Genomic DNA, 144,179 nt, shown 5'->3' with positions numbered 1-144,179 from the left:
TAAATGCTGACATAACACAAAAAATAAATTCACAAAGCATATAGCCTACTCAATGATTTTTTTCTTCTTTAAGATTTAGACTGCTTAGTTCGTACTGTATCTACTTGAGAAGAACAACCAAATGTATATTTCCAATACAGAGAATTTACATGCCCTACACTCATGTATAACAAACATGTTCAAGTGATAGGAGAGTTCCCTATGACACGTGTATATTTATTGTTCCAAGGAGTCTGGGTGATTTTCTAAAAATTCTTCCTTAAACTGGCCTTAATGTGAGTCTCTTTCAAAGCTTTAGTATCCCAAAGACACTAATATAGCTTTCTAGATAATCTCTTAATCTTCTCCTTCTAAAGGTTTTATATGTGCTCCAAAGTGAAAGGACACTGTGCATCATGCAATAAATCAAGGAATTATTACAGTATGATAGGGACTCAAAAAGACCAGATGGTACATATTTCTCTTGAAGGCAGAGGACATTAATGGAGACGAATAAAACAAAACAAAGGAGTAAAGTTCAGAGGAGACATTCATTTTCAAGTCTTACTCTTCTCCTCATAGTTCATCTTGATCCCTCATGGATGCTTCTGTTTTCTGTGATCTCCTGTCACAGTCAAACAATAGTGAGTTAGAGAATGCAATTTAGAAGGATGGCATGCTATAGCAACAAATGATGTGTCAGGAAAGCTGCAAATGAAAAGTATTGGTCTCTCTTCACTCAGTGTTGACTTCTGAAGGTTTGTAGAAAGAAAAAGTAGCCTTCGAGACCTTGAAAGTTCTGCAGGCATATCTTTGGAGAGAGACAAACCTTCTCTCCTATTGACAAGCTTCCCCAAACTGGATTTCTTTTCTGACATCTTAACTTTGCAAGCAAGGGTCTGAAATAAATTGTCAAACTCACTGAAGACAAAAACCTGCTGTGATGCTCCAGTTTTAAAAGTTGATATGCTACTGTGTCCATCTGTCACTGCTAGTCTGTAGTGGGATTTTCAACATTAGTCTTTACCTGCTCTGATCTCTAATCATCTGCTAGAGAGGGAGAATAGTAATTAATCTTGGTGAATATTTCTCTGCTCTCACAACTCAGTAAGTTCTTTATCTATCTCTAGAACTTTTTAAAAAGAAATCCTACCTTGATTTCTTAATGTCAAAAATTAATATTTTGTGGCGGTTTTAATAACAGAGAATACTGTTGGATGTCTTGAGTAGTTAGATGTTAGATAAAGCACAAACTAACAAAATATATCTTAAAATACATTAAAATTTCTGGGAAAACTTCTCTAACTTGTGAATTGAGAAACAGAGCTCTCCAATCCCTGTTTTATTTATGATATTCCACTGAAAAAATGAGCCATAGTGCAATTTGGTTTTTTTTTTTATTTATTTTGAGCACTATTTGTGCATGAAGCCCTAAATTACATGCATACCCTTGATTTAAATGCTTCTAACAAACAGGACCACCCACTTTCTTCAACATAAAATTCTTAAGACCCCAATGCAAATGGTAGCCACAGTTTCTTTCCTTCAGGGTATTTTTTTATCAAATGATTGAAACACCCTTTATTCTCATAATTGATACAAATTTAAAGCCAAGCATATTTGAGGATTAGTTGGTTTAATAATTATGACAGTTTTATAAAACAAGACAAAACTGTTAAGCTTTATATGTGTAATTATATGATTATCTTATGTTGTGCTTGCATTGGCAAGGAATTCAGTGTAGTAGGAAGAGATCAGGAGAGCAATAAATTGGCACAGAGGCCCTTAAATCTACATTATACAGTTCATTGCTGCACCTGCTTGCCCTTTTCTGGTCAGAGGCTCTAACTCGGAGGCAGGCTTAGCCTGGGAACATATTGTCTGAGAGCTGGGGTGCTTGCCCAAGGTTTTCAGGTTGCCATGCCACAGATCATAATCAGGTACAATTCTGAGTGCCTTAGCTACTCTCAAGAAAACACTACCACATTGCTAACATACTTCCCACAGAGAGAAACAGCCCCTTTCAGGAGGAAATTTACCCCAGTGTGAAACACCTGCCAGAGAGGTACAGGCTGGAATCTACATCTCACTGTATAAACCATGGAAGTCCAATCAACCAGCCTAGCTATCTCATATCCTGAACATCAAATTTAGGAAGCATACAACCATATAGCTCATCCTTTATCGCTGTATCATTTTTGTGTTAACAAAATGTTAACACATTAGTGTTAACACCAGTTGCAAAATAATAGTGACGATGTTCATATACAAACAGGTAAACAATACTTATTTAAAAAAATAATTTTCTTTATGGGATAAAATTAAGAATATGAATTATCAATCACAAATAAAAAGGAGGAGAGGGAAGGATAGTAAATCAAAGGGAAAGAGGAAAACAGAATACTGGATGAAAGCGAAAAAGAAATTGTGTTAACCCAAAATGTTTTATTCAAACTCACATGCAACCTATTTTCATAAATTCATACCAATTCTTAGCTTTTTCATTTTTCATTTTAGCTTAGTCAATTAAACATAATTAAATTCCAGTTCTACATTTTTGCATTTTCATTATATGTTTCCTTTGTCTTTTAATTTTCTTCTTGCATACAGTTGTTTATTTTACCTGACTAAATTTTCATATAATTTAATTCCTGTAAAACTTATTTTTATTATGTATTGGAAAATTTTGTCCCACTTCTTTCAAAACACCAATTGTAAATTGTATACACACATACAGAGAGAAGTTTTCTTCAATTTTATGTTCAGTCTTTTATACTCAGTGTTGGAGGGGTGCTCATGGTCATTCTAACATTAAAAAAATTGTACTTTGGTGAAGAATGGTGTACTGTCCATATTTGAGACTTGTTATTTTCAATAACAATATGGTAGAAGTACTCATTACAGACTAGAAATAACTTACTCCAAGTTTGCCATGGTAGAGTTCACGCTGAGTGTTGAGATGCTGACAACCAAGAAAGCAAATACAACTGGCTCATTTCCAGTAGATGGCATTCATCAAAGTAGTAGGTTTCCAAGACTCAGTATTGTTTCTGCTCAATCTGCAAGTGCATGGTAGCATTTTAACAAAAAAAAGAGTCAAATAAATACCTCCCTTAGCTGACAGCACTGCTCATTTCCCACCTCTGCAATAAATCTAATCTATTTTAGGAACACTTCTTTAACTTTCACATCATACTTAGGTTTCGGATGTCATCCACGGGTTAGTGGAAATGTGCAAAGCTAGCTGAACTTGAGTTAAAGAGCTTTTCTAAAGAAACATGGTTTTGTCAGCCAGACAAATGTTGTCTCTCACTTATTTTTCCAGATTTCAGCACAGTATTTTGGTATTAAATCTGGGTCAGATATCTAAGTGCAAATGAGAAGATGCCTTCCAAGTCCTAGCTGGTTTTATTCCCAGCTAAGGGAGTGATTTACATTATCCTGGGACTTTTACAGTCTGTGTATTCTATTATTTCCTTCTCAGGAAATAGTCAAAGTAACACTTCTTATATTTTTAACACTGTAATGAAATCATAAGATGGAAAATTCTAGTGAATTAGACAGGCAGAAATAATATGAAAGGCTTTTGAATAACCAGAAAATTCTGAAAACATAACATTTTTTCAAGGAAAATGGGGATTGTCAATACTATGGAAATTCTAGTGTTTTAAACAACATCTACAATAGCTGAGCTACCCAAAACACTCAACTGCTTGAAAAGCAGTGACTTGCGCCCACATCCATAGCACAGCACTCCAGCTGATGTCATATTGAAGGCTAGATCAGCTTAAGCAGAACTACTCAAGGACTGATGGTTGTATTTTCACCTTTAGTCTACTGAAAATGCTGAAATGCATACACAAATGGTGGGCATGACAATGAAGAGATATTTTGGAAAAAACGGTTTGCATATTTTTGAAAAAAAATGTATCATAACTTTTTAAACCACTTACAAGCTCAATAATCTTTTCACAAGGCTCATCTAACCCAGCATATTCTGATTTGGAGATGTAGTCCATGTGATAGGGACAATTGCCACTACTGACTGCGGGCTACATGCTGCCAGTGGCTACAGCCATGCCTATCTTAGGCATGTCATGTCAACTGGTGGTATGTTTTGTATGAGGCACTGTCTAGCACTAATGTAGCTTCTATGGTTTTTAACCTGACTTGTTATTGGTGTTATTTCACACAGAACAGGCATGTTTGGTCCATATAGTGGTTCATATCAGAAAAAAAAATGTGTCTCTCATCTCCAATCTGCTGTATGAAAAATATTCATGTAAGTTCATCTTGTAAAATTATTTTCCTTCATTACTATTTGTATCTTTACAATTAATTTATTTTTGAACTTTAATGGTGAAGGTCCTAGAAGATACTCCACAAGGAATTTTTACAGGGATTTTCATTATTTCCTTTTGTTTTACAGAAATATTAAGCTTGATGTATTGAATGACCATAGTTGCATTCCCTGACGCTGTTTGTTAATCGATTTTTCTCTTTCCAACTGAAGGACAATAAGCATTTAGCAAGAATTCACATTACGTCTGAAGCTGGAATTCATGGGGATCTAGGCTAAGCAGACATCTAGTTTTCCTCCAAAAGCAATGCAGTGAGAAAGGCATCTCGAAGAGCCAGTACAACCTTCCTATCTTAAATAACTACTTTAGTCCTTGCAGAGGCATTTCTCTGTGATTATTTAAAGGAGCCCAGGTGCACAACTTAAAGTAGGCCTCTAAGTTTTAGACAGGTAATAATGGGTAAGATGAAAAGGCCGAATCCTGTGACCTTTTATTTTGTGCTATTAAATCTTATTACAATTCTCTTACCCTGGTCCTCAAGGTGTCTTAACTCTACACAATATTCAAGTGCTGCTTTGTATTTATAGTTCCTTTCACATTTATGCCATCTGCAAATTTCATTAAAACATTTTTGCTTTTTATGCCAGGGCCGTAAATGAATATAATAAATAACATCAGTTCTGAGCCAAGCTTTGAGAAATTCCACTGGTAACCTACTTTCAGCCCAACACTTTGCTTTTCGGATTAGGTGTAGCATATTCTTCTAGTTTCTTTAGCCAAAGTATATGTACAGTGTGAAAAACTTGCATTACTTTGAATCTTTCTAGGCTAGAAATATCAAAAATTTATAAACATTCAGAATTAAATGTTGGAACATATGATTCCTGAAAATTAGTAAAAGGATATTTAAATTATCTATTCAAGGACTTCAGGAGTGCAATTCCACTGCCTACACATGGGCATCTAGTGCCCTGAGCTGTGCTGTATGTTGCATCTCCATATGGACATACAGGGTACCATAAGACATGTCAGATGATACAGCTGCTCAGGCAAATAATTTGGGGGCTTTGTTCCTGTATTGGGTGTAGGCAGCAGGGTTTTGGTACAAGGAGGGCTGCAGGTGTGGCTTTGCAAGACGAGGGCTTGTCCCGTGCCAGACATGGCCAGGTCAGGCCCGTTCCACAGCAGATCCACCACAGCTGAGCCCATCAGCCCAAGCTAATCACAGCTCTGTGAAAACACATCTACCTAAGGTCAGAAAATGGGAGAGAAGGGAATAAAGAAAGAGAAACAAGAGGAAACACCAAATTCAGAGGAGGAGGCAGTACAATCATATGCACATCTCTCCCAAAGGACTGAGGTTCATGAAGGACCAATGCTAGAGGCCCTTGCAGGGGTGACAGCCCACAGAAGTCCTGCTGCAGAGCAAGTGCATCTCATAAGACTCTGTGGCCAGCAGATGAGCCCACACTGGAGCCAATATTATACTAAAGTACAATTTAGAACCAGGGTATTCTTTACTAAATGGAAAGAAATCCTTCTCTGAGTTACAGGACTTATTTGGTATATAAGATACACATGAAATAGACAAAGAAACAAGTCTGTATTATCACAACATAGAGCTGAAATTATTTTCCTGAATATTTAACATGTATAAGCCAGACAGATACCTAAAATAATTGTATAAGCTCCCTAAAGTCACTCCAAACGCATGGGGGAGGAGTCTGTGGTTAGGCTTTCTTTGACTATGCAGGGAGCATAATGATTTGGCTAGACCTGATGCCTTTTTGAGTTTTTTTGACAGCTAAATTTAGCAGGTTATTGTGGACAATGACCATCAAACTGCCATCTGAGATATATTTAAAATTTTATATTCCTACAATGCAAAGAATATGGCTAAGTGTATTCAGTATTACTTCAGTGTCTAAGTAGTGATACATTACACCTGCTGGCTTTATATCCACAATTTAGTGAAAATGAGTTATGATTTGAATCATTAACTGTGATTACAGCTTCAAAAATAGACCTATAATAGTCATGTTCCCCATTTTCTGCTAAAAGAGAATCCAAACCTAGGTGCTACAGAATAGATCATTTTTTCTTAGAATACTACTACTTTACAGAATTGAATGGGGTCTTTCAGGTTGTGATCTATGCTTAGGCCAGTTGTGGTGGGAATACAAAATAGGCAAAGTGTTTCAGAGCACCTGTGCAATAAAAATACACTATACAAAAACAGGTACCAGTCAAGAGGGACATATAAGAGAACTGAAATGAAGGTCTCTTCAGTAACCTTGCAAAAGGGGTAGAAGTACCTCTTTGGGATAATTCATCACTTTCTCATTGTCACGGTTTAACCTCAGTTGGCAACAAAGTACCATGTCAACACTTGCTTACATTCCACACTTCCACCTCTCCATGTTATAAAAAGGAAAATTTTAAAAAAAAAGGTAAAGCCCATGTTTTGGGACAAAAACTATTCAATAGATGAAATTTAAAAAAAAAAGAAAATAATAATAATAATAATGTAGTAATGAAAAGAGAGATAACAAAAAGAGATAGAAACAAAACCCAGGAAGGGCAAGTGATACACAATACTGTTGCTCACAACCCACTGACTGATGCCCTGCCTGTCCCTAAGCAGTGATTGGTGGCTCTCAGCAGTTTCTATACTGGTCATGACATTCCATGATATGGAATATCCCTTTGGCCAGTTTGGGTGAGCTATCCTAGCCATGTTACCTCCCATATTCTTGTGCACTTGCTCACCAGCAGAACATGCAACACAAGAAGTCCTTGATTTAGAGCAAGTTACTTAGCAACAGCCAAAACATCAGTGTGTTATCAACATTATTCTCCTAGTAAATCCAAATCACAGAGCACTGTACTAGCTACTGTGAAGAAAATTATCTCTGTTCCAGCTGAAACCAGGAGACACCCATGATTAGTGAGATGCTATCTAGAGAAAGAAAAAAGATACATAAGGTTCAAATGTCTGAATGGGCACTTAGCTGAGGACACATAGCTGAGTTATTGGCATCTTTTTTAGGATGCACATTAAGTAAAGGAGAACAAACAAGCCCTACTTTTCACCATTGCTCACTCATTACAGTACACACCAGGAAATAGGATATCTGGCATTTTCTGAGTGCAGCCCCAGTTTCACAGAAGAGTCATTTTGGGATCAAGTTGCTCCTTAATACTGTTCTTCTCAATCATTGCTCACTTGTTGAAGATAAGCCATGATACAAGAAGGAATGGAAAATATTTTCATTGACCCTAAATAGTCATGGACAATATACAACCCATGGTAGTATCACAGTTTTAAGGGTAACAGATATTAATACATACTTCTGTACTAATTTTCCTCTGATATCACTGTATTTGCAATCTTTTATCTATTAACTCCTACTGTAGTGGCCCAAACATCCTGAGACTCTGCCACCACCCTTCCCAGCTCTCTATTCAAGGCCTATACATTCTGGAGCTATTTTGCAGGAGTATTCTGGAGTAGGCAGTAAAAAAAACCCTCCCTTTTGCCTTCAGTGCCATCTCAGTCAGCAGCTCTCCCTATTATCTACAGCAAAATATCAGAGTTAAAGTCTTGTATACATGCAGCTCTACTAGACAGACAGTAGACTCCATGAAGGAGTGGTTGAGGGAGACAAGTTGGTTGGTCTAGGATATTCATGCATGTGAATTTCAGAGTGGGTAATAAAAAATCAGTCCTAGAGCTTCCAGCAGCATATTCTCCTAAAATCTTCCCTATTATATAAAATCAATCAAAACTTGCCTTTAAGTATTTAGTGAGGCCAGATCAATTGTAAATTGAGGAACTGCATCACTAAGAGAGAGATAGCTTAGCTATTCTACATAGCTTCCCAGAACTCCATTGCCCTTTTCGGAAAATATTTAATATCAGGAAATGTGCTCATAACATGACCTTTTTTTCCTCTTCACAGTAACACTATGCAAAATCTAAACTTTATAAGCCATTTCTAAGTCTTCAATTTCACAGTATTTTCTCAATCACAATTGATTACTTTGGATTCTGGGAATTCTTTGGATTTTTCTAATAGCTAGCAACCAAAGGAATAGTCTTTTAAGTGTAGAAATATAAACATTTATTTTAAAAAACCAAACATAACCCTCAAAACCAAAGCAAACATTTTTTTACAATTATTTTCAGTGAAGGTAAATGGAAGTTCTCAAATTCACTCTCATTCAAAATGAAAACTTTCTTGAAATATCAGAATTTCTTCTAGAAGGGATTTTCAGAGTGTCAGTCAGCTCTGCCTGAAAGTACCTTTCTGAATTCATTCAACCACAGAATCAAATCTGTGATTCTTTTCAAGGGTTCTGAAAAGTTGTATTGTATTTTCACTTTAAAATGCACATTAAAGCATTACATGTGCTTCAATGTGCATTCTCAGCAACAAAAATGCTTTTAACCCTCAATTTTAAAAGCAGCTGCAGGGATTTATTCCCCAGAGAAGACAGTCTTAAAAAGGCCAATGGAATTTCTAGGTTCCTGAGGGACCATGTTAGGCTTGTTTGGATTGTCTCTGGGGTCTTTCATACAGTTCAGCTGAGGAAAGTGCAATTTGTTCCTTATGTTTGCTGATCATTCTTTTTTAACTAATTCAGCAAGTACAAATAGCAAAAAAAAAGCAGAATAACCAGCCAACATAGAAAATATCTAAAGTGCACACACTTCCATTTTACAATTACCCCTCTAAAAATCATACTGATCAGAATTTCCCCTGCATGTATAAGGAAGTAAGGATTATACATTTTTTTTCTTTCCCTCAGAAATTAAACATCCACCGTCACTCACTAGGCTGAGTTAGATTTCTGTATTCATCTCCCATGGGAAACAGCAAGAAGGAATTGTGGGTCAGCTGAAGCTGTTGGTCACCCATGTCACCAATGTACCTCAGTCAATAGCAAGCTTCCAATTATGTTCTGTGCAACCATGAGAAGAGATTAAAAAAAAAATCCATAGGAAAGTACTTAAAAATGTCCCCCACCCACCCTGAGGATTTGGAATGCTACATTAATTGCTTTAGCACATAATCAAAGTTGGTATGAACACTGCTTTAGTTTCCATCTGTGAAATACAACACAAACTGCTCAATAGGAAGTTCTTGTGATTATTTATTTGGAGTGACAGAGAGAAGCCTCAACTAAAATTATAAACCTATTTAAGGACATTGAGCATACATATTACCAAACAGTCCCTGATGCAATTATTTCTCACTTAAAGTAAATAAAATAGAAAAGAGATTATGATTAAAGTGGTTATATGAGTTACTAGCAAAGTTGGACATTCAGAGGCAGGACTAGAACATAGATTACCAGGTCTTGGTCCAACATCCAGATGTTTTCTGCGGAATACTCTTTTTTTTTTTTCTTTTAACATTTTCTTCACTGGTCTGAAAAAGGCAGTTATAAAACTCTCATCAGAAAGCATTTTCACACTAAATTCGAAGAGCTCTAGCATAGTTAGAGGGCAACAATAATTACAGTTTAGCTTCACTTTTAGATAAGATTGAAAGAAAGCCAGGAGACACTCTTTAATTTATTCTTATCTCTAATATGGTCTATTCACTAGTGTGCCATGGCTTTTACCTTCAGCTCCCAGCACAGCCTTTGCATATCCTAATATGAAAATGTAAATATAAATTTAACTGTATTCCCATCACAAAAAGGTGAAATATTCTTTTACTTTAAAACAACAAAGCGTTAGTGAAAATATAGCATTGCATAGTTGAAAAATATCTTTTCCTTCTTACTGAAGGCAGTGATTTCAACTAAATCTATTTTCATGGAAATAGTTAAAATTCTGAGTTGAGCAATAGCAATACATTGGAATGATAATTGTAACTGGAATCAAAATTGTACAGAGCCAATTCCCACTATAACTTGAAAAATATACTCTTTTCCTACTAATAAAAGTAAAAATGTAAATGTCTAAATAAATGACACAGTAACATGCCTTACTTCATCTTTGCAAATGCTACTGTAGTCATTCTGGAATGCACTATTTCATAATCAGTCAATAAAAGCTTTCTTCTCCCCTAGTTATGCCTACATTACCTCTAACAGATTTTTGAATATAGCAGCCTCCTCAAACTGCATGATTCAGTTTTATGGCACAGTCACTATGTAGACTAATACTAAATACACTGTTTTTAAGTTCATGCCTACCACCTTGGACAAAAAATGAGAAAGAATGCCTAACAATGTGAAATGGGTGAGCTTCAGATGTGATTTCTATCAAAAATAAAAAAAAATACTCTTTTCTGTTGGGAAGGGTGGACCCATCTTAGCTGAATAGTTTATTTAATTGTTTGAGCTTTGCACTTTAACTAAAGGAACTCTGTAAAGTAAGTTTGATTATTCTAATAGTAATAAGTGTAGTTTTAGTAGCAATACCCTGTATACATCAGAGTGTGCAGAAAATAGTGGTTAAGTTCAACAGAACATTTGAGATGTTGGGAAGGATGGATAAATATAATTATTCACAATAGTACAGCCAGGATGAAAACAATCTCCCCTACTGGCTGGACAATACCCTTAGCTACAGATCCATCTCAACCCCCAAAATGTATGGCTCATCCCACACCTGTAATCCTCCCCTGAAACATCAAGTGCCTGTGACCCCATTGGCCCGAGCCTTGTGCCAGCCCACCTTGAAGCCCCCTGATAAGGGGTCTCTGAGGGGCCAGACACTCTCTTGGATCCTCCCCCCTCTTAGAACTCCCACCCTCTCCTAGAGCATCCTCTCTACCCCTTGTCTCTCCCCTCCCCCATCCCCTCAGCCCTTGCCACGTGCTGCATCTGGCAGCTCCAAGCAGGACCTTTCTCCATCCCTAATAAACCTGATATCCCAAGAGCAGCCTTCAGAGATCTCTCGTCTCCATTCATCAAAGCCATCCTGGAGCGCAGCATTCCCTACACTTTTCCATTTGAAACATTATAGATCATTAAGGAAACCATGAAAGAGCACAGTAACTGAAGAGAGGTCCCCAGGACCTGAAAATTTTTTTCATTATATATTTACAATTCCATAACAAGAGATTACAAATCCCCTAAATTGAATTACTAAATACAAACTAAATGTAATAATATATAACCATTATATGCTGCTGACATCATATGTAGATACACATTGCTAGTTCTTAGGGCTGAGTTGAAGCCGAATTTTTGTTCTTAAATTCTGTTGTGGGAAAAGATGAAGATAATAAAGTGACAATAAAAGATGCTGTGATGTTAGAAGGATAGGGAACAGACTTAGGAAATAGATCAAGAAATTTTGCACAAATCAAGATTTAGTTAACTTATGCTAGAAAAATACTGAACTGCTTTTCAAGGTAAAAAAATCATGTAAACAGAAGACCAAGACAGTCTAATCTGATTATTTGGAATATAGCCACTTTATTTTATAGAGCATGGGGAAAAATAAACTTGTAAAGTGGAAATGTATTCTTTTTTTCCTTAAGATAACAGCATATGTAAATACTGATAGAAACCAAAACTAGATATGAGTACCTTAAAAGTGGATGTCGTCAGGTAGCACAGCACTTGTATGAGTTCTAAATACACCTACAGATCGAAAAGTGTAGTAATGAGAAGGGATATCTTGGAGATTATTACAACTTGATTATCCATGGCTGTGGACAAAGAGCAATGGAGTCACCAATCAAGCACACCCACAAGTGGAAAGGTACATAACCTATTATATTATCTCAGGAAGCCATCAAACCCTTGATCAAAATACCAAAATGTTACACTGACTCCTTGGTGTGAAGACTGAAACTGTGATGAGGACACATGACAGTTTTACTGCTAGTGCCACAACTTTTGAGAACAAATAACAGAAAAGGAGGGATTTGAAGCAATTTGTATTTTTCTTACAGCTCAGCAGTGTTTCAATATGCTACTAAAATATGCATAAAGGATTTCCTATTGTGACTTTGTCAGCTCAGAGGGAAGTAGGAAGAAGTTTTAAAATTTGGAAGAAAACATGAGGAAACTCTAAGCAGAGTTAGATCAGCTAGAGGGATTGGATCGCTTCATAAATTTCATTTATAAAACCACAGCTGTTGTTATGACTTCATAAACACCAAATTTAAAATAGTTCTACGACAAAAGAAATTGTTTTCCACAATTCTTGGAACATGCAGACCATATAATATAGAGAATTAATTTTTAAAATATTATTTATGCTACACCTCTTGGATCAGTGTAAGGAGGCACCAACAAGAGTATGAGAAGGTGCAATAGAAGGGGAAGAATTATACAGAATGATCAAAGAGGATATAATGAAACCCCCTAAAATCAGTTTAAGAAAGCAAAAAAAAAGAAAAAAGAATCTTTAAAGACTGTTGTCAGGGAGTTCTAACATGCAATAGAACAAAAAGAAGACAATAAAAGGTATAAATGTGGCATAATCAATTTATTAGTATATTTTAATTAAAATATAGAATGGATAAAACAGAGTTGATGAGACTAGCTTATAGGACTAGCTAGAGTGTATGCTTCTCCAGGCAGGGAAGATGATGTTTGACACTTCAGGGATTCTACTTGAAAGAATACCACTGGCAACAGTCCTGGACAAAAGAGGGCTCCAGAATAGTGGTTTTATTTTTGTGGATCATCTTTTCCAAGATCAAGAGCACTTAATTTGAAATTGCAGAAAATCAAGCAAAGATGGCAGGAGGCCTGCTCAAATTAGCAAGAAGTGTTTGACTGAGCTCAGATATCAAAAAGAAGCATGCAAGAAGTAGAAGAAAATTTGAATTGCCCAGGAATATAGAGCCATTGACTGCTTGGTCACACAGGGAACACAGGGATGTGGTCATAAAAGTCAAAGCCCACCTGGAGCTAAATCTGGAGAGGAATGTGAAGAGTAAAAACAAAGGCTTCTAGATACATCTGCAGCAAAGAGAAGATGAGGGAAAATGTGGGCCCACTTCTCCCATGGAGTAGAGGACCTGGTAAAAAAAGACATGGAAAAAGCTGAGGTACTCCATGCCTTCTTTGCCTCATCCATGGGAAGATTTGCCTACCAGAATCCCAGGGCCCTGAGAACAATAGGAAAATCTGGAGCAAGGAAAGTACCCTCTGTGGAGAAGCACTGAAGGAGCTGATCAATGTCACTGTAAGGACACTTCTGGTTATCTTTGAAGGGCCATGCCACTGGGGGGAGAGAGGGGGGATCCCTGAGCACTTACAGAAAGAAAATGTCATTCCTACTTTGAAGAAGAATGGAGAAAAATTTGGAGGACCTCAAAGTGATCACCTCAAAGCCTTGGAAAATGATGGAACAGCTAAAATGTGGAAGACACTTTTAGATATAAAGGATAGAAAGGTGACTGAGGTTCAGTCAACATGCCTTCACCAGGGTCCTGACCACTGTGAAATGACTCATTCAGTGGCCAAAGAGAACAGCAGACCTTGTTTATCTTGACTCGAGTCTCCTATGAAATTTTCATAGACTAACTGGTGATATATGTGCTAGATAAATGAACAGTGAGTTTAAAACTGGCTGTACTGCTAGGTTTGAAGGCTCATCAACAGAGAAGTCCAGCTGGAGGTCAGCCATTCATGATAAACCCAATGGGTCAGTACTGGGGTAACACTGTATATCATCTTTATTAATTATATAGGTGATAGGACAGAGTACAGCCCCAGAAATTATGTAAATTTCACAAGACTGGGAAGAGTACCTGATACACCAAAAAAGTCATGCTGTCATTTAGAGGAATCTCAGGAAACTAGAAAAATGGGTTGAGAGGGATCTTATGAAATTCAGCAAAGGGAAGACATCTGGAAGGGAAGAACACCATGGAAATGTTTAGGAACCAGGTGACCAGAGGATGATACTGATGGACAGCACACAGAACATGAGTCAGCCACATGCCCTTAGAGCAGGCCTGTAGCTTCCTGCACTGCGTTAGGAGGAGTGCTCCAAGAGCTCAAGGGACATGATCCTTCCATTCTTTTCAGCAGTGGTGAAGCCTTACCTGAAATGCTGTGTCTAGTGCTGGGTTCCCCAGTACAAGGGAGATATGGCAATACTGGAAGGAGCCCAGTGAGAGGCTACTAAGATGATTAAGGGACTGGACTATTCAGCTTATGAGGGAAAGTAGGGAGAACTGTAACTGCTTAGCCTGCAAAACAGAAGGTTCAGGAATCTAATCAGTATCTAGCAACACCAGACAGGAAGAAGTAAAGAAAGAGCCAGGCTCTCATTCATGCTACCCTGGGAATGGTCAAGAGTAAATGGCCACAAACTAAACACAGGAAATTCTATTTTATCATAAGAGAACATATTTTTACTCTGAGACTGATTGAACATCAGAACAGATTGCCCAGAAAGGATTTGCAGTCCCCATTCCCAGAGATATTTAAAAACTGTCTGGATACAGCCTTGATCAACCAGCTCTAGGTGACTGCTTGTACAAGAAAATATCCAGAGGCCCCTTCCAACCTCAGCAAATCTCTGATTCTGCATTTTATACAGCTATTACACTCTGGAGGGTAAGAAGCATAGAAAGAAAGTTTTTCAGCTCCAATGCTTTCAATGATGTTAAGTAAATTTACATTTGATGAAGATCTGGCTAAGAGAGCTTTAGAGCATTAGATGGAACAATTCTCATACAAGCAAAACTGGCAAACAGCATAAGAAAATGAGACTGAGTCAAAAAGACTGCTGATATTTAAAGCATGCTTCTCACAGCAAGCATTCAAATTTCAGGAAGAAAAAGTGAACTAGTGATTACCATTAGTGGGAATGGTGGGGAAACATAAAGCAGTGTTGGAGGAAGTGCATGCATGTGGAAAGATGTGAAGTAGAGATATCCTACACTCCCTAACTTAGCAGAAATGCAAAATGTTTTAAAACAGATAGTATAATACATGCAGAGAAAAAGTCAGCCTGATTAAAGTAAAGCCAAAACACAATGAGTCTTTAATGATAAGAAGGATAGGAGGGGTTCAGAGCCATTTTATCTAAAAGCTGCTGTTGGTTCTAATCTTTATTTCTAATTTGTTTTCCTTTTAACATTCATGGAAATAGCCAAATGCTCTGCTTCTTCAGTTAAGGATCCTGAGATACCACAGGACTGCAGGAGAAATTCAGGGACTAATGCTAACTCAATGTAAATTTAGCTGCTGTCTATATTCAAAGGAGAGAGCTTTTTCCTTCTTGTATTCTTGCTGACCTATGAAAGAAGATTGTAAATCCCTCCTGTCATTCATTTTCAAAGTTAGTATTGATACAAAACACTATGCAGTCAGCAAATCAGGAGATAAAAATCAGTTAAAAGTTAAAGCAGCTCACTGACAATTCTCCATCATCTGAATATTTCAAACAAGCTAATTACTTTATAAATTCTTCTAAAATACTTCTCTTGAGATTAAATAATTTTTCATTGTCAAATACATTAATGTTTATTTCTAACTCTGAAACACACATATAATAAAGCAAATTAGTAAGTATCAGAACATAAAATTATTTTAATCCTTTGGCTTTGTTTCTCTTGATGAGCTGAAAATTTCAAGAGAATATAAAAACTCAACAAGGTAAGAGGTGATATCACTGAAGACAGAAATTTCCTTCCTTCAAGTCACTGAACCATAAATAAAAGATCATGATAATAATTTGGTTTTTTCCATTCTTGATTCTGCCCTCAGACAGGAAGAATGAGGTTAGACTGTTGGAATTAAATTAATTTTTCTTCTTACTTAAAATTAGTGAGATATGTGTACTAAAGCATTGCCATCATAAAAATAAATGCAATCTACCTTAATTCGACTTTCTGCAAAACATTGTTATTTACAACAATGATGTTTGATAGATACTGGTTGATATTTTTCCCTGCATAAGTATCCCACTGAAATTTTCATAAATCTTGCCATTTTTTTACTTACTAAAGCACTAAGGCAGTTGAAGGCTCTGGGGGAGGTTTGATATCATCTTTATAGTACAGCTAAAGGGAAAAATTCAATCTGTGGGGTCTTTTAATATTTTTGTGTGCTCAAACTCTAAAATTACAGTAATAATTCTAATACAACTTACAGGAAATAGGAGCAATGTATGAAAATATACTCTTTACCAACAGCTTTAGATGAATTTCATTTTTCATTTGAATAATAGCTAAAATTTGACCTCTGAGTTCTTTTCAATTTACAGGGGAAAATTTGCTTTCTTTCATGAACTTTTACTTCATAAAGAAAGTAGACAAAATAGCTGATACTAATTATTATTTATTCGTATCACAGTAACACTGAAAGGCTCTCAGACAAATCAGAGGTTCCATTGTACTTTATGCTGGAAAATGCTTTCAAGGAGACAGCCTCTACTTCAAAGACTTTACAGACAAGGCAGACACATTCTTTCCTCTGAAGATTAGAGATGAGGTATTCTATCACAGAACAATCATTTCCTCTACATTATGCAAAAAGTCTTTAATAGACACAAGAATTAAATGTAGATATTCTACTGATAATCTTAATTCTTTGATTGTCCCTTCATTTTCAAGTACAAAATACTCCCTGGATAGTGGGCCTAATCATAAAGGGTACCAGGAAACTTTCTGGGCATACAAGTAAATCTTTTGTACCTGTTTAATCTACGATCAAAATGGAAAATCTCCTCCTAAGCTGGAGGAAGATAAAATTCATTTTAGAATTCTGATAATACATGTAAAAACTTTATCTATTTCTTAACAATTCACACCATGCATGTTTGGACTTATGCTTTGTTAGCAATTAATTTTTGCACTATTTCTTCCGTGATGAACCCTGTTCCACAAAATCTGTGTTATTGATTTCCTAATAGACTGGATATCATTGTAAAGTACTGATATAGCCTTTCCTTTCCTGTATATAAGACGCCTTCAGTATGCATGAAATAATGAATAGAATACAATAGAATACAAAAGACTTTAAATTGTCTATCGATCCTAGTTCAGTACACAGTAGCAACACAAAATTGATGAAAACTTGAGTGAAACTAAAAGAAAGAAGATCCAGAGATTGAATTATTTTAAAGCTCATAAAGTAAAATGAATGACAGCATGTTTTCTCCAACATATCCCCCAAATGGCTGAATGTAAATATCTGAGCTGTCATTCATATTAATTTGAGGTCCCCTTTTACAACCCCAGCTGCATTAGCAGTACCTGGGAAACAAATTATGGAGGTAATCAATTATTACATTTATCCAAAATCAAATGCAATATACTCTGCACCAAATATCAGTTTGTCAAGGCCATATCCAGGCAACTTTTGAGTACTGCCAAAGAGGATGATTCCATAGCCTCACTGGACAAACTGTTCAAGATTTTTGTCACTCTCACAGTAAAAAAACTGCTTTTCATGTTTAAGCAGGATTTTGTGTATTTCTGTTTGTGACCATTGCCTCATATAGCTTTCTGGGAGAGAGCTGAATAGAGCCTGACTGTGTCTCCTTCACACCCTCCCTTCAGTCATTCATCTGCAATGACAAGATTCATCCTTCTAAAAATGCCAGTCCTATTGTGAGTGCTGAGGAACAGGCAATATTTAGTACCTCAGCTTTTCCTGTGACAGCAGATGCCCTGCCCCACTCAGCAACAGACACACCTTTACCCCAGCCTTTCTTTTGCTGATTATGTCACCTAAGTTGTATTTCTGTGTTTCTTCTCATTAGGTGTTCCACCTGATTCATTTTTTCTCATATGTGATTTTTAGTCTGAGAGTATTTCCTCTTAATATTTTCTCTTAATTTAACCTATGATTTTTTCCAATATGGTCATGGTATCTTATAGGAAAAAACCTGATATACTACCTTTTCAGGGTTCATTTACAGCATTGTTGTATTTTTATAAAGTTCTAATTCTATACTGATATTAAAAAAGCTTCTCAAAACAAATCTCTTCAAGGCTGCTTGTTTTAATCTCTTCAAGGCTGCTTTCTCTGATTTGTTCTGGGGGCCCAGAGATGAAGTCATGTTAATTTGTTGAAATAAAGATGCCATGTTAAACCATATTTGTTCAGCTTTCCTGGCATGGCTGACTTCACTCAAAACTTTATCTTCTTCCTTAAGTTTTTCTAGATAAAGTGAAGGCATTCAGAAAAAAGACTGCAGTTAGGCAACAAATAATCATATGCATAGTAGAATTTTTGACATAAAAATGAAATTGTTTCACACTGTTATATCAAAAATGTACCTTCATTCCTTCTATTCAGTTTTTCTTTTTAGCACTTTCATTTATTTTGGAGTCTGTTAGAAGAATTTATAGAGACAAATGTGTTTTATATATATAAATATATATATATATAATTTGAATTTAATGCTTTAAAAAATTGATGAGTCATAAGAGAATAGGTATGTCAAAAAATCCCAGACTTTAAATTAAGGTAAGAAGAGGATCTGGATAAAATCTACAAGAGACAAGAGTTTCATATGGAAATAATTAGGAAGAAAAAGCAGAAACATTACAGAGATCTCTAAGTTCTTGATGTTAACAATAGGTGGGACTTCAGAAGACAGATGGAGTTATCCTAACAAATCTGAATTTTTCCTTTAAAATCAATAGAAATACATCCTCCCAGAAAAAGATAAGTAGAAATACAAAGAATTTTCATTAAAACTGTCTTCCCCCCACCAATTAAACGTGTAGCAAAATTACATTATAGTTAAACAATCTACCTCATACTATTTTCTTCAAGTGTGAAAACATTGGAGAGTGGATCAGCTGGATGTGTATCTCCTTATAACTTAAATTTAGCCTATTTTTTTTAATAAAAATCTCTCATGATTTATATAGTTGCATTTACCTCAAATTATCCTACAACTATGATTTGCCATTAATTGTGGAGAATAAAGTAATGCAGGTTCCCATGATCCCTCATTACCGTTTCCCACTGGACTCATCATATTAACCTTGGTGAGCCACTGGTATCATCATCCTGTGGAAGCTTGCTGAACAGGAACACCTCTCAGCATTTTCTCTGCAAAAGTAGGAGCCACAATTTAGCAATCACACACAAGTCCTTCCACTATCCGCCATCCGCTACCCTTATCTTCTCAGAAGAAATTATTCACAGAAGGAACTGCAGGGAGCACATCTCTGATTTCACTGTCCAATTAACAGCATGTTACCCAGGATCTTGATTAATCCATTTTTGAACCTGCTTGTTATTATTTACCTCCACAACCACCTGTGGCAACACATGTCATTAACTCACTAATCACTCTAGAGGGCAGTACTTTCTTTTACCTCTCTTAAACTCTCATCCTGATAGTTTCAGTGAGTTTATTCAGGTACTGGGGGATCTGATGAATAGCAGCCTTAACTACTCTCTTCATAACTTTGCCAGTATTTATCATCTTCTTCAGGCTTTTCCCAAAATGGAAAGGTTCAGCCAGTTTGCCAATGGCACCAGTCTGTGTGGTGCAGTCAATACCCTGGGGGAAGAGATGCCACCCAGATGGACCTTGACATGCCTGGGAGGTGGGGCTGTGCAAATTTCTGCACTTGCACTGGGGAAATTCCAAGCAGAAATGTAGGCTGGAAAATTGATTGAGAGCAGCCCTGAGAAGAAAGTGAAAAATGGGAATGTCCCATCCCTGGAAGTGTTCAGCTTAGATGGGACCTGCCTAGTGGAAAGAGTCTCTGAACATTTCAGTGGAATTGAAACAAAATGATCTTTAAGGTCCTTTCCAATGCAAATCATTCTATGATTCTATGACAACTTCAATTTTTTAATATGAGACAATGTTTCATTCCCATAATCATGAGAAGTTGATTTCTCTGCATCATTTTTGATATATTACAGCCTTTTTTAGATGCAAGGAAAAGCACTGTATCAAGTGCATCAATGTTTTTCAGAAAAAAAAAAATGCTTGTTTCTGTTTTAGTCTCTAATTATTTAGTCTCATCTTTCCCGATGATGCCAAATATTTTGTTTGTTCTTGAGAATAAAGTGCACACTGACTTGATGATTTCAGAAAACTGCCAGAGAGCCCAAAATATTCTTCCTGAATTTTAACTTCTACTTTCAAGTTCACCATTTTTAAACTATGATTAACACTCTATTACCTCGTATTTACTCACATGAATTATCATCTTGTATTTCTTTACTCAATACTTGAGTTTACTGATCTTCTTATGGGGTTTCTCACCATCCATGCCATATTTAACTGCCTGAAAGACCTCAGTAATATCAGCAAACTTGAATATTTAATTATACATTCCCTGTCTCAAGGTTATTTGTGAAAATATTGAATAAAAATGCATACATCACTGACCTATGGGAATCCATACTCATCTTCCCCCTGAAAAGAGATCTAAAATTAATCTGTGGTCTACCCTTCATCTTGCCATCCTATTAAGCCGCTAGTTTTTCTCCACAGTAATAGCAAATAAATTTCTTACACGGCCTTGAAATAGAAGCTTCTCAAGTGTTTTCATTTCCAAATTCATACTCATTAGGTGTTCTGCCTCTCCTTTACCCACTAGCTTACTCATACTCTTCCAGAACTCCATGTTTCCTGGCACCTAACACAATGAGATGACACCTGTGCTGCATCAAAATGTTATTCCATTTTGTAGATCATCATTTTGCAAGGAACGGAAGTCAGACTCACCCTGCAGTTCCAGGATTTCCTTTTAAGTCCTTTTTTTTCTCAGATAAAAGTTTTGCTAGAAGCCTGGCAGTCTTCTGACAGCATGGAACTTTGTAGTATTTTACACAAGTTCACAAATTCAGCAGTTTCCCACCTGAGTTCAAACTCATTGCTGAATGCATTACAGTCCTAGTGACTCACCCACATTTATCTGGCATCATGTCACCATTGAATAAAACATACAAAACTCCTCTCCTTCAGAAAAGCTGTATGAATTACATGTCAGCTTGTTTTGTGCTTTTTTTTTTTCCCTAGCTCCTTCCATTTAGGAATTCATCATGGACACATAAGTTTGGTGGAAAGCATTTTTGTTCACAAAAATATGCACTGAAGTTCATAAAGTCTCAAACAAGTTGGTGAGTCTAAAGAGATAAGTATTAGTAAGATATTTTTTTCTTCAGTACAGGAGGAAATGAACCAGGATTCACACTGTCATATTAAAATAACCAAATCTCTAAGTGAAAAGGGAGATTTATTCTCTAGGTATGCTTTAAAAGGAAGCAGCCACTATCACTGCATGCTCAGTAACCTGTAAGTCTGAGGAAGCTTAGCAGATCATACCCCTCAAAGGAGGAAGGCAGTAGGTGCCTAGTTTCTGGATCCCTAAGTTCGGGCTGAATTACTGAACTACCAGGATTGAGATACTTCTGACAACTGCAGTAACAGTGATTTAAGCATCTGGACAACTTTAAGGTCAGGAACTGAAGTGCTTACAGATTACAGACCTGTCAAATATAAGAAAGAGCTCTGTGGGAGCTCTGGACCTCACAGGTTTAGACTAAGACTTCAAAATATGCTGCTCTTCCACTTCAAGAACTTAAAATCCTTCTGAGATCCTGCCTTTGGCAACTGTCAAAATTTGCTTTGAGTTTACCCAGCAATTACACTTTTTTGATATAACTAAGCAGTCGTGAAAAAAATTATAAATCCCTGAATAATTTATGCATTACTATCCTAAAACTCAATGGGAATTATATTTGATGATTTCTATTGCTTAACTATGCTTGCAAGACAATCCTCAATAAAATGTATAGTATTGACCTCTACTGGCTATAATATCAGTGCTCTGATAAACTACATAAGACTGTATCAAACACTGTCTTTGTCAAAGACATTCCTACAGCTTAAAATCTTTTTCTCAAATGTTAGCCTCTGCCTAAAGCCAGTAGCAATATATATCTACTAGTCAAACATTAAATATTCGTGCACTTGTTGCAGAATGTCTCAATTTTTATGTTAGCAAACTGAAAATAAGTAAAATTCAAAAATGTTTTTCATGTTTACATAGTCTGAATATTTTAATTTCCATTTCTCACAAATCTAAGGTAAACATTTCTGTCTGTGTGCTTCTCTTCCTGTCTTTCAATTATTGTACAATACTTTCAAATATTCAAATCTGTTGACTATTCTCTAGACTGTCCTTTGCTAAGAAATCTCCTGAGAGTTGTGGGAGTTTTTTTCTACCGTAATCAGAGAAATTAGTGAAGAACCAAAGAAATTTGGTTCTTCCCATTTGTTTTGAATATTTTGGAATTTTTCAATGGAATGTTAAGGACTTTTCTATGCTTCTTTAAAACAAAATAAGCAGAAAGTTTACATATGTATGACCTGTATACAAATGCTATATTTTATATGCATACACACTGTTTGTATGAGGAAAGTATTACCTTATATATTCCCTTCCCTTATTTGGTTATTTAGTTGTTGTTCTTCTGTATGTAGTCTGACTATAAAATTTTAAATTTTTAAATAATAATAAATAATTTTCAATTTATTATTTTAAAACAACGTTTTGTTATTGTTCCTCAGTATGTGATCTGATTTTAAAATCAGAATTGTCCAGTAACAAATTGCTCAGAAATATTTTTGGCTTTTCATCATAACAAGAGACTAATATAATTAACCCATTTTAACCTGAGTAACTTTAGTACTATTGCAGAATGAATGAATAAATGATAATACTGTAATTTAAACACATAATAATAGTAATTATATTATTGTAAAAATTACTTATTATCTCCTGCATTATAGCAAGACTTCTGACATTTGTTAAAGTTGTTACTCACCCACCTCAGCAGAACAAACCAAATAATCAGTTACAGTTTGTTCATTAATTCAAAGTATTATAGAAACTTGAAACTTTTATTCACATCAGAGGAACCCTCCAATTATTTGTTAATGAATTCAGAATAGCAACCTGTCACTGCCAAACTTTGTTAACACAGAACATTTGACTACAAAAAGAACTCTAACTTGAAAGTGAACATCTATCACTCTTAATCCTTGTCTACTAAGACAAAAAGTGATAAATTCTTTTTTCTTCTCTTTTTTTTAGAACACAAATCTTGGTTAAATTAATAGAAGACAAGCTGATATTCTTTGAGTCCTAGGAACCATGACAATCATCCAGTCTAGCCTCTGATACTCACACACCATAGAAATACTCCACAATAATCCATATAAACTCATATCTCTGTTTTTAGCTAGAATATCTCTTTTGTTAGATACTGGATTTATTTAAACTTTTTAGGCAGTGAAAATCCACAGCTTCCCTAGATAAGATATTTTAAAGATTAATTACTTTTACTTTCAGAAATATATATTTTCCTTTTTAACCTTGAATTTATCTCGTTTCACCTTAAAATAAGATCCCTGAATCTCATCATACCTTTGCAGCAAATTTAAAGAGCTGCATTCTGCAGTATTCATCTTCTGTGTGAATGGGCTTATATATAGTGTTCAATAGGTTAACTGTATGTCACATGTATCCAGTAATATAGCTTCAAAATACGTACTCTACTCTACATTTTAATATCCAAGAGTATTTTTTTATGATTATTTAAAATGTTGCTAGGTCGGCATGACCTTCATATAATATTCAAATAGAGCACTTCCATATTCTTAAGGAAAACAATAATTTAATATTCACCTTTGGGCTTTGTTTCACACTGAATCATAAAGTACTTGACCCTAAAATATTGACCCAGTTTTTATCTACTTTCTTGTTATATAGTTTTAATTCAATATATTCTGACTGCCATATGAAAAGCCTGCATGAGCATACAGTTGACAAGACATTGGCACTAATTGTTATCACACAGAGTTGAGAAATGGAGAATTGGATTGACTTTCTATCTCAGTGAGACAGCAACAAATTCATCAAAGATTGTCCCTTATCTCCGTAACTGTCAAAGGAGCTGCAGATTAGGTCAGGAGAGATCAAAGACACGGTGCTTTGCTTTCAGCATCTTCACATCCATGTTCATACTCTGGGAGAAAAACAGCTTTTTGCAGTTTTTATGAAGAAAAATAACAGTCAAAGAGTAATAATGTAAAACAAGCATTGTTTTAAATACTGAAAACAGAGGAAGACCAGTAAATCAAAACCAGGTGGTGATGTGACCCGGCATCAACACCCTGCATGGTCTGTGAGGTCCCTTCAGACTGGCTTTAACCTGGTCCCTGGATGAAACACCGTCACCACATCTATCTTATAAAGCATCAAACATTCATTTCAACTTGCACTGTTACAAAGTGCACAGTTAGAGCTCCCAATTTAGTATCTTCTGCTGGACTTCTGGTTTGTGTGTTAACAAAACTTCCTTTGCAACCAAAACTTGTAACGACTGCAATTGATTGCAGGATTAACCTCAGAACTGAGTTGCTGCTTCATGTAAAATCCCTAGAATAACACTTGTTTAGATAACTGGTCAAAGATTAAGTGCCTCTAAAACAGAGAAGTATGTAACTTATAGAAACAGTGGCAAAGAGACAACTACTCCCATCTATTATCCCACTCACTGAAATAGGACATAACCCCATGTGTCCCGTGTATATAAAGAAGATCTGGTTGAAAATGTGATGCTTATTCTAGCCTCTAGAACTGTCTGCTCAGTCACTGATAGACCATAGAAGACCAGGAAGAATATGGAAGGATATATATATATGAATACATAGGAATTTCTCAGCCTGATTTCAGCAGCTGTAATTTGAGGTGCCAGATCTGAAATTCAGGAGTTTTAGATTGGTCCCTTCAAGTTGTATGAGATGTTCTAGTATCAGACTTGTTGAATAAACCAGCTGTCAAGTGTATTCTACCTCAACAAAACACCCAAAAATTCTAGCAATCCTGGATACAGCATATCATGAAGCCTTAAAAAAGACAATTTGGGAAAGTTTAAGTCATTGTCCTTTTCTCAGCTATTTGCTGTAACAATATAAAAGTATCATAAAGAACTATTATTGCCTGAAAATTTGGAAGTACACTACTATTTAAAAACATATAAGGTGGCCTTAACATTAAGTCAGAAGACTGTGGTCTTGCCCACCAGAAGATCCAAAATTCTCCTCAAATAATCTATAGTCCTTATGAATCAACATTGTCTTTGCCTCATACAAAACAGTCCTTTGGAGCCAAAAGACCTAGATTTAAAAACACTGGGGTTTTCTGCTTCCTCTTATTCTTTTTATGAGATGTCATCATGATTTTATTGCCACTTTTCAGAAAAATATCACCAAGTTCAAAGTCTAAACAGTATTCCTTCCTGTTTGTTCTTTCCTATAAATCCTCTAGCCAGATTTATATCAAAAGCAATTTGAAAATTTTTCCAGAGGGACTGCATAAAAGATGCAACCTATAGACTGTTTTTGTTCTCTTAGCTGATAATTTTATAATCTTGAAATTTTTAAAATTTGGTAGATAACAATGTTCCTAGTTTAGCTATTTGTAGGCACCAAGGGGTTCTATGTGTAAAGCTGAGCAGATACACAGCATAAAATATTTACTGTTTCTCAAATAGCTCATTCCATTTCACCACGGATGATTTTTAGCAAGGACTGTGACTAGAGAGATCTGTAATTTTAAGTAATTATTCCTACCTTTTAGCTGAAAACTGAATTTCAGCTTCCTACATGGAGAAATAGAGATGCTGAAATTTTTATATAGAAGGGAATGCAACTGGCATTTTCCTGAACAGGGAATATGCACTACACAGTATAGTGTCAGAGCAGATTATATCCCATGAACACTACCTGTGAATTATAGTGGTATCCACTAGCACTACTGTGGTCACAGGTCTGTCAGCTGTGCCAAGAGTGCTGTTGTTGCTAAGAGGTGTAGGGACGCAGGAGTGTTGCAGATCAACCACTGACATGTATTGTTGCTAGAAATTGTTGTATACAGTCTCCTCTGGCTTTTTTATTCATCTCTCTCGTGTTCTTCTGTTTGAAATAAGCTTCTGTTACATTCAAAGGCAATCTGATAAGGATGCAAGTTCACTTTTACATATGTGTTAGGTTATGTGGAAAAAAGGCTTTTCTGCCCACACACAGATGTGTGAGGCATTGGGTCAGGCAGGGGAAGCTCAGTAACCTCATCACCTGCTCCCTGTCTCAACATGGACAGTTCTAGGGGAGCATCACCCCGGTGAAGCTGGGGACAAAACCCCTCAGACTGAGGGAGGTGCAGGATTTTGTGATGGGACAAAGAGGAGGAATTTCTTGACATTGCATAAGACTTATCATGAAAAATTTAAGACAGGAGCCAAAAGAGGGGAAAGGAAGTGTTTGATGGAATAAGCATGGGAAAATAGATTAATAAGGTGATAAAAAGGATTATCACATGTGAAGAGTCGTCATACTAATATGTCCATATTCCAGTTCCTCTGTTTGCCTGCCTGGCCATGGCCTGTAACCATCACCCCTGTCTTATTTAATCCCTTTTCTACTTCTTCACCTTGGTGAGGGACCTGTGTGTTCTTGGGGTGGGGAGGACCTGAGTGCTAGCAGCTAGAGTCAGAATGTGGGTCAAAGGGACTATGTGTCTGTGGTGCCAGTAATTGCAGACACATTGCAGAGTGCACACACTGTGAGTGATTGTGTGTCACCATGCAAACCCCAGCGAATGCCAGGCTGAACAAGTCAGACAGGTGTAGGAGTGGACTCAAGTTTGGGGTGCACCTGAGTGTGTAGCTCTGGGAGGAGACAGCTACTGGAGGGACCCAGTGGTCAAGGCTGATTACTAGAGACAACGGGGTCCAGAGACCAGCTGAGAGAGAGAAGAAGACAGTTTGTGCGTGTAATAATCTGATGCACAAACCAGTGACTGGGGAGACTGAGTGTCTAAGACTGGCTACTGAAGGGATCCACAGTGCAGGTATCTGTGTGTCTCTGCATCTGTGTGTGCAGAGGGAGGACCTGGGGACTGGTACCAGCCTTGGAAGTTGTGTACTCAACTGCCAGAAACTAGAGAGTCTGGGATCCAGAGGAAGCTATTGCACAGACCGAGTGTCTGAGCCTTGCTGATGGAGGGACCCACCTTGCAAATGTATATTTTTTCCCATTAATGCACCTTCATCCTTATCAAGCAAGAGGGAAAAGAGGATGAGGTCACCTGTGCTGGGATTTTTTCGGTGCTGAGTGTTATATTTTGATCTGTGTAGCTGGACATGTCTAAATATAAAAACATGATCTGTGAATGCATATGCTCACTAGGAATGCATGTTCACCTCTAACAGGATAGGAGATTCAGCAACACTAACCATACCTGGCTTCAGCAAGTGCACAGAGCATATGGTTAGCAAAAATGCTTTCTGCATACAAATTCCTCTTACAGATAATATAAAAATAATTATAAAGATGCATAAATATTGTGTTACACAAATAATTGTTAAACATTACACCAGTTACATATTTTATTCTGTGGCACTTTCAATGTCTCATATAGGAAGTGCATATAAAGCCAAGGCAAAAATGGCTGGCTTTCAAGAGAGAAGTCTACTGTCTGAGTTATCCCCATCTAATTTGTACAGCAATGACCCTGTATTTGGTATAGTCACCTGAGTCAATATCATGCATATTTGAAATACAACAAAGATAAATAAATAGATGTATAACATTGCAAAAGTTTTAAAACTAGAAAGGGCCAAATTCTGTTACATCCATAAAGTTCTCTAAAACAGTATGCACGTGAGACAGGCAGGATTTGGCTTACAGTCAGCATTAACATTCAAGTCTGATGAAATCAATAAAGCTGCTGCCTTAGGATGTAAATGCATGGAAAATAGCAATAAAGACTTCCTCCATACTGAAGATTACTGCCGTCACAGCAGAACTATAGAAAGTGATCAAGTAAGCACTAAGTAACTTCATGCAAAGTATAACAGATATCTCTACATAGCTAGAGGTAGAATCCTGGGGGATCAGGGTTGGGGGGTGGGGGGGAGAGGAATCCAAGCTCACTTCTTTTTAACCAAATAGTAAAGCAAATATTTTAAAACTGTATTCAAATTTCCTTAATGCACATCTGAATGTACTTGGCACTACTTCAAAAACTACAGAAGAGTTGTAGCCTTTAGTTCTTTTGTGAACTGAGCACACAGAGGTTGAAAACTACAAAAACTTGCATTCTTTGCAAGCTCCAGTGTAACTACTGAGAAGGCAGACAACATCTCATAGGATAAGCTGGTATTCCATCGCACCTGAATATTACATTGCATATGTTAAACCTTGGACATTTCATACTATACAATAAAATTTACTCCTACAGGTAGTTCTATTACAATCATTAGATTTTTTCACATGAATGCAGGTTCAGTGGATGCGGAAAATTAGTTTCTGCCTGAAGTTTTCTTGTTACCATAAGAGTAAATCACACTATGCTAGCTGAATGTAGATTCCTGTCATTTAACAGGACAAAGGTTTAATAAAAAACATTTATTTACTTTTACAGTTCTTTTCAGGTCTGCAGAAACTTTAATCAATAGCTAAAGATTAATTTTCTCTTCTTCTTGGCATCTGTTTAACATGCCTCCAGTTTTAAACCTTAGAATAGAAATGACTACACAAGGTTTATCACTACCACAAGGTCTCCTGTAAACTACTTAAAGCCATTCAGCCCAAAGTCATATCTTCCAGCTACAGTCACTTAATGGAGTCCAAGTTTAATCCCTTCTCTGCAGCCAAAAGTGTTTCAGCCCACCAGCCTGTTGGGTCCAGCCAGCGTCCTTGTGCAAATGCAGTGATGTGTTGCAGAGGATGATTCAGGATTTCTGCAAATACAGAGAAGAAAACCTTCAGTCAGAATACAAAGAAGCTGCATTCCAAGATTTGCACTAGATCCTGTTTCTCTGCTGTGCCTAGTGACTAATGCCCAAGGTGGAGAGTCTGTCCCCCAGCTGGTATCGCCATAGCTTTATGCCTGCGAGCTCAGCCCTTTGCAAGGCGACAGCAGAGTGGGGCTCCTCCATCTGGGGAGGTTCTGGGCACACACCACCTCTGCCCTCTGCCCTCTGCCCTGGCCAGCTGCTCCCTGCTGCTTTGCACCATACATTAGAGGAAAAATGCCAATAGTTTCTCGGCACCCCAAAGATAGTGTGCCTTCATCCAATTTGAAGCTGTGAATTCCTAGTTCACACAGACAGCTAAATTTAGGAGAAGGTGAAATTTCAGGATATGTTGTTCTTACTCCTAAAACCATTTGCAGAATTTGAGCTTAATCCTCTTTGAATTCACATTCTATTACAATTCTCCAGAAAACCCTGAGAAATCTTTTTGTTCACTAATTAAGATCTGTTTTAGCTCTAGTAGTTGTAAAAAAAAAAAAAAACATCTACAGAGCTGAGGGCTTCTCTTATCTAGTTAGAGGTTATATTTAATATTCTGGTCAGTTGTCTTTTGCATATGGATTTGCTAGATAACAGAGCTGCCACATTACAGTAATCCAAAAATTAAGAATAATCATCCACTTTGTAACATTTTTAACCATTTCACTTTCCCAAGTGAGAGTCTTTTCACAAAGGATTACCTTCTTTCCTATTAAAGCAACTGATAAAGAATTCTGCACTGCACATAAGGTATGCCAAGCACTACTTATTCTTCCTGCAATCCAAAATACTGCTGCAACTCACAAAATCATTTATAGCAGATTGTTACAGGTAAAATGGGACATTGCTTTTGTTCTTTCAGGCTTTGTGTGCCCTCAGGCTAGTGATTTACTATACATCCACAATTTTTAGAAGCACTGTCTAAATTTGATATAGCTTAGTCCATAGATGTTCAGTTTCAAACAAATCAGTTCATGTTTTTGGAGATAATTACCTGTCTTTCTATTTGCTATTGTTGTTTCACACAAAGGATTAACTTTCTTTCCAGAAAGGAAGACAATTTCAGCACTACTGTATCAAAGAAAAGGGAAAAAAAAATAACCCTAGCATCTGTACTAACAGTTAATATGCCTATAGACACAAAGGATTTCAAAATTAACTTTTTTTCAGAATGAAGTTTCCTAAAATTAAGCAACAGTAAACAGTAAATTGAATTGGGACAGCACAAAGAAAAACCTCATGCAAAAGGTGGTCTTTCCTTCCCAGAATGCTGTGTTTGTGATATTTTATTACTTATAAGACTGAAGATTCCAGTAATGCTAGTTTGCCTGCACTTAATCCCCAAAGCTTGAGCAATAAAAATTTGGGTTAAAACTCGATTCTCTAGATAATTATTTTGCCAAAATCATGTACATTAAAAATTAGCCTATTTTGCCAGTCAGTTTTTGCTCATGTTTAGATATGTCTTGACCTGTGGAACTCTCATTTTGAATTGATTTTGTGCATCAGGCTTACTCAGTCTGGTAAGACAACTCTGGCTTGGGTTTCATTCATTTTAAGTCAGCTGTTATGACAATTTGCAATAATATTGGCTGCACATCAAATCAAGTTGTTTCATGTGGAGTTGGTAGTTTAAACTAAAGTGATTAGGGAAATTTTCATAACATCAATATGAATGCTACTGCTAGTCTTTTGACAAAAATTCTTAACCAGAATTTTGGGGTTTTTGGGCTGTTCTACTAGAACAATGAAAGTCTATTTTTGTTTTAACCTTATTTATGCAAAGTCACTTCTAGAAGAGCTCTGGAAACTTGAGAGACACTTTCTTCACTGAAACTTTCTTCAAAATTTATGAATTTGACAACACATTAAGTTAATTGTGGGTGAAGCTCATAGATTATTTTGTGGGATGTATAGCACAAGATAAAGGCTTTACTAAGAATAAGGACTCTTCACATATGCAGCTGCAAGACATAATTTCCTTTAATTTTTGGAACTGTAAGAATAACACAACTTGTACCACATTTGACCACTTTGAGAATGAAGCCTAAAGGACTCTATCCATTTACATCCAGATCTGTGAGCATCTAGGGAATTTTGATTTCTAACTTAAAGCTTAGAAAAGGATATCTGACACTAAAAAGCAGACATCACATCATGTTCTGTGTGAAACTCATTGCCATGGTTTCAGCATGCTCTGTACACACGTTGGTCAGGGCTCCTAATTGGCCCTGAATATCACTTGGAGTTAGTGGTAAATAGATGTCTAAGTGTCTCAGACTGAGAAAGCTCTTGGCATACAAAGAGATCAAAACCTGACATGACCACCACCTCTATAAGATATATTTTACTCTCAGTACAAACTTGCCTCTTTTACAGCCTTGCAACAGTGGTAAGCTTTGAAATCTATAGTTTGTGTGTCACATAGAAACTAAAAGCATCCTTTGGTTTGTAATTTGGACGTGAGGACTTGACAAATATATATCAACTGTTTCCTAGATAAAGCATTTTTTATGTTTCTTTAATATTCTTACCATTAAATATGAGGTGAAGTATATAAATAGAGAAATAGACTAATCAGCTGGTTTTATTTCTTTTCATGCTTTTCTGTGTAAAAGTGAATTGCAGTGTTACTATAACAGACCCTGTGAGGGTGTGTAATGCTAACATAGCCAGTATCAGCACCCCCACTAATCTTATCAGCAAGGCTGCTCTGGCAACCTCCTTTCCTACAGTAATTGTCATAACCCATCTTTCAGAGAGGGAGTCTGACTCAAATATCTGCATGCTTATTATGCTGCCATCCTTCAGGGTATCACCACTGCAAAGGATTTGAAAGGCTGAAACAGGACCAGGCAACCCCAGCAGAACCCTGCAAACATTTACATACAATCTTTATGTGTATATGGCTACACATACAAAAATTAGAAAGGAAGCCAGTAAGTATATCAGGGAAATGCCTGCTCCAAGGGGAGCCAGCTGAGAACCCATAGCTACAAGCCAAAATCCCTGCTGTTTTTAAATAGATTGGAGGAGGAACAAAAAATGTACAATGCACAGACAAGATGATGTCACTTCCAAATTTCAGTAGCTGCCTTTTGCACTGACTTAAAACAGTTCACTGAAAGCTTTACAGCACTCCAAACAATAGTGTAAGGGCACTTTTTACTACTGTGTCCCTTCTGTTGGTATGCCAGCATGCAGTAGCACTGTCCTGTGCATCCCTGATAGATGCAGAGGTCAAACAGCAGAATGTTATCATTCTCCTGTACCCAGGGCAGACAGGAGGGACTATCAGACTACCAGAATTACTTGGAGCTGCAATTTTAGCAATGTCCATGTTGAAAAGTGACCAATTATAAAAAAGGATTACAAATTAATTGTATAGCATGATATGAGATATATGTCTGTTATTGGCAGAAGAATCCAATAAACTACTCGTAGTACTTGCCCTGTGCACAAGTACTATAAGCTTGAATATTTGCAGTCATTCATTTCTGGTATTTATATGTTCAAATTTCATTTTAGAGAGGAAAAAATAGGTATTTATGTATCAGTGGAGAATATAGTTGCTAGCCATTCAAATATGAATAGTTTAGCTCTGTTCCTTTGTTCAAATTGTAATAAAAAATTTCTAAAAGGTTATTTAAAAAATTATAATGGTAATTTTGAAAATAAATAAAATTTGATAAGAACAAATTTCTTTCAAAAGTATGAGGATAGTATAATTATAAATAATTTTATTATAATGCTAATTGTTTAACTGTTAAACTTTTTTTTAGTAGACCATTATTTCTGTTGAGATGCACTTTAAATAAAAATCTATTTATTAATTCCACACAAATAAATTCATAAAAATATGTTATGGTAACACAGACAGCTAGACTTCTTCATGCTCCCTGCAGAAGAACATTATGCTTTCTTTGAATTTTTTTTCCTCAATGACAACAAATTTAGTACTTCAGTCATCAGCTACAGTTCTATAAGAGAAATGAGCACATCAGACAAGGTATGTAATAATCCTTTAAAAATAATACTTTAATAACAGCTATACAATACACTCAAAAAGAATTGCATACTTCCTTTTCATTTTAATACGAATAATTAAATTTAGAAATACTCATTCCTTTAATATGAGGCTGTTTTATTTTTTTGTAATTTATATAATAGTGGAAAAGTGATCCTATAACTTATAAATCTCTTAGTAATTTTGGTACAAAGTCCTATCATAAATTTTAGGGTTTTTTTCTGAAAAACTGTCTCTGTACTGCCTGGAGTTTCTTTCTGATAACTCTAATCACCTTTTCACATACAAACTCACCAAAATGAAAATTTCCAAACATTTGCCACTTATGACTCTTAAGTTTCCACATCCTTAAGTAGGGTTGTTTTAACCTGGACTTTTCATGAAATAGCCAAAAATGTGAAGCCTTGGAAAAACTCAATTAGTTTTTACCATGAACTAGTTGGAGGAATCTTCATAAGATATGCAAATCAGGTGTCAGTCATTTCAGAACTATGTTTTACTATAGCTACTGCAGACATTCAGATCTGCTAAAATGTTCCCACATTGGGCAGCTAATAGGCCTTCTGATTCAAAATGTAAGACATTTGCAAGTTTTCCTAATTTTGTTAAGGATGTTTTAAAGTTTTTCTGTTATAACTTTATAATATTTCCTGGTCTATACTGCATTGTAACACCAGCCAGTAAATAGATAATTTTTGACTACCATCAAAGTGAGGGCTTTTTTACCCAAGCAGGAAAAGAAGTCTCAAAGCCACACAAAGATAACACAAGAAAAGGACAAATCAATCAGCTAAAATAGGGCTCTCCTTCAAGTGTTAATTTGCCAAGAGTCACAAAAGGTTAAGTACAAAGGAGACACGACCTTCAGTTTCCCATCTGCAACAAGCATCCAATAAAGATGCTTTGTAAATAAACTTTAAGGATGTTCCATGCAGTTCAAGAGGGGCAACAGTGATAAAATCTGTTGAAAAAAAATTCAGAAGACTTCTTTGAATTGCAAAACTTAGTTGCAGAACAGAAACACAGAGGATGCACACAGTAGATAAAGTGAAACCATACTTTCACCTAGTGTACCAACGTGCTGGTGATGCTGATAACAGGTAACCAAATGTCTTTATGCCAGGAATGCAGCTTCAGAATCCTCAGTGAACCTCATTCACATGACTGAGTTATGAGTCTTTGGAGATACCTTTTACAGGATCTCATAGGAGTTCTGAAGCAAAGAAAGAATTCATTTCTGAAAGGCATGACTGAGAAAGTGGCCTTTTTTCCTGCAGTATTTTTCTAATATTAAGAATATACACAGTATTCTGCTACATACATCAGACCAGGGAAAGGCTTTAGAGAAAACAGGGGTCTGCCTCCCCATAAAAACAGTAGTGCACACTCTTAATGGTGATAATAAGGAAACAAATTAAAGTTGCCTAGGCTTTAAAACCATAATCACTTTCTTTTAACTTGTATGGACTTTTTAATGCATGTGCTACACCAACTACAAAGTCTTTTTCCTTTAACTATGAGCATATATGCTATCACAGCTTATCCTTTTAATGAAGACTTTACATCGAGCATCTATAAGGTACTTGCTTGCTTAACAAAGAGAATGATTTGAAACACTAAAGGGATCCTTCAAATTTCATCATATTGAAGCAGTTTATATTATATAATAGAAGTGAAGATAAGTCATTTTTCAATACCTTAAACTCTGCTAAACTGGTGAGCAAAATATATTAGCATCACAGTGTAACACAACAATTAGGACACAAGTTTCATAGACACTGAAGATCCCTATATGTGTTTCAGTCCTGTGATCTAACTACTAATTTCACAAAACATCAAACTATCCAAGAGCAATTGCAATGGGTCTGAAGTCTGTGAAATTAGATGAATTTCAAAAGAGCAAGGAATGAAGAGGCATCCTATTATCCCTTAATCAGCATCTTCTAACTTTAAAAATTTTGCTAATTTCAGCCACTCAACCACTGAAACTTACTTATGAATATTTTCATTATTAACAGATAGCAACTAAAATTAATTACCTCAGGTTACTATATTTTCCAAGTAGAAGGTCCAGGATAAGTAGTAACCTTGTGTCATTTTTTACGAATGTCAAATATAAAAGTCAAAGAGGGGGCATTTCAGAAGCCACAACCCATAATGAATAAATGCATCCAGTTTAAGGAGCCATTATCATGAAGAGCACTAGAAATTAATGATTAATGACATAATGATTAATTAATCAATAAATTTGTTGACATGTGTTTAACCAAAAAGAGTAAGAAGCAACTCAATGGTTAAAGAGCAACATAAACCACCTTTATAAGTCCTGCTTAGCATCCTATTACTTTGAAATGAAGGAATTATTTATCTGCAGCCCATGTGGCACTAAATATTGAGTGAGAGATCGAGGAAAACTTTTCCTGAGAATTGATGGAAAGACGGTGAGGTGCGTTTTTTTCTCTTAAAATTAAAATTTCTTACTTTTAATATTCCAGTTTTTATAGTTTCTCACACTCCCTAAGAGCAGCTACTTCTTATACCCACATACTTTCACTCTCCAGAGCTACAGCTTGCACTACGGTTCCATGAAAGAGTCAATCTGATATTAAGTATAAAGGTACCAAAGATGGGAGTAAAATAAGTCAGTTGTACGAGACAAAGCTTTGAAAAATTCACTTTGTCTGTTCAAAGGACTGAAAAATTTTGAAAAGCTAACTTTTTTTCCATATAGACATTATTCCAGATCACATATCAGCCATTCCACTGCTGCAGAAAGCCTGCATAAGGCACTATGAGGTGGTCTTTGTGAACACAAATGCAACTGTGCTCTATCTGATCAACTTGAGACCATCAGGGAATTGAGTGCATAAATCCAGCATTACTGAACACAGAGACATGAATTTAATATTAGATGTTGCTTCTCTGGTACAGATTAGAGAAAACCTGAAAGCAGCTGAACTCCCTATACTGTCCTTCCTATGGTTTGCATGAAAAGCTAAGGATACATTATTATTTCAGTTTCCAAACTGGGTAACTTCTTCCTCAAATAGGTAAAGCAAGCTGTTGAGAGAAAAACCTGAAAATTTCTTTTAGTTCTTTAAAAGTTCTGCATTTGCTTCATTTAAGAGCTAGCTGTCTGTAGAGTCTGTGATGAAAGGATAAGTAAATTGAAAAGACAGACCCAGCAAGGATCTAAGGAACAGTCATGAGTGGAAGACCCATAGTAACACAATCAGTGAAAACCTAATCAGCGAAAATTAGAGCACACTGAATCAGCTGTCTCTAAAGCTATCAAGAGAAAATTATTGTCCCTGGTGTGAATCCCACTGAGATGAGTCAGCAGCAGAAACTCTCTCTTAGAAGCCTTCAGACTAAAAGGAGATTATTGCCTTCAAGGGAACAGGATTTATCACAAAATAGAGTGGTGAAGGGTATTCGTGGATTGAGTAAAAATTGTTAAGAGATGTGTCAAGTTAATTGTGGGAATGTTCAAATTTTTTTTTTATGTTATACTTAATGTAAGGACCAAAGATGGAGAGAGAGGGTAACCAAGGTGAACTGGGAGGAACAAACATGGAAAAATAGAGGAAACATGACAAAACCAGTTTCATGTAAACAGATAGTGAGCAGTTTTGTGTCTCCTGATCACAGAGAGGAGGAACAGGTTAAGGCTGACTGTGAGAGTCGTGGTTATGTGAAGGGTGTGTGTGCATTTATGGGTGTCAGTACAGGCACCACTCTTCATGGGGGTCTGTGTGGCCACAATCATGTCAGACTTGTGTGCACAGACTGGGAGTAACTTGTGTCTGGGGTCAGGGAGCCACAGTGGCTTCACAAGCATGGCTGGGGATGCCTACAGAAGAATTTGGAAAACTGGAAACAACAATGTTACTACTATTATTTTTCAGAGAGATATTTCTGACCAACTCACCTTGTGGACTTAGAAAATTGAGAGTTGTGAGTTCAAATATTCTCCATCCCTGGAGATATTGAAAACCCATTCAGACCTGTTCCTGAGCAACCTGCTCAGATGACACTTCTTTAAGCAGCATTTTGGACCAGGTGGTCTCTAGAGGTCCCTTCCAACCTCAGCCACCCTGTGATTCTCTAAAAAAATTCTGCCCCTTTTTTCCAAAGGCCCTAAAAATTATGCAGTAGAAACATAAACAAAAAAATTAAGTGAGAGCTCTCAGGAAATAAAAGGCACCTTTCAAGGAGCTCTATGGTCTATATGGCCTTGAGCTACAGACTTAAGCTTTCTCCATCTATTTTGTGAACCTTGTGCTTCTGTAGTTGCATTAAAGTGGTGATCCAAACAAATCATGCTATATTGGATTCCTTCCATAGCACTCCCAGCTTGGGGTTCAGAGCTGTTTCAGATTCATGTAATCCAAAAGGTGAAAAGATCCTGAAAAATATATAATATAAATATCTAAAGATCATTATAAGCGGATAGAATGTAATCAAACCACGTATTTTTTCATAGGGTTAATAGAAGCCAAACTTAAAGGGAAAAACTTAAACCAGAGACTATTATCAACATACAGTACAATGTGTTTATGGTAAAATGTTGCCTCAGGGGAGAAGCTGATACTTTCAAAAATGAAAATAAAATGGTTTTCTATAAAACCTCAACTCTTAAAATATTTATATTCCACTTGAAAAGACTTGTCTAATAAAATACTTCAAGATCAAGAGGAATCACTGAGGCATTTAGTCTGCCTTTGCACATATCTCAAGCTAAACAATATACCAAATTACTCCTGTAGTCACATCAGTAATAAATGGCTTTGACTGAGTCATACCTTTCAGAAATAAACATACAAGACTGATCTGAAAATACCAAGAGGCGAAGAATACACCACTTCTCTCTATAATTTCAATTTTTTTTCTTTACTGGCAATAGTAAAGACGCTTTATTTCTAACCTGAATGTATTTAACTTTAACATTCAGACATTAGTTCTTGTGATTTTATCTGATAAATTAAGGAGCCTTTAACATCCAATATTTTCCCTCCATGAACCTTAACAACTATTAATCACTCGAGATGATGGTGTAATAAGCAGGAAAAAATACTTAGCAACTTCAAAGAATATTTAAGAAGCGAGAAGAAACAAACCAAAACTCCTCAATATTCTTCCTGTCACTCTCTCTTATGACACTAAAAGTACTTGTACTCTTAGTACTCAGGATCTTTTCACAATTTTTCTGGAGGTTTTTTTTACTATCTGTGAATATCACACTTCCATTGAAATCAAAAGTGGTCTAAACTATATAGTTCAGGTAGGTCAGAACTGTTAGCCAAATCCCATATATGCTTATTTAGGTATGAACATAGGATTGCTATTTATAAATTTCCAGAATAAAGGACTGAAGATTCAGCAGTTTCCTATTTTTATCATAAATTTTATCAAAAACAGAAGAAACTTTTTTACTTTCTTAGGTAGTTTTCCTGGGAACTTAATTCTGTAGAGCAGTGTGTTTAGTTGCAACATCCAATATTTAGCTTTTAGCATTATTTAATTTCTAGAGAATAATCTTAAATATCATGATTTTTGGTTCCAGAGATATTGACATGAATTCTAGTATTATTATATGAGAACACTTTATTTGACAGAAAAACTGATTACATGAGATCAACACTGAAGTAAAGAGTTTATTTGACTTGTAATATCTTTTAAATTATAATATCACCCTCCATGTCAGACATTTTACTTCAGATTACCAGTGTCATTGTAATCCAGGATGTCATGAGGAAGAGAAATCAAAAACTCTTACAGAAGTACATTGTTTTGGTGATTTTTGGAATTCTTTTATTAGAATGCTGGGAGACAGAACAAAAACTAGCAAAGTGTCATAACAAAAGAATACTAGCTATTGCTAGTACTGCAACTGCTTCATTATACTTCTTTTATAGCCATTTTGTTTCAGGCTTATTCAGAAAATCATTTTCTCCAAGTATTACAGCACTGAGAGACAGCCTCTAGGTAAGTACAGATAACCACAAAGGCCAAATTTTAATCATACCCTTAGCTTTTTTTCTCCACAAAAACCATCCTTTTGGAGTAATATGTATAGACTTGCACTAAAGAACAAGTAAAAGAAAATGTGTATGCTTGAGCTACAACAGTAGAACAAATTATGATTGAAAACATTGTGTGACAAAACAGACAGCTAATGGAGATCTTTAATTCATTTAACAATTATTGGAATATTTTTGCAAAGACAGATACATGCATTTAAAGGCAGGAATATATGTAGTCATTTTTGTGTCTACCTTTAAAGCTATTGTTAAACAGAGAGGTGTAAATCTGTAGATGTTCTTATTCAAATTATATATTTGATTGAGTTATCTTATTTAAAACAAATTAGTAGGAATTACTAAACTAGAACAGGCTGAGCTCCCAATGAGAAAAAGTAATTTTGCATTCAACAAGGTTTGACAATTACACCCCTGCAAAGCCAGGACAAATGGTTTAATAGAAAGGGTATTTGGGATCTTGCAGCCTTAGGTTTCCAGCTTCAGGAATTTACAGAGTCTGTGTTTTAACTGCCTCCACCTGTATAGGGTTTCTAAACTTGTTTTATGAAGAGATAACCTACTTCTTATCCCAGAGTGAAACTTATTTTTTCCTTGAGATATTTAAAGTGAAAACATACCAATACCCCACTTCACAGATACAGTTAGGCACTTAAACCTTACTGAAATTAAAGTGGCTTCAGCTCCTCAATGCTAGCCCCAAAATCAAACAGAAATTAAGAAATCTAGTTACAATTCAATTGTGCCTTTGACTTTCCTACTTCTGGCTGGACAAAAATATATATTTAATAAGGAACATTAAATAAAATTAGATTTCATAAGTTATATTAGCATGCCTGAAGTACTTACAGGAAATCACAGAAACTTTTCTATGTCCATCATTCATCTTACTGAATGAAAGCAACTAAAAGCCATTCCAGGCTAGAATCAAAGACTAATGTTATACCCCTACAACACCTTGCCTCCATTGTAAGGACATTGCTCCTGCTTTTTTAAGATTTCTACAACATAAAGGAGGCAAGATAGAGTTGTAGCAGGTGAAGTTCCCCAGGCCTTCAAGGAAACCACAAGGAACCATTGAGGCTAGCCTATTCCCAAACTTCCCTGGACAGCCTCATTTATTAGCTTAGCTGCATCACTTCTCTGTCTTTCTCCTTTTCTGCCTCTTCTAGATGGCTTTGAACTGGTGACAATGAATGATCTTGTTATGTGTGCGAATTTGAGCAAAAGCCAAGCGGCTCTGCTATTGTTAAGGGTTTCTAAGCTTGACTAAGAAAAGTAGTAACAGTAGGAGCGTTTAGAGCTCACACAAAATTGTACTTAATGATACCTGTTACTGGGGCCCAGCAAGCTGTTATTGACATATCACTATTTGAGTGACATCTAATTAATCATTATATCACTGACTAGACTCAGTTATAACTTTGAGGACCTTTGTTTAACCTTCCCACTGAATATCTTGCACCAGCTTTGAATTTAACCTAACATGAGACTGTTTAACCTATAAACCATGTGGCTGTAGGAAAGTACCCTGGGGTTTTGTCACTTTGGCATTTACTGGAATGCAATTGTATTCTAGTAGCAAAATAAATGTATGCTTCTCTGTGATTGGAAAAAATCCCTGTCAAACCTTGGACATACAGCATTTTCCCCTTGTTCCCCTAAAAATCAACATAAAAGAAAAAGAAAAAACATACATTTTATTTCACTTAAATTCAAGGAGAGTTATTCTGGATGACTCTCGTGGCAGTAGAAACTTTATAATCACACTTTGCTTTTAGAAGCTGGAAAATCAAAGCGTGTGGAGAGAACTATACTTATCTACCAATACTATATCTTATTTTTCCTTAAAACTCTATTTGAGTCTTGTGATGATGATGTGGTCACTAAAAATGAGTATTTTCTTTTTCTTTTTTTTAAAGGGGGAAAAAGATAAAAAAGTCTCAGATCTCCACCTTGTGTGGTTGATGGTGAATGACTCTACAAACACTCTTGAGGCCCTTGGTTTAAGACTTGTTAATTACTGTTGAAGAGTAAAACATCAATATGTGATTCCTTTTGTTTTTAGTTTTTGCAGTGTTGGAACATTCCAGGTTTCACCTTGTTTAGTTGCACCTTGATATTTAATTTAACCTCCAAATTCTGTCTGAAGTTTGCTTATTATCCCCATTCAAAAGAGAGAACATAAGTAAGAACAGGTGTGTAGGGAGCACTGCGCTCCAGGACGGTTTGGGTGAATGGAGATGAGAGATCTCTGAAGGCTGCTCTTGGGATATCAGGTTTATTAGGGATGGAGAAAGGTCCTGCCTCGAGCTGCCAGACACAGCACATGGCGAGGCTTGAGGGGATGGGGGAAGGGAGAGACAAGAGGATGCTCTAGGAAAGGGTGGAGGTCCTGTGAGGGGGAAGATCTAAAAGAGGGGAAGTTCCAAGAGAGGGGAAGTTCCACGAGAGTGTCTGGCTCCTCGGAGACCCCTTATCAGGGGGCTTCAAGGTGGGCTGGAACAAGGCTTGGGCCAATGGGGTCACAGGCACTTGATGTTTCAGGGGAGGGTTACAGGTGTAGGATGAACCATACATTTTGGGGGTTGAGATAGAACAGTCCATTTGACTTTTGGACTTATCTGTAGCTAAGGGTATTGTCCAGCCAGTACAGAGGATTTTTTTCATCCTGGCTGTATCATTATGAATAATTATATTTATCCATCCTTCCCAACACAGGTGCATGTTAGTCAAGTCCTTAAGAGGAAAATTTATAGCGGCCAAATAAGAGTCCTACTGAGCTTTTCCTATGGCAGAGTTAAAACAAAGCATGGATTGAATTTTAGTAGCATAGTTCAGTCAAATACATAAAGTTTTCCAATCTGAAGCATAGGATGGACAAATAGAAACACATCTGCACATGTATATTCTGAGTAGTAAGTTCTTAGGTTAGATTTTGTGCTTAGTCTGGGTTTTTAGTCACTGCTCCATCACATTCTTATTTACATAACACACTTTAATTTCCTAGGTGAGTTAAGTTCTCTGTTTCATTTCAAGGATGGCTCAAGCCTCTTGTTTTGTGGCAACAAGGCACCAAGATTATGATGCTGAGCTCTTGGTTCTATACATTCCATAACAAGATTCCATAACTTTGCTCTAGCCTAAGTTTTAATAAATTTCTCTGTCATATCTTATGTGTCAGAAACTAATTGCTTGTTTTCATACATGGAACTACCAATTAAAAGGCTTACTCTCTTTTTTTCCATTGTACCAAATGTCACTAAGTAGCTAGAGGAAGGCATTTCGCTATTTTAATTAAGCATATGGAGGAAAACACAAGAACATGACTTTGGAGGAAATATGGAAAGACTAAGCTGTATCAAAATATCTCAGCAAGTCTGTGGCATTAGAGATCAAGACAATCACACAGAAAAATAAAACATGAAAAATTCATATTGAAAAGCCACGGATGATAACCCAAGTTCCATCAGTTTCAATTAATTTATCTTCATTGCACTGAACTCACTAATTACAACTCAGAGAACTGAGCCATATTCCTATGATTCTGAGCAGAAAAGGTCTAAATTTAAAGTGGAATAACAAGAAACCCCAAGGTTTTTATTAAATAAAAATAAAATAGGCATTTACAGGTGAAATGATTTAAAGGGAAAAGGAGAAAGAGGCAGAAAGGAATCTCTGAGTCAACCAATTCAGTGCTGGCATGAGTGGCTAAAACCAGTTCTCCTTGTGCCTAGAGGTGACCTAAACATCCAAAAATCTATCACATGATAAGTAAAGCTAATGAGGTAGTTTCAGTTAATATTGCATCCCTACTGTCAGAGGTACCAGGAAACTAGAATCCATCCATCCATCTCCTATGGCAAGGGGAAAACAATACCAAAATAAAATGAGGAAAAGTTACTCCATCTCATACCTTGAAGCTTCCAACAGATAAATATTTCAAAGTATTTTTTTTAGTCTAAAATAATGTTCAAATCATTATTGCCAATACATCTTTTAGTTACAAAATTCTTGTCCTAAATCAGGATGAATATTTCTCTATTTATGCTGTGGACACTATGCTACACAACACAAGGAATATTAACTTTTAGTATAAGATTCTCTTAAACAATATTGGAATAATAAACCAAACTGTTGATAAATCAATGAGCAAGTCAAGCTAAAATTAAGTTTTTATACACTGAAAATTTGTGGAGTTTTTTCCTTGAGCTTTGTGTTTAGGAAGATTTCTTTTAAGCTACAATAGTCATAGCTTGAAGCATTAGCTTTCCCTGATAGTCTCATTTTCCCACACTGCAACTTCTATTAACTGCATTTAAAACAAGCCAGAAAGACTATGAAAATGAATGGGACATAAGAAACCCAAAGAAGAGGAAGGGGGGAAAGAAGAAGAAAGAAAGTAGTGGTTTATTTCTAATACTACAACTTTCCTTCTGTATAAAGAATCAGTGAATTGAATATATAGTAAACAAAATTGGGGAAAAAAAAGACAAGCACAAGAGGAGCAAAGAAAGTAGAGAAAAAAAGAAGAAATGCATACCACCTCCAGCAGCCTTTATTTCTCACCAGTACAAGCCATTACAAACATAATTGACTTTTTATGTTGGCAGCTACTGATATTTCAACAATAATAGGTAAAGAGCATAATATTACTCTGGTTTATCCATGGCATTAATTAAACATTCAGCTTTGCATCACCCATGATGATTCACTACCCCTGCATATGTGTAATAAATATACATTCCTAGTTCATTATGAAGGGTAAAAGTGAAGCATAAAGTCCATGCCATGACAAATCATTTTGAAAGCAATTCCACTTCTTCCAAACCCTTTAGAGCAGATGACAGGCACTAAAGCATAAAGGGTTTTCATAAGACCATCTCAATCTTCAGCACAGACAAATGGCTTCAGAAAGCATGCTTATGTACAAGGGTTTCTTTTTCTTCCAAATCAATTCAGCACAAGCTGGTGAATATATATGCCAATGGGAGGCAAGGGGATCCACATTGTTGTAGGAAGAGACTAAGAGTCCAAAGAATGGATCTAAAACACAGCCTACTAATTTCATGAGAAGTTGCTTTATTATCTACCAGTAGCATTCAACTTGCATGGTTATGTAAGTTTTCCCATTCAGGGACCCGTTTAAGAGACAGAATATAGTTTGAATGAGGTTTCACAGTATTTCACAGCCAAGAGAATGAAAGGTACACTCTAGCATAAAATCCAAGCATATAGTATTTTAAAAGTTTATGAACTTATAGGTGTCCATACAAATGGGTGGAATATTCTTGTATATTCAATACAAATTGTTATAACCTCATTGAAAAGAATTTTAAAATGTTTCATTTATACCAGGAAAGAGAGGATTTAGCCTACTATCCAAATTACCTAAGATAAAGTAATTTAAAGACATTTTTGACTTGAACGTGTGATTGTAAAACTTGTCGGAACACAAGGGAAATTATCACCATACAAATGACTGCAAACAGTGTCATTTTGTGTTACAGAAAGTTATTGTATCCTCTGTTTCCTTACCATTGATCACAGTGGAGTTCATTTTGAAAAGGTAATGTTAATATCTGATAGCAATATGCTGATAATTCTATGAGGATTTCTTACGATTCAGCAACCAGTAAAACTCCTTGTCTAACAGACATAATATTGAGAAACCATTTTCAGTCCTAATTTTCAGCAAATCAATGCTTTCAAATTAATTTTTTTCACAGAGACTAGGAAGCCTGTGAAATATTTATGAGAAAGTACATCATATATATAGCAGTTCTAGTCTGTGACTGCAACATATGGTTTAGAAATAAAACAGGTGTGGGAGAACAGGTGGTCGCAGTCATCCAAGGGTATAGCTGGAATTTAGCATGAGGAAAAGTAAAAAAAAAAAAAAAAAAAAAATTAAGTAGCTTGTTTACCTTCTAAGGTAACTTGCAGACTTAAGAAGAGCTGTGACTGAACAGAAGTCACAGCTCTTCAATGGGGAAAGGAACATGTGAGACCTTGTGATTTTGTTACACATTAATATCCTAGAACAAATTTATGATAGCTGTTGTCTTTCATACCTTGCCCTGACTAAATTTTTGTAAAAAAATCTATAATAATTTAAGAAAAAAACCCACTGTCACTGTTTAGTAAGAAATGACACAGAGTCATCAGAAGGCTGAGTGATATATAGCACCCATGCTTACTTTGGATTGCTCTTTATACACTGTTCCGATACAGGCAGACCTGATTGGTCATTTTATCAATACATTTCACCTGACTGGCTAATTAACAAGACACCCTTTTATAAACAATCTTATGAGAATAACAAGAAAATAGACAGTTGGAAAAACAATCCCCAGATTGTTGTTTTTAATAATTGGCTGTCATTGTTTATCTCCAGTTCCCTAAAGTCTCCCAGGCCAATTCTGAAAAAACTTCTCTAGTTTTCTCACTCTCTGACTGGGCTGTCATGTCCACATTTCTCCATCTTAACTTTCAAAGAAATTAAACCAATGTGTAAGAAACAAATGATGCAGAGGCATAGTAGTCCAGCTTTATTCAGATGTCAAACACAATCAACCTATCAACTGGTTTCTTTGTTGACTGATCTTTAGATCCTCTAGATCTAAAGTAGATTTTGCTATGCAATAAAATTAGCCTTTGTGCAATACTGGATCTCTTGTGAATTTACGCTTAATTCAATTTGCAGTTGCACAAACTCTGCAATACATCTAAAATTCACATGCAAGAGGCAAATACATGACCAGTACAGCTCTCAAATTCCTTGAGTATTCAAACATCTTAAAAGATCTTTAATCTTAAACTTTCTTCCTTTATAAGTATGTTTCATCATTCAGTATATTTCCAATTTTAAAAACTGAGAATTTCATAGATCTTTAACAAAATCATCAAGTCCATGAATTATATTTTTGAATGGTTCAGTAGTTGCCCCTTAGGTCACAAAAAGTGCTCACTTTTGAAAACAGAACACTCACACACTTTGAAATGGAAGTACAGTAAATAAGCTAAACTTCAAATATAGCTGAAGTCTGTATTTTTCAAAATCATCAGCAGCTGTTGGTTTGATTCTGGGAACTCCTGAATTCCCACAACACCAGAAAGGTAGAAGGCTAAATTAATTCATGTTTTCTTAACTGTATCAGGCTTATGCATTTAAGATGTATGCACTCTGCTAAAATTGATCATTCTATATTTTAATGTTTACAAATAAAAATAATTTAAAATAAAATTAACTTGTTCTAACCTCTGCGTGAAACGAAATTCCTTTTGGCATTTGTGTGCAGAAAAGCTCTTCTCAGGTACATAAGAACTGACATGCCAGATCAAACTAATGGTCCATCTAGACAGTGCATTAAGTGTGCTTATCAACTCTCACAGTTTCCCTCTGAAATTCCTCATTCAAAAACTTCCTATTTATTTTTAATCTTGTAGACAACAATCAAACCAGACCATTAATTCCAGGGAGCAATTTACCATATGTGCTTGAACATCATTCCTATGGATCTCAAAAATGCTAGAAGTGTGGTGCCTAAATGGTATATTTAATATGTTTTTACTAAATTATGCTGTCACATGCAGTCAGAACAAATAATCTTCCAACAGCAGATTAAATCCATCCCTAGCAACATTACACAGAAGCCAAAGGGGTTGCACCAAGGATAAAAGTAACCAGCTATGCTTCGTATTTACTGCTTCTTTCCATTCATCTGCATTAAAGAATAAAATAAACACTCACTATTGCTACTCCAAAAGCAACCCAGGTAAAATTATGTTAAAACTAGTAAAACCACTTACTATGCAGAAACATTACTGCAAATGGAAACTAAAAAAGCTTTTATAGTTAAAGATTTTTTCACTTAACCAACCCTCTGAAAAAAATTATTTACAGGAAATTATCTTATTCTTTGAGAGTGTTCCCATATATAATTAAATTTCATTAAAGTTGATGAGATTTAAAGTGTTTAAAGTTAGGCACATGTTTAAGTACTTCCCTGAATTAATCCTGTAACTGTCAAACTGTGTACACCATATCAGTAAGCAACCTAGGTGTTTCTTTAACATTCTTCTAAGACTTGACATCATCTTTACAAATAGAGTGCTCTTGCAGGGAAAAAAAAATAAGTTCAGCAATTAGATTAATAGTTTATGTTCTTGTGCAGGTATAGTTTTTGTAGGTTTTTAGGATCATTTTTATTGAAAATTAATATTAGAGTAATTTTTAATGTTCCATTAAGGTGGTGAGGAACTGAATCAGGTTTCCCAGAGAAGCTGTGGTTGCTCCTGGAAGTTTTGAAGACCAGGCTAGATGGGGCTTTTAGCAACCTGATCTAGTGGAAGGGGTCCCTGCCTATGGTGGGATGGCTGGAACTAGATAATCTTTAAGGTTACTTCCAAGCTGAAATATTCCATGATTCTCTGGTTCTATGATTATTTTCTGATCTTTGAAAAATATTTTAAACTTTGACCTCCTGCAGAACCTTCACTGAACATGTAATGCACATCAGATCCAAGAAGGGCAGATTGGTTGGTCCTTTGTTTAAATTACTAATAAGTATACTCAATACATCTGTTGGAAGTACAGCTGGTTAGAACATTAAAAGATAAGCTGTGATTTAAAACATCCTCAACTATATTTTACATTAACAAATACTTCTGTATTTATAATAACACGTCAATAAGTCCATCAGCCCATTTCCAGAAAATTTTGTGTTTACTCACAAAAGCAAAGACAGGCTTAACCTAAAGGAAAGCTGTAATTTGTCTTTAAAAAAAAATTACATGGAAGGAGGAGTCTGGATATGTGCATTTGTCATTTATTCATTTTTATCACCAAAAAAAAAAAAAAAAAAGCTCAGTTTCTAAAATTCCAGGACAACAGGAAGTAAATATATTTGCGGTCCAACTTTTCAGTACTTTAATCAAAAATATGTAAAATCACTGACACTGTGCTCTTCCCACCTGAGGCACCAAATGATAACCACTAATAGTGGAACTGGGAAGCTATGCAAGCACCACAGTTAATGAATGATCTGCTGCCCCTATAAGTACATTTTCAATGTACAACTGAATAGTTTTGGGTGTCATGTTACACAAGCACAATTAATAATTTAATATCACCAAGATATTGTAAAAATAGGACATTCAAACTGAATGTGAAAATAATCAAAAAGCAGAGCTTAACAGATGTTTAATTTAAATTTAACACACAGTTGTGCATTAAGAACAAAGTCATCTTTCCCATACGTTATCTTCTGAAGGTGCAGAGATGGTTTCAAGTGAGCCCAAAGAATCTAATCATAATTATGTTCCAACCTGTTTTAGAAGATTATTCCATTTTCTCTTGGCATGGTTGTGACAAAATCACTTTATCTATTCCTGTTGTCTTTCAAAAAATAGAAATTTAGAGGAGCTCAAATGGGATCAGTTGACTTTAAGTATGGCAAGTTACAGAGAATCTGCAGACATCATTCTTTCTGTGGTAGTTTCAAGTACCAAATTCCAGTCTTAATATTTTTAGAAGGTACAACTGAATCTGTGAAGATGAGCCTGGGTAAAATCTGTGGAGTTTAATTCATACCATTTACTTTGCAAGATACTGTAACTGCATCCTACAGATCTTAAAATTCCAGGATGCGGCTGTTGAGGAAGCTCATTATAGTAAGTGAAACAAGCCAAATAAAGCAAGAGATAATTCCATTTAAAATAAAACCATCCCAAATAATGAGAAAAGAAGATATTCTTTGTTTAGGAACATTCTAGGTCTATTTATGTGTGCCTGTATGTACATGTATGTGTATGTATACATATACCACTCATGACATGAGGTCTCTGACAAGTTACATTGCATTCTGCTGATATTGCAAGTCTGCCTAGTGCCTTAGGTTATTTTATAATTGAATTCCTCTATTTATACATGAACAGTATTAAAGAAATCCCAGAGGAGTGCACTGTTTGATACTGGATGATTTTGTTCAATGCCACGTCATTTTAATTTATATCGAAGGAGAATTTGTTGGAAGCAGGTTGCAGTTGCTTAAGCTTTAAATGTCAAGTAGGGCTGAGGAAGGGGGTGATGTTTATTTAATGTAAAAGACAGTTTTCTAAGCAGAATTAAAGAGCATAATTTGTCAGCTAGACTATTTAAGTAAAATGGAGTGTCCTTTTCAGCTCACAGCCTATTAAGGTGGGGGGGAAAATCCTCTCAAATACCAATTGCATTTCTGGAGTACATCATGCCTCTAAATATATTCTGTAAGAGACTGAAAATTCTTATCTTCTGACCTGTATTGCACCTCCATAGAGTAAAAGTATAGGAAACAAAAAGAAATGAAACTATTCAGAGCAACACAAAGTAAGCCATGTATTGTGGTTAATAAAGAGTTGAACAGATGTTCAACTGAATTTGCTTTTCTGAAGTTTGATAGTTGATTGCAGTCTGAATGAAAATAACACAATTTATAGTAAAGAAGTAACAAATTTGAAACTCCATCAAAAAAGAATTCTTTGGAGTCACTCCAGTACAGCCTTTTCCTTACTTTTCTCTTAATTAGAATCTTAAAATAGTGGAAAAAAGTTTAAATATGAACAACAATAATGATAATTATAAAGCCTCGTTACAGAAGCATTTTTAGCCCTATGATCTCAAAATGCTATAGAAAGAGATATATTTCAATCCACTGTATAGTGGGGCTAAGAATAAAATGTTGTCTCCCAAGTCTTCTTAGACTGCTGCCTCTTTCTTATTCCTCTCATATTTCTTCTCAGGGGATGGAAAAAAAGGAATATGACTGAAATATTTAGTCAAAAGCAAAATTAATTTCAGGACTTTACATCTATTTCAATACTACTGTGCAGAGGGGAAAATCAGAGTTCTCATCCTTTTTGCAGGAACTCAAAGACAGAAATTTGCCTGAAATTTGCAGTTTGTATTTAGTGAGTCTGATTAATCCAAGGTGCAGCGCAGTCACTGCACATAGCCTTTTTCTGATGATCTGTCCATATAATCTCAGGCATAGATAAAAAGTTCCCTGAATGGTTTCAACTTGCTTAGATATCCCAGGATATGTGCTCAGTTTTCAAATTCTCTCTATATAAGATTTTTCAGTGGGCAAAAGGAGAAAATGTAGACAAACATAGATATATGTGACATGCAACCATCTTCACTAACAGAATTTAACAATCTTCCTAAGCATGACTCTCTTTACCAAGCCTTAAAATCCTCTTGACAGAACGTGGGGAGAAACTAGGATTCATATATTTCAGGGTTTTTTGTTTTGCTAGCCCATTCATTACTATTCTCCCAACCTCATATGTTTAAAAAGCAAGCAAAATTTTTAACTTCAGCATTACAAAGGTGGCTTAAAAAAACTCTAATAGTAAGTTTATCTAAGTCTTACTTAAAACTAACATTTTAAACAACAGTTACATTCAAACAGGAGAAAAACCACACATATACCTTAATTAGAGTTATGACCCAGAGGTCTAACATTTCCCAGAATTTACTGGGGTACTTCACATAGTCCTTGGGTCCCCTCCGCATCCAGCCCCAGCAACTGTTTATATTCCACCAATGTATCTCTTCCTGCAGGCTGTTTTACTCCCACTTGTATTGCTTTCAGAGAAGGAGAGAGAGAAAAAAATAAGGGGCCTGGATGATAAAACTTCTCTGCTTGGCTGCTTCAGAGACGATTAGGGCAGCTGCCCTCTTTTATGTTTTTCTGCTAACCTTAGAATGGCTGGATGCTCTTCTTCATCCCCAGGTTTCTGCAAGGAGTTCCCTCCTGAAACAGTATAAAATGTGACAGAAAACTCCCTTTGAGTTTTCACAAAGTGGGAGGAATCACTGGCTGGAGTGTGTCTCATTATTTCTGAAACCCAGATGAATGCAATAAACTGTGTCTGTGTGCTCTCACCTACAGGACCTGGGATTCCTTTAACTCATTGGCTTAACAACAATACAGCTTGGAAGAAAAATTTTCCCACTAGTTTTACATGCAAATGCTCTCTGAAGGAAAACACATACTTCTGTAGTTAATTTCTTTGATTTTAAAAAAAGTCTTACTTGTAACACTATTAATTTGTAACATTAAAGTCAGTAGGTTTAGCTCCCTCTAAAATGAACTAAAAAAAAAAAAAAAAAAGACCAGAAGACACAGTTTAGCTGTGAAGTAGGTCTTTGAAGAGTTCAGTGTCCTGTTATCTGCTGTGGAAGATTGATCCCATCTGGATGCCAGATATCCACCAAGGCTGCTCTGTCACTGCCCTCCTGAGATGGACAGGGGAGAGAAAATAAAAAAGTCTCATGCATCAAGATAAGGAAACAAATAGTTCAGTAATTCCTGTAATTGGTACAACCAGATCTTAAAACACCTTCTCCACATCCATCCTTTCTTCCCAGGCTCACCTTCACTCCCAAATTCACTAACTCCTCCCCACAGCAGCGTAGGCAGACAGGGAATGGGGGCCGTGGACATTTCATCACAGAAGCAGCATCTGCGCTCCTTCTTCCTCCTCATGGGAAGGACTCCTCCCGCTCTGGCCCTGCTTCAGCATGGGTGCCTCCCACAGGAAACAGCCCTCCAGGAACCTCTGCAGCATGAGTCCTTCCCACAGGCTGCAGATCTTCATGAACTTCTCCAGCATGGGTCCTTTCTACAGGGTGCAGTCTTTCTGTAGCACACAGCACACCTGCTCCAGTGTGGGCTTCTCTGTCCACGGGGCACCCGCACAAGCTTCCCACAGGGTCCAGAAGTTATTGGACATTCCCTCTGTTCCACCATGAGGTCTTCTGCAGGCTGCAGGTGTATCTCTGCTCTGCTGCAGTCCTCCATGGGCTGCCAGGCTGCAGCTGCTTCCCCATGGTCTGTGCCACAGGCTGCAGGGAAATGCTCTGGTGCCTCATGCATCTCCTACTCCTCCCTCTTCCCTGACCTGGTGTCTGCAGAGCTGCTGCCCTCACACATTCTCACTCCTGTCTTCCCATTGCTGTTGTGCAGGAGTTATTTCTTGTTCTTATCCCGTTATCCCAGACGCACTCCCAACATAACTGGTGGGCTCAGCCTTGACCAGCAGCGGGTCAGTCCTGGAGCCTGCTGGGATTGGTTCTGTTGGACACAGGGAAAGCTTCTGGCAGCTCCTCATAGCAGCCACCCTTGTTGCTTCCCCACTACCAAAACCTTGCCACAGAAAGCCAGTACATCTGTTAAAATTAGCAGTCTGTTAAGGAAACTTACTAAAAACCACGTACCCAATTTTAGCAAAAATGTCTTGTAAAGGCTGTCTACTAAAAGCATAGCATGGAATATTTTAGTGTAGCTAAAATTTTTGAGACTCTGCAGACCTTAATTTGGCATCACACTTGTCAAACAGCTCTGCAAGTTGTATAGTGCAGGTATTCATATTCTCTTTCAAAGCTGATGATGTAAAACTTCTTTTTTGATGGCTTTCTAGAAAATGCAGTCTTACAGTCCTGGTAATAAGGAATGCCTGCCAGCAAAATCCCTGTAATGATCATCACCAACACACTCTTTAAGAGAGTCCAGCTACTCTGGTAATTCTCTCATCAATTTCAGTAAATGTTCACTTTAGAACATAATGTATTTTATAATTATACAGTTAGAAATATGAGCATATTGATTTGTGTGGAGAATTGAAATGTTGCCCTTCACCAATTTTTAGCTTCATCATTGCTGAAACTGCTCCTGATGTTCTTGTGTTTCTTACTTTTTGCACATATGTCAATTTTAGACCTTACAGACATTTTTAATCTTTTTTTAAATGTCAAGGTTTTAAAATAAATCTTATACTCAGATTATACTAATCTGAGTTTCAAGGTAAAAAAATTCAATTTTTTCTTCCATAGATCATCAAGCTGCAGCTTGATATTTTACAGAGAAAGATTTCTCATCACTATAAAGCATTTTCTTCTGTATGGTGTTTGGATAGTTGATTGGACTCTCAGTTTCTCCCAACCCCTTACCCCTGGAAAACTGAAATTTTGCTGAGATTGGAGGAATAAACAAAAATCAAAAAGGTTGTAAAAAAAAAAAAATTATTTCAGCTAGAAGTCAGAATTATTCCACCAAAGGGATGACTTTTTATATGAGTATAGAATTCCTTTATATGATCCCTGACATAGTTTATTTTCCTGTATGCAGTCTGGAGTCAAAGGTGACTTGGCTTCCTGGCACAGTATATTAAGTTTCCTGGTTTCAACCTGTAGACACTATTTGCATAAACCCATTCTTTTTGAGCATTTCCACTATTTCCCTTATTCAGCCCTGCTTTCAGGAGCATAAAGTTTAAAACTCAAATAGACATGAATAAAAATCTGTTCTAGAGATAGATTAACTATGAGCAACCTGCACACCCTGCTCAGTGGTGAGATGAGGCTGTTTACCATTTCCTGCTTTGACCCAGACTTCCTATGCAAATGTAAGCAACAATTTTCCACCCTTGTGGGCAAAATTCCCCTATCAAAGTCACATCAACATGATAAACAAATTTATTGTTTTTAAAATGCACTTAATATGATGATGAGACACACATACAATCAGTGTTATCAGTGAAATAATTTAAAAAAATTACTACTTAAAGCTAAATAAATACAAAATAAAATGTTTTATGATGCTCAGAATCATCGTCAACTTTCCCTTTCCTTTTTCTTTTAACACTCACTGCCTTAACAGTGCAGAAATCTAACTCCTTCTTTCTGAAACTTGTGCACCAGCTTTACCCCATTGCTCTCCTGTTCTATTCACTACTTTTTGCTGCCTTTCCCCATTTGCAAATTTCCACCTCCATTGGATCAGTAAAAAAAGGCTCCAGGAAAAAAACTCCTTATCTCACATCATTCATTTTACAGACCAGCCTCCCAACTGATTGCAGCTCCCTGTAAAGGGTAATGCAGAAGCACAATCTGAAGCTGTCTTTACTACCACAGACTGTGCTCCGTGCTCTCATTATTTTTGGTTCTTTCAGCAGCTATCCTTAGTATATAGCATTATACTATCTATCATGTGTCTGAACCTATTTTTATTACTTCTTGCTTGCTTCCACTGGTTTAGCAAATTATATATTGTGGTATTTTTTGTATGATTATATTTCAGCAATGACACTGAGTCTTATAATGAATACCCACTAACTACTGACAAAATTATGAAATTTCAGTAAATTCCAGTGAATCTTTCATTTTTCAATTATAATAAAGTCTAATTTAAACTTTTCTTCTGTTTAGATCCCTGCAATCAATGGTATTTTTCTTTTTTTTTTTTTACCATTTTAAACTCTGAAAGTCAGTGGCATACACTGCAAAGTTGCATTATACCAGTATTTAAGATGAGGTGTAGTGACAATTTTGGATAGAATATCCATCACTGACTTTGTACTCCTAACAGTACAATTCAAGAAACATGCTTTTCTTTAGCACTGCAACTGCACTACACTGAGGAACTGACAGATTTTTCACACAATAACTCCCAAACTTTTTCTGTTTCTTGGCCAGAAATCTGTGATATCTTTCCTTTTTGTGCATACATTGATTTTTCATTTGCATATTTGATTTATTATCATATGCTTGTCAGCCAACCTACCATCTAAATCTTTGTGCATTGTTTCTAATTATATTACAGGTATAACAAAGAGATGCTTTCCTTGGGTCTTTTTACCCTAAATTTGACTAGAGAATAATAAATTGTCTTCTTATTATAGAAATAAAAAAGGCTACATTATGTCTGTGCATTATTGGGGAGAAGAAAAAAAGACAGCAGGAAGCAATAAAGATGTATAATCCAATTCTACATTCTGGAAAGAAAGGGGTCTAATATTATTTATGGTGTCAGAAGTAATGTTTCTGGGAAGGGTAGGGATGGGTTATGATTACCATCTATCATTCCTCTGTAACAGTTAGTCCACAGAGTAGCTTTCTGGCCAAAATTTTTTTCAAATTTGCACTGGAAGCCCAACTCATCTTACCACTTCACACCATACCATACCTTTTTATCAACTGTGGTTGTTCCAAATCTTTAGCACTTATTAAAGCGTCTCTTTATTTATGATACACCTTATATTTTGCTTTGGTTATTAGAAGATATCAGGAAAGTAATTTATAGAAACAGATACCTATTTGACCTGACTAGTTAAGGTATATTACTTAAAGGATACACACATTTTGGGTTGTCAGACCCATGAAATCTGCCAAGCAAATACTTCCTCTTGCATCACATCAGAGAAAAAGATATCTTCTGGGACCTGAGGAAAGGTGTGGATATTCTCCTTTCTTCTGAGGAAAGTCTTAAGGATGAAGCCACAGACAAATCTCTATTCATAAAAGAGATTCAGATATTTCCAGAAGGTTGAGGCAGCCTTTAGGTAAAAGCTAATTTCAGAGCTAGTGTGGGTACAAAGATAACCCAGATGGAAAAGAAATAGCTACAAACGGATACTGGAACAAAGAACATTTTAGGGCAATCTAATCTAATCTAATCTAATCTAATCTAGTCTAATCATATTGATTAGAGTTAGGCGATTTAAAATATATGCAGGAACAAAGGAAGAAGAAACAGGTGATGTGACAGACAAGAACTTCAAGATCTGAAAGATAAGGATCACCTCTTGTCTGGTGGGCTTGCCAGCCCATGACAGGGAAAGGAAATAGGCAATAGAGTTTAAGAGGTTTACAGAGAGAAACAGAAAACCAGAGATGACACAGATACAGCAGCATCCAAAAAAGAAAAAGCACCAAAGGTCTTAAGAAATAATAGAAAGATCCAGACTCTGTAGCAATTAGTGAGACTTGACAGGACTCACTCAGTTTTACTTCCTAGTAGTAGGTGCTAAGCAAACCTAATGCATCCTATATTCTTTGCTTATGAAATGGTACAAGAAACTATGTAGGGCATTTGTGCTTTAGCATCTCACAATAAGAGAAACTAGCAATTGCTTTTCATTATGAGGATTTAGACCCCTAAAGGGAACCTACAAAAAACCCAGAGAGGTACTTTCTACCCTTTCAGATTTATTATGCCATATTACTAAATCGTACATAGTTATAGGAGAAGGGGTGATGCTTTTAAACTGAAAATGGGTAGATTTAGATTAAATATTAGGAGGAGATTCTTCACTGAGTGAGTGGCAAGGCATTGGAACTGGTTGCCCAGAGAAGTTGTGGATGCTCCATCCCTCGAGATATTCAAGGCTGGTTTGGATGAGACTTTGAGTAATCCGGTCTTGTTGAAGATCTCCATGCTCATGGCAGGTGGGTTGAAGCTAGATGGCTTTTTAAGTCACTTTCAATCCAAACTATTTTATGATTCTATGATGATTCCTCTCTTATCTGCTTCAGCTTGCATCTAGAGGGTGGACTGAAAATGTGCCTCTAATCAGCAAGGTTAGTTGAACAAAATGTCTTGCCTCAATCAGCTCAGGCTGACTGATAGCTACTAACTATGTTGTTCCTGTCCTGGATTACAAGAGCTTGCCATTCAAAAAGAGTTACCCTTTTTCCCATTTTACTTTTTGTGGCAAAATTGTTATGAATTTATTTCAGACTTTAAAATTATGACTCAAAAATATAATTATGCAAAATCATTTATTTTAAATTATCTTTATGTAAGTTCTGGTGTCAGGACTTGCCAAGAAATATGCCAAAGACCTGATGTAGTTCTTACTGAGCTGTCAATTGAAACTGTATTAAATGCATATTGTTCTCTCTGCTAACTATGTTAATATATCAAAACCAGATTAGATTATGAGGGAAAAAACTTAAAAATAAAAACTCATGCAGAAAAAGAGTGTCTCCTGATGCAGGGCTGGTTTATTGTGCTTTCCAAAGATGGTTACTACAAATAGCAGTATCCTTCAGGAAATTAATTTTATTTCAGTACAGTGCATTAGAGATCCACAGTCCAACTTTGTCATCATAATTTTTCATACAATTATGCGTGGGTGCTGTCTTGCTAAAGATTCTATCTGTCTTTTACTGCCTCTGGCTGTCATCTGGAAGAAAGTTCTCAATCATAATGTAAAAGACTTTCCAAACCCAGAAGTTAATGGCCATAACAATAACTGCTATTTATGCATTCTACTCCCCAAAACCTCTGAAGCATTAGCAACATCTGCAAATTCAGAAAGGCATATGCCAAAGCATGTGCTAATAGTAGCTTATTGGCAGCATCATGGTGATGGATTTCACCTTAAGAATTAGTCTTTTCCAAATTTTTCAAGTGGTTTTATTTGGCTGATTTTACAATAGCTTGCTTCAAAATTACCTATCCTAAAACAAGCATCTAAGTCACAGAACATTTTGGAAAATTTTTGTACTGTCTGCACAGAAAACCTAAAGGTAGTGTAAATAGAGGGACTGGCAGACACTCTCATTTTAGTCTGGTTTTAAATAATTAGGGCAGGGTTGCAGCAAAACTAAACTAGATGTGAAAATATGGATTGTTCTGACTGCTCCATTTTCTGACGTCTCCCTTTCAGCACACTCTTCTAAGAGACAAAACATTCCTATATGATGTGAGATGTTTCGACTTGAATGCATAATTTATCTATGCAATTCCCATTTCTGAATCTATTGTTTTGAAGAAGTCTCTGGTTCAAATATTTTTTAAAAAATCCTTCTCAAATTATCTGCTGCATTTCAGGGTTAACCCTCAAAGTGCTCTGCCATTCATATTCCACACAGCAAATCAACGACTGCTGCTCATTTGTGATTCCTGCCAAATCGCTACACTCTGCTCAGACTGAATAGCTCAAGACCCTAATATGGTGACAGCTGCTGGGAATGTTATTCTGTAAAATTAATAGCTGGATAGTATTCTATCAGCTAACAGCACACAGTCTTATGAGATCTTATTTGAATATAGGTGGTGATAGCACATTTCCTTGCAACCCATATGTACTTCACAACATGCTGAGTTTGTTCCCATTGCAATAATTATAGCTATTTGCATTTCTATAAGTTCACACAATTTCTTGCAAGATCAGGGTCAAACTTCAACATTTATCAGTCAAATGAAAGTGCTCGTTCTTTTTGGTTTTTTTAACTGGCTAACATCATCTAATGTAGTAAATGCTTTCTTTGTCCATAATAAATAATAATAATTTAGGAAACTAGAATATGCCTAAACCCTAATTAGTGAGTTAGAGCACTTTCTAGCACAGGCAAGAAAATAATGTGTATCATAACAGCCACAAAATCATCTTTTCATAAACCAATCAATCTTCAGATTAGAATTTGTTACATTTTCTACCACCACCATTTTTGCTGGAATTCTCTTCCACACCCCACTACCTTACAGTACATATCTCTTAGGCCCTAATGCACTTTTTTATTTCTTTATTTTAAAGATAAACAGTGTGTCTCATTCTGTGTTGCCAAAACCATGGACTATTTATGAGGAATATTCTCTCACTCCCAGTCCCTGCTCTACAATCTAAAGAAACCAATTTATTCTCATGCTAAAATATAGGTATTTCCTACTGAGTCTGATATTTTTCTCCACTTTTAGAAAATCATGCCTCTGTCTACAATGGTGCTTGCTCTACATACCTAGCATGGAATGATTTATAGAACAACCAAACCAATATTTTATCTTCCAACCTGAACTAGTGGCTTAAGTTGACTCCCTTAAGAGTGAGAAATTTGGGTATTTTCAATAGTTGATCAATGAGATCAGTGGTGCATATCAGTGAGGATGGGTCTGCATTGTCAAGTCTGGCCACAGGGAAACAGGTACAAGGAAAGACTAGTGCAACTGTTGCAATGTGTGCTAAACTGCAGCAAGCATAGAAAATCTGGGACATTCTGTCCCCTTTTTTAAACCAAGTTACAAACTGTACTGCCACATGTGGCCGCAAAATGTAAACCAAGCCGCAGAAATGACCCAGGCAGAAAGAAACCAAAAAGAAACCATCCTCCCCACATTGACTCCTGCCCCACACACCCAGCCCCGGAGGGTACAGGCAGTGACACTGGGAGCAGCCAGGAGCTGGAGAGGTAGATACAAACAAATACAGTAAGAGACAAAATAATTGCAGCTAGCTTTTATTAATCCTCAGTGTCTTTTGTATTGCCACAAGTATTTTATTCTTGATTTTCAGCAAGATTTTTAACAGCTGGGGGAGGGCAGTTGGTTTGGGTTTTTTTTTTTTAACAAGACAGGTTTTGAAAAAGGAGCATTGAAGTTGAGAAGCTGAGAGCAGTATCTCTTTAATTTGGTTAATTTGTGGGGGAAAGGGTTAGTGCTTAAGCAGGTACATGGGACCCTGTCAAGCAGCAGGTGAATGCTGGTGAGATGGAACATTAGATACTGTCCTACAAATGTATTTTGTGACAACAAAGGGAAACTTACTGCAAAAGCATCGTTTAAAGATGTAGAAGTAGAGTACTTGAAATACACTGGCTTTAGGCAAGTCCTTTCATGTACATTTAAATTATCTATGGACTCAAGTAGAGTCTCCAGAGGGGGTTTGCAGGTTTCGCAGTCAATGTTCAAGCCCTGTTTTAACGTTGTGAACAAGAACTAGAACAGGCCTGAATGTGGGGTTATCAACCGTGTGTAATAAACAATGTCATTACTCCCCACAGCAAGCAGATAGGCCTCCTGCTGCATCCTGACTCCCTCTCTGTACTTAAAAGAGCAATTCAGAGCAGGAAGCTTACCCAGGTGCCAGGAGCCAGCCTTGGGAGATGACTTTTTCTCTCCACTTCTTTCTCTAACCTACTGGTTTAGGCACCTATGACTATCCAGAGTGAAACTGACCCATGCCCCAATGACGAGTCATTTGAGATTTTCTCTGTACTCAAATTCAAATTTATGTTGAGATTATTAATGAAAATTTTACATTACATTAGTTGCAAGACTGTTCTTGGAGGAATTTCATTATTATTTCCCCTTTAACAAAATCGGTTATCATCTCTGCTTTAGCTGATCCCTCACTTCCATATCATTCCTGTACAATTCTCTGCCTTCAGTAGTTTTACTACTAATCACCTGGGTAACACTGTGGTAGACTTATTTCTCTAAAATTATTCAAAGACAATGGGTTAACCAGACTCACTAAGCTTTTGGAGAACTGTGTGTTTCATTTGAGCTATTTCTATTAGATTCTAAGCAGTTCTTGTTTTTTGTTGTCCTGAAGTACTTTCAGTTGTTCTTTTCTCCAAGAAACTTCACAAACCTTGCAGTTTAATGAGCTCAAACCAATAATTCTGTAGTGACATGACACATTTTTGCTCATTTTCTTCACTTAAATTTAAGTGCATTCAGATTTTGAGTTTGAGGTTCAGTGTAATACAATATAAGAACCACAGAAAACCTTTTTGAGCATATAGGTTACATTTGCACCAATAACTAGGGCCAACCTTAAAGTTACCCTATGCTCTGTGTCAGCCAGAGTCAAGGACCCAGATTTCTCAGGTTAATGGCCAGGAATAGCAAGCAAGAAACATCTTGTACATACATACACCTTGACAATTCAGTTTAAACTTCATAATTCTCTGTATCTATCTCTTTGTTCAGATGACAACATAAAAGATCATGAACCATATATGTTACTGTAAAAGAAAATTTTAAGTAGAGGAGAACTATATTTTGCCAACAGATTGCAGGATAAGAACATTAAAATGAAGTTATTTGCTGGGACTATGTCTGTGTAAGAGTAAAGCAAGTTGTTACAGTCCCCACCTCCCTCATACTTTGGTGACCCATAAAACCTGAAGTATTTTGTTCTGTCCTTGTTGCCATCCAGATTGCCCTGCCCTGCAGTTCTGCCACACTTGCAGAAATGGTGACGTTTACATTCTTCTCTCACCCTAACCCTGCTCCTTTCACTGGCACATCTCTCAGCTTCACAGGGTAGAAGAGAGTCAGCACCACAAATAAAAACCTTAAACTCCAGCCCTTTTTCAAACACCCTTTGCTACTGCATGATGTACAGAGCAGCCTGAAAAGACCCTGCATTATAGAAAGGCTGCACTTTGAGTGTGGTTAATACACCTTGGATAAAACAAGAATGAATGATAGGTAGGACAGGGATGAAGGACGCAGCTCAGGTACCCTAGAAGGGATTATGTCAGTAAAGACAGACCTGCAATCGCATCTTGCTCAGCAACAGGGAGACCTGATACAGTTGTGAAAGCAATTCCAGGACATACTACTGCTTTACAAATACCCTGCCAGTGCATCAGAAATATTTTTACAGAAATTAGGACATTTAAATCATTTGGCTGGGTAGTCAAAGTTAAAAAAACCAGAGGTGTTTAAATATGCCAAAATAATGTAACAAGAAATGGAATTTGAATTTGCCAAAAATAGCTAGCAACATAAACAGCTAGGTAGGGGCAAAATAAGATGCAGATGGGAACCTAAACTGGCACTTCTTATCTTGTGAGTGCTTGACTTCACAACCTTAATACTACAGGTTCTGAATGAATAATGACCTTGTTTTGTTTTAAGAGCACTACAGCCACAGATAACACACAAAAGACTCAGTAGAGGGGAAAAAGTTGGGTTATCACTTCATTTTACATTTTCATAGAATATCTTCTTTTTCTTAGAATATTTGATTATCTTTGAATGATTAAAAATATCTCAAACATGAATATACTGACAGCCTCCACTTTTTATTTACCATTTTTTAGGGAGGAATGGCTGTAAAGAGGCCTTTTCTGACTACTTGAAAACAGAATTTACATAGAGATTAATACACCTGAGACATTCCATGGGACACAAATCTATTTAATTGGTTTCTCCTGACTGTAATCATTCTAGCCAAGATTTTTTTTTTCCCACACTTGAAAAACTACAGACAAAAAATCCAGTTTGTAATCACCTTGCTGAACCATGCAGAAGTCCACTCCTAATTTTCTATTGATACACTCTTTGCTCATTGGCTGAAAATGCAGCTTTGTTTGTGTAGTTATAATATGAGTAAAAAAGTAAATATCTCTGCAAAGCAATGGCTGATATGAATGACTAGCTAGATACTGTGCAAACCTCCATCCTGGTAATGCCACCAGCTGGCTCAGAAGCTGTTGAAAGCTTCTAATCTGCTTCATTTTTGCCTCATTTAGTACAGCATTTTTGCTTGATGGTGGAATTTTGACAGGGCATTGCTGTGGCATTGTTTCAATTTAGTTTATACACTGATCTAGCTACACCACAGGTTTGGCAGCTATTAAAACATACTTCCATATCCATATTCTCCCATATCCCCAGTGATTTTACAACCTTCACAACATTCAGATCTTATCAGCCTCTGAATTTCAGCTTCTCAGAAAAGTGCAACTTTCCTTTCTTTCCTGTTCCTGCCACTAAACATTCCTTTTTATCATGATAGTTGAGCCTTCATCTTTAGAGCATAGAGGTCAGTGAATTTGTCATCTTTACCTCTACAGACATACTCCTGTGCATCCTAGAACTACCAAATAGTTCTTAGAGGACACAGCACACTAAACCCCTGCTAGAGCATTTCTTTGCAAGATTGTTATTCTATGAAACTTCTTGCATGACATTTATTCAATCAAATTATAATTGACTTATCCCATCCCCATAAAGAGTAAAATATTAAAATAATGCAAGAAAATGAAAAATAACAGATGATATATAAGGTTCATGCGTTTTAAAAATAAGTCGTTAATCTGTCAATAAAATCAATAAACATTTGTGGGTATTCCTGTCCATTGAAAAGATAAATATTTTGTTGTAAATATAAAGAATCCAGTTGCAAATTTTGCTTGTCACTGCAAAGGCACAATGTATGATGTATTAACCTTTCAGCCCATAAGCATTTGTATATGTATTGGCTCTAACTGGCATCAGCAAACATCATACTTTGTCATACAAATCATACAATCATATACTATACAATAATTTCTTGCTTAATGCAATGCATTACAAGGCCAGTCAAAGGGAAATTAAGTTATAAGTAATTTTTTCTTAGCAGGTCCCTTAATGTCAATTTAAAAAAGAAACCTTTTTAACTAAAATATTAATGAGAGAAATAATAGTCTAACTAGAAAGTATTCATTGAAGATGCATTTTTGCATATTCAGTGATGTTTGTACAGCTCTTAAACCTGTAATTGACATCAGGTCTTCTTGCTGATTTTCTGAGAATATCCAGCTCAGGTAAGAAAGATTTTTTTTTTCAGTCCTTCAAGACACAAAACTGCAGAAAAGTGTATTCAAGAGGGATGTTTGAAGTACCATGCAGGAGCTAAAGCCTGTTAACAAATAATGAAACTAAGGTTTAAATCCCATAAATCTCACTCAGTTTCTTTTAATGTTTATAAACTGTTTACTGAAATAATAGAGTTTCTGTTTAGCAATGAATGCAACAGTGAGATATTTCTTCTTTAGGGGAAAATCTAAAAGGTAATGCTTTTTTCCTAATAAGATTTGTACTTAGTTATGGCACAGCACTGCTGATGTTGACAGTTTAAAGCTGAGTAACAATGAGATTTTATTAATGTTTTGTGACAGCCTGCCTACTAGAAAGGATGGAATTGATGGATAGTCATGCTTTTTTACACCACCTTTTCTGTAACTCCATTATCTCTGTGAGCATAGCATAAGGCTGTCTGTTAGGCACACATAAGATGCCCAAGTTTTTCCAGTACCAGAAGGAATCCTACAGTAATTTCGTTCCGTACACTTAGTCCTCATTACTCACATCAAGAGGGGTTTTAGGCATAGAAGTAAGTAATCGGGTTTGCTGTGTTTTTTTTTTAAGTCAGATTAATTCCTTAATTCCCAATCCACCTAACATGAACAAAGACTTGCGCTGACGCAGCACAAAGGAGGGAGGTGCTGCAGGAGGGAAGGAAGAGAAATAAAAGTCAACAGGCACTGAGACATAGCACTTTGTACTGCTCAAATCTGGAGCAGCTTAATTTCTCTAGAGTAGGGAATGAGCAGCAGCTGTAATTACTGCCTGTAAGTACAAACACTCCCTCACTCCCCTGACTTGGAGAGGCTGAGCTGCTGCTGGCCATTTAAGACAATTCACAGTTCCCTTGCCAGAGTAAACAGTTATATCCAATAATGCCTCTCACTCTTTCTCCCTTTTTAAGAGGAGTTTGTTTTTTAACATACATCATTCCAGTGCTCTGGTTTCAATCAGGGCCTTGCAAAGGCACAGACAGAACTAAATGGGCTGCAAACTATAGAGCAGTAATAGAAAAGCATCTAGTTAAAACATGACCCACAGGCTGGTGTAGCTACAGGCACTAATGGAGGATGGTGGCTGCTGGAGCAAGCATCTCTAACCTTCCTCACTGAAAATGGCTTTGTGGCAACCTACAATCCCGGCTGTTTTTCACTTGTGGTCAGAAAATCTTTCCTATTTTTATTTAATATTTCTGTCTGCAGAATTAAGCAGATTTGAAATCTTCACCCACTGGGTTTTACTTGACTTCTAAGATTTTTAAGAGAATTTTTCAAGGACAGACCTGGTTCCACTGCAAGAGAAGAGGGAAAATCTGCTGGCAAACAGAAATGTATCCCAAGGGCACACACCTTTTCAAATATGTTTGGTCATTTGCCTCCTGTAACCTAGCTCAGAGCACTCGTGTTTTCATCTCTTTTTAGCTTACTTAATTCTTCTATCCAAGCCTCACCTAACTGATTGAAACACAGGTAAAATATCCTAAACTACACTAGATTACATTAATTTTACTTACTGCACTTCTAAAGCCTGTACAAAAAAAAACCTACTTGCTATTGACCAAGTGGAAATTTCCACTCATGTCATGGTTTGCTGAAGCATGTGATCATTTTTAGGTTTGAGCAAACACTTTTCATGCTCTAGGACTAGAATGAGGCATATTTGCTCCATTTGTACTTGAAAGGCTAATTCATTAGCACATTACGCCTACATCAAAACATTCATCCTCAGAGGTGCTAAAAAGTCATCTGTCAGTTTCCTAGAACTTTTAGTTCTATATTATCTTTATCCATATTACAAGAAAATTTTATTTCATGCCAAAAAATATATCTGTGTTTAGCTGAATTTTCATGAAACCAGTATATCCTTCTCTCTTCATCTTAACTATGTCTTAATTCCTAACTGGACAGATTGGGATGACCCTTCAGTTTGTAATCCCACTGATACCAATGTAGTTACAGTGCTTTGGCACTGAGATGTGCAAGTCTCTTTTCATTCACTGGTCAACACATAAAGGACATAAGGATAATGCTTTCAAAAGAGAAAACAGACATGGCTGAAGGGGGGCACAGAAGAAACTGCCCACCCACTGCTACTACTTCAAACTCTGCAAATAATTCTGCTTTATCTCCAGAAAGCAGTTACATGCTTAGCTCTCAGTTTCTCAGTTTCCATTTTTCCCCTTTATCCAGAGATTCCAAAGGGAACAAGAAATATTCCTGAGAATATTTCTATTCTCATCTAACCAATTAAATTCTCTAGTTGATGTGTCATACAGAGACCTACACATACTCACTTAACAGTAAATCAGCAGCAGTATTAAAGCATTTTTCTATAAGAATAGCTAGATCACACATGTGTTCCTAATGAATAGGATTTGCTAAATATTTTTTTTTTTCTAACCTTGGTTTGCTGTATCATCACTGTAAGCTGCAGCAGGCTTTACAAGCCTGAAGGACAGGTGAGCAAGCAGAAAGCAGATGAAAGGCACTTTTGAACAAGTCCCTTCTGGCAGCATTGCAGAGGCTGATTTAAGAGGCTAGTCAGAGGCAAAGATAAGAGCTGCTGGGGCTATCCTAGACAGGCTCTAGGACAGGCTTGTGCAGCTGCTGTGCAGGAGGCAGGGAGGAAGCAGAAAAGACCAGGAATGCTCCCAACACCCTCAAAATGGCAACTAGAGGAAGGAAAAAGGAAATGGACTAGAGGAAAAGAAATCTGCAGTTATGTTCAAAGTTATGTGGAAGTTTGAGAAGAAGAGGTTTTATTTAATATAGTAATAGAGAGACAGCCATTGGGATTTGAAAAGAGGAATTATGCCTCAGTGTCAATAGAAAGGAATATTACTCTGGTAGCTTCATTTTGTAAGAATAGAAGGGGTAAGGGATTTGGGACCTATTTGTAATAATAGATTCAGAGCTCACATCTAACACTATTCAGCTTAATAAACAATACCAAAAATATTTCTCCCCCCATTCAGCATAATTGTAATATATTTAGCTACTGAAAGCATTTATTGATCCTGCCTCTTCCCTTCACTTGCCCTTATGTCCACAGAAGACAAAAATCTTTTCTTTCCAATTCTTTCTTAAGTGAGAAAAAGTATTTGCTATTGAAGATGCTACCACCAGTATTGCTTTTCTTTAATCATGGAGAGACATTCAGCTGAACCCTTAACAATTGAATTTCACAGTGTTTACATAAAAGAGGATGTGGATACAATTCTTTTCTGTGTGTTGTAAAGACAGTGGGTTTTATTCAGCAAAATGCAGCACATTTCCATATTTATCATTGTAAGCATAGAATTGCTTAAAGGCAGCACATCTTTAATTAATTTTTACTGCAGTGTGAAAAGAATCCTAAATCATTAATCATCTTCCTTTCACTATATACTGAAAGAAAATTTTCCTGTTTTGTTCCATACACACACATGCACTCACACAGAGGAAATCTTGTTGAACCTAACTTTCCAACACACCGGTTACAAACTGAGCCCCTTTCAACCTCTTGATCTAAGCAGATGTATCCATCAGAGAATAGTCCTCTGGTAATGCTGGGTTACTTAGAGTTGCCAGTGCCCAGCCAGCAGCCTCTTCCAGAGCCTTAGCCAGTTTCAACAGGAACAGATGCTGGATTGAATTTAAAATATTATATTTATTTTCCCATTGATTCTTTTTAGCTTTCATCCACCTTCCCTAACTGGCTGACAATTTTTTCCTCAGCCCAGCCATCCTTCTATCTTCTATTATTTTGCATTACAATAGGGGAATAAATAGCTTTCTGTCAGAGAAGGCAGTTGTATTTCTTCCACATATGTATTTTTCCCCTACATAAATGTCAGCATATAAGATGTTACACTTAGTCTTGAGTAGGGTAGCTTACATGAATGCACCTTATCATTCAATCTGCTACCTAAACAAAGCCTGGCAAATCAACTTATTATACATGCCAAACATTTTATGAATATTAACTAACTAATCATTACTGGTCCCATCCAAAGGATGAAACAATGAAGAAGGAGAGAGAAGAAATTATGCCTCTGAAATACTTCTACAACTCAAGATTCTAAAGAATTTTTTAGGGAACTGGTGAACTTTACAGGGTTTGACAAGTAACTGGTGGTTAAAATAAAATTTGACCCATGCAAGGAATTCAGGATCACAGGCAGACAGAATTGGATGCATACACCGAAATTTTATAGTGCCATAATATAACATGTATAAATTTTTGATCTTTAAAAGAACACCAGCCTTCTTATTAATCTGAAAGACAGTTCTTATATTTTCCTTTTTTTCTTTTTTTTCCTTAAGGTTCCTAAGGTACCAAGTATGTACTGAAATTGTACTATTCTTGACAAGCATGAGATGTTAACTAACTTTACTGTACATACTTCAACATGATCAGAATCAGAAAGGAGGCATCTTTTTGCCCAAACTATACAAGTGTGGTCTTTTTAAGGAAGGAAATTTATGTCAAGCTTTGTGCTGATATTCACAGAATTCCAGAACAAACTGAATTGGAAGAGACTCACAAGGATCATCAACTCCCAGCCCTCACAGCACCATCCCCAAGAGTCAGACCAAGAGTCTTTTATACCTAGAGTGAGCATTTTTTACCCATTGCAGATTTACAGGCAATCCAGCTGAGGAGGGTAGCCCACATCATGGGCCACTTGATCCCCAGTTCCTACAAGACAATATGGAGAGATTCAGTTTCACATCAAAGCCAGCTGAATATGTTGTTCTGATGATTTTTACCAAGAGAAAACAAATCTTAATGCTAACTTATAGTCTTCATTTTTGTGTTGCAACTTGGTGCTTAGCTATATTTTAACATTTCCTAATTGCATTTTTTATTAATTCAGCATTTTCCTTACTTTTCAACCAAATTCAGTATATAAATTAGTGCCAACAGGTATTAATATCACACTGGGTAAGAATTTCTATTTTCAGGTAGCATTTACCACTCTTACTTTAAAATGATCTTCTGAACCACTAAGGGATATTCTGAAAACCATCTTTTGAATAGGTTCACAATAGTCTCTAACACACACAGGTTACAGTCACGTTTAACATTTTAGGACAAATTATCAGAGGAAATATATATATTTCAGTGGTGACACATAGATTGAGACTACACAAGTTTCAGTGAGCATACAGACCATGGTAGATTTTAGCTTTTCTTTCCCATCACTGTTAATATTTGCTGTGTGCCTTATCAACATGTTCAGGCAGATAGGAGATACACCTTCTGTGAAAGCAGCTCTTGAAAAGACCATCTATGTGATCTTGGTATGTGAAATGGATTAGAAATATATTTAGGTATATTAGTCTTTCTCTATATATTATGACTCTATGATTTTTTTTTTTTTTTCAAATAAGCATGCTTCTGGTTTGGTCTGAAAGTGGAAAAATATAAATTTTTACTTTTTTTTTTCTTTAGCCATGATGATAGTATTCTTTTACATATATATTTTAACATATGCATATAGAATGTATTGTTTATTCAAAATAAATATTTTATCTATTTAGACTATAGATAATAGTCAAATAGTTTAAATTGATTACTGTAAAATGTCTGCTTTAATTAAAAAATAATCCCCTATATGTGGAGAGAATTAGACAAAAGTCATCTCCATTTGGTACTTAGGGGCAGATCATTGTTTAGCTGCATTTAATTGAGATCAAAATAGGACTAACCACATCATATGGAACCTCAGATCAGATCATCTCTATGTCATTTAACATAATCCTTTATGTCCAAACTCCAGATCTTAAAGCCTGTACATCACTTAATTAAGTAAAGCATACAAGGTCCTGAAGATGAAAGTTCCAGGAGCTGTCTGAAATTATAGAACACAGCTTTGAAGTGTAACAGAACAAATAAGAGATCATAAACAGCAAGAAAAATTCACTTAAATAGTGTCACAGAATAGGTCAGCTCAACAGGAAGTATTATTTGTCTGCGAGACAATTTAAACCCTGCTTGCATTGCTTATGTTCAAGCATTGATGATTTAAAAGATTTTTCTGTGCCTTAGATTTCCATAGCACTTCTTACAAAACTGCCTCAAAACGAAAGAAAAGTATTTTAAAAATGCTAAATATACTTTCATGTTGGAAGCTTAAGAATAACCCATTTAGGTCTGTTGTAGCAAGTGCAGCAACTGGCAGAGCAATAGCCTGGGTGTTACTCTCAGCTCTGATATTTTGCCAGTTCTTTTGACTTTTGCCCAAGAAAAGTTTAAATCATTCTAATGAATTCCTGAAATCCTTAATGTGGCATGTAGTACCATTGCTTGTTATTTAGCAACATGCAGATTTTGAAATAAATTAGATTTAAAACATTTACAAGTAATAAAAAATAGTTTAATTATTTCTCTCTGCTCTTGCTTTGGTGTGTATTTTTTTTTCAGAAAAACTTTTTTGCCTTTCATGAAAGAAATGCTTGAAGTTTTACATGATTTATTATCTACATTATACTAGTATGTAGCATAAAAGATGAGAATAGCTTTCCCTTTTCCAGCCAGAAAACAGAATACGCATAAACCATGGACAGGCTCAATTCAATAGAGTAACAAGAACAGCAGAACAGTTAAACAACTTTTTTTGTGCATTTTGTGAATTTTAAACAGTTTGTAGATAAAGATATGCTTGAGGAAGCATAATCAAAGATGACTGAAATCTACTACTTTAAATACTACACTACATGTAGTTTACTTTTTAATCAAGAGTATTATTTTCCCTCAGCATGAAACATAAACTTAGGAGACTGAAATATAATAACACCTATTATGAGTTGGAGTCAGGGGCAGGGGAATGAAACAGGAGAAAAACAATCTGATCAAGGAAAGAATAACTGAATTTTAAAACAAGAAAATATATCTTTCTCAACATCTCTTATGGAATAGGTAGAAAAGGACAGAAGATAGAAACTTCAATTATAGTTTCAATTATAGTTTTCAGAAGATTGACACCATAGGTACTAATCCAGGTAAAGTGGAGTTCTTTTTAGAAGTTCTCTTCAAATCTAAAAATCAAATCACAACACAAAGGACTTCATTATTTACTTTTACTATGACTGAGGACATGTACTTTTAATCTTGGAGATTTTAATAGGCTAGTCTGTCTCAGACCTAGCAAAGTCTCTAAGTTTATGGCAGTCATTTTACATACCAGAAATTCATCCTCTCAACATCAGGTTATTGTCCTTACCTTAGGTCTTTTATCCATATTTGATGGAAGGGAAATTAAACTTGTGATATTCCAGACTTGAAATACTGACATTGAAAGGGAAGAATGCATGTTTTTACTCCCAAATCATGTCATATTCAGCCAATCAGGGCTTAAAATCTCCATGTCCTACCAATAATAAAGAGCAGGCACATGTTAGTGGAGCAGCTCCAAAAAGAGTCCCTGATGACTGTCAGCCACCAGACCAAGCACTCTGAAGGGGCATTAAGTCTTCTCCAATAATAAGAGTGTTGTAGGTGCAATGTCATAAAAAGGGACATTTCTCCTCTGCCATTTCTTCCATTTCTCCTCTGCCTCTTTTTCTGATTTAAATGGGAGTTAATGATGACATGACAAATTTATGAAGGAATATAAGGGAGATACAGGAAGAAGGACTGGTGACCTCATTTCATGGATGACTTGTTTCACAGAAAACATCTCTCATTGTCTTAACTCAAGGCACATTAGATGATTTTGAAATAATCATACAAGAACAAGATAAGGCTGTTTCAGCAAATATGTTGCAGGAAATAATAAAAGGTACCTAAGCTAACAACAGGAATTTAGGAGATGTAGGAAGGAGATGCCTGAGGTTTAGAAGTCAACAGTTCCATTAAATACTAAAACAAATGCCACAAAGAAAATAATTTTCAAAGTCAATAATTATTTGTATGCTTCATCAGGAAAGAAACTTGACCCACAAACTTTATTTCTTGTTAAAGCTAGCAACATCTGTGATTACTGAATAGATTAATAAAAAAAAAAAATTGATTATGCAGAATCTGGTCAAAACTGTGAAGAAACCTCAGCCTCAACCTAAAAAGAGATATAAGGAGCCAGCCATCAGGTCAGCAAGTTTTCATTTGATGACCCTTTGCCCATGCTTCCCATATCTTGCTCTGAAAACTGAAGAGCTGCCATTTTAGGAAGAACTACATCTCTTTGATACCACAAGTTGCTTCCATATTTCCAGTCTAACATCTCTGGGAACAAAGTTTCAGAAGGTCTGTGAATAAAGGGGGTGTTCAAGGCTATAAAGAGGCTATAAATTAAAATATAACAAAAGTGAATTTTATCTTTTTTTTTTTTCTCTTTGTGGCAGGCTTGGAGGAATTGAGTGACAGAAGTCATATATATTTATGGTCAGTCTGTTTTATAATCTGGGATTGACATTACTGAATATTTGAAATTATTTCATAAATATTTATTCTGAATGCATGCTTACATTTCACTGACATCATGGCTTTGTTCAAAGTCTGAAAGGTTGCACTGGATGAAGATAAAGGAATTGTTTAGTGTTTATTATTTATGTACAAATTTTGCTGGATTAGGACCTTGAAAACACAACTCTTTCTTTAACTATTTTTCTTTCTTAACTTCTCAAAACTTAATATGCTCTCATATTCCTGCTCAGGCGGTCAAAAGTATTTTTGCCATAGGAATATTGTGTTGAAGAGGTAGACTTAGAATTCTAAATAGGAGATACTTTAATTATCGATTCATGTTCACCACCAATCTATTCAGCATCTCTAAAAATTTTTTTCCTCTTTTCATTTTTTTCAACCAGAAGCAGCTGATTACAATGGAACTTACAACACTCCAGCAGGATTGTCTTCAAAAAGGCACACCCCAGTCCAGGGACTTCTCTGAAAACTCATTTTTCAATTCTTAACTGAATTACACAAGAGTGAGAAATACAAAGCAGTGTGCATCCCTGCCCACATTTTCTATAAAACACTTTTTTTTCTGATGTCAGATTTAGAGGAATTAATAGCAGAGATAACATTTCATAACTATGCCATCATATCCATAAGAATGAAATCCTAATACTTAAACTCTTGTATTTGAAATTCAGTACTAATTACTTGCCAAAATGCCAATATCAGTTAGTTAATGAATTGTGCAAAATGACAGCACACTAAAACTAGCTGATCTTTAAGATCTAATTCACCTATGTCCAATTTCAAGTCAAGTGCTGTCACTGGTAGATTACAAAACATATGTTGCTACACATATGCTCTCTTACTGTCTGGCTTCTTCCTATTCCTTGATCTTGGCATTCTTCTATGACTCCTGAAATGTCCATTTCTTTTTCATCCATTGATTGTATCATTTTTTTACCAGATATCAATACACAAAATGTAAGATAAGTCTTACAGAATGTTAATTCTACCTCATCTATATGAAGAATAAAAAACTCTTTCCTAAGGAAATAACTTCCTGATACATACTCACTATTTTATTTCACTACAAGTTGTTCATGCCACTGAAGAACTCTCTGAGTCAAGCTGCAAAGAAGTTTCTCAAGCCCATAACAATCCTCTGGACAAAATCTTGCCTAGGAATATAAAATTACACCTCCAGATAGTTAAACACTTTTTTAAAAAATTTCTTGCAGCAAGAAATGCACAGTCTAATGATACACCTTTTTTCATACTGAATTTTTAACTTGCTAATTGGTTGGAGTAAATTATACATTATATGATATTTTAACATTTATTTTATCCACAGAAGCTGATATTTTTTCTTGAAATATCACCCCTGCATAAAAAAATGTTTAAATGTGCTTAAAGCTAAGCAAGAACTTAGTCCCTTTAGAGTGAACAAAACTAGTCCCATGCTAAGATCAAGCATCTGTTTAAGTACAGTGAGGCATGAAGATAATGTATTTGAAGGTAATTATTTCCATTATTCATTTAGACATGCTAAAACAAATGGACATAAAAGACTATTTTTAAAAATCATTATTTTTTAAATATAACTTTGGACATCTGTGATAGCTGTACCTTGAACTCCATTATGATGCCTCATGAATCCAAATCTTTTTAATTAATGCTCCATACTTCATTTTGCAAGACATGTTTAACACAATAAACAAGAGCCTGTAAAAGCCTGACTACTCCAAGTAGTTCAGGTGAATTCTGCAGAGGGGCTTAACGTGCAGTTGGCAGGGCAGTGCAGATGTAACCAAGCCAAATGGTAGAAAGGGGCTCTGAACCCTGAGAGCCATATCTGCTCCTGCTGGTTCTGTCAGCAGCAAACGGAACAGGAGCAGCACCATCCTCACCTCACCTGGGTGCTGGGAAAGACAGAACTGTGCTCTGTGTTAACACACAAACTGCCCTGCTCTGCAGCACACATTGTCACTGCAGCAGACTGCTGCCTTCAGCCAGACTGGATACAGCTGGGCTTTGGCCAGACAGGATTTGCTGTGGTAAGCAGAATTAAAGAAGAAAGACGTTAGGAGAACAAGGATAATCTCCTGGATAATCAAAGCCTAAGGCATATCTCCTCAAAGGATACTACCATATAATGAAGACTTTCCTATCTTTTTTCTGGTCAGATCTCAGCATGCCAAAGTATACCGACCTCGAGAGGCTGATGAATCCAAATTCCTCGACTTACTTATGGGGAGTAAGTGCATGGAATAAAGAGAGGTGCAGACAATACCTAGAAAAATATCACCTTTCTTTATTACCTCCCACTCCTCTCACAGCAAGAATCAGTGATGACCTGTGTCCACTAAATTCTGTATGTTGCTGAAGCATTAAATCTATGGGGTACCCTTTACTCACAATTTAATAAAATTCCACAATTCTACTTGTTGGAGGACTGTTATGAAAATACATTTAGATATTAATATGTTGCCTTTACAGATAGACACTCTCCTAGCCATTACCCTTGGTAAGCCTAGAAAGCACTCTGTGATCACTGACTCAAAACAATAAAAAACAATTTTGCAAAGCACAATACGTACAAGGAATAATCTTGAAGGAGATGGGCATCATTATTATTTTTAATGAACAGTGGGCAACATCACTGTTTCTAGCTGTATTGATAAATAACAGCTTTTGTGTAAAATTTAAAATCATGCAGATTGAGAAAGTCTTGCCCATCTACTAGCCGACACTTCTAAATCTAATTTTGAACAAACCGCAGAAAATTATTAGGCGACGAGTACTTTATCAATGAGTTTTTATTTTCTATAACACTGAGCTTGCTGTCCATAAGCAACTTATATTGCTCACTTTTGATTTAAACAGTGCTAACATTTCTGCATTTACTGCAATAATACTGCTTGAGCCATCACACCGTACAGTAAGCCATAAAAGCAATTTGCTCTCGATATGATATTGATTTTAAAATAAATTAGTAAAATTTGTGTTTAGTCCATGCAAAGAGTAAAAACAAAAGTAGAATTAATAAAACTACACTTACAGGTTTTTCAAAGTCATCTAAAAATAGAACATTGGTTATGTGAAAAGTTTTGTGGATACATCCTTAAAGCCCACAGAATTGTTTCAGACCTTCACTGACGTGCCTCAGGAAGGGACATATCACATTCTTAGCAAAACTTAGAACATACATCAACATGACAATTTCTAGATAATTTCTTAGAGCTTGAAGTTGAAAAAGGAATACCTTAAAGTAAATACTTTGCTGGTATGCAAAGCTTCATTAAGAAATTGAATACTTTCATTCCAGTATTTTATATTTCCAGGCCAGTTTCACTGAACCTTCTAGAAATCACACACATCTTTATTTTTCCTGATGTGCTTATGGGCCCAGAGTGCCAAACATATTGAGTCAAATGCAATTTGTTTCTTGATTTTCCAAATCATAGTTAACATGGAAAGAATATTAGAGAAAATGGGGTCTGGTTCTTTTTCTGAGCCTGACTCCTGTGTCTGATACTAAGGACAGGCAGAGACAATTTTTATAGTGCTGACTTCTCATCTATCACTAATAGAGATAGAATGGATAAAACAGTAGTGATACAATGGATTAAATAGTTCATTCTGAGTGACATAAGGAACATAAATTCCTTCCAAGAAATTCTTTTTAAGAAAAGAAATTACAGGTTTTAAGATTAGGGCTAACTGAGAAAGAGAATCCTTAGTTTGGCAAAGGAAAAAAGGGAAAATAAAAAAACAAACAAAAAATCATGCATATACATCAAGAGAGAAGAAAATCAACAATGCCAACATGTAAACACAAACTGTGGCTGCTCCTCAAACAATATATACAGTGTTGGCCTTACCATAGCAGAAAGCACAAGTAGAAAAGGCCATGGGTGGCCAGGGGTTTGGAACCCTTCCAAATAAGAAGATAATAAACAAATGACAATTTTTCAGCTTGGAAAAGGGATAATGGATGATGTTTTGCAAAACTGTTTTGTAAGAAATAAATAGTTACAGCAGTATATATTACTCTGGTCATTGAAACATAAATAGCATAAAGACAATGAATAGGTAAATAGCATAAAGACAATGAATAGGAAATTACAGTAGCAGTTTATAAATATTAATGTTAAAATTTTACAATATATAATAATTATATATATATATATATATATATATATATATATACATCATAGCAATTAATTGTAGGTAATTATTAAAAATATTATATTTACAATATTGTGGCACATTGTCACATAATCCTGTGAGAGCTAAAAGCAAATTCTAGAAAGAACAGGAAAAAGTCACAGGAGACAGGGCCATCAATGGCTAGTCAAGACTGTGCTTTTAACACAATATTGATTATAAAAAAATTTCTGTTTGCTTGGCATAATGTGAGACAGAAAACTTGGGAAAGATTTTGTCTTCCTTGGATTTTTGAAAATGTTTTGCTGTGTATCCGATATTTGTCATCATTAGAGACGCAGTGTTGGTCTAGGTGGATATTCATTTTGACACAGGACGGAAGTATTTGTTCTCTAGGACATGTCATCAGACCTGTATTATTAAATTTATAGATGCATATGAAAAAAGAAGACTAACATGAAAATTTTCTTAAGTTGACATTTAATCTTAGGTGTTGGAATGACAAGCTTTTCAAAATTATTTTGTGCAGATTCAAGGGATTTATACACAGCAGTAATCATAGAATCACAGAATGGTTTGGGTTGGAAACAACTCTAAAGATCATCTAGCTCAAATCCCCTTATCATGGGAAGGGATACCTTCCACAAGACCAGGTAACTCAGAGCTCCATCCAGCACCGGCTCCAACACCTGCAGGGATGGGGCATCCACAACTTCTTTGGACAACCTGCTCCAGTGCCAAGTAATGCAAGGGATTTATATATGGTAAAGAGATTCAGCCACTTGTAACAGATAAAAGGTATTTTTAATTCCTTCTGAAAGTAGGTTATTTCCTTTATAATATTTTAAACATTTTTTTCTAATAGGAAGAAACAGGTCTCTATCAGAGCATCTATCATGCAGCAAGTTCTTGGATTTCACTTTTAAGAATAGAATAAAAGCCATTTAATTAAGTGTCAGTCTTTCAGGGGTTCAATCTATGATCTTGTTGATCAGGAGGACACATAAAATAGTTTTGTTTCTTGGAAGCTGAGGTATGATGTCACCAGTGTAGGTGGGATTAGGTTTTCACCTCTGCTATCAAGGAAATCAATATTTCTCTTCTTTGGAGAGACAATATTTAGATACATAAAGAGAATATGATAAGTAAGTTGGAAGTGTTGACCTATGTGTTCTGCTATGTAAGAAGTATCTGCTATGTAATCAGTTTGAATTTTTATTTTCACATCATATTTACTGCTGAAGTCTTTTCTTTAAGCCCTTGACAGTTCCTGTTAATATTGTGGAACTCTAATATTTACAGACTCATTCCTTTTAGAGATTAGGGTACAGAAATGTAAAACTATATTAACTCAAGCATTTAAAAGTATATTTTAATTGGTTATATAATATTACTCTTTTTTATGAGAAATTTAGACATGGAAATTTCTGAGAAAGTTATTCTAAACAATCATCTTTTTCAACTGATTTTATTTACATATATTGGCGGGATCATTTTGCAGTGATTTTTCTTATGCTGTCTCTGCTCCTCTTTCTTACCCTCCCAGCTCTGTTGTGATCCTCCCCACAGAAAACAACTGCATTTCCTTGACTCGTGAAGCTCTATTTCCCCTACCTAGCTCTACCTACCATGAAGTTATTGAAAGTCTGGCCTAATTGCTTCCTGCTGCCAGCTGCACAGCAGGTGCTGGTAGTCAGTGCTCCTGGAGTTGGAGCTCTCCTCATATGTTACACAAACAGCAGCTTATTTCCCGAGGCATCTTCTCTGCTGCTTGGGAATCTTGTACAAAATTACACTGTGGTGCCCCAAACTGCCCCCAGCACTGGAGGTGAGGCCACCCCAGCTCAGAGCAGAGCAGGACAATCCCCTCCCTCGACCAACTGGTGATGCTGTGTCTGATGCACCCCAGGACAGGGCTGGCCCTCCTGGCTGCCAGAAGAAACACACTGGCAGGAAAATTAACTTGTGGTCTGAGAGTAAAAAGACCAGACAAGGAATTCATCCTATGTTACCTCATTGTACTGCTGCATCAGTAAACTTCTCATAAAAAAAAGTTGCTCCCCTCAGATTCCATCTGAACATGCTTGGTGGGTTCCTAGGACTCTAGGCAGCTTTGGGGACCTCAGAAGCATTTCAGAATGGCCTGACATTTTGCAGTCCTGAGAGCTGTGTTAAAATTCTAACACAGGAAAGAATTTCAAATCTGTCTTTAGACCATTGTTACCTTGTTGAAATAACATGGTATTGTTTCAGAGAACTCTAATTGCAGTTTGTTTTTAACACTGTTGCGTGATTAACCAATAGCATGTTCTTTGATAAGCACCAAGGTCAGTCATTTCCTCAAACATCCTCCTACCCAGATCATCTTTCTCAAAATGATTGCAAATGGAGAAATTTCATAATGTCACAACCTCTCTATTCTCTATATTGTATTTAATGCAGAATATTCTATTCAGTCTTCTGATCTTCATTAAATTACTTGAAACTGATTAAGTATTTTTGATAAAGTTACAAATAGTTATCAAACCACCTTTTATTTTTTCCTAAGTCTACACTATAACAAAAATTATCTTTTAGGTACCATATCTAAACTTAAAACAACACTCTCTCAGAATTTAATTCTGGAAAAATACAAAATCTCAATATTTCAGTCTACTTCATATGCTCATTCAAATCTGTGTTTCCCTAATTCGATTGGACTAATTCATAAAAACTCAGAACAGGAATTACACAATGACAAATCAGATCCAGCATAATTTAAATAAGGCTTCAACTTTTCTTATTTGAAATTGTACTTCTGAAATTTGGTTGAGGTAGATCCCAGAAAAAGAATCTCAGTGGCACCTCCTGAGAGTGCTACAAAATAAATCATGGTGAAAATAAGTAATGCAAAAATGCAAGGTTATACAATAGGAATTTACATTATTTGCATGACATAAATTTATGCTATGAATGAAAATCTCTGAGATGCAAATGAAAGAGAGGAGACAAATTTGACATGACGAATTATCAGTTTTAAAATGTGCCCACATGGAAAGGCAAAGTCATTTTTGAAAGGTAAAGCCATTTTAGAAAGGTACTATGTGAAATATTTTTGGCAATATTCATGACTTTTACACAAAATAAATGCAAAATTTTCTTTTAACTACTCCTTCACAATTCTGGCCATTCATGTTCAAGAGCAATCACACTCTAACTGGAGCAAGTAGATGGCGAAGCAACCAGCCTGATCATAAGTTTGAACAGTCTGTCTAAAGGACTAAAGGAACACTTGGCTTCCTGACTCTTTAGAAGAGAAGAAGGAGAGAAGCCAAGAGGAGATATTTTTGCTCTATGTAAACACATCATAAAGTTAAATATTAGAGACAGAAGGGCTGTACAAACTAACAGGCAAAGTTGCAAAAAGACAAAAAGTAATGGCCAAGGAATACACTCAGAACAAGTATTATTGAAAGTACTTACCTGTCATATGAGATAGTTTCTGGAACACTTTTCAAATAGCAATAGAGAAACAGAAGAAAAAAAAATCTCATTCAGTAGAATTAATCAAGTAGTATATGGGTCATATTTGCATGTACAGACTACTAGACCCAGTAGACATAGAAGATTCACACATGTGGTATGTGTGGCAACATTCCATCAGCTGGGAGGCAGGCTGTAAATATCCCTCCTGACATATTAACCATACATTCCCAGGAGAGCTCCACAGCTATCAGGCTTTGTGTGGCAGCAGGTGAGCAGGACAGGGGATGTTCTTTGTGTCTGTATTGTGCAAGCTGTTGCACCCTGCTCAGAAGCACTCTAGCTGTGGGGTCGTACAGCTCACCCAGGAAAGGCAAGCCTTGGCTCTGAGTGTCTGGATGCACTCTCAGCCATATGGCTCAGTCTTAGGTAGACCTGAGAGGAGCAGGGAGTTGGATCAATGATCCTCATGATTCCTTTCCAAACTAAGACAATTCTGCAATTCTAATGTGAATAATTGGTACACAAGACAAGATTCTTTTTCTTCCGCTCAGCACTTCTAAATAAAGACATAGGCAGACATATTGCAGTTCAGAAAGATTTCCTAGTGAATATTTAAATACCTGCAAGACTAGAGTTAAGCAGAAATTTTAGGTATCTATCTTTAATCTTAATTTTTAAAAGTGATACTGTGCAGGAAGAAAAAAGCACCTTTGCACATTTATAGGTCTGTCTTTTAGATGGAGCACATTTAAGCTAACTAAACCTGATTCTAAAAGGCAGAGTGCTGGAATTTAAGCTAATTTAAATAACATTTGCTTCAATGACTCTAAGGCACCACATATTTTATCCAGGAAGGTTTTCAGCCTGATAAATGCAATTTTGCATACATTTTTCGGACCAATTCAGATTATTGCCTTGTATGTTATCAAGATACAGCAGTATATTGTGTTAGCATACTTTCAAGTTAAACAATAAATATTTTAGTATTTATCTTTAACAAATTAATTCTGTGGACATATTTCATTTAGAGAAAAGGGTTAATTGGCTTATGTTCACTGAAATGTTTAACAAAAAAACAATATGACTTTATTGCAAAATGAAAACATCTATTCTGGAACCTCATTCTGGTGCTTTAAGGATTGTCATCATGTTGAAAATTCAGTGGCAAATGTGCCTCACTGGAAGTGAGTGAGAAAGAAAGACTATAAAGTCAATATACTGTCAAGCCAAATATCTTCCCAAAGCAAGATGGGCTGCCAATGCTTCCTAAAGAAGTCTCAAAGGGAATTAAATTATATTCTTCACTGCCTAAAAGTCCCTAAACACAGGTTAGAGCAGTTTTTTTGAGATGCTGTGCTTTCAACTCTATGAAGCAAGTACTTCTAAAAGAGCACCTTGCTATGCTTGCAAGTGCCTCATTCTCGTCAAGTCCACACAGTGACCAATGACTGAGGTGGAAAAGTTCACAATAAACTAATAACATTTTTACAGCATGCATTAAAATCAAAACAAGTGTTTTCCAGTCACTTCTGTAAATGTGGATTTGGATCTTATAGGCATAAGAATAAGGAAAAAGGAAATAGGATCTTGCAGAATATTAAGAGGGTTTGGGGTGTTGAGGCATGGGTTTTTTACCTCTCAGTAGAAGATTACATCCTCTCTTTATATGGCCATTATAGTGGAGAGAAAAAGACCAATAAAAATTTCAAACATGTAAAAGGCTAATTTAATTCCCAATAAAGCCTGAAGAAATTAAACTCTCCCTTAAACACTCTTCTTTTTCCATTTATTTGTAAGGGGGTAAAAATAGCTCTATGAATGCAAGTTCATAGGGGTGGAACCCTGGACCTTTAAGCTGAAGAGACAATTTTGTTATTCATTTTGTTGCTTCAAAGCAGGATAAACTGCACCTGTATTGTTTCTTTGGCATGCAGTTATTCTGTCAAGTACTGATTGTCACAAGACCTTGCCTTAAGCAGCTGGGGATGCTTTTTAAATTCACTAAACCACACTGACCTGAGCACTCACTGATAATCTCCAGGATGACTAAATACCTTCTCTGGTCTTCCTTTAGTTGTCTTTTTTTTCCCCACTAACAAACACTGAGTCTCCATATGAAACAAAACAAACAAAACAAAACAACAACAACAAAAAATAACCTACAAACTTCATCAGAGAAAGGAATGGAAGATGTCTTTGTTTTGGGAAGACACAGTAGAAATCTCTTCACATTGAACAGAGTACTTCTGACCATAGTCCATTGATCTACACTCCAGTGCAAATATCCAGCAGCCAATTTCCATTTTCAGCATCACTGCCACATGTCCAAGTACCATCATTAATCATACAGTCATAGAGTGCTGAAATATTGGCAGTACATTAAGAAAATAATTCTTAATTCAACCTAGTGGCTTCCTCTCTAGGCATAAGCAATGTTGGACACAGTTCGCCCTCTCTTCCATTCTGCCCAAGGCTGCAAGAGGGAAAGTCAAATGAAAAGATCATTTTACTAGCTCCACTGATAGTACTTTCATTTGGTGCACTGCCCAAACTTCATGCTGTTTCTCTTCTTTCTGGAAGATTTTGAAGACCGTGGCAGTCTACAGTCACTGGGGACAGGACAAGACTCTTAAAAGGCTGGGCAGAGGTACAGAGGAAGCACATGAAGCAGAACAAGTTTTTCCCCATTCTCTGCTCCTTGCTCTGAGAGGAATACTCTTGTCCATTTACATGGTATCTGTTTACTTCAGAAGCTAATTGCACCAAGATCAATAGAACAGCCTGATGGCATATTCAGCCCTATTTTGCCAAGTTTGCATGTTCTGGAATTAAAGCTGTACTATTTAAATAGGGTTTAAAAAGACAACTGTTGAGATATTAACCATGTTAAAGGTGATCGCACATTGATCAGGACCAAATGCTTAGCAACTTGCTGAACAGCTAATGGTTTTCAGACATCCCTTTCATATAAGTCTGAGTTTTCAAAAAAAATCTCTTTCCTCTTTAATTTCAGTCAAATTTTACAAAAGAAGCATTTTGCAGTGGAAAGAATCCTATCACTAGAAATTATTAAATAGAAACATGACAAACTTCTGTACAATAAAAAGATGTTACAACATAAAGTAAAACAATTAAGACACAGATAAGGATCAGTGAAGCCAAATGAGACAAGTTCTTTAAGGCAATTTCCCAAGAACAATGCTTCTATAAAATACTTCTCAAATTTTACAAGTTAAAGATTCCTTGTAGATTAAATTGTTCAATATTTTCATTAAAATTCATTTTCCCTTGTGTATTCTTAGCTGTAGAGTAGATGAGTTGGTGATTTTATTGCTAAGTGCAATTAAGGCTGCTCAGGCAACCACAGTTCTGATGTTTCTTATGTCTTGGCTGTGCAACTCTTCAGTACTTAATTTTTTGTAACAAAGATCATTTGGACTTAGAACACAAACAGCACAAGTTCTCCCCTTCTGAGCCACTCATAGTCTAATGCTGTCAGAAATGTGTTCCACAGGAAGAAATTTGTGGGTGTAGGACCTGCTTTTCACATGTAAAAAGATCAAAGATAGAATCCTTTCTGAAATCAAGTGCATTTCAAGCAGTATGCAAAAGACCTTTTTTGACCTGTTAGTCCAAGAGCCATCAGGTAAGGATCGAACCTGATAATAATCAAATATTTCATAGGTGTCATTCTGTTTGTTTACAAAACATTCCAATGTTTGCTGTCACTGTGTTTCAAATGCTTTTCTCTCTACTTCTGTGGTTTTCTCTGGAAGACAGACACATTCACTCTTACCAAGCAGCATCACAACAGTATGTCCATGTCAGAAATGCTCTGAAGTTGCCTTTGTACTGGGAAGTCCCACCTTTTCAGTGAGATCCTCTATTGTTCCACCTTTCCATTTCCATAGATACTTTAGCTATACACATGAATATTTATTAACAATGATGAGTAGATTGACTAGATTTCACACAATTCATAAACACTCAAGTCTCCCTCCACACAAGAAAGGATAGTTCATTTCAATCACACAACACACTTGAAAACTGAAAAGACAACGGCTGGATTTTATTGCCCTTAGGCAAGTTTGCTCGCATTTAATTACATACTCTCATTGGGTGAATCTTAAAAAGGCTCAGCATAACAGCTAGCAGCCCTGGAGCAGAGACAGACATATTTTTAAATCTTTCCAATATTAAGTATTTTGAAGGCATTATTCCTCATGTAATGCAGACAGACAGAAGGTCCTGTCTAAAACTGCAGAGAGGCCTCCTAGAACCTTAGAACTTGGCAGCTCCCATGCTATCAGGCTCTCAGCAGATTCTCCTTCCCTACTAAAACCCTGTACCTGATTAAAGAATACAGTGTTCTGAGCACAGGGTTACAGCTGTTTTTCCTGAATAAAGTTTTCCCCTTCCAAAAGTACCACTAAAATAAACAACATATTTTCAACCACATACATAGAAAGCATAAGCTGTATTGATTCTATCTTGACCATTTCACATGAAACATTTTGCTGTAGGTCTACAGGCACTGGGAGAGAATGCAATTAATTGCTTCACCTTACTTGTGTGTAATTGTGCAATACAAATCATTTAGGTGACAAAAATGCCTTTTTTCTTTCTCTTTGTATGTGATTTCTTGACTGTTGCACAGCATAACTAACATGAACCAACCAGAAACACAAAGTGGAGGACAACTACACAGCATGTGATTTTTGTGCTGTTATTCCCAGCTGTCTATTTGCAGTTTTCATTTGCACTGATGCTTAATACTAAAGCAGGCACTTATGCTTGAAGCAGCATTTTCATGGGCTCTATCTATGTATCCTCTGAACCAGAAATCATGTGGAGTTTTCATGCAAAAGATAATTCTCAGCCTATAGCTAGGAATGGCCATACTAACATGCACACTCCTAAATATTACTGTTTGTCAATGGTAAGTGAAAGAAATATTAAATTAACTGATTTGTGCTGGTTTGGCCATAATGATTAATTTCTCGCCTGATGGAACATTTTGATTATAGGGCCAAATGCAAAAGATGTTGACCTTTTATCTTTTTATTTCAGTTTTCCTTCAGGCCACTTGAGCTTTATTTACCAGGTTTATTAACCACCATGGGGTTTCTTCTGCAAAGCATGGTTTTGATGATCACATGACTAGAGAATTACAGCAGATACCAAGAGAACAACAGTTAAGAATAAGCAAAGACTTCAGGAGTTATCCACCACTGTACAGTCTAGTGAAGCAGGATTAATCAAAACACATATGTGACTTTCGTTTTATATTACCTGAGCAGACTGCTAAAATTATTAGGTTTAATTAATATGACTTTAACATTTCTTGCAGAGGCATCTTTGTGTACAAGGGGCTCAGTAGGAAAGCACATTTAAGATCTCATTGTCCTCAGTTACAATCAAAATTTTCTTCTAGTGCCCCATAGCACACAATTTATCCTGGCCACATTGTTCTGGACTAACCACTTTGGAATTTTGCAGTAAAACTGGATCAGTAACTGATTTGGGACAAAATAATTCAGCATTTTCCTATTCCAATAAAAAGGCTAATCCTAAAGAATACAGTTGTGTGATTTTGAAGCAGTGCAGGGTAGGAATCAGAAAGTCTTTAACTGCTCCTGAAGCACCTGTATCTGAGATCTACAACTTAATCATCCCCTCTGCAAAGCAGACTTGAGAAATTAAAGGAAATCACCCTACCAACAGTCAAGAAGCAAAATTTCAAATTGGAACAACTACAGTAAGCAGAATAAATACAAATCTTTCTCTTTTTTTTTTCCTGATAAAAACACTTTTTTCACAGTAGGAATCTATCATTTGCATTATCAGTGTTGCTTTAGAAACTATTACTCTCTGCCAATAGTCACAGGGTGGTTTTGTGTTGGTGGTTTTTTTTTTCTGGTTTCCTTACAGGACGTAAATTGAATACTACAAATATAACAAATGAGATCTATCATATTTAACTGTCTAGATATGCCTGTACTTTCCCTGTCCTTCATAATATTTGAACCCTACTGTCTGTATTCAGCTGTATAAGATTGAAGATAATTATGTTCCTTCAAGTATTGTGAAAATCAGCAGCTAGAGGGAAGGGTAGGGCATAAATTGCTGTCCTGCTGAGAGAAAGACAAACAGATTTCAGCCCGTGTACACTCCATTTGGCAGCAGCTTTCTAGCGAGTCAGCAAGTGCACCCTTGCTGGCTGATGAGCACACAGATAGCTCCAGTCTAGGTATAGCACTGCTGTCTCTTGCTGGTAAGGGATGTCATGGATGACATGAAAGAGAATTCAGCTGGAAAAGGTGAGAGACAAAAGATACAAATTATAAGGAAAGAAAAAAGACTCATTAGTTCAGCTTTTCATGGTGGAGCCAGTAATCTGGGATCATATGAATTACATCATGCAAGTATGTCTCATATAAGCATATATTTTCTAGATTAATTATTTGTCAGGGTGCAAGTTATGTAGCAGAAATGTTAGCATTAGGAAGACTTAAACTTTTCAGCCATGGCAAAGTTACATTGTAGAATATGATTAAGTCAGATGCTTTGTCCTGTTTCGCCTGCTTTTTTCCCTTTTTTCCTGACTTGGAAAGTTCTGCTCTTTGCTCAGCTGCGCTGCATTTTTATTCTCTCAGACATTCTGTAGGTCACAAGGGTATCGTTCTGACTGAGATGTGGTCAGAGAGAATAAGAAAAATCGATTTTGGAAAACCTCTGTTAGAACTCTTTCATGAACATTTTGTTATATCCATTGTGAGCTTTTAAAAGACTGAACCTGTGAATTTGCTATTGCCATGTCTTTGTATGATTTTTGTAGCCTTATAAGCTGAGAAAGAGCAGCACAGCATAGAAAACACCCCAGTCTTCATGTGCACTGGGACAGATTCCCTTTTGTATTAGAGTGTAATTTAATATTCTGTGCACAGGCATGCAGAATTTCTTGCTGGGCACTGAATTATGCAGAAAACTGTAGATCTGCAAACAGGAAGCTAAGCTTAGAAAAGATAATGTATTAAAAGCACCAGTGAAAAACTGCTCTGCTTTCTATGTTCTTTAACTCCCCCTGAAAGTCCTCTATCTTTTACTAAATCTACAGGAAGATATTTGGCACAGATGTGTTGAAAGGTAAAGTTTTTTCAAAGACTTGAAAACCACTGGTCCTATCTATCTGCCAAGCTTTTATATGGTTCCCTTCACCATAACACCTTGGAATTTCCACTGATCGGATCTCTGGAAAATCAATGCAGAAGATGAATTAAGTGTATCTGAGTGTTTGTGTGAGACTGAAAAACCTTTTGATTCACAATCTCAGCACTGTTTTTTAGTTTTGTTCAACAGTAGCAGAGTGGGCGGGAGGGTGGGGGATGGGGAGTGAGGACTTGTGATTAGATAAACTCCTTTTAATTTTTTCTTTCTGTCTTAGCCAGATGGAAACACATGGACAATTGGTTTACAGAGATCTTTATCCTCTCTCCTTCATTAGCACCACAGGGAAGTTTCTATAGTGGCTAATGCACTTACTGACATGGTTTCAACAATTTAATCACCCAGAAGCCTCTCTGTAAGGTCAATGTTCTCTACATTTGTTCCAACTCATTTACTGAGTAGAAAGGTGAACTTTTTCATTCCAGGTATGTCATTATGGAAATCATGTTAATGAATGAAGACACTGGAGGGCATATGTATCTCTGTTAGTACAAGATTAATGGAGACTTCATCAAGCAGGATTCAGTCTTAAATTCTTCTGGTAAATCCAGGTCTGAAGTCTAATTGTCCATTAATAGTCTGGATTTATACTGGCATAGCAGCTTCCATCTCAGAGAAACTCAAAACATTTTGCAAACATCAATACAGCACACCCAAGGAACAATGCTTCTATTACTGGAACACAATAACCTGAGGGCACAAAGAAGTTGTAGCACACTGCACCGCATAGTAAACTGAGATGGATGTCAGCACATACATACTACAAATCCTGCTCCTGAAAAAAAGGTTTTGCTCAATGAATGGCAAGCGGTTTTTTTTTTTTTTTCTGTTTATAGATCACATGCATATATTATTTACTCTGTATTTGGGTTTAGGCTAACTGGTATAGAATCTCAATTATTTATGACCATAGAGTGAACTGAACAACAAAGTTTGCATGTTGTCAAAGGCAAATACTCACTTAATATTCCCTAAAATGCCATACAAAAAATTAATAAATAGTAATCTGAATTAGTGGGAAGATGCATTACTAATTATTCTCCTAGTACATATGACAATACTACTTGTTGTCCATTCATGGTTCAAATGCCTAAAAAGGAGAAAGGGAAGTGCAGGTGCACTGAATACAGAACTTTTTTATTGCTGAAGTGGATGGATAATTTCTTTACTTTCAAGGTAACCTCAGGTCATAATGTGATTTGAGGCTCTATATCCAGCTCTGTTTTAGAGAACAAATTGAATATATCTGTAATTATATATTCTGAAAAGACATGTTTCTCTAGTACAACATAATTTTACTTTCTAATTGTAGAATTCAACACAGTGCTATTTGGAATAAACCTTGATTCTTCACATTGCTTTACCACTATATTATAGAAATTAATGAAATCAGACTGACACCTATTGAGATCTCGAGTATTTAGGAAAAAAAGCACATATTGTTGACTTTTTAATTTTGAATCTTTTTTCAACAATAGACATATAATCAGTTTTTAAAACTTTCTATATTAATAAATTCCAGTACTTTAGGTATTTTTCCCATTTTTTTAATTTAAAAACTTTGATTACAGAAAATATTAAGTTTTCCTATTTTCTGTAGTTCCAAATAATGAAAAATAATCAGACAGTTCAATAAAAAAATGTAGGCAAGATTGAAAGGTCAGCCCAGATTTGACATTCTCCCCAGATGTGTTTATGTATAACTATAACACTGTCTTTGGAGAGACCAAATATTTTGATCTTTTCATGTAGTACAACATTATACCAGGTACAGTAGATCTGATGAAAGAAATAAGAGCCTTTCCTAATAATAATTGTTGTATCAATGTTCAAATATATAACTATTATAGTAGAGGTTAACAATAAAGTGACTCAATTTCTCTACTCCTGACAGAAACCTGAATATATGATAACTGAAAAATTTAAAAGGAAAAGATAACGTGTGTATCTTGCTCTGCCATATAAGCCTACCTCTGTCCTCTGGGATCAGTGACAAACACTTGGATTATACTCCATGCCTATTCCAGCCAGGGCTATCATAAAAACAAAAAGGCCAGGAGGACTTTTTGCCATTTTAAAATGTACAGTATTTTTTACAGAACTGTCTTCTCTTATTCCTTTTACAGGAATTCAGCCTGCCTTTCTCTGTATTAGAAGTTGTGTACTGACTGGTGAAGAATATATATTTTAGCAGGTTGCCAGGAGTCAGGATGAACCAGTGTCTCTGCATCTTAGCAATCATAGATCCATTGTTCCTGTGCTGAGTTATGCGAATTGTGCACATACAGAAGTAGAATAATCTATTCTTGCAGAAAGACACAACTAATCCAGTAAGTTGCACATACAGCAGTATAATGAAAAGAGAGAATCCTAGGATGAATGTCAATAAAAGGTTAAATCTGACTAGTCTGACATGCTTTGTACAGAAGAAGTGAATTTGCTTGAAGTATAGCAAGCTCATATTCAATGCTTTGTCTTCATGTACATAATGCAGGGAAAACACTGTTGGGATGGGCTCCTCCCTCCTGTACATGACACAGTTCCTAGACCTGATACACAACAAGCAGATCCCACTAGAGACAATAATGGATTGCATGAGCAATCTTAAACATTTATTTCCTCTCCAGTCTGAACCTTTTCAGGTGTCAGGCAGCTCATTCAAAGAGAGTCCTTTAGAGATGGAGGTACTGGAGCCAGAAGTAGAGCCAACTCTCTGGGTTTGAACCCAGACTTGTTTCATCATAGTTTGGAGCATGGTTATGTAAACAAGTATAGACCAAGCCTCATTTCCACTAAAACTTTATAGTACTATCTCAAGGGCCCATGTTCTGGGAACTATGTTAATTGACCTTGTCTTCATTGATACGATTAACTTGTTTTCATTGCTGAGAGGGCAGTGCCCCCACTCACAGCTGTAAGCTCCTGAGAACCATCTCTGGGGGTATAAAGGATTTGTGCTTCTTGGATAAGAAAAGCTGTGCAAAAATATTTCAGAACTTTCTTCGTACAGCTTGTTCAGTCTCCTGCCTTTCAGAGTAAGTGATATGCATGACTAGGGAAAAGTCCAAGAACAGAGTCAGCATACATTAGTAAAAATTCTAAAAAATACCAGTTCCAACCTTCAAGCATTTGTGGCTCATCATGTGCTAGAGGTGTTCTCCACACATTTAGTAACACCCACCCCAGATCATTATACAATTTTCCCAGTCTCTCTTACTCCTAAATAAACATTTAGCATCTACAATACAATGCAACAAAGATTGCTATAGCTTAATGAGTTTATTTTTACAAAAAGGGAAATTGCATCTGCCAGTTAAGATGGCCTCTTGCTCCCATCTCTGCATCATATCTTTCAGTTATCTAGATCTTGGATTCTGAAGCTATGATATGAGGCAATGGTGAAGGGTGCAAGAACAGAGACAGGATGTCTTTCTTCTGCATCTGTCAGCACCTAGAGGTAAAACCCAAAAAACTGATTGTATATTCAAATGCAAAGAAGGAGAATGAACTAGTGAGTACTGGATCACCTTTAATCTATTACTTGATAATTTTTGGTAAGAGAGAATGTAATAGTAGAAAAATATCTGCCTTCATGCTTTAGAACTCATCTCTTCTGTTTAAATATAAAGCGGGTCACAAATTATCATTTTCTATTCTGCTTTATGCTTTGCATTTGTGAAAATCATGATAATTCATATCTATTGGTCCTCTGTACCCATTTTCTTCCCTGCAAGATAAAGTAACTCTCAGCTGTGCATTGCAGTGATAATTGAAGTAGATTGTGAGTGATTTGCTAGATATGACAGAGGTAACCTTCAAATCAGTCTCTTTTATGATAAATACAAGAAACCTCCACACATGCTGCATTTGCTAGGGGCTATGGAAAGGGTACCCCTCCCACCTTGCCAATAGGGAGCTCACAGTCCAAGGCCTTATTAATGCCCACCCTACTGCCCAGTGTTTTGGATTACCAAAAAGTGCAGAGGTGCATGACTCACTGAAAGAAACATAGCCCTTCGATGATGGGAAGAAACAGGGACTTTCACAGACTGTGCCTGCAAATATAAACTTAAAAAGAGGAGCCTGAGTTAGACAAAGACTGCTGTATCCATGTTATGAGTACGGCAGTAATCTACAGATGGGTACCTTCTTGGACTCAGGTGTTTAATAGCTTGAAATGCACTGCAGAGGAGAAAAACCTCTGACTGCCATCCAGGGAACTTATGTCTGCTTTTGTACAGACAGAGATACTGCAAAAGACTCAATACAAAAATGCTTGGATTTGCATGAGGTACTCAGATTCAACTAAAATGTACAAGAAAGAACTCTGGGCATTGTAGTTAAAAAAAATCTAATTTGTGGGCTAGAATTAGAGTTCAATATTTGAGACAGCAACTGGGGCAAGGAGGAGGACGGAAGAGAAAAGAGGAGGCAGGAGTGATGCCTTATTATCCAGGATAACTTCAATTCACTTTTGCTCAGAGAATGAGGAATATATCATACAATGGACTGAGAAATTTTACAGGGGGCCTTTCAGGGGCTTTGTGGCAGAGTAAAGCCACAAACTCTTTACAGTAAATCATTATAGTTCTTGCTAAGAAATATACAGGCTAACTGCAACAGTATTTGTTCTATAGCAATTACTTATGGATTTACAGCACATGATTAAGTGCAACAGCATGAAAGGAGTCAGATTGAGCCTCTATTATACAAAGTGAATGCATGAGGGTTTTTTTGTTTTTCCCTTATAAAGGAAATGTTTCTAATTTCAGCAATTTATCAGTTTGCAACTCTCCCTTGCTTGCTTTTCTCATTGGTTTTAATTCAAAACATCTGTATGAAAACTTAAGTATGGAGTTATATACTGAAGAGAATCAATTGCTTCAAAAAAATCATAATCAAATTTTTTTTCTCCTGAGCCTAAGTCCTACTGCTTTTTAATATGTATCTAAGAAAATTTAACTCAATCAATCGGTGAATCTCAGACTCATAGAGAAGCCTTAAAATAATCATGGGAGTTACTCAGTAAATAGCTTATAACAGATACCAGATATATATTTATGTATATATATTAAATTTAGTTATTTTACTATATTATACATATTTTCATGTTTTTATATAAAGTAGCAACTGTTATGATTCCAAATGGAATAAGACTTGCCAAATCTTCAAACTATTTTCCTCTTGACAGTGGTAACAAAAAGCTTTTCATGGGAATTTTGAAGAAAAATATGATCAGGAATTTGCTCCAATGGTCTTCAGAAATCTTTGTATACCTCGGAATATATCTCCAAAAATGTAAGATTGGATTCCACACATTTGTCAAGACTTTTTTTTTTTCAGTTTCCATAAGTTGTTAGTGTTGATTTGAGAAGGGTAATAAAAACCTAAACTCAGATATCAAATAATTCTCTCATACAGAAAAAAAGGAAGCTGCGGATAACCCTCCATCCCTCCTGAGCACCAAAAAACTATGTGAAGTTTCCAGTCACTCTCTTCTCAGTAAACCTGTTCTAAATGGATTTCCACTTGCCAACAATATTTCTCTGTTCCTATCTTTAATTCCTTCGTTTTAGAACTGTTCATTCTTTTCTTTCATCACACTCTCTCCTCTGAAAAGGTTCTACCCCAATATGTCTCATTAATTTTCAATAGTCTCTGTTAGCTTGCACGTTGTCAGTTCTGCTCACCAGCATCTCAGTCTGCCATTTCTTCAGCTTGCTGCCATGATGGAGGATGGCATTGAAGCTTTTTCTGGTTTCCACCATTATCCTCTGACTCTGGTCTCTAAGCTGGAATTCATTATACTTCAATATACAAATGCTTGTCCCTAAGCTCCTTGCACTCAAGGGAGATCTGGCTACACTTCAGATGTGACATAACTTTGAAGAAGGGCAAAGCTTCTTTCCAAAATCCATGCTGTTACCTAAGAGAAAGTAGGAGACTGAGAGAATGATTTAGTAACTTAACACAAACCTGAGCAGCACAAAGACACACGTGCTCATTATGGAAAAAATATCTCCCTCAGTAGACTTGCTTAAAGCAAGCTCTTTGGCACTGAGACAGTTTCTTCTTCTCTGTTTATGAAAGGATTGCGCAGTGGGGAGCCAGGCTTCATGGGCACCATGGGACATCACCATGACATAGAAAATCAGCATCTGAAGGAAAGAGCTACTCTCATGTCAGCTGTGTGAGAATCATTGCCCCCAAATTTAGTTTCAGTCATCAAATCAGTCTCCTGCTCCTACTTGTTGATATGCTGGACTTAAAAGAGAGCATTTTTGTTTCCAAATGAGACTGGATTAAGAAAAGCAGGTGTATGAGACACTGTAGCTTCCCCTTTTCCACACTTTGGCTGTTCATCTCATTTTCAGTTCTGATAATTAACTGAGCTAACCTCCAGCCAGTACCTTTTTTTTTTCCAGTTCATTGTTATATCTGGCACACAACTCATTGTTTCTGTGCCAATCACAAAAGAATTGCTTTGCTTCTTCTCTGCCCTGTGCCTTCCTTATTTCAATGATATAGGGTTTTGTACATGTCCTTTGTGCCAGACTTCCTTAGCTGCTGGCGGGCACCTCTCTCTGCAGCTCCCTCTGTTTTGTTGCTCTGCCTCCAGAGCAATGGATAGGAGGTTGAGCTCTTTCCAAAGCAACTCAATGAGCTTAGTTGAAGTGAGGAAAAACAAAAAGAAAAAGCAATTGGCAGAAAAGGCAGACAGGACAACAGAGGCTTTTAAATATTATGGTGTTCAAAAGCACGAGGAATTATAGACAGGAAGAAAATGGAAGAGAGAAAAATATTGGACAGGAGAAAACAAAACATAAAAGACAATGAAGTGGTCAAGTGACAACTTCAGCAAGCTAGGAACAGTCTATTGTACTAGTCACTAGAAATCTGGTTTGCATGTAGGCAGAAAATGCTGCCTAATGAATAAAAAGACACTGGTTTCTCTTGTTTTGCTTTCATTTCTCTCTTTATTCCTTCATTCTTCTCTCTCATTTCTATTTTCCTTCTAGTTCTTTGAATTGCTTCTTTGCACAATAGAATTTTCAGCTGGACTTTGAAGGAGCAATGGAGAAGTAATCAGAAGAGAGAGCATGTTTCTCTAGATCTGATGTAACATTTCGTTGCCTTCTCCTAATAAGTTGGGGTTTTTTTAATAGAACACAATTATAAATGTATGACTCTGACAACTTCAGTTCACTTCTGTCCATAAGTGCAATTAACAATTCTCACAATTTTATCATCAGTTTTGTCATATTTAATGCTTTTGTTGAAGCCCCATCTCTCATATTCATATCATTATATGACAATCTCAAGTTATATTCTTTGAAAAATAAATGAAGGGTGGGATTCATTTTACCTAATTTAATCTGAGTAGAATGTAGACAGCTACATCTCAGCCAACTCCCTAGGCTGACTTCATATTCAATAAAGAGAATTAGGCAATTTTAAAGCTTGGTTCCTCTATTCTATTTCAGAAGTCTATTTTAGGCTGTGATACACTGCACCCAATAAGTGCCTACTTCTTCCCACTGACAGAGAGGAAGCTCAGGATGAATAGCTGAGCTGTAGATGATGATATTTGATCAGATAAAATATTTTTATCTCTGGACCTTCTGGAAAAAAAAAAAAAAACCAGAATGTCATGTCTAGTATAGATACCTTTCTAATTACTGTAACATTAATATGAAAATGAGAATAATCACAAATATTGTATTTAAAAACATATATGCTTCAAGAATTTCAGGCTTTCCTTTCTTTAGTCTATTTGATGAGCACACTGGTTTTCATATTTTTGCTATATTTGAGTACCTGACACTGATATTAAATACTGCTTTAAAAATACCATTTCCCCTTCTCTTCAAATATTTCTTTGTCTCTCTTCTTCACCCACCTTGCAGCTCTCTCACTATCTATGGCTTTTTTTTGTTTTCTGGGATTTACTGTACTGACTTCTGCAAAGGTATGTGGAAGGCAAGAACATACAAGGATATCTGATCAATGGCCTTTTCAATGGAAAAGGAGATAAGTGAAGGGGGAAGGGTTAACAAGACAAACAAGGAAGACAAAGGATAGATAATAAAGACAATGCTAAAGACCAAAATTCTCCAGGTAATAATTGCTGGACCATTAAGAAGCTCCAGGCACAAGTTTGGAGAGGATCAACCTCAAGACATTTCTGTGTCTGTGTGAATGCTGCAAGGACTAAGGTGCCATTTCTGAGGTAACATAAAGAAGGAATATGGACAAGGGTTGTGGACAACTTTGCCTGACCTGTGGTGTCACTCCCTGGAGCCAGTGTGGCCTCTGTGTCACCCACAGTAGTGAGTGGATGTCTTGGACCTGGCCCCTTTGGTAGGAATGATGTGTGTCCCCAAAAATAGCTACTAGCAAGTGAGGCAGGCATGAGTGAGGAATGTGAGGGACTCAACACTGGCAGCTGCAATGAGACCTTGGATCATGGCCTGTGTGCCTGCTGCCAGCTGCTGGGCAGGGGCACATCTCCCCCAAACCACGTGTGTGGGGTTTGTGGGGTTGCTAGCAAACCCCCCACAGGACCAGCCTGTGAGCAAGGGACCTGTGGGAAGTGTTGAAGGGCACAACAGGGTCTGGGCAGGGGTGGCAGATGGACAAGGACCAGTGCCATGCCAGCATTTGGGACAAGTGAGTGTACAAGTGCTTGTGAACCCAGACTGGTGCATATGTGACCTTTGGAAAACTCCAGAAAATAGCTGAGATTTTTAAAACTGGCATTAAAAAAATAAAATCCCTACTCTTCTTTTCTTCTAGCCTGAGTTTTTCTTCTCTTGTTTATGCACTATATCCGGCTGCATTTGACACACCTTGTAATATGTATCTCAAATAGAGCTGTGTGCAACTTGGCAGTTTCACTTCCCAGGGGCTCATGCAATTACAGTCTGTCAAACATATATCACTTAGCTAAGCAACAACTAAGGAGAGCAATAATAACCTACAAATTTTCCACGGGAAAGCACTGCAGAAGGAGAGAGGCACTATTCCAAGTGACCAAAAAAGGATTTTAGCTCCAGGAAGAATAATGAGATAAAATTAAGAAGGGTGTTTGTTTTGATTATTTTGCTAAATATCAGGAGGGAAAATTATTCTGACTAGGGAATTATTCACCTTGTTACTCCTTTAAGTGAAATATTAGAAACTCTGCCACTTGGAAAATGTATTGGCAACTGGACAAAGGGGAAAATAAAGAACAACCCACAAGGTAAAAAGACAGTAAGTTTCAGGGAGAGCTGGATGCCTTTTCAGGCTTTTTAAAATTAGATTGTTTTGAGGGGGTTTTTGACAGAAAGGATTGTGAAACTATGTTCTTTGTTGTCTTTGGGTATTCACTCACTGTTTGTCAGATTCTCAACAGATTAAACACTCCTGTATTTTCTTTTGAGTTGGTTTTTGTAGTACAGCTTCACTCTATTTTCTGACTTCTGATAAAACAAAACCTATACTTGTTTTTCTTTTTTTTTCTTCCTTTTTTTTTTTTTTTTTTGGTAATATTCTGGGTCTATGCTAAGCAGATCACTGCTCAACAGTTTCACTGTGAATAAAAGAGAAAGAAATTACCGTATTTTCATCTCAAAATGAAAATAATAAATTTTCTGCAAAGGGCAAGGGTTCACTGATTCTTGCAGAATCTAATTTGCTAAGCATAGCAAATTAGACCAAGAAAACTGATTATGTGTGAGGTTTTTACTTCATTCTGTACTCTGCTATTCCATAAATGGTTGCAGTATAAACCTATTCAATTAAGATAAGGTATTGTATATTGTTCAGAAAATATATTATGCCTTTTTGAAAGTAAGTTTCTGGGTTTTCATCTATTTTTTGAAGTTTTCTTTCTTATGGAAAAAGCCTCTGCTTTCTGTGTTCTTGTTTGAGCTCAAAGTACATTTTATGATCTGAAATAAAAAGTCTGCATTAAAAACATTGTAACATTTAAAATATTATACATTCGTTTACTGGCCCCTATAATCAACAGTAAGATATCTGCCATATTTCCAGTAATAGTGTTAAATCTGTGATCTATTATTTGATATCTTATTATAAAAAATATTATATATAATTCTGTATTATTGTACCCCTATGTCTGTAATTTCATAATAACTGTATAGCAATTCAATGTCAAAAGAAAACAAGACCACGTTTAGAAAAGAACGTTGTCCTGGAAGGACCAAACATCCTTGTACTTGATTTTAAGATAATCGGTCCTGCAGGGGAAATTTGGAGTCCCAGCTCAGTTATCATAATGTCTTAGGAAGTAAAGTGTTTGGGAGTGTCACCGCAACAGGCCCCCCACCCGGTAATGATTAGCATTGACTCCATGATTCACAGAAGGCTGATCACTCTCTTTATTATTATCATTATTAAGAACCCTATTGCTTGTATAGACATTACGATACACCTGAACCTAATTGGTCCACCAATCCAAACACCATCACCACTGGCTAATTGAGAAACAAATTGATAAACAAATCTCCATAACACATTGCACATGTTCACAATACCAGGTGTAGCAAGTGAAGATAAGAATTATTTATCATCCTTTTCTTTGATCTTCTCACAGCCTTTCCCCAGAAAGGCCTGAGAAAGTTGTCTGGTGCTCTCTGTGGCCAGAGAGCTGCTGCCACACTTGGGAGTAGCATCCATTCAGAAATCCACTATGGTAAAAAAATCTTAAACACTGCAATGAGGGAAAAAAAAAAAAAAAAGTTGCATGTAAAATCCTCTTTTGTCTGTAGTCATAAACACCTATGTGGTCATAAACATCTAGGTGGTTACATATATCTGATATATCTACCTGAAAGTAGAGTTCACTGGGTGTAGAATTTACACTAGGACCCCTTGTCTTTTCTGTGAAATCTCAAGTCTTAACTGTGGCTAAGAAAAATACATCATGTTATCAATGTTTTTCATTAAACAGAAAAGCACATGTAAGGGAAGTCCTCTTCCCTCCTCTCCTCTCCTTTTTGTTTATTCTTTTCTTCTCCCCCTCCCTCTTGTCTCTCTTGTTTTTTAATAATACAAACCCTGAATGGGGCTTGTTGCAAACTCTTCCTGGGTTCTGGTTTCTCCTTCTACATCTGCCTATGTATTCTGCATTGTAAAGACACTGAGAAAACATATGGAAAAATGTAGAAACCAAATCCATGTTTCTGCTTTACATCTGAGAGCTGACAGTGTTAGACCACCAGCACCTTGAACCCTGCATCCCCTCCTGCATAGCAGGACAGCTTCAATAAAGATTCCATGCTGTAATCTACAAGCATGTTTTAGTTTCAAGATCTATTGTTTCAGTGATAGACTACCAGTGACTGCAGCTGTAATACACACCAAACTGAATTAGGGCTAATGTTCTGAGAGGTAAAACTGGTACAGTAACAAGAAAGATTATTTTCTCCTTGCTGATACAACCTTCCAGTCCTGGGGAGAGAGAGAAGGAAAAGGTTGCTTTCCTGATCAGGCATCCCAGAAGCAATATATTCTCTGTTACTAGAGGTTAAGATTAACTTGAAAATTAACAGCAGGAAGCTCCAAGCTCTCAGTCACAAAAGAGACATGGAATTATCCTCTGGGAATAAATCCTTCCTCACAAAAAAAAAAAAAAAAAACATCCTGCATCTATCAATTGACTCAGAAAAGTGATGAGCGTTCCTTACTCCTGGTAGACATGACTTGAAGATGCTGCACTTAGTTGTACATTCACTCATTACCTTGATTTACAGGGTGCAATGTGATCAGTGCTTTTCAGCTTATCATTCCCACAAAACAACGGCTTTGCCTACTAACTGGTCGTGTCAGAGAGGCTGGGGAAGATGCTTAGGAGATAAAGTACTCTGCTTAGGTGATTTCAGACTCTCAGTTCTTGACATGGAATCCACTGCCATTTCACAAAATCAAACTTTCTCAACTATTGGAGCAACACCAGAAAACTATTTAAAACATAATTATATTGATGTTATTGGATACCATCTACTCAGTTAACAAGTATTGAAATATAGGTTATATACATCCCATGGCCACCATAGGATTTTTTTAATTAGGCAGACTCCAGCTCACCCTGTCAGATGTGGACATGAAATAAGCTTTTATCCTGGACAAGCAAGAACAAAATGGAAGGTCTGTGATAAGGAATACGCAGACAGAAACTGAAGCCATGTGCACATGGTCTGCACTGCTTTCTTTTTCCAAAGCTTCCAACACACATCAAGATGCCTGAGGCACTACGGTGTGTGCAGGCCCACCAGAGGCAAAGTCAGGGCACAGGTATAAATAAATGCTATGGCATCACTGCCAGAAAAAACAATTGGTTAGGTAATTTGGCTTACCAATTAGTGTAGGCAACACACAGATGTACAGTTTATAATAAGTTATTTAAGCCGTCTGCATATAAAAATGACTTAATAGAAACACATGGAATCAGAACAATTTTTAAGCAGGTGAAGTAAGCTATTTTCCATGTTGCACAAACATAATAAGGTCATTTAAGAAACAATTATAAGGCACCACAGGGTGAATAAAATATAAAACTAGAATGACTGATGGCCAATATAACCTATCTTACTTTCCATAATTGCCTATGTGTTCTACAAAGTTAAGTAAAGGGACACATGCAATTTAATTGCTACTGTATGATTAGCTATTATCAAGGAAATAGGATGATTCCAGAGCAGGCACTTAGCTCAAGGAATACAGAATTAGGCAATGTTTTCTTCATCCTACTGGTAGGGTATTTCTGAAATTGTGTAACTTTTTTAAAATTTATATCTTGAGAAATGTTCTCGCTCACTGTTAAATGTCCATCAGCCTTCCAGAATTCATCACTGAGTACAAACAGTAGCTGTCAGTCAGACAATTGTCTACCAGATAATTCAACCTACCCTGCTATCTTCTCCAAGGGAGTGAAATAGCCCCCTAACAGGAGCTTAAATGGTGGTTTTATCCAGAAGATTATTCTGGTTTTGAAGCAGCCGATTTTGAAAGGTTAGAAGTCCTTTACATGCTTTGCAGTCTATCAAAACAATGTACTGATAAAAGTTAAAGCAGTATCTCTAATTATAATCAAATAGCACACAATATATTGCATAGAACCTTCAAAGTCTGCTAACTTAGCCATACTCTTCTGGCTCTTAGGTACTTATGACTACATAGATTTGCTTCTTATAAAAAGTAGATTATGCCTTATCAGCTGGTTGGAAAAAATCTTGATTTTACAGTCTATCAAAGCTTGACATTAGAAAGACAAAACATTTTTTTATATCACTATGGACTGTAATATTGATCCTATTTTAAACTAGCTAATATAGTTAATATATTAATTAGGGCTTTTACTTAGAGAATTATAGCCATTTCTTTAGCCAGTTTCAGTTTTCAGATTTGATGCAATCAAACCTTTGTGATGTAGAAAATAACAGAGCACATAATGTAAATAGACTCCTAAAGAGAAGTATTATGACCTTGAGATATAAATACACGTACCTAAATAAAAATCATTACTCCATGCAAAAATCCAACAGCAGAGGTGGAATGTAGCTGTCTTTTGATACATTAAACCTGGATTACTTATTTTAATCAGAAATATAGAACTCAGCAAGAGAATGCTTATTAAAATTCCCTTACATAGGTATTTCTCACTAGCTTTGAAAAGATTCTATAGCAAACACTTTTCTAAGCTTAGCACCTTCCTGCAAAAAAAAACTGATATATATTTTCTGTTCTACTGAATGGACTGTGGTAAACAGCAATTCCAAAAAATGTCATAATTTATTGTACAACTAACTGTACAGTACTTCTCAGCACTGCCTTAGAAAAACAGAGAACACACTGAGTTGGAAGGGACCCATCAGGGTCATCAAGTCCAAATCCTGGCCCTGTGTAGCATATCCAAAGAGTCACATCATGTGCCTGAGGGCATTGTCCAAACAATTAATATAACTGATTTTAAAATATCCCTGTAAGTAAATATAATTTTTTCCACTGAAGAAATGAGGCAATGGAAAATAAATCTTTTATCAGGGATCCTACTAAAAATCGAAGGCAAGATGTCCATGCAAATGTGTTCTAGTCAAGATAAAATTACAATCCAAAATATTTGGCTAGTACAAGAAGAAAGTTGACAGTTCATGTTTTTCCACATTCTGGTTAAAGGCACTGTTGTGGTTAATTCTAGAGCCCTATTAACCCAAAAGAAAAGGTTTTTTCTGACAGAAACTGCCTGCAAGCCCAACAACAAGATTCTTCTGTATCTACTGATGGAAAATGAGATATTTTAGCCAGTTTGGAAGTTTGGGTCTGAAGGTCAGGCAAGAAGGACTCATGAAGCAATAAATTTTAATTCTTGCAACATCAATCCTAAAGAATTCTTTAAAGGCAAATTAGAACCTAAACAGATAGTATTGATTTGGGTGAACTTTCCTTGAGAATTTTGAAATCTATTGGAAACAACTCTAGAAATCTCTTCTCAAATATTTTTATTCCCCAATACAATCCAGACAATGAGTCTGCCAGTCTGAGAAGCATCTATGCCCCACAGCAACCTCAGGATTATTTATCTGCTACTGCTTGACCTTAGTTTCCACACCTGAAGTCATCTATTATTCTAGAAAGGAAATTTTTCTCTTAATATTAAAACTATCTTTCTTCAAAGACTTCTGATGAAATAAGAATGGAATTTTCCCTTTGTGTCCATTTTTACTATTTAAGTTTTTAATAATTTAAAGTTTTATTGTCCTGAATAACTGAAATCATCTGCTGCCTCTGATCTAAACTGCTCTTTGGGGCAGGAATTGCCTAAGAATTATCTTGAAAACCAGACATTCAGCCTAAATGCAAAGCAAACTTATAAGCACAGCCTGCTCATGCCTTCCAAATCATGGAAGTGTGCCAGGTAGGTCTGTATGCTGCTAGGCACACTGCTTGCACTCAAGTCTGCATTTCAGATTTGTGGATGGCAGTCAAGCAGGATGCAGAGCACATTGCATTCAAAACCTCTTCAGGGGAAACTAGGTCTCATCTCACATAAAGCTAAGCCACTATGGAAATATAAAATGATTGAGAGGTGATAAAACATTTTTAGGTAAAAATTCTATTCTGTCCCACATCATACACTTGTGCTTCACACCAACCTTATAACAATGTCTGAGCTGTGCTGTTCAAGGGAAAGAATACTAAATATAATAATAAATCATAGTGCTTTAATAAATGGTACTAACTTAATGTTTAGCAGCTAAATATGTTGGGAAAAACTGTATCCCTCATATATTTTGTAAGACAGATGTAAGATTGATACATTTTCAAACAAAATAATAGTTTTTGAGATTCTTTAAGTATATAGAGAAGGACTTTGACTCTACTCTTGCAGTCCTTAAGCAGCAGGAGGAGAAAACTTCTATTACATTAACTACTTACTGTGAACACACTCAACACATTTTCCTGCCTCTTAGGAAGTGTTTTCTAGCTCAGGAGTAAAAGTCCTTCAGAAATAAAATGTCTTTATTCACTACTCTTCCTGTAAAGCTTGGTAAAGTTGCACTGAGACATCTGGCTGTAACTACTGCAGATATAATGTAGATGAGAAATGTCTGCAAATTATTTATGACTCTAAAGAATGCAGTCTGTGGTGTGCAAGAATCCAGACTTTAATTACATATCCTTAAAAATTATTTCTTTGCATGATGCAAAGTGTTCTGAGGGATCTTATCTCTTATTGAGTATTGACAGTGACAGCCTTGGAGTATTTCTCTTTTATTCAGCATACTGACGTTTAGGCAGTACAACTGTCTGGAAAATGTAAGATTATAAGACACTGTTAGGAAGTAAAACCCAACATATAGGACTAGGATTGTTTGCTGAAGTAAACAAATCAAGCAATAATCTGGAGATTGGTAGTCTCAAGGTTCCACACATATTCTGTAGTTTGTAAATCACCTCTCACTCTATTTCTGACAGAAAAGCCAAATGGTTCATCTTCAAGAAGTCTCTTTCCACTGCATCAGAGTTACCAACTCTGGCACCAGAATGAGAGGAGGAGGTAATTCATGACCTTACTTTCTGCCCTGGAACCCTGTCAGTCTCAAAGATGAAAGGAAGATGAAATAAAATATCTTTTGGAAAAAAAGAAAAATCTCACAAAATCAGCATGGAACTAATTCTGAACAAGGAAAAACTCCCATTAAGGCCTGATAGTAGACAAGGCCTATCCAAATTTCTGACCAAAAACAGATACCAGCATACTTATTTAGCTCTCTCTAGGAAGATAAGAGAAATGGTTACATTCAGTAACTAACTGCCAGTAATGCACAGATGCCCATCATCACTGTATGATCACTAGTCTGTCTGAGAATTAGCCAATAAACAGATTTTTATCACTTGAAAAATAGGTTCATATTTTCTTTTCCTGAAGAAGCTCTCTTTAAATTGCACATTTTAGAGACAGCTGAAGTTCATCAGTTGATGACAGGAACTAGACAGTGCCATCTGCCTTAGCAGCAGTTCAGGTAATAGCAAAGAAAAGCTATTTGCCAATGTGCAGGAGTGGGTATTTTTAAAAAAAAATTCCCATCAAAATTGGATCTGTATGGCACTCTAGGATACTATGAAGAAGCACTTTGAGTCAGCTCTCAAAGAGCTTTGCTACCAGTGTAAGTATCCTGTGTTGAATATTATGTTATCGCAGTTTTGTTGCTTTTGATATCTGAAATAGTTGGAGATCTTTGCCTAACAACCCACAGCACTTAAATGTGATCTGCATACCAGCATAATAGCTATACTTAAGGGGTATGTACATTTTTTCCCCTTTCCTGGGCTAACAAAGGTTATCTCCAGGATACTATTAAAGGAGAAGCATTACTGAAGTCACTAAGGGTGCTGCATACGCGGGTCTCATCTATCCCACATTGCATTGAAGGTGCTCAAACCAGAGCAGCAGAAAAAGTGGCTCTGCAAAGCAGTTGCATAGAGAAACTCAGTAGCAGACACTAGAGGTGACTGCTGACTCTGGGGCCAAAAAGGCACACAGCAACAGGAAGATCTCATGAGGGAAGGAAGCTTCAGATGGCCTCAACAGATATGGAGCAAAACACTTTCTCCACAGGGCAAAGCTGATAGCTCAGGACTGCATTTCTCCTTCTGAGGTTATTTTGAACGTACATGGAAGGGAGAGGTAGAAACACACTTAAACTGTGATTATGAAAGTAATACTGCTTCTGTTTTTCATTTAGTTTAAAAGGGATAAACATATCTGCAGTCAGGGACAGCATCTTAAGTCTACCTCATCCCAGATAGATTGTCTCAGTTCTAGGCAATAGATTCAAGCTCTATAGTGTTTCCTATAACAGAGATACCAATTTATTTTCACACGGTAGCCTGGGTTCAGCAGGAAAAGTTCCTTAGCACCAGGAAGTTTGCAGCAAAAATGGGAAGTACAAGGTTTGTTTTCCAACAGGGAAGTGATCCATGGACCTGGACCCACTCCCCAAGTGATAATTTACACCATCACACAAGCCAGTATATCAAGAAGAGAGCAGCACTGTTTCAAAGGGGCTAAAAACAAACTCTTGGCACTCTGGGCAGCTGCTTCAGTTGGAGTCTCTGGAGCTGCAGCCATCTTGCCAGCCTTGCAGCTGTGGCCACCATGTCCCCGGAGAGTGCTCCAAATGCACAAATATTCCTGCCCTTAGAAGAATTTTAGCTCTCAGTATGTAGCATCACGGAAAAATAAGAGCCTGGGTGTCTGCTGCAGGCCTGTGAATACTATCCAGGCAGCTGACTGCTAGATAGACTTTAAGGAAGAAGACAGGTAAAAACAGAAATTTCCATGAGAAGAATACCTCCAAGTGAAGGCAGGTTGTTGGAACTACTGCCTGTTTCTTAGACAGTATCAGTACTAGTAAAAATTTATCATACACCTCTCTAGAATATCTTCTAATCAAGCTCCAGTAGGTATCTATACTACCTACTATTCCAATAGGTACTTCTACTATACTACAAGTGAAACTCTGTCATATTTAGAATATTCTTTTGCTGGCATGTACACAAAATTTCTTGGACTCTTGCACTCATTAGAACATAATTTCTATATTGGGGATCATTAGAAAAATTAAAACAATGTCTCCTGTAAAATTAAACACAAGCTGTATAGGGGATCTGTACAGCCTTATTCTCACTTTAGTATTTGGCAATAACACACAGCCCTTTGGGCCAGTATCTGTGTAATCTAGATGTATTATCATTATTTCTGAAGTGTCTATGAGAGTGGTATCAACACACTGAAGTTTGCCAAGAATCTGAACTCCCAAAGTCTTTAAAAAACTATTCAAAAACATTACCTTTCCTATTATTTTCTAATCACTAACATACACTTATAAAGGTCACATTCTGAAAGTTTGCATGGAACAGACTGCATACACTTCATCTTATTACTGCCTGTCCAGACACATTCAAACTAATCAACAACTTGAGAATTTTTTAAGAACAATCATGTCTTGCTCTGCTTCTGAGTCACCAGGGATGAGAACATCCAGTTTTATGCCCACTAGTTTTAAGTTTAGCATCAGGAAAATCTTCATTCCATCACAAAACTCAAAATAAAAATCTGTCCTTTTCCACAATACAGCATGCCTGTCTTTTTATTGAACTTCTTAATCTCTTGAAAATTCTCCTTAATTTTTTTATTTCAGACTATCTGCAGACTGTCTTTGACAGGATTACAGGAACCATGTCTAAATTATGCTTCTCTATGAAGCCGTCTTGGACTGCCACAGTCTCTCTGATCCAAATTCCCATGAGCTACAATTGTTGGATTTGCCAACAATTGGCAAGTCTGCAGTTACACATGGCCTCCAGCTGTTCTATGATAGGTTAGAAAATAAACTGGCCTCCATCCAGCTCAAGGGATTAATGTCAAAAGCTATATCATAAGAATTATATGTGTGCAAAAGTAAACATTCACATTTTATTCTCATTTTTAACAGTCCACAGATAATTATTATATTACTAATAAAACAGGAAAAATGGCCTTTTCTTCTTGAAAAAGAAAAGGATATATTTAATTCAAGCTGAGAACTATATGAAGTCTTCAGTATTAAACACAGCCTTCTTAACAAGCATATATAAAAATTATAGCTATTCCACACTTTAAGCAACATATGCATAGTTCTCATACAGTAACAGTGGTTCAGAAAAGAGTCAACATTTATTAACAAAGGTATAAGCACCTATATTTTTGTTCCTAATAGCAGTAGTAGATTAATGGCATCTCTCAATTTTGTTATAAGAAATTAAAATGAGTTCAGTTACACTTTAGTGACAGGATGTATAGTCAAGCATAAAAAAAAATTAAAAAGCAAACAAACAAAAACCACAAACAAAAACAAACAACTAAGTCTTTTAAACCCTTTAAAATTAAATAGAAGTTCATAACCAGCACAGAAATGAAAATCCATCCATTATCCACCAATCTTTGCCACCAAATGGCACTAGAAATAACACCTAATAACAGGCCAAGAACATGGTCCTCTGGATTGGGTTTCTGAAGGAGAAAACCAGAGCTGAAGCAGCAGTTGAGTTAGATACAGAAATCATCTGAACAGGACTCACAAGACTAAATGCAGACCAATCTGACACTTAAACAGTATGTATGGCATCAGTTCTTATGTGAAATTATAATGTGGAGTGATAATGAGTATCAGAGAGATGACTAATCAGACTAAACAGTCTAAAAAAGGCGAGGTTAGTAATTGCACTAGCACTTTTTGCTGGCAAATCACTGAAAGAATCTAAGCAGGTTTTGCCATTATTTTGCTAGAATCATGACTGAAATTTCTTAGCTACTCAGCAGGCACCAAGAGAATGATATGCAATGAAAGAATTGCACTTCGCTAACTTTTGACAAATAACAATGTTCTGAGGCTAGTATGTGCTTTCAGTATAACTGCCTACATTTCACTAAGATTAAATTTTTATTAAAAGAATTTTTTCCTTTTCTTCTCTTACTGTGAAAATTTGTATACTCTACTGTTGTGAAACAGTTCTTTTTATCAGAGAAAAAATGACCTAAATTATGATAATAATTTACATTTCCAATAACAAAAGATGCATTTTCAAAAGTATTTGTATCACAACTGTCTCTACACTGGCGGTTGAGATTATGCTAAGCTTTATATTGGCAAATGGTGAGATATAAACCTGATCCTAAGAGTTTGCAGAATAAGTGACAGGTATCAGAGACTACAGTAAGTCTGTAAGTGGCAGCTACTAAGTTTCTTTTAGAGATATCACTACTGCTGCTGACTTCATGTAGAAAGTATTACAGGGGACTCAAATTATATGGTGCTGGCTAGAACAGTCTTAAAGTGGATTCCAAGATCCTCAGATAGATAGGATAAGATAGTTAATAGATAGAGAGAATACAAAACAAAAGAGACTAAATAGAGGAGGCACATTTACCCAGCTGGGAGATGTGAATATGCACCACAAGCCCTCTATTCTCACTCTCACATGCTTGGCTACCCTGGGTACATCTGCCACTGCCCCTGCAAGTCAGGGGAGCCAGGAGCTCGAGAGGTTGCCCAGTGCCACAGTACACACCCACAGCTCAGTTCCAACATAACCTAAGGGACCTGCTCACCATTAGAAAAAAAGTTAGGGATCATTATGGAGGAGAAACAAGGATTTCTAGCACCTGGCCAGAAAACTGTAGAGATTTATATTGTGAAATCTGACTGAGAAAATGAATATGCAGTTTAGGAGCAACACAAAAGTGTGTGGAAGAAAAGGATTCCTTACAACAATCAGTGTGTTACCAAATGCCCAAGCAGGCTCTGGCTGTACTTCCCAAGGAATCTTATGCTATTCCCCACCTGCCCCAGTAGATTTACCTTCTCATCAATAATAAAGAATTTGCTTTCCCCAAAAGCCCAAGCAGACTAGAAGTAAAACATCTTTGTGTGTACTCAAAGATAAAGCAAGCACTTGTAGCTTTCACTGATTAGCAATTACAAGATTAGCCCTGGGAGGAAAAATTCTCTAAGATTTATAACTGGAAAGCATTTTTATCGGCCTTTGTGGACCATCTGGTAGAATTTAACAGAAAACTCTGCTTACCTCATAGAATTCTTTGCTGGCATTTTCCATTACTTCTAGGGCTTTTTCTGTCAGGAATCTCTCCATACATTTTGCTGACACTAAGATTCTCTGGATGAAAGAATGAGCTCTGCACTCATTATAATGGACAACTTCTCTCCAGTCTTTCATTCTATCATTGTAAATGAAGTGACACTAAAAAAGGACATTTTGGGCTGTTTCCTGGCAGGACATTATGCAATTCTGTTCCTTCCTTAACCTATAGGGCAATATACACCACATATCAAATATGCCCTATAGCTCCTCTGCTGTCCTCTTTACCATTCTTAAAAAAAATGAAATGTACAGGCATGGTTCTGCCATTACTTGTGTCCATAAAATAGCAGGCTATTGCAAGATAGCCTGTATCTGCAGTACTGGAAACTCTGCTTTTTCCTCTCATTCAGACTAAAGTCTTTCCTTTCTTTTCCCTGCATGTGACCAGTTTCTCAGAGGAGACTTAGTCTGGCACAGCAGCATCATGAAAAAGGCATCAGGATAGATTCTCCATGATGTAAAATTAAGAGTGTTCCAGTCCCATCAAGGTCCTCAAATGAAACCTTCCACTGCGATACAAGTGACTGGGTTTCCATCTGTGTGTCTCTTGCTGTCAGTGGCTATTGTTTAAGTAAACACTGGTTTGTATTACTTTATCTTGTTTTTTTATTTTATTCAATACATGTTGAGGCCTGGCTAAAAGGAAACAAAAATTGCTGTATTAAAAGACTAGTATTTTCAGCATCTTGTGATGTAAATTGCTAATTTAAAACCCAAAATATTGTTAAAGTGTCTTTATTTAATAGCAGACGATTGCAAGCTGTAATTTGCAAGCTGTAGTTGCAGATGGCAATGTTTTTCTCTCTTTTCAGCAGTACAGTAAAGTATTTACTGCAGTGATCTGCAGACAATGACATACTAACTGAAAAAGAAATGCTCAGGGGTAATACAAACTACAGGGTTCCCATGAGGTCCAGCATGCAAGGTACCTGCAACTAAAGCACGAAATTTAAATACCAATTATAATATTAAAATCTTTTACATGTTCTCAAACAATAGCTCTTTGCAATAGACAATTTCATGATGTTCAATTGCCAAATATGTTTCTACCATAAAACAACAACTCTTGTTTTCTTTCCTGATCTTTAATCCCTTTAGACTGAACACACTTATTTTCCAATTCAGACCTGGAGGCCCAAGCCTGGATTTGAAACTGACAGCCACCATCTGGACCACATGAGCAGAAAGGGTGATATGTGATCTGGCACATGTCTAGCATACTGTTCCACTTTTTGTACATCAGAACATGCCAAAATACCACAAATGTATTAAACAAAAGCTTTGCTTTTTATTTCATTTTGTTAAGTAACACACAGATGTTTATTTTTCAAGAGAAAAATTATTTAACATCATCTATTTAATAGCATTGTATGAAACATTTAAATACTGCATTCTGTAGTGCCATCTAGGGGATTTAAAACCTGGAATAAAGTGCTCATCATATAAAAAAACAATAAACAATAAAAAAACAGCTATGACTGCCAAGGCAATTTCTTATGTATATCTAGTGGTTTGGATTACTTTTTCCTGCAACAATAGGAATATTTTAATAAGGTCCGTGCACAGAGTCACATCTGTAGAATCCATAAATAGGATAAGACATATTGTTCTATACTTCTCCTTTATGGACAAATAATTTACAAAAGCAATCTTAAAAAAATATCCAAAATAAAATCAATGTCATGCTCTGAAATGGCATTTAGAAAAAAAAATTCTAGCCTTAGTTCTGTTACTAGGAAATATATGGAAATTTTTCTTGCACTACAGATATTTATAAAAATATCAGACATGTTATTGTATAAAATTACAGGAACCTGAAATAAAACAGGAGAGCTACTGGCATTTTCTTCAATCCTCATCTTCATTCAGATTATTATTTTTCTAAAGTTTTCTGAACCAGAGAGCATTACATAGTAATTTCCAATGCATCACTGAAGAAATTGTTAGCAATTATTAATTTTGTATCATATTGATAGCTAGAATGATCTATAGGCTCTTCAAACACATTTGGTTTTTTTTCTTCTTACAGAAACCAACTATAACAAGTTCACACATCATTGAAATCTGTGAATAATTTACACAGGCAGAGAACCTACCTACACACTACATGATCATGCATTTTTTCATAGTACCTGTAACAGATCAGTTTCCAGACATCAGGATGAGAGACAGGAGCATGTACTTTACTTTCGAATTTCCAAACCTCACTTTTTTATGTTCTTCCTGGAAACATGTAGATTGAACATTTGTAGTTATGTGCTGAAAACTATTTGTTCATAAGGGTATGATTTGAAAAGCACCTAATAAGTTTCTTAAAAACACATATAATACAGATTTTGACACAGCTTTTATTTGGAGCTATTTTAGGCAGTAGTCAGCCTTTGATCCTGAAAGAAGCTTCCATATTCAGCTGGCTGCCCCCAGTTCCCTGCTCCTCTCACTGCAAACTGCCACTTAGATGCATTATCCTTTACACCCTCCAGTCCTACACTCTACATCATAAAGTAATATATTCCTCCCTTCTCACCCGCCCAGCCCATGTTCCTGTATCTTCTTCCCCACATTTTTTATTGCACCAACCCAGAGCTGCACTCTGTACCTGCCAAGGACTCTACCCTGTGCTCCCACTTGGAAGGACAGAGCACAGCAGTGGCTCAGGCTCTTGAGAGTGAGTAGAGGAGCAGGCAGGAGACACAAGCTGTTAGTATATATATTCTGATCAATAGTAATTGCAGTTCACTGCGCTCTTGCTCAATGCACACCAACAGGTATATCACAATTTAATAAAAGGAGAGGCAGAAGCTCTGAATGTGTATTCCTGTGGGAGGGCATGCTACTCTCTCTAATTAGTCCACAATGGTTTAAAAGGGCTTTATAAGGGACGATGCAGTATCTGAAAATACGATTGTACTAAGTGATGTCAGCTCTGCTGCCTCCTTCCCCAGCAGCTCCGGCCCAGCTCCCTCTTGCCCAGTGGCTGAAGCCCAGCCCAATGCCTGGGGACCCCTGAGGGACATGGCTGCTGCTTTCCTGACTGCAGCCTCTACTAGCAGCAAAGCTGCACGTGTCCCAGAGACACAGACATGGACACAGAGGACACTGACACAGCTGGTCACACAAGCTGCCTGCCACATACAAGAACTCATAAAACACAAGCTAGCCAGACAACTGCCCTCCTTGCCTTCAGCTGGTAGAGACAGGAGGTCACTCGTGCAGGCAGACCATGGCAATCTCTAGATCCACAAGCATACACGTATTCTCTGTTACCTTGGGTACCCATGCAGCAACCAGGTCCCCCACTTGCCAGCTACTCCAGCATGATGCTCACTAGCAAACATAGGCTATACACTTGCAAATACAGGCTCATGTCATCCCTCCTGCAGTTCACATTTTCAAGTCTCCCTGGATGTACCAGCACAGACCTTCTGCCCACCTAAAGCCACAGCCCAGACTCAAGGTCCCCTCCTCACTGTCTGGACCACCTTGACGTTTGCTAACAAAACCCTCACCCCTCACACACACCTGGCTGGAGAAGGTCAAGCAGCAGCTGGCACCTGGCACATAGGCTGTGATCCCAGCCTGTGTGTGATCCTGTATGTGCTCCCAGGCACTTCAGCCACCAGTGCTGAGTCCCTCATTTCCTCTCTCACACCACTGCTTCCTTCTCCCAGTAGCTGGGAACACGCAGGGTTCCTGTCCAAGTGGCTGGAAGCCAAAGACACACACTGCTCCAGCAGATGGCACAGAGGCCTCACTGGCTCCAGTGCCCCTGGCCTGACTCCAGCAGCTAGCACAGAACCCACTGACACACGTACAGGTCTCACCAGTGAATGGCACTTACTCCTTGCAGCACACACAGACAGAGTGAGCTAAGAAAAGATTTAATAAGACATAAGACAGGCCATACTACAGAGATCAAGCACAGGGCTTGGTCAGGCAATGTACAGACCTGGACCATTTTACAAGTGACCGATCTCCTTCCCCTACAGGTTCCCCATGGGTTTGTCCTTATCTTTTCATCCTTGACTACCTCATGATCCAGAGTTCCTCTGGTTTACAATTTTATTTGCTACAAAGTCCAGGTTGATCTTCTTGGAAGTGGAATCTGTGTTTCCTTGATAGCCCATAATTAGTGTGAGTGTTGTCACTGTCTCCATGTTTGCTTTATCAGGTCTATGTCTTGATTTGGTTTCTGGCTTCCTCCTTTTTCCCTTGAATTCCCAACAGACAAGGTCACTGATCAGATTCCTACATTACCTCCTTGGAACAAACATTCTGACACTTTCACAGGTCCCCATCAATTAGTGTGATTGATCAGCTTTGGTTCCCATCACTGCCTCACTCATCCTTTGTTCGTCAGCTTTGTGTCCTTCTGTGTTCTTGTTTATGGCTTCCTTCTTTTCCAATTATCCCTAGGCATTGGAAATCCTTGGGATAATCCTTGACCAGATACCCTTAAAGCATCACACCCTCTCCTGCACACAGCCTTGTACACACCCTTCCATCCTGTGAAAAGGCATACCAGAGATTCTGCTTCCCCAGGTTGGTTGATGCTGCTGATCCATTTGCTTATTTCTTCCCGCTTTCTTTGTGGGGGAAATTATTGTTTTCTTTATACCAGTGGTGACCATAAATGGAACAGTGCTAATGGGAAAAGTATCTTTTCTTTTTTTTCAATGAGCACAGAACTAGAGAGAATATAGCACAAAACAGAAAAACAGTCAATATATTTGACATTTTCCAGGCTACAGGACTTAACTGACTTGAAAAATTTGAATGAAATAATGTTTGAAGCAGTGTTGATATAGAAAAGGATGCAAAATACAGGCTTTACAACAGCAATTATTTTTGAAGATAACAATCTGTTCACATAAAACACCATCTATATTTAAAATAAGAAGTCACAGGAGATCAAGGGAATTACAAAGCAATGAGACTTACTGTGGTTTCAGAGAAAGTAATTAAGAGACTAATTAAGGACAAAACCATATAAAAACAAAAGTAAAGCTTGACGGGGGGAAAAAACAGCAGAGTTTCCACAAGAGAAAAGCACTTTTTCCAGCCCTGATATATTTCCTTGAGGCAATGAAAACTCAAACAAGATTTTGTGGGCCAAACTCAGAGAGGAACTTGAAAAAGGCAACTAATCCATGGAAAGGACAAATTTTACTTCACAGTAGTATAAGGTAATGTACCCAAGCAGTAAGCTGACAGCCTGGAAAATTAAATCTTACTTCACCATAACCAGATTGTGCACCCAGTATCTGATAACCATAATAATAAAGTAGAAGCTTAAGGCAATTCTAATTGACTTGCTATACTTTGCAGGACAAAACTGAAATTTAAGATATCTGCAGCAGTATGTAACTGCTAGAATATCTCTATATGGACAGTCATGAATTATACATTATACATTGTTTTTGTCTTTGCTATATGGAAGATATAGGGGTAGAGGGCAGAAGAACAACTGGATGCATGCCTGAGTAACCAGCAAGGCTTTGTTTTCTTTCTTCAAAGTGTGCTAGGAGACAGACATGGTGACCTATCAAGGAGAGCTTTGAACTAGGGGCCCACATCCAGGGGCAAGCTAGAAAGCAGTATATACAGAGGAAATCTGCCTAGGAAAGGGCTGCAAATGCACCATCCTGCTCCATGTGCTTCTATACTAATGCTCACAGCTTGGACAGGAAACAAAACACAGAGCCAAAGTTATCTTGGTAAAGATGCTATACAAGCACAAGAAAAATAATGCAAGATGCAGCCAAAAATAACAGAAGCTGCAGCTTGGGAGGTCCAGGCTGGACTTCTACAGTACTCTTCACTTGGAGAGGAGTGCAGCAGTCAGGAGTCAGTGGATTCACTGAGGTGCACATTGGACTAGAGGACTTCCAGGCATTCCCTCTAAGCAATTCTTCTGGGATTCTCTGACATATTTAATATGCTCCATCTCCTAATTTGAATTTAGTCTATGGGACAGGACTAGTGCTCTTCTGAAGACAAACACCCCAAAACTAAAAATGGGAATGTCAGCTTCTCAACATCATTTTGCTCTACAAATCTGCTCCTACTGTGTTGCACTACTTACTAAAATAGACATAGCCAAAGAAGGCAATTTTAATACCTGTAGGAATTAAAGGCTACTGATATAAACCCAGTATGATTTTCAAGAATTTCAATACCCATTTATATTTCTTCTAATACAAAGCTGAATGCTTCTGAAAAATCCCCTTTGGCATCTATCTGAATCTTCAGGCACCTTTTAAAATTTAGACCTAAATTTTCTAAGCTCCTTTGGAAAATCCCTGCCTTTATCCTTTTAGGAATGAAAAGAATGAACTGCACAATTTGAAGCTAAGGAAAAGTAATAGCTCATGCACATAGTATCAGCAAATTAACTACAAATATGTGCTTAACATTCTCAAGAAAAAAGCCCTGCAAAAGATAGGACACATCAGAAAGCTTATAAAGCAAGATAACCATTATTTTCAATATAATTCTTCTAACCTGATTCTGAAGTCCTAATTTTAAATTATTTAATGGTTTTGATCAGGCCATAGTGGTTTTTTTCATCATTCATTTTGCTGACTAACATAAGAAACATAATTATCCGTCAATTTTATAAAGTTTGCATTTCATCACTGTTTTAATATTATAGAATTAATCATACAGGAAATTCAAGTGCAGAGACTAGAATGGATCAAATTAAATAAATTATAAAATAGGGAAGAAAACTCCAAAGGTATTTTTTTAAACAAAACAGCAAGCTTGCAAGACTACTTGTTAACAGGGTTTAACCCCAGCCTGCAACAAAGTACCACACAGCCACTCACTCAGTCCCCTTCAGTGCAATGGGGGAGAGGATCAGAAGACTAGAAGTGACAAAAATTCGTATATTGAGACAGTTTACCTGCTCACGCAAGCAAAGTAAAACAAGGAATTAATTCATTCCTTCCCATGGGCAGGCAGATGTTCAGCCATCTCCAGGAAATCAGGAAAAATTACCTCAGGTAATGGTGATTTGGGAAGACAAATGTCATCACTCCAAACATCCCCCCTTCTTTCTTCTTCCTCTCAGCAGCATATGCTGAGCATGATGCCACAGGGTATGGAATAGCGCTTGGGTCAGTTTGGATCAGCTGTCCCAGCTGTGTCCCCTGCCAGCTTCTTGTGTATTCCCAGTCTCCCCACTGATGGGGTGGAGTGAGAAGCACAAAAGTCCTTGACCCTGTGCAAACACAGCTCAACAATGGCTAAAGCAACATTCTGTTATCAATAATGTTTTCAGCAGAAATCCCAAACATAGCCCCACACCAGCTACTGTGAATAAAATTAACTCTACCCCAACTAAAACAAGCACACTCATAAAAGCTATTACTAGCTGTGAATGATTTCTTATTTCTACCAAACTGAACTAATAAAATTTTTTATACAATATTCATAAAGCTGAGAGCAAAACCACGATAATAACACTTTAGAGTTGTATTGTGGTTTTTGTCAAGGATCTATGAAAATCTTCCCAACCACTTATCTGCACTAGCAGAGCATCTCTTCTCTGAGGCATTTGTCAAATAGAACTGGGTAAATTGAGGTAAAAAGAATTTTCATGGCAGGGGCTGAAATAGATAATATGTATCCTGTTACCCACTGTGCTTTTATTTCAAATAATTCTTTTGCTAACTCATTTAGAAGTTAATCCCCACTTTATCTATTTATTTGGGCAGCACCCAGAGTCTGACAATATTCTTTGGGGAGAAAAAACATTGATTTTACATGACTTTGGATCATCCAGTCTCAGACTTTTCTAGGTCAAGCAGGACCATGACAGATTTGTGTAGCACACTACACCACTTCATAAACTAACAGCAGAAGCAGAGAGCTGACATGTGTAAGGAGCAAGAAGCATTTGTAATTATGCTGTCAGGGTACAAAAAAGCAAGTTCCCTGCTCAACTTATGCTATAGATAACCTTCCTCATGCAATATTCACAGCAGACTTCTATCACATTATTAGCAATCTCTTAGCATCAGAAATAATGTGGGTGACACTTGTCATCTAATCCTTTCATTACAAGTTAGAGCAGGATCAGCAGTTGATCAGCACTAGGAAGAGCTGTATTTCTCTGAAGTTATCTCCATAGAAATGGCTGATTTAATCCTAACCCTCAGTTTATCAGTTCATAACTTTGTCCTTTGCAAAAAGAAGCTACTTGTAGAGAATGATACATGATAGTCTCTATTAATATTTTCATCTTTTGACACATTGCATATCCCCTCTGGAATGAAACAATTAGAAGCACAATAGCAAAATTGCTGCAGCAGCCAAAAATCTCTGAATGCTGAATTCGGAGTCCTGTATTGAGCAGCTAGCTGGGGATTTCTGAGTCTTGGCTTTTCCCCCCATGGAGCAAGACAGCCACTTGGATAGGTGAAGCAGTGATTATTACAGCAGGTCAAGAGAGTACAGAAACCATCAGTGAATTAAAGATCTGGAAGCATGGAAAGTGATATGTAGAACACCTATTTGCTGAGTTCAGCAGCACTTAAATTAAACATTGCTTATGTGACTCTTCTTTCACAGGAAGCATAGTATTTCAATGTGTCTCTCATTGCCTGGTAGTCCTGCACATATTTAACTCTTTACACTACCCTGTGTGCCAGTTCTCTGCAGCATCCCATCTCTTTCTGGTCTTTAAAACACCCCCAGCTTCTCTGTTTCATGCTGCATCATCATAATACCCAGAACTGTCATCATTGCACTGGTGTGATACTGAGGACAACAGCCCTCAAACATGCCCCTCACATCACAGTCACTGCTGACATGAAGGAGAAGCAGGAAGAGTGACCCTGTGGTTGGGACCAGCTGCTGCCCAGTCATACTGAACCTTACTGGAGCTAAGATCTTTCATATATAACTGCAGAGCAATGTCAAGTGACTGGTTATTTCAGAGGTTTAGCTTCCCTTTCAGACCTCCCTAGATGTAGTAAATACAGGATCCATAGCAGTTGTCATCTCTCAGAGTTGCTCATTACCTCAATTTTGACAGGTTCTGCTCACTTAGGAGTCATTACAAAGGGAACAGGAAACAATAAACAAAATCAGCCAAATCATCCAAGAATCATATACAAGGTAATAACACATTCCAGGGAATACCATCCAGGCAAGGAAAAGAAAAACAAAAATTTTCCCTTGTTCTCTTTGTCAAGCTCTTTTCCCTTCCATATATTTCCTACTACTACAATAGTTCTTTTGCTGTTGAATTTTGATCTCAGAAGCAGTAACTGCATTCCTGAAGTAATTTTCCTTTAATTCTCAGTTGTCACCTCTATTTCTTCTTTCTTACTTTTTGCCAAGTATTTTTTCCACTCCTTCTTCCTAATTTTAGAAATTTGTTTGGATCTTCAATATCCCTCTCAATATAGTGTCTCCTTTTCACCTTCAAAGAATCAAAAATCTATCTTACCTCTTTGCTCTAGAAACTTAAGACACTAAAGAGAGTGTATAAAACCATAATTGTGTAGATATGCATGTGATCATGTGCATCCTTCTATTTAATTTCCTTCCCAGTCAAATGAGATGCTGTGACTTTATTTAATGCCTTGGCTAAAAAATCAAAATCTGACTATAAAAAAGAAGCAATGGCAAATAAAAAGGAGAAAATGGCACCAAAAAATCTACTAAACATACTGATTCTGTCCTTGATACTTACTTGAAGCTAAGATATAGTGCCTCGAAATAATAAGCTGAGTGATCATATTCCTATAGTCCAGTCATTTTTCTCAGTCAGGTGTCTGCAAGTTAATAATCCTGTTAGCTGACCCTACCTATGGATTACCTAACTAATGCTCTGTTTATGAAGGATGAAACCCAGGAAGCATTTTGTAGCACTAAGAAGCCATGAATTCAGTTGCCTAGGAAGGCAAGAAAAGGAGATATTCTAAAATATAATATATGCTCTATGCCAAGAGTTAGTGAGCCACTAATTGTATTTACAACAAGTTTAATAAAAGAAATTATAAGAGCTATCAAGAGCTACCAGCTATCAAGCTGCTGAGCAAAATCAGCAGACAGGAGGACATACATGTGTGTCACAAATAGTTGAAAGGTCCTGTGAGCCACACAAAAATACCTGCACAGATGTCAAGAGTGCACCGAGATATTCAATCAATCTGTTTAGGACCAGTCAATTGCATGCTGGGATTTTTTGAATGTTCTAGTTATTTTTTAGATACCGATTAATTAGAAATTTTTAATTGTGCTGTATTAGCTTCAGAGTGTTGCTAGTAGACACAGATTTATAATACAGCTAAAATGGAGCAAACAGATAAAAACTAGATCCAGAAGGGATGAGGTCATAGCTGGATGTTAAAGTGAGACTTGAATCCCCTCTCCCACACTACCAGGTTCTCATTCCCATATCTCTTTTCTTCTTCACTGGACTATGGATCTGTAAAGCTATACTTGATGCAGAAGAGGAAGGTTTAAATACACTGATTTTGGCCTGCTTACAAGGTGACAGTGTCCCACTTGAGTTCACTAAGCAGCTGCAAAAACAGAAGTACCAACACAACCATGAGAGCTGTGTAGGGATTTCCTAATGGTCATGGAACTGTCTTAGAGGAGAGGCAAAACGCATTTGTATCCCAAGCCTAGAGGGGAAATACTAGCTATTAGGTTGTAACCCAGATTCCTCCAACTGTGTTTTTGTAACTCGATACACCTTTTATTGGATCTATTAGGATATTTATTTACTTGGTGATCCCTGTGTAAGTTTAGGTGGAAAAATGTTTCCTAACCCCTAAAGTACATATCATAAACTAAAATATGGTCTGGTCTTTGTACAGTGCCCTCCATGCAGCAAGAGAAGGCATGGAGCTGGAAGCAAAGGAGTCAGCACAAGAATAGATGGGAATGTGAACGGTATCTTGAAATGTGAAGGAAAGAGAGAGTGACAAAAGGGTTGACAGCAGAGTGGCACCTATCACCCAAATGATGCTTTTCAATTTTAGACACTGAGACTTTCCTTCAAAAGTCTTTCTGCTTTGTTATTCTGCTTTCACCACTTACACTCTTAATAAACCTGTTGTCTCTCCCTTTATTCCCTCCACTACAAAACAGGGAAATCACTACAGGCGTTGTCATGTCCAAGACCAGCATGGACACCCTTTCAGAAAAAATATTTAGAAAAATTAGAAAAATAGAGATATTTCTTTCAGAAACTTGCTCCAGGAGTCTGACATTGAATTTTACCTACAGTAATATTATTATCTGATATGGAATATGTTCTCTAGTCTTAAAGGCAAATTTAAATATTCTTTATTATTGAGATTGAAGGAAATAGCATCATGCCTACTACCTGAAGGACATAATATTAATATTCCTACAAAAATCTAGCAAAGAGAACCTAACAATCAGAGTCAGTAAATGTGGCCTTTTTGGCAAATACTTTTATCACATTTCTAATAATTTTAATTACAATTTTTCTTTATCAATCAAGGAAATCCAATTTCACTCTATCTGCAGTGTGTAATTGGTCATCTATTTCACTTTTTTTTTTGTTTCTTATGTTCTCTGGCTGAAGCAATAAATAGTGAACAGCAGATATTTTTCTTCATGCATAAATACTCTTATTCTAGTCCAAATCTCAGAATTCCCAGGTGTTTGAACAATCAAAATCCATTAGCACTGAGTTAGACCAATATCTATGAAAGAGTAATAGGAACATGGTCAAGCCAAACAGCTGATAGCAGGTCATTCAGTTAAAATCATGAATACACTGTTGGAGACATTTCAGCACTCCTGACAAGATGTCAGGCAGGATCCAATAATCCAGAAAGAAAACAAGATATGTACCCTGCACCATTGAAGTTGATGGTTGCATTAGCACTATAGTCTAAATTTTCCAAAATAACTCAAAGACATCAACATGAAAGCAAGAGTACTTTAGGATAAAGTCTTGACTAGATAGATTGCTAGACCAAGTTTCAGTGATGATTTCAGAGGAAAAAAAAAAGTTTTCTTGTGAATAAAATAATAATAATCTCTTACGAGTATTTAGTTGCTGCCCTACAGCAAGCATTATTGCTGGTGTACAGAAAGGCCAAAATAGAAATTCCTAACACTTTATTCATGAAGCCACAGTGACTGAGAAAGTGTTTAACTGCTGGCCTCATGAGAATATTTAGCACAATGCACATCCTTTAAATTTAATAGGCTAGGCACAAATAAACAAAACTTTTTTCTTTTTTATTGCAGTATAAATGGCTTTTCAGAATGCACTTATTTCTCACATTCTGCAATATGCAATTATTTCTTCCCTGGAAACCCCTCACCTAAGTTACACAGCTTGCCTAATATTTTGTCATTGGCCATTTATCCTCATGTGAGCTATCAGCCTTGTCCTTGCTGTGTCAATCCAAGTATTCCTGGCAACAGATTTACAAGCCAGAAAATCATTAGCAGAACTAAATTTGGCAACCTTATCTAATTGCATCACCTCAGCCAACCTTTCAGCACCCTCAGGTGAATCTAATATAGTCCAAGGTTTTGAATACATTCTGTTTTTCTAAGCAGTTCCTAACCTGTTGCTCCTCTATCCTGTTATCCTCCCCACCCCCAGTTTTTCTGGTACTCAAAATTTTGCTTGTGAAGACAGAGGCCAAAAAAGACACAGAGTTATTCAGCCTTTTCTGAACCATCTGTTTCTCCTACACTCATTGATGGACCCACATTTTCCCTGGGCATCCCACTGATGCTAGAATATTCTCCTGTTACCCCTTATGTGCCTCAGTACTTTTATCTGCAGCTGTGCTTTGGTCTTTCTGATTTTGCTCCAAATACTCAAGCAATTCTCTTTGTATTCTGCCTTTGTTGCCTAGTTTTCACTTCTTGTGTGTTCTTGTGTTTCCTTTCATCCAGAAGCACCCTGCCAGCCAAATGACTCTTCTGCCAAAATTTCTCATCTTCCTGTGCAAATGGAAGAGAGTTAATTTTTGAACTCTCAGTAAGTTTTCTTTGAAAAACAATTTTGCTTATGCACTGTCTTTCCTTCATGGCAGCTTCCAGTGAGAAATCTGCCTAATATTTTGAAAATTGGGCAAAGAAATTGCCAGAACAGATTGAAATCTGGTTCCTGATGGTGAGAGTCCCAACTCTGCTCTGCATCTTTCCAGCTTTCCTTCAGACCCTGACCTCATGAACAGCAACTCACATACATCATTATACTGTCTGACCCCTCCAGTATTTGCACTGGGAAGCAGCCAATATGCAGTACAATCGTTTCTTGAATTGACTGCATATTGCTGCCCTTCCAGGATTTGTCTGGACTGTTAAAATCCCAAAAAAACAATAATGATGTACAGGCATCCACCTAATGTTAGTTGCTTTTGTCCATCCTCATCTCCTTTCAGTCAGGTGGCCTGTAGGACACCCCCAGCCAGCATGGTAACCCAAATATCAATCATCATACAAACACATTTCCAGTTTCATGGGAGAGGACTCTACCATAGCTTTCCTCCTCTTCTAATTTTCCTAGATAGGCTGTAAACACTCATGGAAGTGTCTAAATTGTGAATAGCATTGCACCTGATCTTTGTGATTTTGATATTTACAGGCTTATGAAAGTGCATGGACTCACAGACCTTTCTTGTTTACCAAGCTCTGCATGCTAGAGTACAGCCACTTGAGGGAAGGCACATATTGCCATATTTACAACTTTCCTTCTTATAAACAGCTTTTTTCCCAGTTATGGCTGTTCTCTCAGAAATATATAACAAAAGAGAGCTTTCTAAGCCTTTTGGATACTTCTATATCTAGCTTCACATTTCTATGCTTTGAATCCACACAGCAATATCTATGGCAATGCACTTCTGATCTTCTTTTTGGTTCCATTTCATCCCAAAGTCATGTCAAGAACCAAAGGAAACAAGGCAAAACACTAAGAGAACCACAACAGTGATTTAAAAGCAGTTAGAAGGAAGGAAGTAGCAGTAAATAAGATCTCAGGCCATGTGAACACCACTATAGCACAGCTTGTTGTCTGAGCATTTCACCTTGAAGTTGTCTTTAAAATATACCCTAAAAAAAGCAGCCACTTTTTTTCCACACCTGGAAAATGTATGGTTTGACAATGAAAATGAACATTTCCTCCTATAAAAAAGAAAAGGTGATGAAAAATCTTCCAAAATAAAACCTCAAACAATTATATATATTTACATATATGTATATGTATGTATGTATGTATGTATGTAAATATATGTGTATGTATACGTAAATATATATACCTTCATGATAAGCCATTTATTTTAAAACCTACTAACAAGTTGAACACAAGCCTATCCCTACATTCTGTCCCCCTAAAATACAATTTAAAAAAAAACTAGAAGAAATAATAATTTTAGGTTTTTTATAAGATGAAAAAAGCATCAAAAAAAATAAAAAGCAACTCTATTTTTTTGTATCCCTAATCAGGAAATTGAAACATGTGCAGATGATGCTACAGTTCCTCTAGTTCAAAGAGGTATGTCTCAGCTTAATAAGGTCCGTTTTATTTGCCAGTGAAGAGACTCCTGCAGGATGTGAGAAAAAGAAATATCATAATTTGCTCTCCAGAAACTGCTAGCATCACTTTTGGTGCATATTAATACAGCTCAGTACTGTCAATGAGGTGATTATTTGCTCCCTAGAGAGCTCATCTCACAGCTAGTTTTTAGGATACTTAGGAGTTTTTGTTTCATGTGGTGCAATGTTTAAATTATATTCTACAATTTATTCCAGCAGCAGTGTCAGAGAAACCACCTCCAGTTCTGGTTTTAGTCACTAATTTACAAAGTTACAGAAACAAATGCATAATTTTTCATTTTATGGGGTTAAATCAAATACTCTTCATTTCTACACCTGTGAAGTCATTCGACCAGTGTAGGAGGTTCACTGCAGTTTGTACAGGTACTGTGACACTTCTCTTAAGTACCAAGTGTAAAGGTACAGTGATACAGACTTCAGTAGAGCCAGGTTCCCTAAGTGCAAAGGGTTCTGGTGTGCTTGTGTAAGAAAGCTTCTCTGCCTTGGTACCACATAGGAGCAACTGAAGCTAGCTGAGATGTGCCTAAACAAGCCTTAATCACATGTAAGCATTTTTTTAATGTTGGGCTGATTAGAGTATTGGATGAGGGCAATAGGGATGCATCTGCATTAGTGCTTTGAATTTAGGAGCATGCTTCAAGAGGATTAAGTGCTACACTTTGGCTCCAATCGCAGAGGAATCTTGGAGTGTACAATCTGTATATCCTTTGGATGACTCTGGGAGAAGTACTCTGGTAACTCAATTCACACACTTCAAACACAAATGATAATTCAGTTCACTGAGCAAGACTAATGTTAACTTGAAGTAATCCCTCTGAAATTCTTGCTGCAAAGACACTAACTCTTAGAAGTGATAATAACATGGTCAAAACTCACTTTTCTTGAACATATGTCCTATTACAAATGTAACTGAACTACAATGGACTTCACAGCTTCTTGTGTTAAAAGGAAATATAATTTCATCCCTTATCCTATTGTTTGAAGCTGCTGCAAGGCATAATATTTTTTTAATAGTTGGATGCAGTTTACAGAAATTGACACATTTAATAAAAACACATCTCATCTTTTTATATCTACCTCCCATTTAATGATAGTAAATTATTTTTTTAATTATAACTTGTATAAAATAGTACACTCAGGCCAACTAAGTAACAGCAGTGGTATTTCTTTCAGTGGATACATGCAGTGTAAATGCACTGTGACACCTATTGAAAACCAGCAACTTGTTCAGAGCTCTCTCTGGAGTGTATGTGAAATATCATCCAGTCCTGAACTGAAAAATAAGTACGAAGCACACCTTTCATGCTAACAACTGCTTTAAAAGGCAGCCATGCTTTAAAAGGCAGCCAAATGAGCATGCAAAGACAGTCACCCAAGATGTGAGTTCTAGACTCTCCTCTCCTTGGCAAAATAAAGGTCATATGACCCTAGAGCTCTCATAACCCATTGCCATTATAACACTTATTTTGTCCTTTTAGAAAGAAAGCAAAAGGGACAGGTACTGGTTATGTAAGTAGCTCAATATGTGTCATACTTTAAATAAAAAAATCAGAATAGGATTTTTAATGTCAGCTACAAAGTTAGGTAGCTACACAGCATCCAAATCTTCTAGATTTTGCTTTCTGCATTTCACATTTCTTGCCTGTTGGTTTTGTCATTACATCAATTTCACAGATGTTCTTTCTTGCATGGCAAGAATGGTACGGTGGCCATCTATGTAATATGCATTTCAATAGAAGTCAGTTATTCCAGATTTAAACCTAGGTAAACTTGTTTTGTATTCTGAGGATTAAAAGAGAACTTAGCACCAATACTTTTCTGTCTTCTGCCTTATTAATATGAAACAGGCATTTGGAATATTTTTCTTATAAGAGTTCCAAAGAATTTCCTTTACATGATGACAAAGTACCATGACCTAAGAAACTCTGTATAAATTTATGTGATTACCATGCTTTCATGCCATTTTCAAAGACAGTACTTGTGACCAAAGGTTGGGGTTTCAGTTGGTTACAGGTTTTTTCATTATTCAAATTAGTAAAATGAGAAGGAAGTGCTTTACCTCAAGCTACTTTCCAGAGGCTTCCTTTTCATACCTAATATAAAATATTGCCTTCTTGTCACCAAAACACTTAATAAGAAGCCTCTACTTTGTATTCCACAACTGTTCTCTTAGAGGCATAAGATGATGCAGTAGTTATGGAAATTATCTCTGTGTCCCACTAGTGCACATTTTAAAACAGTATTATCACCACAGCTTTGTGGCATACCAGTTTCTGCCAGTGTTTTTACATATTCCTGCAAAAAGTCCCTTTTAATTTTCTGAATGCAGGCTCTGTAATCTCTCTCAATAAAAGGAATAGTCAAAGTGCCTGGTGAATGGCACATACACAAATCTATATATATGTCTGTATCTACACGTATAGAGCCATTTAAAACAAATCCCCTATATCTAATTCACAAAAGTTAACTCTGCTAGGTCTCAAACAAGAGAATTGATGTTTAGGATTGCTATAGACTGTAGCTAAGTACCTTCTTTATTTATCTTGTTATTTTTCTAGTCTCCCCCATCAGTGTGTGCCATTTTAGGACTCATTAGATATAAAAAATTCCTCCAGTTCATAACGGCACTTAAATGAAAAGGCGAGCTTGATTCCAGTACATGCGGTATAAATTTAGAACTACTGCGTGTTTGTCTACATCAGCAAGCACAAAGAACATTAATCCCAGCTCATGAGCACACCAAAATCAGCAACAAAGATTTCTAGCTTTTTGTTGCATAACTCATCTCTCAAATGGCTAAAAAAATCCTCCTCCCTCTACCCCTCAAAAGCCTTTTTAAAACTAACCCATTAGAATAATTATCTTCCCATTGTAGTATTTACCACTGAATACAATACTGATGTGTAAGAAGAAAATAAAAAATGCTTGATCTCTTCCACAGAAAATGAAAATGGAGCATTTTATCTTTGCCACTTAAAATCCTTGGACATAAATGCTACACTCATTACCATGTTCCATGTTAGTCACAGAGAAATTGTGCTTAGATTTTTTATCATGCTCTTCACTTCAGTGCATTAAGTGACCTGATTAACATCTGCTTTCTTGCCAGAGAAGGCAATGTACACAAGCACTTCATTTAATACAATTCTTAAAGTACTTTCAATGTATAAATATAAGCATATTGCCATCTATTTATTTTAGGGAGGAAAGGACACAGAAATATATGATCCACTTAGAGAAAACATGAATTAATCAATATAGCAAGCACTTTGTATCATTTGACAACAGAGAGCCAACACAGCTGCACAGTTCTATCATGGCTGTCCAGCTGCATCCCAGCTCAGAGGTGATGGAACATATTGCAATCTGTAAAGGAAAATATCCCATAGTTACAAGCTTAAGTTTCTGAACACATAAGCCTTACACTGCCATGGAGAGTTTTATTGTGTCAGAGCATGTTTATCCTGTGTCAGAGCTTCAGGTGAGTGGGATGAACTATGATTAAACTTCAGCATCCAGTAGCATTTCCTAGCTCCTGGTTCTGGCACACATTCTGGTCACATTCAAGCACACAAGAGCCCCAGCTGCTTGCTCCCTATTTCACAATTTGGACAATCAAGAGAACAGAGCTACAGCAGACTTGGGAATATGTTTGTCTATGCACAAGCCTAAAGTATCTTTTTGTCAATGTTTAATGGGAAGTCTAGACAGAGAGAAGAAGAGTCATTTAAGAAAACATGCAGATATATAAAGAACCCTGTAAGATCACAGGCTTTCCAAAGCTTTCTGTTCAAGTTGTCATAGTCCATGTAAAACTCAGCAAAGGTGTGACAACTGAGCAAAAAACTCTGTCAAGGTGAGATAGAGCCTCCTAGCTAACCAAAGACAGTATAGAGCAAAACTGATGGTATGAGTGGCCTCAGTACTCACAAGCCAAGTTTCTCTTTATTGCTAAAATTATACAGAATCCTATACTCCTCTTCCCTAGAATAAATAGTCAACTACCTGCAGATGTAGCATACAAATGCTTTGAAACACAGCTACTCCTCGGAGTTCTGTTAAAACAGTATAATTGGATCTGATTAAAGACTCTGCCTAAATACTATACTAGTTATAAAGCTACATAATATATTACAGAGGGCTAAAAAATAAATCAAGTGAAGGTAAAGCCATTTTACCTCAGCCAGCAAAGTTCCAGTGTTCCTGCAAACATGCTCATTGTTAAACAAAGTCAGCATATTTGGTTGTGCAGGCTTTTTTGGCTTTGGCTTCTTCTAGTTATCTCATTAGTGAACTACTCTTTCAATCAATATGCTGCCAACTGGAAAGCTAAGTTTCTTGTTCACAGCTTTGCATGTTCCAGTGTTCTCAGAAACACTGATGAAATTGCATCCTGTTTTCCCTAAAACAACATCTCTCTTTTGGTTCATTCTACCCTGTGTACCAGAGAAATTGGAATACTCTTGATTTCATGAATAGTATTACTGAACCCAGAGTATTTACTCTATATGCTGAAAAAGCTAAGATGTTCTGAATTTGTTTTTCAAGAGATATGGTCTATCCCCAAAGCCCCCAAATTAAGTCTATGAACATGCAAAAAAGTTATTGGAAAAATTTTGATGGCATTATTTATGATACATATCTGAATACACAGCTTCTGAATTTGTGACAAATCTTGATAAAAACAAAGTATGTCTGTATGTGTACCATAGGGTATATAAATAAACACAGTGCACAAGTTTTAATGCATTCTAAGTTCACACACCAGCTTACCCAGCATTAATTTTTCCACATGCATACTTTCAGCAAGAAGATGTTTAGTGTGAGATTTTAATATGTTATGTATGGAGAAAACCAAAAGAAACTCAGTGTTGTATTTCTTAGGAAACAATTTACAGCTTTCCACACAGTTCAAACATGCTTTTTAGCAGCCAAGACTTTTTCATTCACAATATTGCATGCTATAGTATTAAACACCCTTTAAAATGTCTCATATACATTTATCCCACTTCTTTGATAGGAATTGTTGCTAATGAATACCAGGGTCTGATCCTACATTTTTTTGCTTATGCTTGTCAAGGTACTTTTAAACTAACATTGAAAATAGGGAGCAAAGCAGAAATCCACTTTACTCTTTACTGAAATGGATGCTCAGTAAAAATTGGTTCTGCCTAAAACATTTTTTATAATCAGTTAAAATATCTTGAATAATACTTTAAGCCCTTTAAGTACCAACTCTAAGCAACTCAACTCACAGCCCCACACATGAGTCATGTGTATGCATCGGCTAAAATTCCTTAACATCAGGAAACAAACCCTGTTTGAAGCAATTTTGCTCTCTAATGATGCAAGCTCAACACTCTATGCTTCTCAGCGTCTTGCTTCATAACAACTCTACCATAGCTAGATGCCACATATTTACTAACAAAGAAACATTTGAATCTAAATATTAGATCACACCAAGGTCCATCAAATCTTAATGATCTCTTAGAACATCCAATGCAATTGTTTCACCGGAAAGCGCAAAATCATTCTAGACTGAAAATTATCTACACCACCCAAATTTCTTCTTGGTCTCATATCATTAGACACAAGTTTAAGCTCTGAAATGAAACATAGGATAGTTTACTAAGTTCTTATAATTAATTTTAATGACTTTGTATAGCATGATTAAAATTATAAACATGCGTAAACATACTCTTTTTAGTTTTGCTAAATGTTTTGTCCTATCACTTTCTGTTGCACTACAGTTCTCCCATTTAATTACTTTATGCATGGGGGGGAAAATACCAACTTTCAATTTACCATCAGTATTACATACATCCCTAAACTGTTTTCTGTGCAGCATGTGGATCTCTGTCTCTGCAGGTCCAAGTCCTTGTGGAATAGCTTACCCTAATCCTGCTTATGTTTTATGTGGAGATATTTATTGCATAATTATGTAAGGAAGGCTACATCCTGTCTTACATCTCTATTATTCTAAATATAAGTAAATAAATGTTCTCATTAATGCCTCTTTTGTCTTGTATTATAAAAAGGAAGACAAATTGTTCTTAATCTTTCTGCAGTATTCAGTATTCTGTATATTTTATTGTGTCCCCTCTTACTCATCTTCTTTCCAAGGAAAACTGTTGCAGAGGATAGATAGATATGATTGTTATCTTAGCTAGCCGGATGTCACTTCTACCCTTGGATGAATCCTGGAGTGAAATGGACTGTTCCATCCCACCCCGCAAAAGATTGTGGCTCATCCCACACCTCTGTACCTGCCCCTAAAACAGAGTCTGTAACCCCATTGGCCCATGCCTTGTCCCAGCCCACCTGGGAGCCCCTGAAAAGGGGGCTCCGAGCGGCCATGCGGCCTCTTGGACTTCCTCCCTCCTCCCCTTTAGGACTCCCTCCCTCCCTGGGGCTTCCCCTCTCCTAAACCCTCCGTTTCTCTCTCCCCTCCCCCGTCCTCCTAAGCCCAGCCACGTGCTACGCCTGAGAGCACGAGGCTCGGGCATCCCTGAATCTTTGAATAAACCTCTCTCCCCAAGAGCAAGCTTCAGAGATCTCTGCCTCACTACACCCCAACCGTGCAAAGGAGCATAATCATCCCACAGAAAACCCTCCCAGTTTTCTTTCATGAGGTGTTCTAGATTCTCTATAATTGTTATTGTCCTTCTCTGAAGCCATTTACAGATGGTTAATCTCTCTGAGATGTGGTGGAAAGCCTTACACACAGTGCTATACAAGAATATATACTCCCACTATGGACTCACAAAAGTATTATAATAATCTCTTATTATTCTTTACCCTATTTCATATGTGTCCCAAAATCATGCTAACTTTGCTGACTGTAGCTGTGCACTGAACTGCTTATAATTATTTTTCTCCCTTTCTTCAAGCAATACTCTTGACTTAGAATTCTGTAAAGTACACCACTAGGTTTAATTTTAACTTCAGTATGTATTTATTAACACTGAATTTCATTTGCTTTTTTGTTGCTCACTTTGCATCTCTAAGTTACTGAAATTTTCTACTGTCTTCTTTGGTCAAGCAAATTTTCTTCACCAGGGATTAAAGTGACATGTGGAACAACTAGATCGATCTTCTTGAATCAGTCAGACCGGTCAAGGAATGGACTTAGATGACAGCTTTTGAATAAATCAAATCTCAGTAAGCAAACAAGAAAAAAAAAAAAAAAAAAAAAAACCAGCAGTTGCCAGGAAATGCACATAAATAGGAAATCTTTTTTGATTACAAAGAAGTGGCATTTGAAAATACAACAGAATCACTACACATAGTATTAACTAGGACATGTACATTGTATTGAGCAAACAAGAGATAACCCTATTTGCATTCAAAATTTGGTAGCATAATGGTAGCAGAGAATATTATAAATGCATTACAGTGTCACCTTGTATTGTGGATAAGTGGGTTTTTTAATAGCTGAATCAGAGCAACAATAAACTTGAGTCCAGCAGTGAATAACATTTTTAGTCTTTTTTTTTCCTAAACAAACAAAGATCTATTAGCCATCCACTGCTTTTCTTATTTGTGTTCTTATAATTCTAAGAACTATAGAACCATGATACATCTTCTATGTGCTTTAGACAGAGAAAACCTTTCTGACTACATTGTCAATGCTTCACCTCCTAGTATCATGTAATCATAACTTTCAGAACAATTTGTATAAACTACCAGCTTTAATATAGACAAAGATGTTAAATCTCCCATAACAGTTTAAATTTGCATGAAAATAAGTTTATGGGAAAATATACTTTGGATAGAATGCAATTTTTGTATTAATCTTATTATATGAATCTGATCAACATAGGTTTGACTATGCCCTGAAATATTTTCAGCAAAAGAAATACGTCCTCACAATATCGGTCCTACACATTTGACCTAAGACAAGCTGGGTTTTTTCACTTACCCATATTGATAGACTCTTCTTGCATCATTTTCAGTGTAAACCCAGAGGCACCAATGACTAGGAAGAAGAAAAAGCATAAATATCACAAATTACCACATCCCCCTCTGGACATGAATACAGTTCTTTATAATGAATTCACATCTCTTTTTTAGTCTACCCCTCTTGATGGCATTTGCTTAGCCTAAACATTCCAGTTAATTAAAAGAGAATGCTTTGTTTGGGTTGGATTTTTTTATTGGGGGAGTTTAATCTCAAAATTTCATTTGGTGTAAAGCTAAATATCACATTTTTCATATTTTGGGACAAGGAATAAAATATGTTTGCTTTGTTGAATCAGTTGTTTGCTTTTATATTTTCTGAAGCTATTTATCAAATGCATTAAGATAATAAATCAATATGTTTTGTGGGTTTAAAAGCCTTTCTCCTAAAATGTTTTGGCTTGATCTAATTATGGCACCATTTAGTTTTTTCTAGAATCACAATGCTCTGACTAATTTCATTTACTCTCAAACATAACTTTCCTTATTTTTCTCTCCCTTATTCCCTCCTGTGATTTTATGACTTGCTTTTCATGCATGCAAGTGAAAATACCATTAAGCTGTTGGGTTCACTCAGTCAAAAACTCGGTATTTTGTTTACACATGGTCTGCAGAGGTTTAAATGTAGCAAGAAACCTTGATACCTAACCCTTGTCCCACTAAAAATAATCAATGATATGACTCAATCAGATCAGGACTGCATCCATGATTTCTGTACATCCATAAAATACAGAAGCAAATCCAACAAATAAAATCAGTTTGGGAAAAGAGGAGAAAATGTTTGCATTATAAAATAATCCTTGCAGCATCTACTTGAAAAGCTCTAAAATAAAACAAGTTATAACACTGATCTCACAAAAACTATTTTCCATGTGAATTATGTCTTTGGTGAAATTTGTTTTGCTTTTTTGAGGTTTTACAATCTTATGTGTACTTGCTGTGTGTAAATCACACTCAGCACTTTCACCAAGAAAAACCCAGAGAATACCATAGAATGTAGCATTAATACAATAGAACTAGCATAGCTCCTAAAATTAAGAAAACAAAGAAAAAAATCCAAAAGAAATCCAGAGAATGTGATATTGAGAAAGCAAACATTTGCTCCTGCTGAAAGATGAACCTTTTTTAATTAAGTCTGCTCTGTTCTTTCTCTTCTATTTTGAAATGCATTATAACATTACATATCACATACTATCTAACTGCAAATACCTGGTACAGTATTTTGCATATGAAAAGTTTTATTGTAATGCCTTCCATTGTAAAAACCATACAGAAATATAACATTAACATTCCAAGCTGAAAGTATCATGAACAGAACAAACCTGTTGTTTACACCCCAGCAACTTGCACACATGTCCTAGTTAATGGCAACAGAATTATGCCAGGGGTGATTTAGGGATTTAGGTCCAGTATACATCAATTTAGTGGATTCAGTGAAACTGGCTACTTCCAAAGTTTCTAATTCACTTTGGGTGTGACAAAATTTTGCAATAATTTTTTGAAGTTAAAGAAAATGGGAATGGGACAAGGAATGCAAGGGACAGGGACCAAACTTAAAGAGAAATGTGGAAGATGTCTTTCTACTTAGGAGTCTGAGTTATATAAATAACTAGTCTCCCCTATCTTCCTGCATGATTAATTAGGACATCCTAATACTCATCTAATCTGTACATATTGAAAAACTCAAAACAAATGAAAAGCAGTTGTTCAAATGACATTTTGCATACAGATGGAGGGATCATTCAGGAGCCCTATGAAGGAAGGCCTGGCAGATCAGTCTTGAGCTCACAGTTTTCACTACTAGGTATTCCTGTGAAAGACAGAAGGAAAATCACTACTGACACTGGAGTAGGTTGGCACCTATGTATGTTAAAACCTATGATTTCTTCCTACTCAAAAAACATGCTCAATTGAAGTAATTTCTGTATATTCATGCTGATATTTACTATGATGCTAAAAGATTCTAGGACAGCAATGCTGTAGCGAGACAGTGCAGCATTTTCCAGTTCCTTCCTTGAGTGTGAGATGAAGTATTTAGTCTTTCCAATAAGCATAAATGTGAAGGAAAAACTGCAGCATGAATGATTTTCCTAGTCAGAGATGATTAAAACACAGCGTGAGCTCACAGACATTAGTACTGGCAGAACAGGTGTTCACCTTTGTTTAAAAATACAAAAAAATGACCTGCAAGAGAAGACTGTGGAATTAGGAAACAATAGCAGGAGCTTGGCCACCAAACATGAATTAAGTCCTACACTAAAAAGATGGAACACTGTTCCAAAAAGAAATCCTAAACTCTGTCACATAGTAGGCCTCCATGCAACTTGTAAGAAAGCTTTTTGCAAGTAGCATATGCACTTTGCTATTGCTTGGTAATAGCTCTTTAGTCTTTGAATTAATGCGGTTTTTTAATTTTACCGAGATCCTTCACATAGCTCTTGGCACATAGGACTGAAGGTTTTCCTCACTCGAGCTCACTACAGATGTTTGCCTTCCTGTAATCCCTTCCACAGCAGAAATCACCCTGTTTCTCTGCCCATTTTTTTTTTCTGTACAGTTTGAATGACTCTTCAACAGCCCCTGTAAGTCTGATTAACTCTGCAACAGGTCCTTTAAAGATTCACAGATTTTGACAGCTAATTTTAAGTGAGATCTAATCTACCACAGGTACCAAGAAGACACAAACCTCAGAGAAAACATTCATTTGTGGCATCTGGGTAGGATGTTTGTTGATGGCTGAAGTATATTGCTATAGTTTTCTCTAAAAAATCAGAAGTTCTCTAGATACATACCTGCAGGTGCACTCAAAGATACACCCATTTCATTAAGTGAATAACTACTGTTTTTTACTTCAGAATATTTTTCTTTTCTTTCTTCTCACTCTCCGTCCATTGCATATTTAAGTATTTATCTTTGTTCTTTTTCTCCTTACCTCACCCCACTGTATTTTAATTTTTCTTTCCCTTTTCCCTTTTTCTAAGCCTCACATATCTTGTCCTAATTTGCTTACCCTTGGTGATATCGCAATGTTACACTTTAGTATCTAGAATATCAGTGGAAGAGAAGATTGTAATTTTTTGATAAACAGATTGGTAAGAGATAAAAGAGCTAATGATTAGCCAGGAAAAAACAGATTAAGTGGATATCCCAATAAAAGCATTATAATTTTCTACTTATTTGTTCTGTGCTGGAAAATACTGCCTAGAATGTGTAAGGATGGTACTTCCTTTGTGTGACTTTCAAAATTCATTTTGAATACATCAGGGTGCCCTGCCTTTTCAGTTACACGTATTTCATATAGTATCAGCTCCCCAGTTTACTGAAAAGTGGGTTAGGGAAATTCTACACATAGATTCTGCTGCCAGCATATGATAGGGCATTGCAAATGGTACAACAATAAGCATTGGAATTATAGAAAACACAATTGTGTTTCTACATATGAGGAAGCCATCAACCAAAGATAGCTTCTACTTCTTACAGGACTGCAAACGATGTCCAGTGGGTTAACCTTGACTGGCTGCCAGATGCCCACCAAAGCACTCTCCATTCCTCCTCCTCGGCAAAACAAGGAGGTGAAATAAGATGGAAATGTTCATGGCTTAATAAGGACAGGAAACTACTACATGCAAAACAAACTCTGGCCGGAGAAGATTGATTTAATTTTCCACCAATTAAAAATAGACTAGAATGGTGAGAAACAGACCAAACTAAATATGCTTTCCGTTCACAACCCCCTTCTTCTCTGGCTCAACTTCCTTCACTCCTCATTCTTCAACTTTCTCCCTGCTCTAAGTGGTACAGTAGGATAAGGAGCGAGGGTTGTGGTCAGCCCATAATAACATTCCATCTCTGCTTCTCCTTCATCCCCACACTGTTCTCCAGCAACAACATGGGGTCCTTCTCACAGGATAGAGCTCTTCCCAACCTGCCTCAGTGTGGCTCCTTCCTATGGACTGAAGCTGTTCATAAAGTGCTCCGAAGTGGGTTCTCCGCACACAGCACAGTCCTTCAGGAACAGACTGCTCCAGTGTGGGTTCTCTACAGTCCACAGCTCCTACCAGCAAACCTGCTTCATGTGGGCTCCAGCTGGGCTGCAGCTTCCTTTATGACATAAGCACTTTCTCCAGCCTGGGATCCTCCATGGGCTGCAGTTTGCAGCATATCTGCTCCCCCCGTGTGTTCCATGGGCTGCAGGGGCTCAACCTGCATTACCATGTTCTGCTCCTTGGGATGCAGGGGAATCTCTGCTCTGATACCCTGTTAACACCTACTCCCCTTCCTACACTGACCTTGGTGTCTGCAGAGTTGTTTCAACATTTTTTTTCTCATGTATCAGTGCTCTTTTTCACAGCTGCTGTGCAGGATTTTTTAGTCTTTCAAAAGTACATTTATACAGAGACACCACAAGCGTGACTGCTCTGATCAGCTTAGACCTGTAGTGGGTCCATTTCAGAGCAAGCTGAAACTGACTGAGCAACACAGGGACAGCCAGGGGCTGTTCCCACAGAAGCACCTTTTAACAGCCCAAATCCTCATCCCCCTGTGTACCAAAACATGCTTTGCCCTGTTTATAACCTAGACTCTTTCTAAAAGTCACTTGGAATGTCAAATTGTCTCCTCAACTTTTGCATCTAGAGATGCACTGAGAAATGAAAAAACAGTAGCAAACAAAACTTGGACATCATTTTAGCAAGACAAAGGAGCAAAATGAGTTTTTCAGGATAAATAATGAGCTAAGTCTTTACTGTAACTAAAAAACAGGTAAATCATTAAAAAGCTGACAAGCCCTGACAAGTATGAATCTTGCTAATATTATATACCAGAAAACTGGGATATACAAGGTTGTAGGACTTTCCAATGGTAAAATGGTTTCATTTAATATTGAGAATCTATCATCAATATAAAAGTAATAAGTAGGCATTTTTCTTAAAGTATTTTATGCGCTAAAAATTATCCTTAATTTCAAAGCTATCTGGTTATGGGAACTGATCAAAAAGTAAATTAATGGAAATACAGATAAAAATTCATTTGATGCCTATAAACAAGAAAATTGAGCAGAAATGTTCATCTAATTGTAATTCTTAGATGTATCCCTGTCTCTGCTCAGAAAGACATCCTCAGCAAAGTGATGATGTCACATATTTTCACATGAATATATAACAGTATTACTGTTATATAAACCCAGATTTTAATATTGACTAAGAGGGAGAAAAAATAAACCAATGCAAGTGAATGAAGCATACAAGGAATAGTTTCCCATGGCGTGCAGCAGTTTTATACCTGCTTTGCTTTCACCTGGATTTACGGTGAAAAGACTTGAAGCCAGCTTCCTTCTGTCTAGAAACTATTTTTCTCTTCTTTCAATTTCCCTGCACTCTAAACAAGAACAGTGTCTCACATTCAAATAATCACTCTGAGTGTAACCATCTCCAACACAGCACATGGATGTGTTTCGCCATGGAAGTGGCAGCACAGGAACCAGTTTTCAAAGGTGATAAAATGAAGTGGGTAACAAAAGAATAAAGTCACAGTTTAGGACAAAGACAGAACCCTGGTTACCTGACAAGCAAAAAAATGTAGCTCCTATGAAATTCAATGACAAGGTATTGAGATAAAAACCATAGTGGACAAAGCAAGGCAAATTACATTGTGTATATTTCAAAGGTTTTAATTTATGAAGCTCACAAAGTAGGCAAGAAGAATACATTTCTTGTACTTGTCATGATGGAAGTTGGTCCTGAGGCAGGATTAACATTGCAAACTGATATCAAATACACACAAGAAATCATGAATATTTATGATAATGTATTTCATAAACACATAGACCCAATAACTGCATTCCTAGATAGCCTGGTACTGTTAAATCTAATCCTTACTTGGATGTTACAAAGAAACTGATGCAGCACTTCTATGTAAAATACCAAATGACATATTCAAATAAGCTGTAAGAGCTATTGTATCAGGTACAGAAAGTAAATTAAATAACTGTCACTCATTACAAAAGACTTGCTAATGTTTCAGCACCAGACTTCTGTGTCCTCTCAGGGAAAAACAGGAATACCTTGAAGGGTGGAAGAAAGCACTACTTCAGTCTAAAACTTTGAGCAATAAACAGAAAAAAAAGTACCACATAGTCATGTTGTCAAATAATCACTAAATAGGTAAATAAATCAATAAGAAACACTGGCTTAAAAAGATAAAGATAGAACATCTGAACAAAGTAAAGCTTTAGCGACTGTCAGGATTTGTGAAGGAAACATATAAAAATGAATAATTAGCTCTAAAGAAAGAGTTAAATTTAGAAAGGGAAGGGCAGTAGGTGACCAGTAAGGAGGTAGGTGAAAACTCAAACCTTTAGAAGAACCATTCCCAGTTGTTTTCTGGAGAGGCTCCACATACTCTAGACTTTGGGAAGTCTAACTAAGAAGGAGAAATAAACAGGCAAAGTAGGCAGAGTTTTCCATGTCCCATTAGAACAAAACCAGCACCAAAACAACCAAGAACCCTGACTCTGCCAGGTGCTTCACTCCCTTGCCCCAGCAGGGCAAGCCCAGAACAGAGGCAACACGAGAAAACAAAAACTGTTCATTAAGCAGGGGGAAGAATCAACAGCAACCACAGTGTTAAAATATTAACTCCCTAGACAAAGGGAACAGTCTAGAGTAACAAAAACATACAAGTGCATATAATCCCAGGATTTCAAGTTTAAATTCTTCAATACTACAATGCTACTACATTACCTACTTTCTCTGTCAGAAGTCACAGCTCAGGGAGGCCCAAAAGGCCTACAATGCAAAACTATCTGTAGTTTTCCTAGCACAGCATGACATGTTGTGGCATCTCAGCTATTCAAAGAAAAATGTTTTCTACAGCTCCACCCTATGTTTATTTTGTATTTTGTTATGCGTGAACACCATCCAAAAATATTCGCAGCAAAATTTCTGCCTCTTAAGTCATTAAACTTTTGAAGTGTTTAAACATATCAGGAAGGCATAAATCACCACTCCTCCAAATCACTGCATTTAAGCACACATAACATAAAGCACAAGATTTTCTTCAAATAATAGATGTATGTTACATGACTTTATCTGCAATTGTTGACCAACTGCACTGAGCCCAGAGTGAATTTCCACCAAAAACAAAACACATCACTTGCTTTCTGCTGCCATAGTAATTAATTAATAATTTTTTATATAATCTTAGGATGGTTTCCAAACAAACTTCCTAGAGCAACCAATACTTTGATTTTCTAAACCTCTTGGCTATATCTCATGGCAGGAAATTTTCTATAGCATGTTTCACATATTCAGTCTCTATCATATATGTGCATATAGCCAAATGGATTCCACCTAAACAGTAAATGAATATGACAAAGTTATTTTGAATAAGTATATGCTACCAAAAAAAACTAAGCTAAAGTAACAAGCCAAAGTTTCAGTAACATGTAAGAACATGCACACTAACATACCTTTGATTAAGTAACTTCAGTACATTTAGCTGCAGTTCTCAACAGAGTCAAACAAAACCTTGAGGTTTTCAGCAATTTAATCTATTCCAAAGACTGCATAAGTGTAATGTGGCAGTTGCTATAGTAACCACATTTTTCCTTGGAACTCAGAGTAGATACAAGTGTAAGCGATTTCTCCATCTCACTGTCTAAGTTACTGCTGTGCTATGATTCTAAGCAGCAAATCTAACCCAGAAACTAGCCTACTTGCTAGTTATTTAAAATACATTTAACATTTTCTAAAATATCCCTTTCTGATTGCTGACTTCTACCCTATACTGCTCTGACATCACACCCTTTCATAAGTCCTCTAGATGATGATTCAGAAAAATCAAAAATTTTGAACAATTGGAAAAAATGGTAAATAGATCAATTTATAATTTATTAATTATATTTAAATTATAATTTCCATATATAATATATAGAAATCTGTCAACACTTATTCTTAAAATGTCTGCTTAGAACATTCTTTGAAGTATAACTTGGTGGCAATGAATCCAAACGAACTGGAATTTTTGTTTAAAAAGTCATTACTTATTGATAGCTTCTGTGAAGCATTTTTCTTTTGTGCCACATTTTCATTTCATTCCCTCACAATCAAAACACTCCAGACTTGAAACCATGTTGGTAATTTACACCTCTGTAAATGCATTTGCAGATTCTGCTGGTTTGACTCTTGGCTTTCTGGTGTAAAAGGTGGAGGTATCATTCTACTTGCCAAAGACTAAATCTGCTAAATATGACAGAGGTGAAAACATACAGTAGAACAGGAATGTTTTTGTTAGTCAATGCATCACCATATTAATCAGCAAAAATGTAGGGAACTGTGCTCTAAAAACTGCACTGTAATAAAAAGAACAATCTGAATAAACATCAGGGATTTCAGGGGTGCTGAGCATCTGCAACTCCAAGTGAAAAGAATGGGAATTGACATCAGTGGAATTATACCAGTTTCCAGCACCTGTGAATTTGGCCTCAAGGTGACCTAATACGCCTTTTCCATCTTTCATTTCTGTTTGATAGCTACAGCACAACCAAAATATTTTCTCCTCTTTACAATTAAACTATGTAGAGCAGAACATTCAATGCATCAAGGCAATTTCCTATGTAAGAATGTTCTAAAAAAAATCATTTTCTTGAATGTCAACTATTCAAATTCTATTTAAAATTCCCATAAAATCCCCCCACACAAACAAGAACATTTGAAACTCAGATGGTGAACAATAATTTCAGAGTCCACTGCTTGTACTTCATCTGTGGGTGAGTTAATAGAGATTTTCAACTACAATTTTTGGTTCCTGTATTTCTAATTATAGATAATAATTTCTTTTCTGCAAAGGGTCTTTTCATTTTAAATATGTCAGATGTACTAGCTTGGAACACTAGACTTGTAGTAGAAGGTAAAAGTAGGTAAGGCTAAAAATCTGAGTACCATGCGCTACAAGGACTCAATGCAATTGTTTGATGCATCTTGGGAGGGTTGGTAACAAATTCTCAATGTCCCAAGGAGTTTCATAGGCTTCACATGGAAAAGCTGGCCATGACTTCAAAGATATTAAATGGACATTTCATGTCAGCTGTGACTGCTTGCTACTAAGCATTGCCTCTGACACAAGCAATGCCTTCCTTTATATAATAATATGCCTGATAATGTCATGAGCTATCATGGAATGAGAAAAAATTATCTTGATGTTCTTCACATTCTTGGATTATTTTTATCCCTGACAGATCTCTTACAGAAAAGAAATGGACATTTTACCACTGCTGTTTAAACCGAACCAGTCCCTAGAAAATAATTCAAGTAGAAAAAACAAAAATGTAATTATTGCCTTTAAAAGTCTCTCATTTTCAATTTTATCCATAGCAAAAATGATGGTGTTGGCAATGTTGAAAGTAATGATCTATTTCACAGATTTAAGGCAAGGAATAATTAATGTTTATAGAGTATCTCAGAGGTAGCAAGTAATGTTGGTAGGATACATGAATAAATACAGAGCCAAAACAAAGCCTCTGAAATTTTCCTGCTTTTGGAAAATGAGGGTGTGCATACTGATCAAGCACAGTGTGACAAAACACTGTTAGTCCACAATGAATGATGGATAAGACAGATGTCTTTTTCTACTATGAAGACTGGTTGTGCATCCTTCCTAGCTACCAGTCTGAATTAAATTGCATTTTTTAATCTATTAATATGTACAGTGAAAAGGGTAGCTATTTCTTATATTTCTCAACTATGGCAAACCACCTGTCATCTTTTTTCTATTTGAGTTACTAGATAACAGCTTCTAACTGCATCAGACCTTTTGACAATTTCCTTAAAGTAAATTTGCTACTTCTTATCTAATCCAAATAGCAATAATTGTTCACTATACCTGTCCTATCATACTTAAAGTATGGGGCCACTATTGTCAAACAGCATTTTGACTTCCATGTAGAGAGAACTGTTTCTTGGTATATAATTTCCACTGCTCACAGTTAAAGCTCAGACTCCATTTTGCTAGTCAGTCCCTCATTTAGGGCTTTTTCCCTCTTTTCTTCCTTTAGCTTCTTTCTCCTACACTCAGTATACATTTATCTATTGAAGATTAAGAGCCACAATAATGGTAAAAAAACATTGTTTTGTTTCTTGCAAAGAATTTGGAGATACTGACAGATGAGTTAAACTTGAGTTGTCAGAACATTTGTTTTCAGCTTGAACTCAGGTCAGTTCTTCCCTTAACTTGAAATAGTATTTCTATAACTCAGGCCATTGTGGTAAATCCTAAGGAAATCACCAAGCAAGAACAAACAACATCCTAACACAGCTTAAGTGCTTGTAAATGGATTTCTTCCATGTCCTAAATTAAATTGAAGGGTAAAGATTTATAGCATTACCCTGTGACAACAGTCAGTAAATTAGATGTTCCATTACCCATTAAACTCTAAAGATTTTATTTATATTGCTTTGTTTTTTAGAATTGTATGATGACCTCAAACAGTAAATAAGTATTATGTCACTATAATGGATTCCACATGTAAATTGCAACTCTATCTTTAATACAGCTTTACCCAGTGTGCCCAGTTTTAGTCTAATAAATATTCGCACTAAAGAAAATAGGTTGTTCTTCCTACTAAACTTGAAGATGGATTAAAAATTCAGCTACCTTGAATGTGAATCTCTTTGTCACATTATGCTAATATTTTCTGAAGTCTTCAAGGCCCACTGTTAAAGTTTTTAGGCTCCCACATGAAATCAAGGGGCTTTTATGATGCAACCTTAGGGAATTTAGGGCTTTATTACATTTCAAAATTTACCCAGATATATATACCCAGATTCATAAGGCTTCGGTAGAAAGATTTTTGGATCTGTCATTTTTTACTATTTAAAGAAATACCAGGTCAATTTCTAAATATTTAAAAGCAACCATGACAGAGATGTAGAGCTCCAGCTTGGAAATTAACAAGTTTTCAAATTGATATTTTTTTTAGCAGAAAGAAAAATAAGAAGAACAAAGGAAAAGGAGGGTAGAACTGATAAGTATATACATAATAACCACATTGGCATTGGCACTACTCTGCACTGAGAGGATAATTTCATCAAGCTATTTGTTGTGCTTTCAGTCTCCTACTGCATTTTTCTCAGTTTGCAAGCACAGGCAATGTAGACTTATTAAAAATGGATCTGTTTAAGAGTCCAGTGCAAGTCAAAGATTAAATGCCATTACATTTTCTCCCTCCTTCATCAGAATGGATACAATGTGCTAGTAACTCAACACATAAGCTGCTGTACTCTGCTGTACATGGTGCAGGGCAGTCATAAAGTGTTACCACCAGCCTGGGAGTGTAACAGTCAATGTCCTTAACTTACCTTTTTTAACCTTTTCAGCTTTCTGTGAACAGAGAGTACTTGTTTTATGGAGGGTTTTTTGAGGTTTCTTCTCTTTCCAAATAGTAGTGTGAACATTGAAGGATTTTAATTTCTGTTTTGCTTTAGAAAACCACGTCCATTACACGATCATGCCCATGTAAATAAAACAAGAGAATTATGGGTATGATGATGCTTTTACAGAAGTTCTCCTTTAGTTAGATATCGTCAGTTTGAATGCATACATATTAACTGCCTCACAACTTGATTCTATGAGGTCGAGCTGATTTGTAGGGGATCCCCAGGTACACAGAACAAGCACAACCGAATCATTTTGCTTTGTTAGAGAGTTACAGTGGTTTCAGTCACCGCCATGCACAATACCATTTGGAATGATCTATCTGCTGTTTCCTGATCATTACATATAAGGTCTTTACACCACAAATTCAATATCAGCATTTAAGTCAACTTACAGGCACTGCAAAGAGAATTTTGAATAGCAAGTCTTATTCTGATGTAAATACATGCATTTCAAAACATCTTATGGCATTTACTTCAATACACTTCATCCCAGCATGACCTATTAGATGATATCAGAATCTATGTTTAACATAAAAGTAGGAGGTTTTGATTTAATTTTTCTGTCTTTTTTCCCACTACTGCCACAGAATGATAATCAGCATCAACAGTAGAGATTTTTTTTTAAATATATGATTTTTCAAACTGACATACAATTTACTTTGAGATTGCTGTTTACAAACTACACTGGCCTAAACCCTATCATTGTGATAGCTTGTTAAATCTCCCTGGCTCATGTTTTTTGTCTTTTCATTACCATTGGTTTTCTGGTTTCTTATTCCAATACCACATTTTGGTTTTCATTCAGGAGGATTCTGATTTCACTCTATCACCTGCTAACAGCTAAAACAATGTTTTTACTGACTGAAAAAAAATTAAGAGAAAAAGGCAACAAGGAGGGAAAGGAAAGGGAATTGACTGCTGGTCTCCCTTAATTCCTCTATAAGGCCTTTTTATAAGGTCTTGGTGAGAACATCACCAAGTTACCTACCATCCTTCTAGTAAGACATGAGCACTCCCACTCAACCAAATTCTGCATGAGTACACATTAGTGCTACTTTGATTTCTGAAGACAATGGCTTGATAAAATCATACAATTGTAGTTGCATGATTTAGGTGATATTATGCAAAAACAAGGCATCATGTAGCAGTTGAGGGAAAAGCAATTAGAAATCTAAATGCACCATCACACAATAACAGTGCAGAGCAAGGTTTACTTAATTAGCGAAACACTCCGTGGCATTAGAAAACACCACATTGTTTGCTTACCTGTCTGCCAAGGTTGTGACTACCAAACATCTTTGCTGTGTATTTCTGGGAACAGTGAAAGACTACCTGACATAGCCTGATACTAACAAATGCTACTGATATACTAGTCAACAATCCCAAATTTCCTTTGGTATGTGAGAGAAATACTAGAAAAAGTTATACCATTACACCTAGATAACTTTGCTGATAAATATTTAAACTTCATCATAAGATTTCATATGCATACCAATGAAAACTACTACACAAGGGTGCTGCAAATGAATTGGCAATATGAACAGAGAAGAAAGATTTCAAAGAGAAATTCATACCTGGCTGTGGTTTTCAAACCTGCCAAAATGCAGAAGGCAAGAGGCAGATACAGAGGATTAAATCCAAGTCCATTTTGAAGAATTATTTTATCATGAAACTGCAGAGAAAAGAAAAAGAGAAAAAAAAACTATAACAAGGATGAATCAGGGATAAAGAATACAGGAATATTTCTCTTTCAACTTTAATCCTACAAACTACATACAAACATACAAGGCTTTGCAGTCAGACATAAGATTAAATTTCTCATATAATTGCATTCCAGACTATGTTTTTCTTTTCTCTCAGGTATTTATCCCCTAATTAGGCCTAGAAAGATGACTAAACATGTTTTTATTTCTATTACCAGTGACTACATGTTGTTAACCACAGATATTGTCAGATCCATCCAACAAAAAATGTGTAGCTTACTTAAATTCCGACCTACACTTTTTTTATTTTGTAAATTATGTGGTGCAACTTAGTGTTTTGGAAAACTTCCATGTTTATTCACTTTATAAAAGATAAATTTAGGTGCAATGCACAAATTCTCACTGATGGGCAATTGGTCTTAAAGCTATTTTCCTATGCTACAAATCAGCACAGGAAAAAACAGTCTGCATGTGCCTCTTAGAAATTGTTAAAACATACAAAAGCCATGAGAAAATACTGTGATTGAAATATATTTTAAACTTAACTTTTTCGCTATTTCTTTTCCAATGTGTTTCCTTGGGGAAATGCAATGTTTCTTTGTGGAGAGATGTGCAATAATGTAGCTCTAACACTAACTGGCATTTAAATCCTTGAAACAAAAAAATTCTCTTTGGCATTCCAATTTCATAATTGTGGCTGTCAAATCTAACCGCTGAGCTGCTGTCTCA

At 36.5% G+C, this 144,179-nt stretch overlaps 1 long non-coding RNA gene across 1 annotated transcript; it reads right to left on the bottom strand.

Moving 5' to 3' along the window:
• Nucleotides 1–27,628: 27,628 nt before the first annotated feature.
• On the bottom strand, nucleotides 27,629–137,955 carry LOC110484011 (uncharacterized). Its single transcript, XR_002467677.2, has 3 exons — nucleotides 137,784–137,955; nucleotides 130,278–130,334; nucleotides 27,629–29,012 (listed from the first exon to the last, which is right to left on the bottom strand). It is a non-coding gene; the product is annotated as an uncharacterized LOC110484011 (long non-coding RNA).
• Nucleotides 137,956–144,179: the final 6,224 nt, after the last annotated feature.

The sequence above is a fragment of the Lonchura striata genome, chromosome 4 (assembly GCF_046129695.1).
Source record: "Lonchura striata isolate bLonStr1 chromosome 4, bLonStr1.mat, whole genome shotgun sequence".
Taxonomy (NCBI): Eukaryota; Metazoa; Chordata; class Aves; order Passeriformes; family Estrildidae; genus Lonchura; species Lonchura striata.
Note: the sequence above shows the minus strand (reverse complement) of the source record. Positions and strands in the feature narration are given on the sequence as shown.